Source organism: Mixophyes fleayi, chromosome 2 (assembly GCF_038048845.1).
Source record: "Mixophyes fleayi isolate aMixFle1 chromosome 2, aMixFle1.hap1, whole genome shotgun sequence".
Taxonomy (NCBI): domain Eukaryota; kingdom Metazoa; phylum Chordata; class Amphibia; order Anura; family Limnodynastidae; genus Mixophyes; species Mixophyes fleayi.
Window position 1 is genome coordinate 84,331,797 of NC_134403.1, and position 144,005 is coordinate 84,475,801.

The 144,005-nt window shown below is 42.7% G+C and overlaps 2 protein-coding genes across 2 annotated transcripts; both read left to right on the top strand.

The window, feature by feature from the left end:
- The first annotated feature begins 16,429 nt into the window (after nucleotides 1-16,429).
- LOC142141205 (retinol dehydrogenase 7-like) lies at nucleotides 16,430-61,750 on the top strand. Its single transcript, XM_075199424.1, has 5 exons — nucleotides 16,430-16,527; nucleotides 17,724-18,044; nucleotides 21,958-22,216; nucleotides 49,898-50,061; nucleotides 60,991-61,750. The coding sequence occupies exons 2-5, from the start codon at nucleotides 17,732-17,734 to the stop codon at nucleotides 61,203-61,205; spliced, it is 951 nt and encodes a 316-aa protein (XP_075055525.1). The 5' UTR covers nucleotides 16,430-16,527; nucleotides 17,724-17,731; the 3' UTR covers nucleotides 61,206-61,750.
- A 4,626-nt stretch (nucleotides 61,751-66,376) lies between these two features.
- On the top strand, nucleotides 66,377-101,763 carry LOC142141206 (retinol dehydrogenase 16-like). Its single transcript, XM_075199425.1, has 5 exons — nucleotides 66,377-66,420; nucleotides 89,529-89,862; nucleotides 93,603-93,861; nucleotides 96,647-96,810; nucleotides 100,579-101,763. Exons 2-5 carry the CDS (start codon nucleotides 89,550-89,552, stop codon nucleotides 100,812-100,814), a joined length of 972 nt encoding a protein of 323 aa, XP_075055526.1. The 5' UTR covers nucleotides 66,377-66,420; nucleotides 89,529-89,549; the 3' UTR covers nucleotides 100,815-101,763.
- Nucleotides 101,764-144,005: the final 42,242 nt, after the last annotated feature.

Below are 144,005 nucleotides of genomic sequence, written 5' to 3' on the forward strand. Positions count from 1 at the left end.
AGACTTTTCCATGAGTAAGAACATATCTATGTAAAAACCCCTATGTATGTTATCCCTTATGCTAGATTGAATAGAGGTGAGAAGTACCGACTTGACCTGATTGGACTTCCGCGGTCAATTCTTGTGCTGTCATAGTTGCCACAGGTGGGGTCGCCTGAGTATTCTCCCCAGATTACTTGTGGACGAGCCTGGACCTGGTTTTGAAATTAGGAGCAGCCTGCGAAACTGAAACAGAGGAAACGTTAGGCAAGCCATGACTAAAAGTTAAAGATGTCCCTCCCACATCCTGTGCATGCGGGTGGATAGTTATCTGTGATGGGAAGTGGACTGTGCCGGGGGCATGGGCGAACGTGTAACTGTAAAACATGGGGCTGTGGGGGATCTTGAATTGGCTATGGCAGGTAGGTGTGAGTGTTGGCAAGGTTCTGGGTAAGGCTGGAACCTTCTCACTGTAGGAGGCCTGGATGTATACCCGAACGAGGGGTGAGATTGAGGGGGTGGGTATAGAACTGTACACGTCTTGGGAGAAGGCTCACATGTTGGGGGTAGAATGGGATAAAAACCCACTGGCCATGTCTGAGGACCTAGCCATGTTCTGAAAGTCGGGTGGAGGAAAAGGCCAGGAATGAGAGGGATTTGGGGGGATGATGTAGTTAGCTGTATGTGGCCAGGTGGGTCTGTGGCAGGGTGTGTGACAGGGCAGCTGACAGTATTGGACAATGTAAGGTGTTCCACAAGGTGTTCCACAAGAGAAATGGACTTAGGGGTGAAGGTGGTTGGGCACCTAACAGGTTAATCCTCGAATTGCTGTGTGGAAGGGGGGGGGGGGGGGTGAGTGGGGAGAACTGTCCCTGTGATGGAGCTCCTGAAAAGGAGAGAGAGGGTGGTGGCTCTAAACCCCCCTACTTCTTGAGGGTAACGTGTATATCTCTATATCCACAGTAACCCCTGCTGTTTCTACATATAGGCAAGGAGGGAGCGGGGGAAGATGATCTCCTCTCCCTGCTGCTTGTGCTGCTGGACATTAGTGTGGAAACTCTGGAGATCAGCGACTGCACCTCTCACTCCGGAGCCTGTGATCTCTGTCTGGCCACCGCCCCCAGCAGTATTTCGTGGATGACTACAATGCTCCCAGCTCCTGGTGAGCTTGGGCGCCGCTGACACTGTATGTGAGGCCGGGACCCGACCTATGGGGGGCGGAGTTTTAGGAGCTGTGGTGCAGGGCTCACTCTGTCGTGGACCAGGTAGGGGGATAGAATATAAAAAAATGGGTGGGGGGTTTGTTCTGGGTCTGGGCATAATAAGGGGTTGGTGACAGTGGGGAAAAACTGTTGAGGGAGAAATCTACTATGGCACTGGGACAAAGAACTGCGGGACAAAGGCGAGAAAAGAGCAAGATGCCAGTTATAAGAGGAAAGTGGCAGCAATGAAGGGTAGAAATTTAAAAGACAGAGCAAGCAGAGGTATATAAAAAAGAGGGCAAGAGAAAGAATACAATTATAAAACAATACTAATTTCTATGACTTCCGTCGTCTCCCAAGTGATGCAGGAATCTAGAGTCCAGACCGCCCACAAAGAGATGATATATAGGGGAAAAACTTGGACCCTCCCTGTAGCACCCATTGACTGGACACTGCAGAAGCATTGACCCTCAATGGTACGTCCCTGTCAGACACACACCACGAGTTTAGGCCTGTTCAGCTTATTACTTCTCTTAGCATAGTCTTTTAGCAGACTGTGGATCAGCCTGTGACAGTTCTGGATAGACATTTTCTTCCATTTCAAAATAAGGCGATTCCTGGCATACCATAAACATCCTTAACATAGTTCAAAAGACACCAGTATTGGTCCTGGATTGCCCCATATGTGCCAGCAAAAAAGTCACTAAAGTACTGTCTCATACAATTGTCATGGGCACTAGGAGTTTTACCCAGAATTCACCAGGTGTAGCTACACTTACCAGAAGTGCGGACCTCTGGGTAGTGTGGTGAATCAGTGGAACCATACAGTAGAATAGAGGAAAGGAATGTCAATAGTATAAATGCTGAGTCTTGGCAACGTGGAACTGTAATGGTACAGCAGTTTAGTAAACAGGATAAAATGAGGAAAGAGTCCAAGTGCCTTAGCACGCAGGTAGCATATAGCAGGCCAGTACTTGATAACTGGATAACGTTAGGCAAAGACCAATCAACAATATAGTAGAAGAGTCAGCGACTTGCAGCTACAATACAGAGGCACTTGAAGACTTTAGTCCAGCTAATAGGTACCATACAGAGTAGTAGCTATATCACAAGGAAACATGAATGGTCTACAGCTGGTAAGTTTCACCACGGATATGTAGAGAAGACTTGTCCAGCGCAGGTGTGTAACAGAATAGCGTGAGTGGTCTGCAATTGGCAAGTTGTACCACTGATGTGAAGGGAAGTGTCACGGGCACTAGGAGTCTTTACCCAGGGATCACCAGATGGTAGGCTTACCAGAGCAATGTAGATGGTAATCGAATACTCTGGTAGCTAGGTGATCACGGAACATGAAATGATGGCCGATGAGATGCACAGGAAAGTCTATGACTAGCAACACTGGTAATAATGAGATAATAATACACAAGGAACTGTATGGACAAGGACACGTGAATATAGTCAGTGGTCTGCGATAGCAAGTTGTACCACTGCTATAGTGAGGAGGAATGTCCAACAGAAACAAGGAGGTGGTGAGAGTCAGCGGTCTGCGGGTAGCAAGTTGTACCGCTGTCTGAGTGAAGGAATGAAATCCAAGTGGAGGTATCCGGGTAGTCAGTGGTCTGCGGCAGCAAGTTGTACCACTGCTATGTGAGAGGATGATGGAACAGGTGATACCGGAAACAGGGATCAGTGGTCAGACGTCAGCAAGTTGTACCACTGAATATATATGTGAGGAGGTGCACAGGGGAAGACTGCAACACAGGATACACACAGGCACCTTATACACGATCCACTGTAATATGCACAGTATAGATATACATATAGATATAAATGACTGAGCAGGTCTGCAATCTAGAAAGTCTCTTGAAGTAGTCCAGCACAATTATAACACAGTCAATGATGGCAATAGACTCAGCGGATAGCAGACTCCAGAGAGAACCAAACACAGTCCAGCAAGATATGCAATACACAGCACAGTCAATGAGAAGTATGCATACCGTGGTTCAGCAGTAGCAGACAGATGGGATAGCAGCGGTACCTGAGCGGCGGGAGGCCGCCTGGATAGGAAGTCCCTGGATAGGTGAGGCAGCGGTCTAGCAGGTGCAGCGCACAGGTGAGTAGACCAACAGGGACACGAATTCACAGGAGTCAGCAACACGTGGAACTGGACTCATAGGAGACCCAGGAGAATGGAGATGATCCAGCAGAGGGTAGTAGATGAGATACAAATCAAATGCTGACAGGAGGGTAGAGACCAGTGGAACACGTGAAGGCGTGGAGAGTGGATCAGCAGGAGATGGAGGATAGCGCTGACCACAGCAGCAGGACTCAGCGGCACACGGAGGTAACCAGTAGCAACCACAGGAACCAACAGCGATGGGAAACAGGAGTGCAGCGCAGGGCAGGAGCTGTGATCATGAAGAGTAGCAGATGGTAATGAAAGCGGCAGGCTCGAGGAAGTCACAGCAAAGATGAGATGAGACTGTAGTGCACGGAGGCAGCGGATAGTAATCAGCTGGCAGTCACGATGTTGAACACCGGCGAGTTGAAAGCAGGAGACTGTAGTGCACGGAGGCAGCGGGTAGTATTCAGCTGGCAGTCACGATGATGAACACAGGCGAGCTGCAAGCAGGAGACTGTAGTGCACGGAGGCAGCGGATAGTAATCAGCTGGCAGTCACGATGTTGAACACAGGCGAGTTGCCAGCAGGAGACTGTAGTGCACGGAGGCAGCGGATAGGAATCAGCAAACAGACTTGATGAGAAGCAGGTGAGTGAAGTAAAAGCTGGAGTGCACGGAGGCAGCGGATAGCAATGAGCAAACAGTCACATAGATGTAAAATAACGTAGAAGTGGTTAGAAGACTGTAGTGCACGGAGGCAGCGGATGGGAATCAGCACACAGTCCTGATGATACAGTTGATGGTAGAAGTGGTATGGGAACCACAGCAGTAGAAGTGGTTTGGAAACCACAGGAATCAGCAGCGCTGAATACACGAGTAATACAGGAACACCTTCAGAGACTCATGAGGAATGAGACTCCAAGATCAGGCAACGTGGTGTTGACCACAGGTGCTTAATATAGGGAGGTTGCCTGATCTGCAAATTGAGTTAAAGGGGTATACACTGAAGTATAGAAAAGGGCTGCGCATGCGCAGACCCTCAGGATGGTGGACGACCACGGTTCCTAAATGTCCGGGAAGAGGCACTCACGGTCCGGTGAGTGACAGGAAGACTTGTCCAGGCGCAGGCATGGAACGGAGTAACGTGAGTGGTCTGCAATAGGCAAGTTTTACCACTGATGTGTAGAGAAGACTTGTCCAGGTGCAGGCGTGGAACGGAGTAACGTGAGTGGTCTGCAATAGGCAAGTTGTACCACTGATGTAAAGGGAAGACTTGTCCAGGTGCAGGCGTGGAACGGAGTAACGTGAGTGGTCTACAATAGGCAAGTTGAACCACTGATGTATAGAGGAGACTTGTCCAGGAGCAGGCAGATAACGGAGGTAGCGAGAATAGTCTGCAGCGAGTAAGTTCCACTACAGATGTGGAGAGGAGACTTGTCCAGAAGCAGGCAGGTAACGGAGGTAGCGAGAGTAGTCTGCAGCGGGTAAGTTCTACTACCAATTTGGAGAGGAGACTTGTCCAGAAGCAGGCAGGTAACGGAGGTAGCGAGAGTAGTCTGCAGCGGGTAAGTTCTACTACCGATGTGGAGAGGAGACTTGTCCAGAAGCAGGCAGGTAACGGAGGTAGCGAGAGTAGTCTGCAGCGGGTAAGTTCTACTACCGATGTGGAGAGAAGACTTGTCCAGAAGCAGGCAGGTAACGGAGGTAGCGAGAGTAGTCTGCAGCGGGTAAGTTCTACTACTGATGTGGAGAGGAGACTTGTCCAGAAGCAGGCAGGTAACGGAGGTAGCGAGAGTAGTCTGCAGCGGGTAAGTTCTACTACCGATGTGGAGAGGAGACTTGTCCAGAAGCAGGCAGGTAACGGAGGTAGCGAGAGTAGTCTGCAGCGGGTAAGTTCTACTACCGATGTGGAGAGGAGACTTGTCCAGAAGCAGGCAGGTAACGGAGGTAGCGAGAGTAGTCTGCAGCGGGTAAGTTCTACTACCGATGTGGAGAGAAGACTTGTCCAGAAGCAGGCAGGTAACGGAGGTAGCGAGAGTAGTCTGCAGCGGGTAAGTTCTACTACCGATGTGGAAAGGAGACTTGTCCAGAGCAAACGGATAACACGAGCAGAAACAGGAAACACCTCAGAGTCTCAAGGAATGAGAACCAAGAACAGGCAAAGGTAATAGGGCAACAGGTGCCTTAAGTACTGAGAGGTGATTAATTACCCAATGAGACTAGAGGCGAGGTATTAACAGTTCAGGGTTTCTGCACATGCGCAATCTTAGTCAAGATGGCGGACAGCCGCGGCTCAGGAGAGGCGCCGGCAGGAGCGAGAGAGACCCATGTCCCAACCTAGAGGCACTAACAGTCCGGTGAGTGACAACAATAGGCAGTTCCTGGGCACACTGTCTCTGATTTCCTGTTCCATTGCATCCAACAATGTCTGTGCAGAGGCACAATCCCAAAAAGAGGTGCTTGGATGTTTCCTCATGTTTTCCTTCTGGGTGTGCATTAAAGTCCTGAGAAGCAAACAGCTTTGGATAGACATGCATGGCATGACTTTATGTCTGTTAGTGAGCCCCTTGGACAGGGCCATCTATTCCATTGGGCACGATGGGCAGCTGCCCGGGGGCCCCACAGGCAAGGGAGCCCCATAGGCACAGCTCTTAATGAGAATAAATAATCCTGCAAAAGAAAAAAACCTGCAAAAAAAACCATTAAGGGTCACTGAGCAAATACATCTATCTATTTCTATCTCTATATATCTATATCTGTATCTGTATACATCTATATATCTATATCTATATCTAGGGGCTCCGGTGCACTGCTTTTCCCGGGGGCCCATAATGTTGTTAGGATGGCCCTGCCCTTGGAGGCCACATGCTGCCAGACAAACTTTGCTGTAGCAGCCCTGGGATAGACTCTGTCATGTCCTTAGCTCTGATGAGCCTGTGGCAAGTCTTTGGTTTCCAGAAATCTGGTTTAACACCTTCCAGATGGTGCTCCCTTACAAATGTGTAAAACCAAGGAGTGTCACAGATGTAAGGGAAGGAGCTGTCCCACTTGTCTCAGCCGAGGCCACTCCAAAGAGGCAGGATGAAAAGGTGAAACAGAGTTGCCAGAAGAGTCATTGTTATTTTCAAAAAGAGTCCTGTGGATAAAGTTGCAAACATAGAAGGCTTGCAACATAGTGGGGATATCTGGTATCCCTTTCCCACATTTAAGAGACCCCTTGTACATAACTGACTGCTACTCTCTCTGTTTTGGAACCCCAGATGAAGTAGAACACAGCCCACCACATCACACCCAGTCTGATAAAGAGCAACAAGAGTCACCAGCTCACCACTGCATACTCCATACAAGGTAAGAAGTATGGAGGGGCACAGCTCCTGAGGGGGCGCCTATTTCACCCAGGGACCTGCCAAATAGTAAAGATTGTATGAAAATTGAATCAAAATTTAAGTCAAGACAAAAATCACATCTTGACATTAAATACAAGATCAACTTTTCCTGCCGCTACAAGATTTAAAACTAGCACCAATGAATTGTTTGTATAGATATGTAGCATTTTAGTTAGTACTTGGATTAGGTTTAGTCAGACCATTCAAACACTATAGCTTTAGTCATACTTGCCGACTTTTTCAAGACGGCATCCAGGAGCTGCCTGGGGGGAGGTGGGAGTTTTGGGGGTGGGGCTATGCAAATAATGCAATAATGCAATTGTGGCCCGCCCCGTGACGTAATTACGCAATTACGTCATTTTACAGTGGTGGGCAGGGCCAAATGCCGCGATTCCCTGAGAATCGCTGCATTTATTATCTAATTCTGCTCACTTCACTAGGGAGTGGGCAGATGCGGGAGACTGCCATACTCTCCCAGGAGTCCGGGAGACCTACCCAGAGTCCGGGAGTCTCCTGGACATTCCAGGAGAGTTGACAAGTATGGCTTTAGTTCTCATAGACTTTTCTTATAGACCGTCACTTTTTATCTTTATATACCATAAATACAGCCCATGTTTTGATTATGATTGCAGGAAATGAAAAAACATGGTTGGAAGGGAAAACATAAGCAATAACCGAAAGGAAAATATTTATACAAATACGTTAGGACACGACCTTTAAGAGCTTCATCAAATACACCTTTTTCTTTTAAATTCAAGGAATGTCTCCATTAACATTTTATTGAAATATATTAACAGTTTGCTTTCCTGTTACAAACCCCTGCTTCATATACTATTGTAAAATACTGCACTGTTCATCAGAAAAAGAAAAAAAGAAAATAACACATAGCCTCTGGTCAAACAAAACAGACTCTCTCTTGTTTTTGAACTTTGCACAGAAATCCTCTGTTTTTAGTGTTTCTTGGCAGGGCAGGAGAGATGGGGATTTCCAAGATTTAAATCTCCATGCCACATATTTAACCCATTCCAGAAGCACAATTTATTGCATGAATAATAAATATATATATATATATATATATATATATATATATATATATATATATATATATACAAGAGGTGATGCAGGCATCCAATGACAAATATGCCATATGTGTAATTTATTTTAGTTTAGATAATACAGTGGTCAATGAACCTAAGCACTGGGTGATCAAGTGATCTAACAAATATACTACACTATTATCGGTTTCCATCATTTTCTATCTATGTGGTGAGATCCAGAGATAGAATCCTGAGAATCAGATTGACCTCTACATATTATGAGCGTTGACAAGCCTATATCTGGTGCGCATACCACTTTTTCAAGATATTACTCTGCAAATCAATAATACTACACTATGAGGCGCCCTGCTTTCCTATTTTTGTAGATTTCTTCGTCCGGATTGACCATCTGGTATTATGCAATTGGGCTGCTGCCTGAACATAAGACTGTGTATGCTATTACATACTTCCATATCTGCACTGCTGCACTTTGGATTATATTAATTGGGACAGTTACAAACTGAACTTGATTTTGTGACTAGCGCCATTTACACTAATTTATTGTATGTATATATATATATATATATATATATATATATATATATATATATATACATACATACATACATATACATATATATATATATACATATATATTGGAGTGTGGCATAAGTGTGCTTAGCTATTCTTCTGCAGGAATTTGAAGTATATCACTATCTATATTTACATAGTATTTATAAATTGATGCAGATTAGAGGACCGGTAGTAAACAGAATCATATCTATTTTCTACCTTTTAGCAATAACAGATGCTGTGTGAAACAATGAATATCACAAATTAGATGCAAACTTTATATTTCACACCCCACGGGATGTATTTTTGTGTGGCAATTAAAATTAACCTTTTTACAACACAAATAGGAATTGTAATGCTTTGTCCTCTAGCTGCTTCATTGGAATTGATTAGAGGAGAGAGTTTGTAATCAGAAGTAAGGTTTCCATCTCTGCATGGTTCTCACTGGGAGACTGTGTGGTCTTTAGTTACTTCCTCTGCCAGTCCTGCTTCCGAGTCCATTTTTACTTTGTTGCCCCCCCAGGTAAATTTGTATTCGATAACCTCCATATGTTTGGGTCTAGGATGACCGAAATGCAGGGATGGCTAGTTTCCCCTTTGTTGCTTTATCATGTCACTTTTTTAGCGTATAGATACATCTAGTGGAAAGATGTAGTCATCATCATCATTAACTCATAAACTTGCATTCGGGGATATGGGATACGCACAAATATGCCTCATAATAGATGTATCTTAAAGATACATCCAAATGGGACACATTGTAAAGGTTGTGGTGTCCATGCTCTTACTGTACTGAACTTACATGTGAATGCCTCTGTCCCACCTCTCTGAGTTATACTTCCCTACTCTATAGGAATATCTGGTAGAATCACGAATTTCAGGGAGGCCTTCAGAATCCCGGTAGAGTTGTTCCCACTTAGATCCTACTTCACTTGCCTCTGAAGTGTTTGGGACTTTGATGACATGATTTGTTACGAATGGCCCATCCCTGCAGCATGTGTCTGCAAATCACATTGTTGCACAGCAGGTGGGGGACTGTGATGGTGCAAATCATGCCATCACTCGGTCGCATTTTTAAGTGATGCAAATGGACTTCCGTTCAACTATAAATCAGGACCATTGTATGCAATGTACAATAAATTATTGGTATCAAAATAATGGAAGTTTTCGCCCTGGCTGCCACTGGGTTTGGGTCAGAGGACTGCCCGTACAGCCACTTCACGTGATATTACCTCCCGATAGGACAATCGGAGTTTGAAATGGGAGGAAGAGTGTAATATAGTTCATATTGGTCCTGCCAGATTGCAATGATAAAAGTGGTTAGTGGAAATATGTAATTGTGACACTACTATACTAAGAACTTAAAATGACAGCTATGGAGCCTGGAATATGGTGAAAGCATAAATATTTATTGAGCAGATGTGATCCAGAAGGTGCAGAAAGTGGTACAAAATGAGAACAGAACTGAGGCACAGAACAATCAATTTCTGGGTGAGGCTGAAAACAGGTAACAAGGGATACGGCTGAAGCAGGTGAACTGGCTGAGTGGAAAGAAAGCGGGTACAGAGATGTCAACAAGCAGCTTGTAGTAGTCCCAGAAAACAGGAGGAGAACAGGAGAAATAAATGAGCACAACAATATCCAGAACAGCAACATAAATGACCAGCAAAGATAACTGGGATAGGCATGTATAAATAATGAGATAACAGGTGCAGATGATTACCTAGTGCAGCAGGTTAACCCCTCCTAGTGCAAGAGACAAGGATAGTAGCAGCACCTCTGGTGAAACAATTGTACTGCAAGGCACATACAATAGTATAAGGTCCAATAAAGTTCCATAGGCAGGAACTGTCGTTACAAAGCAGCATGCTGATGCAATTCTGAAGGCAGATCCTGACAGTAATCATCACACAGCAATTTTGGCTTGGTTATCAGAAGATTGTTTGAGTATAGAAAGAAAGTAAATGTTAATTGTATAGGTAGGTTGTAATTGGGTTAAGTAGGTTAGGTAGATTAAGAGAGGGGTTTGATAATTTAATAATCTGAAGAAGTGAGATTTCAGTGAATGTTTGAAGGTTTGGAGGCTAGGGGAAAGTCTTGTTGTATAAGGGATTGTGGCACCTGCGGGTATTGGCACTGCTACACTAGGAGGCGCGGAGTCTAACACGCCGCTGGTCTTCACCAGGGACCCCCGCAAGGAAGTTTGGATTTCGCGGAAAATGACGTGCAGGTCGCAGCCCTCCCAGGAAGCTACCGGCGAGATGACGGAGGAAATCGTGGTCGTACATGCTGAGGTCAGGAACCGTCCGGACAGATGAAATACCAAATCAGGAAGCAGAGAGTAGTCAACAAGCCAAAGGTCAATCTGGAGAGTATAACACAGAACCAAGGGAGTATCCAAACTAGAGTCAGGGAGAGCTGGGTTGGTACACAGGTCAGCAAGCAGGATATGTAGGAACATGGAAGCTGAAGGCTAGAATACAAGAAACTAGTTGCTCTGGCACCCTAGTGGTGTCAGAGCAGGATATTTACAGAGGAGAGTCTTCCCTCATTGGTGGGCAGTGGTACGGCGGTCAGACGCGCTGACCGCCGAAAGGAAGCCGGAGTGTGCATCCCGTTGCTGTGGCAACGGGCGCCGCCGGAAGGAGCGTCCCCGTTACCCAGCAACGGGGAGCTCCGTGGAGAGAAGACGTCCGTCCCCAACTAGTGATGAGGCGCGGGGACGGCGTCTGACAGGATGGAATTCCAAGTTTGGGTGCAGCCCTGTATCCGTAAACTGAGCAAGTAACATGTGTGTATGAGAGCAGCGAGCCCAGTCAGGAGATATTTTGAGACAAGTGAAGGGATATATGTTGGTGTAGTTTTGTTAATGGCCTTGAACGTCAGTAGAAGTATTTTAGATTGGATTCGGTAAAATATAGTCAACCAATGTAGAGACTGACAGGGTGGGCCAGCAGTAAAAGAATGTATTGCAAGGAAAATTACCACTGGATTAAAATAGATAGCCTGTTAGGGAATACCTGCAGGAAGGGTTTTGCAACAATCAATGCAGGAGATAAATGCCTAAATTAAAAGTTTTTACAGTGTCTTGTGGGAGATGTATATGACAGGATTGATAGAGATTGGATGTGGGGAACAAAGGACAGTTCTGAGTCAAGGATAACAGTGAGCTTGAGGGAGAGTGGTTATTATCATTTTTTCAACATGAATAGATCTGTTAGGTAGGTAGCAATGTTTGCATTTGGGAATTTTATTAACTCAGTTTTTGAAAGATTAAGTTTGAGAGCGCAAGAGGATATACAAGATGAAATGCTAGAAAGACTTAGTAATGAGGGCCGACAAATAAGGTGAAAGATATGGAGAAGATAGATACATTTGGGGATCAACTGAGATTTTAAATTGCATAGAGCTTACACTGAATGCAAAAATGCTTATTAGTTTTCCTAGGGAAGGGGCACAGATAAAGAAGAACATAATCCCTAAGACTGAGCCTCCAACTGAGAGAGGGTGTCAGGATCTGCCTGCAAGCTTATACATTACATGCTGCTTTGCATGGCAGCTCCTGCCTTTTTGTCCTATTATTGTATTGTATTGGCAGTACCTCCACTCACCAGAGGTGCTGCTATTGTGCTTTATTGTGTGCATTAGGGGTTAACCTTCCTGTTCACTAATCATTCCATGCACCTGGGTGTGGTCCATTTAAACCTGTTTCCCCCAGCACACATGGCTGGTTATTGTTGTCCCATCCTGTGATGTCATAGCCTTGTTGCAACCTGTGGATTCTTCCTCCTGCCTTGCTCCTCTGGTTCATGCCTGCTTGGAACCTGTTCATACTTCCTGCTTCCCTGCATTAGCTGCTTACCTGCTGGTTTCTGAACATTCGTATCATTTCCTGCATCAGCTTGCACCTGGTATTTACTACTGCTCTCAATTACCTGCTATTTATACTTTTCTGCAAATAAACAGAGTGTTTTCACCATATTCGTGACTCCTAGCTGTACTCCTGTTTGTGACCGTGACAGTATAACTAGCCCACAAAACAGCTTTGGAGTCAGGTGAAAGTTTTGTTTTATTCTGGGACCTTTTTCCTGCAATTAAGTTTTCATTTGTTTTTTGCAACATGTCTGTTTCACCAATCATGGAATTACCACTGCTACAAACTTTACAGATGGACATTATATTGCTACATTCTCAGCTTGCTAGATTTTCCTCTTTACTTGTGGACCCACTCAGGAGACTGTCAGATTCTGCCTCTCTTAATTCAGAAGCTGCTGAGCTGTCTCAATCCACCTTCTCTGCTGATGAACCTGTTCAAACAGCACCTCTTAAAAGTACTTCTACAAATTTGCTGTTTTCTATGAACTATGGGGTAACAAATTCCCAGTACACAGGTGGTCCACGCCCCCATCTGACCGAAGAGGAACGGCGGCGCAGGATAACATACAAGTTGTGTCTCTACTGTGCCAGCAATGCACATTTCTTGCAGGACTGTCCTGTCCGTAGACCACGTCAGCTTACTTACCCATCTCCTGTTATTTCCTCTCCGCATTCCAAAATTATTTATGCTCCACCATTTCTGTTCTCTGGGAAGAGACGCAATCTGCCAGCTCCAGCCGCCTGTCATGAGGCGCCAGCCTCTGTCTCCTGTGCCGAGGTGCCAGCCTCTGTCTCCTGTGCCGAGGTGCCAGCCTCTGTCTCCTGTGCCGAGGTGCCAGCCTCTGTCTCCTGTGCCGAGGTGCCAGCCTCTGTCTCCTGTGCCGAGGTGCCAGCCTCTGTCTCCTGTGCCGAGGTGCCAGCCTCTGTCTCCTGTGCCGAGGTGCCAGCCTCTGTCTCCTGTGCCGAGGTGCCAGCCTCTGTCTCCTGTGCCGAGGTGCCAGCATCTGTCTTCTGTGCCGAGGTGCCAGCCTCTGCCTCCAGCTCTGAGGTCACAACATCTGCCTCCAGCTCTGAGGTCACATCATCTGCCTCTTGCTCCGAGGTGCCATCATCTGCCCCTTGCTCTGAGTCTCCTGCCACTGTGTCCGGTCCTGAGTCTCCTGCCGCTGTGTCCAGTTCCGAATCTTCAGCCGCTGTCTCTGTTCCTGAGCTACAGTTTACTCCAGAGGGGGCGCTACCCTTCCAGTCTGCTCCAGAGGGGGCGCTGCCCTTCCAGTCTGCTCCAGAGAGGGCGCTGCCCTTCCAGACTGCTCCAGAGAGGGCGCTGCATTTCCAGTCTGCTCCAGAGAGGGCGCTGCATTTCCAGTCTGCTCCAGAGAGGGCGCTGCCCTTCCAGTCTGCTCCAGAGGGGGCGCTGCCCTTACAGCCTGCTCCAGAGGGGGCGCTGCCCTTACAGCCTGCTCCAGAGGGGGCGCTGCCCTTATAGCCTTCTCCAGAGGGGGCGCTGCCCTTACAGCCTTCTCCAGAGGGGGCGCTGCCCTTATAGTCTTCTCCAGAGGGGGCACTGCCCTTACAGTCTTCTCCAGAGGGAGCGTTGCCCTTCCAGTCTGCTCCAGAGGGAGCGTTGCCCTTCCAGTCTGCTCCAGAGGGGGCGCTGCCCTTCCAGTCTGCTCCAGAGGGGGTCCTGTCCCTCCAGTCTGCGGTCCAGCCCAAGTTGCCAGTCCATGCGGTCCAGCCCGAGTTGCCAGTCCATGCGGTCCAGCCCGAGTTGCCAGTCCATGCGGTCCAGCCCGAGTTGCCAGTCCATGCGGTCCAGCCCGAGTTGCCAGTCCATGCGGTCCAGCCCGAGTTGCCAGTCCATGCGGTCCAGCCCAAGTTACCACTTAGTGCTGTCTGCCCTCAGGCTTCTCTAAGTGCTGTCTGCCCTCAGGCTTCTCAAAGTGCTGTCTGCCCTCAGGCTTCTCAAAGTGCTGTCTGCCCTCAGGCTTCTCAAAGTGCTGTCTGCCCTCAGGCTTCTCAAAGTGCTGTCTGCCCTCAGGCTTCTCAAAGTGCTGTCTGCCCTCAGGCTTCTCAAAGTGCTGTCTGCCCTCAGGCTTCTCAAAGTGCTGTCTGCCCTCAGGCTTCTCAAAGTGCTGTCTGCCCTCAGGCTTCTCAAAGTGCTGTCTGCCCTCAGGCTTCTCACAGTGCTGCCTGCTATGAGGCTTCCCACAATACTGCCCCCTCCAAGTCTGCCGCCCAGTCCGGGCCTGCTGCCAAGTCTGCCGCCCAGTCCGGGCCTGCTGCCAAGTCTGCCCGCCAGTCCGGGCCTGCTGCCAAGTCTGCCGCCCAGTCCGGGTCCCCTGTCAAGTCTGTTGCCAAGTCCGAGTCATCCTGTGCTGAGGGTGCCAAGTCTGAGCCGTTGCCTTTCTTCGAGGGGCACATTTCCCAACTTTGTGCCCTTCTGAAATTTGCTGCTTCTTATATTCCCTCCATACCAGAGCTTGTTAACAATCCTAAGGGACAGGTATTGTTCCTTATTTCATATCTTAGAAGAGAAGCCTTGGAATGGGCAAATCCATTTATTGAAACGGATCATTCCATCCTGTCTGACTTACAACTATTTGTTGAGGCTGTGATCACCAAGTTTTCACTTACACCTCCCGCTATGCCATCTTGCGGGGCCTCTACATTATTAGCAGTACCACCCATCTCACCTGGCCTAGAGATTCCTTTGTGCTCCACCCAATTGGTTCAAACTGCTGTTCTAGGGAATTCTCGCAAAAAGAAAAAGCGAAAGAAGAGAGCAAGGTCTACGGTGCTTGAACTGGCAGCTGGCATAGTCTCCTTTGCCCTTCCACCCATGGTTGAGGACTTTTCTGCCGGGCCCTCAATTGTGGACTATGATTCTGACGAATTTAGACATTTTTGGTAATTGGGCGTCTGGAATCTGCCCTTTTAAGGGGGGGGGGGGGGTACTGTCAGGATCTGCCTGCAAGCTTATACATTACATGCTGCTTTGCATGGCAGCTCCTGCCTTTTTGTCCTATTATTGTATTGTATTGGCAGTACCTCCACTCACCAGAGGTGCTGCTATTGTGCTTTATTGTGTGCATTAGAGGTTAACCTTCCTGTTCACTAATCATTCCATGCACCTGGGTGTGGTCCATTTAAACCTGTTTCCCCCAGCACACATGGCTGGTTATTGTTGTCCCATCCTGTGATGTCATATCCTTGTTGCAACCTGTGGATTCTTCCTCCTGCCTGCTCCTCTGGTTCATGCCTGCTTGGAACCTGTTCATACTTCCTGCTTCCCTGCATTAGCTGCTTACCTGCTGGTTTCTGAACATTCGTATAATTTCCTGCATTAGCTTGCACCTGGTATTTACTACTGCTCTCAATTACCTGCTATTTATACTTTTCTGCAAATAAACAGAGTGTTTTCACCATATTCGTGACTCCTAGCTGTACTCCTGTTTGTGACCGTGACAGAGGGAGTGCAGAAGAGTTGGATCTAGAAAAACAAACTCAGCGATTTGAGAAGTAGGATGAGGACCAGCATATGCCAGTGTCCTGAAGAATATAGGAGAAGGCATTTGTATGAGAAATGCGTGGCCACATTATGAAATGCAGCAGCGAGGTCCAGGAGAATTAGAAGTGAAAAGTGTACTTTAGATGTAGCAGTATCAAGTCATTGAACACCTTAGACAGTGCAGTCTGTGTAAAGTTTTGAGAAACAAAGTTTGACTGAAGAGGATTCAGTAGGTTATGTGAGGACTGAAAGTATGTGTGTAGAGTGTAGCCATGTCTGTTAAGAAGCTTCTAGGGGAATGAGAATTAGTCTTGGGTGGAATTTTTTTTTTTTCAGAATAGGAGTAATAACCACATGCTTGAATACTGATGAAACGATACCAGTGGAGAGAGAGGGAGAGATTTCAGGTTTTAGGCAGTGAGGAGCACAGGAGAGAGGGATCAACTGATTTTGAGGGTATTTATTCAAGTGGACAGGTAGTAGAGTGGGAGGAGAAGAAGAAATACTTAATCTTCATATGTGGGAAGCTGTCACCTCTGCTGTCAACTCCACTAACAGCAATTATTGTGCAGATACTTTGGACCTGTGCACTGGTTGCCACCCACATAAGAGGAAACATTGTTGAATTAAGATTTAGCATTGGCCGATTCCTTTGAAAAATGGCTGAGAACCAGCGGGATTGAAAGTGTTAACATAATGCTGAATTTAGTGATATTTTAATGTGAGATCATGTGACCTATGAGAGTTAATGATTTGCAGATTGAAAGTAGAACATGGAGAAGACAAACTAATATTTTTTTTCTAAGCTCAGAACTGGCATAGAACTGGCACCAATACAAAGCACGGTATGTAGGGCTGATGCAGTTTGTATATATTTGTTAAGGGAAGTGCATGCTAGTACACCATTGTGTACTTGTCAGTATGAATGCTGCATGTCAAGTTACATAGTAAGTATTTTGTGTGAGACACAATATGGGGAAGATACGATCTTTTAAAAGTTATTATCTTGCAATGTACTGACATATTATGTACCAAAGTATTATAATTGTAAGCCCTTGCGGGGTGTGTCCTCTCTATCTATTGACCAACGTCTGTCTATTGTCCCTCATACGTCCTGTCACGTCTTTTGCTGCACTCTGTGTCAGTCCCTATAGCATTACTCACACTCACCTGTCCTATTTACGTGTATTACCTCATCAATTTGTTACTTACCTCTGTATTCGGTGCTTTGGAATCTGTGACACTTTATACATAAATAAATAAATAATAATAATAATAACTGTAAATAATACATGGCTATGTAATCGATAAGTAAAACCACAGTAACTACAGTAAATAACAATACTTTTGGTTTTAACCTATCTAGGAAAAATGAGTAAATAAAGAAAAATGAGTAGTTTAGAAATCTGGAGAGGAACCGTGGCTTAGCCATAAAGAACACATCTGTATTCTCAGCCATTTTGTGAATACATCCATTAAATTTACATGGATCAAGGCCTTGCTAGTGATGTCATTGTTTCCTAGTGATTTGTTAGGAAACAGTTATGTCAGTAACATTGTTGTATTGCTTTAGCTCACAAAATGGCTGCCTCCCTGTGAGTAGATGCACTTAAAAAATAATTGCTGAATAGTTTTCATATGTCGTTCACTAAGTATTTATATTTATATAGAAAAGCAAAATATGAAAGAATATATGACCATATGTTTACAACTCTTTAAAATGTACCCCCTACTTAGAGTGTGTACTTAAATTAAATGTCTAAGAAGTTATGCCACTTTTTGCACATACAGTATAACATTAAAATGAATATATTAATATGTTTTCTAAGAAAAATGTCTGCAGTATCCTCTTAACTTCTTGCCTCTGTATGTTTATGTATGTTTGTCATGTACGTAGTTGTTTATTTCCTTATGTACAGTAATTCATAATAAGTTGACCCTTTATTAGTGAAATGTATTACAGTCTTGGAAAATGCCTAAAACATGTAGCAGAGATCCTCTGCTGTCCAGAAGTGTAAATTTCATTCTGCTCATATTGCAGTGACCGTCATGTGGCTCCATCTGCTGGTACTCCTGATTGTCATATTCCTATACAGATGGTACAGGTACAGGCTGACTCTCCAGAATCTTTCAGATAAATATGTGCTGATAACGGGATGTGATTCGGGATTCGGTAACCAGTTGGCAAAGCAGCTGGATAGATGTGGACTGAGGGTCCTGGCCACTTGTTTGACTGAAAAGGGGGCAGAGGATCTGAAGAAGGAGACCTCCAATAGACTGCAGACAGTAATCCTTGATATTGGAAACAGCCAGAGTGTCAGCTCTGTTGCTAAATGGGTCTCTAATACTATCAGTGACCAAGGTTAGAATCACCAGATAATTACTGCTATTGTAAAATCTTAGATCTATGATGCACTTATAGGCACTTATAGATGGACGTATGTCTGTTTTTTTTTTTTTGTAAAATACACATATCTATACTGCACATACAACCCAAAAATGAGCATATTCCTGTAGTTTTTGTTGTATTTTACACTTGACACTCCTTAAGACTGGAGAGAAGGATCAGGGACAGGGAAGGCTGAGTACAGTAAGGGCAGGGCCATCTTAACAGCACTATAAGTACCCAGGCAAAGCAATGCACTGGGGCCCTACCTACACAACCATTCCCCCTCTTATGTACAATTAGTACGTGTGCGTTGTTTTCGTCAAGGTTAAGATATGTTTTTGCAACAGCAAGATCGCATGTACAGATAACAGCTGATACTGAGGTGATTAGTTCACCTAAACATTTTAATAAAGAGGGTTTGAAGGTTCTGAATAAATCTCCTGTAATAATATACTGAAAAGTTGGCAAGCCTATAGGGCCCCTATGCTCGTGGGGCTCCCGGGTAACTGCCCAGTCTGCCCACGCATTAAGATGGCTTTAAGTAACGGAGTGTTCACATAATTGCGACTGAGGTATACCTGGATGCATATGCTTATACAGTGCCGTAACTAGACATTTTAGTGCCCTGGGCGAGACAGGGCACCGGCGCCCCCCATCTAAGTGGGAGTGTCAATAGTCAAGTGGGCGTGGTCAACCTACTGTGGGTGTGTGGCTAGCGCTTTACAAGTTCTAAACCGCACTGAAACCCCTCCCTCCCCATTCTTCACAGTCTGGCTTTGTAAGGATCTTTATGTAATTAGCCTCCATAGAATCAAAGTACTTTAAATGCAGCTGTCACATGCTAGCAGTATAAAAAATGAATTGTTTTTTTTAAATAAAACTCACTGAAACAAATTAAAACATAAATGTAACGGTACCATCTGTATCACACTGCTACTTTATCCCACTGTGCCCTCCATCACAGTTTCTCCTTTATCACACCGTGCCATGGAGCCATCTTTATCACATTGTGCCCCCTTATCACCATCACACAAAATTATTATATATATATATATATATATATATATATATATATATATATATATATATATATATATATATATATACATACACATACAATATAAAGAGCCTCCTAGTGTCCGCCACACAATACAGGGAGCATTCCTGTGACCTCCATACTATACAGAGAGCATTCCTGTGACCACCATACTATATGGAGAGCATTCCTATGACCACCATACTATATGGAGAGCATTCCTATGACCGTCATACTATACGGAGAGCATTCCTGTGACCTCCATACCATACAGAGAGCATTCCTGTGACCTCCATACTATACAGAGAGCATTCCTGTAACCGCCATACTATACAGAGAGCATTCCTGTGACCGCCATACTATACAGAGAGCATTCCTGTGACCTCCACACTATACAGAGAGCATTCCTGTGACCTCCACACTATACAGAGAGCATTCCTGTGACCACCATACTATACAGAGAGCATTCCTATGAACACCATACTATACAGAGAGCAATCCTATGACCACCATACTATACAGAGAGCATTACTGTGACCTCCATACCATACAGAGAGCATTCCTGTGACCGCCATACTATACAGAGAGCATTTATGTGATGGAGAGGGTGCAGAGGTTACAGCTGTATTTCGGGGGTCCAGGAGTCAGAATTGACAGGTGTCAGGGATCAGAAGGAAGGGAAACATATCTGGATAGAAACAGAGGGAACTGATATGCAGGGCAAGGAAAGGATGGGGGCTCTGTACTGTACCGAGAGTTGGGAGGGGCACTGGAGTCATAGTTATCAGGAGCAGAGGTGAGAGTGTTGGTGGAACGCAGGACTGTCAGGAGGAGCTGGGGATGCTGGGAGGGGCAGTCCTGGAAGCAGAGAGCTGCTAACACACAGCAGGGGGTATTCAATGGTTAGCGTTAACGGGAAAAAAACGAGCGCTCAAAAAATATTACCGTTTATACGGTAATATTGCGCGAGAAAAGCGTTAATAGGGTAATTCACTCGCGGAATTTCATCTCGCCGGGGAGCGGCGAGCTGAAATTCCGCAAGTAATTACCGTATTAACGCTAAGATTTTTTGAGCTCTCGTTTTTTCCCGTTAACGCTAACAATTGAATACCCCCCAAAATGTGATATAACAGACCAGTGCTTAGGGAGAGAACAACTAATGGAGCTGACAGATCCCCCTCCCCCTCACTTACTTAAGGTCTGTTCTCAGCTCCCCGCAGTGTTGGCTCTTCTGCACTGACAGCATGGTGACATCATCAGTGATGCTGCAGTGACAGGGAGCCGGCGTTATTTTTCATAGTGCTTTCATGGACCAGCCACCACACTAGCCCCTCCCCCCTCTCGCGGCACCCCCCCTCCCCCGACTCGCGGGTGGGGCGTGGGCCCGAGTCGGGGAAGGGGCCACAATTTTTTTTTTAGATTTTTTTAGATTTTTTTTTTATACTATGTAACACAGAGGGGAAGGTAGCGGGCGGCTGCTGCGCCCACACTACCCTAGTTACGGCTCTGTGCTTATATACCTATCAGGTGGTGTATCTCTTGTGGATGCTGGCATACTGTAAACAAGACACATCAATGATAATGACAATCAGTGGCACCTACTAACCACTGCAGATTGACCTCTCTAGCACGGAACTTTCATCCATTAATTTTGCTGATATATTATATGAAGTCAGGGATTTCAATTCACATTACTTAATTGATGTTTCTATGTGGACCACTGACTGTACAGATGTTTATATTTCATTGAATTTAATTTGTATTTGTACTTAACTATATTTCACTTGGTAAATGCAACTTTGTCATTTAGGAATCCAGACACTATTTTATCTTGTGTATATGACACTTCACATTTTTTTATGTTGTGTACAAATAGAGTCATGCAACTTGCACATTTACTACTTACACTGTCAAACTTTCTCTACTCTATTATGGCATACCTGCCGACTTTCTTCAGCTCCCTTCCGGGAGCCAGCCAGTGGAGGGGGGCGTGAGGGGGTCGGGAAGACCAAAATCACGTCATTTTGGGGATCTAATTCTGCCCACTTCACTAGGAAGTGGGGCACAATTCGGGAGATTGCCACACTCGCCCGGGAGTCCGGGAGACTCTCGCAAAATGCGGGAGAGTTGGCAAGTATGTATTATGGAGTGTTAGTAAACACACTTGCTGCTCCTAATGTTAACCTGGCGCATTTGCTAGAGATGTACAACTTCGACTAAACATATGCACATAAATGCTCCTTTTCATTTGTATGTCCTTTCCTGCAAATGCCTCCAACTCTACATGAGCACCAATGAATTCTCTTTCAACAAAAGTTATTTACAATCAAAGTGAAAATGTACAAGAACCCATAGCAACCAGTGATCAATCAACTTTTATTGAAATATTTTAAGTTGGACAATGCAAGCAAATCTTATTTTTGCTATAGATTTTTGCAATTTGTTAGTAAAATAAACCTACTGTCTCTACTGTTTGTTAATGTTCTGGAACTATTCTACAAATAAACACAAATTAATTATTTCACATCAGTGTTACTGAAAAGTACTTATTAAAGATTCTAACTTATCTATACATTGGGACATATTCAATTAGCTTTGCGGTACGCGATTACGCGCAGCTGCATGAGTCCCATTGCTACAACATCACAGATTTCCGTGCGCACCCCATAGAGTTGTGAAGGGAAATCCGCTATGTGGTGGTACAGTGTTGTCACTTTACATGCGCAGCCATGCGTAATCGCGGACCACAAAGCTAATTGAATATGCCCCATTGAGTTTATTGCATATATGTTCACTAATATGTCTTGAAGTACATGTTTCCTGAAAAATATTTCTCACTCTTACCCATAGGGCTCTGGGGCTTGGTGAACAATGCAGGAACAGGGATGCCTGGAGCGCCCAATGAATGGCTGTCAAAAGATGATTTCGCAAGAGTGGTGAATGTGAATTTGCTTGGGAGTATCGATGTGACCCTCAATCTTTTGCCATTAATCAGGAAATCTAAAGGACGCATTGTCAACGTGTCCAGTATTGTGGGTAGAGTAACTATCTGTGGGGGAGGATATTGCATTTCAAAATTTGGAATGGAAGCATTTTCAGACAGTCTAAGGTAAGAGATGAAGACTACTGAAATATATCTTAGCCCATAAAACGTAAGGGAAGTAATGTTGAAAGGTAAATATGCTGTATAATGTTTTTGTAAAATACTTCCCATTCCTCTATTTTATACCATACTTAACATGAAAAACAATTTCCAGGTACACTTTGCCGAACAGGTGAATTTGTGCTATGTGCAGACATCTATTCAACTTAGCATGAACATGATCATAGTTGGGGCTCTTATGTGACCCAGTTATCCCTGATAAACACCAATTTATAGGACAAAGTACAAAAGGTTGATATAACTATTTTGTTTAATTTGTATAGATTTATTTAGTTTTAACTAATAAACAAATAAAATAATACCTGCAAAGTGGTCAATAGCAACATAGTACAATGCAAAACAAGGATGCAAATTATATCTAAGAAAAATTCTGAAATATTTTATTTTGCTGACTTTCCAACTAAAATTATAATTGGATTTCAGAAGATCTGAAAGATGCCACTGTCTTAGTATAGTTAATTTTACATCCAGAGATTGCCCCATAGGCATTGAGGATCTTGTATAACTTTAGTAAAAAATGTCAGGTGGATGATAAAGTAAGAAGGGTGTCAATTCATTTGCAAGCACAAACATTTTGTAATCTACATCGTCAACCAACATTCATTCAAAGCCAAGTTAGCAAAGGGTTGCGAGCATAAAGAGTCAGCTGATCAAGTCAAAAGCTCTCTCTAGATCTAGAGTAAGCACAGAGTTGAAGTCTTAGTAGAGTTAATAGTATGGATAAAGCAAACAACACATCTGGTGCTAGATTTACTAAACTGCGGGTTTGAAAAAGTGGATATGTTGCCTATAGCAACCAATCAGATTCTAGCTGTCATTTGTTTAGTACATTCTACAAAATGACAGCTAGAATCTGATTGGTTGCTATAGGCAACATCTCCACTTATTCAAACCCACAGTTTAGTAAATCTAGCCCCTAGTGTTATTACGTGTCTCTCTAACAGGTTATGAAGACTATTCAAAATTGGAATCTGCTGGAGATTGTTCATGTCCTGCTCAGCAACTTCTAAGTAGAAACGCTGATTTCATTTAGGATTCTGCCAAAACCATTATTGCTGCATCACTTTCAGATACACCATTACTGCAAGCACTACATCTCTCCCCCGTGTCTCTCTGTCTGTCTACCCCCACCCCTTAGATTGTACGCTCCTTTGAGCAGGGTATTCTCTCCTCCTGTATTCACCACTGTTAACTCTGCTCTCCAGCTACTTAGCCCTCCTCCTTGAGGACCCTTTTTCCCGCGTCCCCTCTCGCTCCCTCCTCTCCCCTTGGGGGTCTCCCTGTAATCCGTGCCTTCCCTCTTGGACTCCGTCATTGGCGGACCTTCCCCTCTCCCCTCCTCCGCCCCTCTAGCTGTGCTTTGAGCTCACTGAGTTACTGTGATTATTGTTTACTGTACTGTGCTGTCTTACCTCATATTGTAATTTCGTTTGTCCCTGTACGGCGCTACGGACACCTAGTGGCGCCCTATAAATAAAAATTGATAATAATAATAATAATAATAACTTTGACATAATTCTGCTTTGTTCACTACTTTCTCCACTTCTGACTCTTGTACCTGATTTTTTTGCAACATTTCTCTGCCCCTGCCATGACTAGTTATAAATTTGTGACTGCTTCGTTCTCAGCAACTACACAGCCCCTGTGGGTAATGCCCAGAAATAGTTTCCCAAAGAAATGCTTCTATTGGGGTCTTTCGAGGCTTTTTTGGTATCCAGACCAAGGGCTAGATTTATTAAGCTGCGGGTTTGAAAAAGTGTAGATGTTGCCTATAGCAACCAATCAGATTCTAGCTGTCATTTTATAGAAAGCACTAAATAAATGAAAGCTAAAATCTGATTGGTTGCTATAGGCAACATCCCCACTTTTTCAAATCCGCAGCTTAGTAAATCTAGCCATTAATGTTGAGAGTTCAGCCGCTTAACAGTGGAAGAATGTACTTGTAGAAGGAGCTTTCATCTTTGCTTATATTTTGCTAGTTTATAACAATCCTTCTGCAATGCCTACTCTGAAGGTTTACATGTCCTGCAGAATCAACTACTGTACCAGTTAGGGCTTCATTCCTCCAACCTACACCAATGATGCTTCCATTCCTCCAATCTGCATCAGTGATTGACCCTCCATGCTTCAACAGTGAGAGTTCCATCACTCCAACCTATAACAGTGAAGATTCCATCCCCGTTGTGCTCCAGAGGGGATGTTGGCTCTCTATCATGCTCCATAGGGTGTACTGGCCCTCGATCATTCTCTAGAGGGGGTGACATCCCTCCATCATCCTCCAGAGGGGGTGCCATCCCCCAATAGTGCTCCATAGGGGAAACTGCCTTCTACTTCGGGATCCGAGGTCCCAGCCTTTGTCTCCCGTGCTGAGGGTCCAGTCCTTGACACCTGTGCTGAAGGTATAGTCATTGCCTCTCATGCTGAAGGTACAGTTGTTGCCTCCCTTGCTGAGTGCACAGTCATTATCTCTTTTCCAGGGCTCTTAGAGGTAACTGCCATTTTCAGGCTCTTAGAGGATACTGTCCAGCCTGGACGTGAGTTTAATTCTGCCTTGCCCTCTTTGCCTACAGTCAATTCTGCCGTGGGCTGAGGACAATTCTGCCTTAGCCTCTGGGTCTGTGTTATGATCTGCCTTGTTTCTTTGTGTGCATTTTACCCTGTATTATGACTTGCCTTGTTACCCTGTGTGCACATTACCCTGCAGTATCTGTGATTCTCCAGAGGAGCTGCTGTCCGGCCGTTCCTCTATCAGGGGTTAACTTGCACTGCTAGTTAATTATCCACACCTGTCTGTGGCCTATATACCGTATTTCCCCATGTATAAGATGCACCTTTTTCCCAAACATTTTGGGTCTTAAACCTGGGTGCGTCTTATACAGGGGTAGCGAGGATGCAGGGGGGGCAGCATTACAGTGCCAGCGGGGGGATCGTTGGGGAGCGGGGCAGCATTACAGTGACAGCGGGGAGGATCGAGGGGGAGCGGGGCAGCATTACAGTGACAGCGAAGGGAATCGAGGGGAAGCGGTGCAGCATTAGTGACAGCGGGGGGATCGAGGGGGAGCGGGGTAGCATTATAGTGACAGCAAGGAGGAGCGGGGCAGCATTACAGTGACAGTGGGGGGGATCGAGGGGGAGTGGGGCAGCATTACAGTGGCAGCGGGGGGATACAGGAGGAGGCGGACAGAGGCACATTGGCAGCGGGGATCCAGGAGGAGGGGGACAGAGGCACAGTGGCAGCGGGGATCCAGGAGGAGGGGGACAGACGTACAGTGGCAGCGGGGATCCAGGAGGAGGGAAACAGAGGCACAGTGGCAGCGGGGATCCAGGAGGAGGGGGACAGAGGCACAGTGGCAGCAGGGCGGGGGGGGGGGGGGCGATTGCAGGGAGAGTGTGCTGCCCGGCTGCTCTGATCACAATCAGAGCAGACGGACATTACACTCTCCCTGCCTTTTTTGACAGCTACCGTAATATTTTTTTTTGCAAATTTCGGGGGCAAAATTAAGGTGCGTCTTATACATGGGAGCGCCTTATACATGGGGAAATACGGTATGCCTGTCTTTTCCTGAAACCCTTTGCTGGTCATTGAAGTTCCTAGCCTGCTCATGTGGCTCTGTTCCTGGATTACCTGCATGTGTCTCTGTTCCTGGTTTCAGTTAAGTTATTGGCTGCATTTCTTGTCTGCCAAGATCTGGAAATCCATTGTTTCATTCAGCTTGAACTGTTTACTGTTTATTTTGCCTACCCTGGATTATACCTTTACTGCAATAAACAGTTTAAACGTTTATATCATGTGTCTGGCTCCATGGCTGTTATCAAGGATTTGGTTTTGAACAGAACCATAATAGAATGACCAGCAAAGGGTTTCAGGAAAAGACAGGCATATATAGGCCACAGACAGGTGTGGATAATTAACTAGCAGTGCAAGTTAACCCCTGATAGAGGAACGGCCGGACAGCAGCTCCTCTGGAGAATCACAGATACTGCAGGGTAATGTGCACACAGGGTAACAAGGCAAGTCATAACACAGGGTAAAATGCACACAAAGAAACAAGGCAGATCATAACAGTCTGAGGACAATTTTTCCCTAAACTCCAGGCCTGAGGACAATTCTGAATTGGCTTCTGGCTCTAAGGACAATTTTGCCCTGATGTGAGGGCAATCCACCCTGGCGTGAGGACAATTCTGCCCCGGCCTTTGGGCCTTAGTACACATCTGTCCCAGCCTCCAGACCTGAGGACAAATCTGTTTTGACCTCCGGGTCTGGGGACAATTCTACCATGGTCTGAGGACATACCTGCCCAGCCTCTTGGCCTGAGGACAATTCTTCCCTGGCCTTTGGACATGAGGACAGTCTTACCCTGTGCTCAGGCGAATTATGTCCTGATGTGAGCACAATCCTACCCTGAGGACAATTTTGCCTGGCTTAAAGATGACTCTGCCCTGGCCTGTGGGCCTGAGGACAAATCTGCCCTGGCCTCCTGGCCTGAGGACAATCCTGTCCTGTCCTTGAGGCCCGAGGACAATCCTGTCCTGGACTCCGGACCAGAGGACAATTCTTCCCAGACCTAAGAACAATTCTGCCCTGGCCTGAGGACAATTCTGCCATGGTCTCTGGATAGAAGTACAAATCTGCCCTGACCTGAGGACAATTCTCCCCTGATGTGAGGGCAATTGTTCCCTGTCCCGAGGACAATTCTACCCTGTCCTCCAGGCCTGAGGACAAATCTGCATTGGCCACTATTGCCAATTTGCCCTCTTGGGAAGAGCCAACAAAACGTGGTACTACAGAGTATATCACCCATTTCAACACTGAGTTCCATATAAAGAACTGTATTCTGTGTCCTACACAAATCTTCCATACATGTATATATTTCTCAGAACACTTCAGAAATCCAGCAAACCTCAAACACATCACCTGTCTCCCATCTCTTTCTAAGTCCTTTAAATGTGCCTTATGGAATGCTTGCTCTGTTTGTAGCAAACTTAATGCCATACATGACCACTTTACACAGTGGCCTTCATTTCACTCACACCTCCAGACCTGAAAGCAGACAAGGAGTTGGGTTAGACTACCTCTTTCCCTACATTGCACATACACAGTTCTACCAAGTGTCCCATCAGTCTTGTACACATCTTTTGAAGTATATGCTATTCAGTTTTTCAATTCATTCTCTGTGCATGTTGTTCTGATCTATCTCACCCCTGGACCAGAGCAACAATTTGTTGCACTGCCTTTCTCCCTCTGTCCTCATCTTCTGACATCCCCACCATCATCAGGGTGATCTGAACACTCCCATTGGTAATCTTCATTCCACTTTTGCTTCCATGCTACTCTCTGTAGTATCTGTCACGGGCACTAGGAGTCTTTGCCCAGGATATCACCAGATGATGGACTTACCAGAGTAATATAGTTGGTAATATGGTACTCTGGTAGCAGGGTGACAACGGAACAGGAGAAACAGCAGATGGTGAGAGAATGCTCGAGGAAAGTCTATGACTAGCAGCACTGGTAATGAGTAGATGACTGTACACGAGGAACTAGATGGACAAGAAAACGTGAGGATAGTCAGTGGTCTGCGTATAGCAAGTTGTACCACTGCTATAGTGAGGAGGAATGTCCAGGAGTAGCGAGGAGGTGGTGAGAGTCAGCGGTCTGCGTATAGCAAGTTGTACCGCTGTCTAGGTGAAGGAATGGAATCCAGGTGAAGGTAGGTAACAGGGGAGTCAGTGGTCTGCGTTAGCAAGTTGTACCACAGCTATGTGAGAGGATACTTGAAACTGGTGTCACAGGGAACAGGAGTCAGTGGTCTGCATCAGCAAGTTGTACCACTGCAATATATATGTGAGGAGGGGCACGAGGAGATGAATGCAATGCAGAGTATACACGGGGCACACAGAACTTGATCCCACGATGATATCCACAATACAATGATAACTGAGCAGCACTGCTTAAATATACAAAGTCACGATAACTATCCAGGCAATAGGAAAGTCAATGGTAGCAATAGTCTCAGTGGATAGGAGACTCCGGAGGAGAACACAACTCAGTCCAGCTAGATATGCAATACACAAGCAAAGTCAATGAGAATTATGCATACCGCGGTTCAGGAGAGCAGGCTGTCAGAGAGACGTGCAGGGATACCTGAACGGCTGAAGGCCGGCAGGCGGAGAGACCACTGGAAGGTGGAAGCGGTAATCAGGTTGGTGCAGCGCACGGTAGGTAAACCAGCAAGAACGAGGCAATACTCAGGAAGCAGTAGTAAGTGGCACTGGAAATATGAAGAACACGGGAGTGTTGAGGCGGTCTGATATCCAGTCGTAGAGATGGAAGCAGCGGAGCGCTGACCCGATGAACACAGGAGAGTTGAAGTGAGCAGGAACTCTGTAGAAGCAACGGAGGCAGCGGATAGGAATCAGCTGGTGCAGACACGATGAACACAGGAGAGTTGAAGTGAGCAGGAACTCTGTAGAAGCAACGGAGGCAGCGGATAGGAATCAGCTGGTTGCAGACACGATGAACACAGGAGAGTTGAGGTGAGCAGGACTCTGTAGAAGCAACGGAGGCAGCGGATAGGAATCAGCTGGTTGCAGACACGATGAACACAGGAGAGTTGAAGTGAGCAGGAACTCTGTAGAAGCAACGGAGGCAGCGGATAGGAATCAGCTGGTTGCAGACACGATGAACACAGGAGAGTTGAAGTGGTCTGGAAACCACAATGGAATAAACAGGAATCAGCAGGAGCTGAATACACGAGGAAACACAGGAACACCTTTAGAGGCTCATGGGGAATGAGACTCCAAGATCAGGCAACGAGGTATGGACCACAGGTGCTTTAAATAGGGAGTGTTGCCTGATCAGCCAATTAACTAAAAGCAACAGGTACTGAAGGCTTGAAAGGGCTGCACATGCGCAGACCCTCAGGATGGCGGACGGCCACGGTTCCTGAACACACGAGAAGTAGCACTCACAGTCCGGTGAGTGACAGTATCTTTCTTGGCTTCATCCAGTGAACGGACTCCTCTACTTCTAGAAATTATAATATTATGATGATGCTGTTAGGAACCCCGCTAGCCGGCACAACACAACCCGGAGTCTACTCTACCAGTCAGGTATTCACTGGAGCCCCTGATGGTGGGGACAGACTGGGCTGCAGACTGGCAGAGGGTCGTGAAGTGTGCACCGGCTAGGGAGAACCCAAGCAGCGGACTGGAGTCCAAGCAGAGGTCATAGGCCGGCAGCAGACAACGGTATCAGGGAATAAGCTGAGGTCATAGGTCACAAGCAGACAGTAAGGTAAGTATTCAAGCCAAAGGTCAGGGTCACGAGATACACAAGCGGGGTCCAAATTCAAGCCAAGGGTCATACACGGGTAAGCAGTAACAGGGTCCAATGGACAGGAACAAGCAAGGAGCAGGCTAGCAGACTGGATAAAGAAATATAACCGGCAGTGAGGCTGCAAACCTCACTGCCTTAAATACCAGTGGCCACCAATCAGAGCCTAGCTCTGAATCACACACAGCCCCCTGCCTGATTAATGTATCAGGCGTTAATCAGCCCACAGGCTTGTTAAATCAAGCCCCAGAATGTTAAAGTACCACATACTATCTTCTGCGCATGCGCGCCCGGCTTCCTCCGTTGCCGGGACGCAGCGCAGGGCACAGAGCTTCCGACCGTTGCCTTGGCAACGGTCGGCCAGGATCCGGAAGTGACGCCCCGGTCGTCGTGGCGACGGCTGGGACGTCAGAGAAAGGTAATGAGTGATGCGGCGGTGCCCGCGGGCGCCGTGACTGTCTAACAGTAGCCCCCCCTTGAGGAGGGGTCAAAGAACCTCGACACCCAGGTTTCTTAAGGAATCTTTTGAAAAATTCCTTTAAATGTTTAGCAGCATGAAGCCGTCTTTGTGGAATCCACGACCGCTCTTCCAACCCATGATTCCTCCATTGAACTAGAAAGTGCACCTGCCCCTGCACTCTCTTAGAATCGAGAATCTTATGAATGATGTATTTGTTCGTGTTCCGTACAGAAAAATTCGAAGACTGGAACTGATTCGGGTATAACACAGGTTTAAGCAGAGAACAATGGAAGGTGTTGGGTATCCTCAAGGAACCAGGGATTTTCAATCTGAATGCTACAGCATTAATCTTCTTGATAATGAGGAAAGGACCGATGAATTTAGGCCCTAGTTTTTTGCAAGGCTGTCTGAGCCTGATATTGCATGTAGACAGCCACACTTTCTGGCCTACTTTGAGGGAGCAGGTGGTACGATGGCGATCCGAAATTTTTTTTGCAAAAAATGAGGCTTGTCTCAATGATGACTGTACTTTTCTCCAGATAACTTTGAGATCCCTGGCTGTGGAACGAATTTCCGGAATACCAGTGGACTTGAGAGAGTATAAGGAATTAGATCTGGGGTGAAAACCAAAATTGCAGTAAAATGGAGAGGTTTTGGTAGATGAGTGGCATGAATTATTATACGCAAATTCTGCCCAGGGTAAAAGAGAAGACCAGTTATCATGAAATTCCGAGGTGTAACATCGTAGGAACTGTTCTAAGGACTGGTTAACCCTTTCGGTTTGCCCATTCGACTGAGGATGGTAAGCAGACGAGAGGCTTATCTTGATCCCAAGAACTGTACAAAAAGATTTCCAGAATTATGCCACGAATTGGGAACCGCGGTCGGAAACGATGTCAGTAGGAAGTCCATGAAGCCGGAATATATGCTGGATGAACAGAATGGCCAGATCTCGAGCACCAGGGAGCCTGGGTAGTGGTATGAAATGTGACATCTTGCTGAAGCGGTCAACTACCACCCAGATGGTGTTGTGACCTGCAGAGAGTGGCAGGTCAACTATAAAGTCCATAGACAAGTGTGTCCAAGGTTTTGCAGGGATAGACAATGGAAGCAACTGACCTTCCGGACGACTCCTGAGAACCTTACTCCTGGCACAACCCTCACAAGAGAGGACATAACTCTTGACATCAATGGGTAACGATGGCCACCAGACAGTACAGGAGAGGATCTCCGAAGTCTTCTGTATTCCAGGATGTCCAGCAGTCTTACTATCATGTGCCTCAGCCAGGACTGCTTTCCTTAAATGAACAGGAACGAATAAGCATCCCACCGGAGTGTTATCAGGAGCTAACCTTTGAAATCTTTGCAGGGTGCAGCTCAGGTCTTGGGTTAACCCAGCATGGATCATGGAAGTGGGAATGATGGGTTCAGGACTAGTAACTGGAACATGATGTGCCAGGAAGCTTCTGGACAGAGCATCTGCTCGGACATTCTTAGAACCTGGACGGTAGGTAATCACAAAGTTAAAACGGGTGAAGAACAGCGACCAACGAGCCTGTCTGGGGTTCAGGCGTTTGGCCGACTGTATGTATTGTAGATTCTTGTGATCAGTTATAACAGAGATCTGATGTGTAGCGCCTTCTAGCCAATGTCGCCACTCCTCAAAGGCCCATTTGATTGCCAATAGCTCCCCGTTACCTACATCATAGTTGGCTTCTGCTGAGGAAAACTGACGGGAGAAGTAGGCACACGGATGTAGGCGGTAAGTATGGGAATCTTTTTGAGACAAGATGGCACCAGCACCGACGTCAGAGGCATCAACTTCAAGAACAAACGGTAATTCAGAATCTGTATGTCTAAGGACCTGAGCTGATACAAACGCTTTCTTTAAAGTCTCAAACGCGGTTATTGCCTGGGGTGGCCAGTTCGTTGGATCCATTCCTTTACGAGTCAAGGTGATAATAGGAGCCACAATCTCAGCAAAATCGCAAATGAATCTTCTATAGTAATTGGTGAAGCCCAAGAACCTCTGCACCGCCTTGAGATTATTTGGTTGTACCCAATCCAGGATAGCTTAGACCTTGGTTGGGTCCATGGAGAATCCCTCAGAGGAGATTACATAACCTAAGAAGGATACTTTCTGCACCTCGAATTCACATTTTTCTATCTTAGCGTAGAGGTGGTGTTCTCGCAATTTCTGTAGAACCTGTCTGACATGGCCCTGATGTACAGTTAAAGATTTGGAGTATATGAGGATGTCGTCCAAATAGACGACCACAAAATGACCCAGGAACTCCCGTAGCACCTCATTAATCAGATCTTGGAACACCGCAGGCGCGTTACTAAGACCAAACGGCATGACCAGATATTCATAGTGGCCCGAAAGTGTATTAAATGCCGTTTTCCACTCCTCTCCTTCTCTGATCCGGATGAGGTTATATGCACCTCGAATATCGATTTTGGTGAAAACCGTTACACCTCTTAATTGGTCGAATAATACGGAGATTAGAGGAAGTGGGTAGGTGTTTTTGACTGTGATGAGGTTCAATCCTCTGTAGTCAATACAGGGTCTTAGTACTCCGTCTTTTTTAGACACAAAAAAACATCCAGCTCCTACCGGAGATTTGGATGGCCTGATGAAGCCTTTCTCCAAATTCTCCTCAATATAATCCTGCATGGACTTGGTCTCGGGGCTCGAGAGAGAATACAAGCGTCCCTTGGGTAACTTGGAGCCAGGTATGAGGTCGATGGCACAGTCAAAGTCACGGTTAGGTGGCAAAGTATCCGCAGCTCTCTTGGAAAACACGTCCCAGAAGTCGTGGTATTGTGAGGGAAGTTGCTCCGGAATAGACTGGACGATTCGCAGAGGCAGGGTCAAGCAAGACTGTGAACAATACGAGCTCCACTGAACGATTTCTCCTCTCTCCCAATCCACAACAGGGTTGTGACGAGAAAGCCAGAGATGGCCCAGGACCAATGGAACCGATGAGCAATCAATAAGGAGAAAGGTTATGGACTCCGAATGAAGTGCTCCAATGTTCAAGTATAAAGGTGGAGTCTCCCATTCAACCTTACCTCCAGGCAATGGATTCCCATCTAAGCCACAGACGGTAATAGCGGATTTGAGTCTTACAGACGGAATCCCAGCGGTGCGGGCGAACCCGATATCAAGGAAATTGCCCGCAGCTCCACTATCAATGAAGGCCGATAAGGCCACAGAACTGGCACCAAAAGTGACATGTGCGGGAATCAGGACAGCATTCTTTTGGGAAACAACTTGCAGGCCTAACTGTATCTTTCCCAGACATGCTCCTTTCTTAGGTTTGTAAGGGCAAGAGCAGGAGAAGTGGCCTTTCTTCCCACAATAAAGGCATAGTCCTTGTGACCGTCTCCGGTTTCTTTCGTCAGGAGATAGGTGAAGCGGCCCTGAGGACATAGGCTTCTCAACATCCGTGAGAGCGGGAACAATTGCAGATGAGCAGGGAGATGCCTCCTTCTCTGTTCTCCTCTCCTTGATTCTTCTGTCAATTTTAATAGCAAGTTGCATAATGCTCTCCAACGAGGCAGGGGAAGGATACTGCACAAGTGAATCCTTAACCTCCTCTGACAGTCCTAGGCGAAACTGACAGCGTAACGCTGGGTCGTTCCACTCACAGTCAGATGACCATCTGCGGAATTCAGCGCAGTATTCTTCTGCAGAACGTTGAGCTTGCTTTAAAACCCGTAGATGAGTCTCAGCAGAGGCAACTCGATCTGGATCATCATAAATGAGGCCTAGTGCATTAAAGAAGGCTTCCAACGATTGCATGATAGGGCTCGACTGTGGTAGGGTGAAAGCCCAAGACTGGGGGTCACCCTGCAGAAGGGAGATGACAATTCCCACTCTCTGCTGTTCTGAACCAGAAGACCGAGGTTTCAACCGAAAGTAGAGTTTGCAGCTTTCTTTAAAACTCCGGAACAGGGCTCTATTTCCGGAGAGCCGGTCCGGCAAATTTAACTTGGGTTCATCAACTGAACCAGAACTGAGCAGTGTAGTCCGGGGGACCCCGTCTGGGGAGGACAAACGCTGGGACAGCTCCCGGATCATCTGATAGAGAGTCTCAATATGACTCGCCAGAGCTTAAAGAGGAGACGATTTGGTTCCGCTTTCTTCCATACCAACTTCGTCTCCGAAACGTTTAGGCCGATTATTATGTTAGGAACCCCGCTAGCCGGCACAACACAACACGGAGTCTACTCTACCAGTCAGGTATTCACTGGAGCCCCTGATGGTGGGGACAGACTGGGCTGCAGACTGGCAGAGGGTCGTGAAGTGTGCACCGGCAAGGGAGAACCCAAGCAGCGGAGTGGAGTCCAAGCAGAGCTCATCGGCTGGCAGCAGACAACGGTATCAGGGAATAAGCTGAGGTCAGAGGTCACAAGCAGACAGGGAGGTAAGTATTCAAGCCAAAGGTCAGGGTCACGAGATACACAAGCGGGGTCCAAATTCAAGCCAAGGGTCATACACGGGTAAGCAGTAACAGGGTCCAATGGACAGGAACAAGCAAGGAGCAGGCTAGCAGACTGGATACAGAACTATAACCGGCAGTGAGGCTGCAAACCTCACTGCCTTAAATACCAGTGGCCACCAATCAGAGCTTAGCTCTGAATCACACACAGCCCCCTGCCTGATTAATGTATCAGGCATTAATCAGCCCACAGGCTTGTTAAATCAAGCCCCAGAATGTTAAAGTATCACATACTATCTTCTGCGCATGCGCGCCCGGCTTCCTCCGTTGCCGGGACGCAGCGCAGGGCACAGAGCTTCCGACCGTTGCCTTGGCAACGGTCGCAACGATCGGCCAGGATCCGGAAGTGACGCCCCAGTCGTCATGACGACGGCCGGGACGTCAGAGAAAGGTAATGAGTGTTGCGGCGGTGCCCGCAGCCGCCGCGACTGTCTAACAGATGCCTGATGATTTTGAATAATGAATGTTCTTAGTATTCCTTTCCAATGGTGATTGTATTCCTGTCAGGTATATGTAATGGGAGACAGAAAAATAGATTCCATGTGATACCCTCTAATAAAGGAATAGATGGATAGATAAGTTAGAATTTAGATCACTGTCCGAGTTTACCCCAGAACTGTATATCTATCTATCTATCTACATATATATATATATCTATATATATCTATATATATCTATATATATCTATATATATATATATATATATATATATATATATATATATATATACATACACACGATGTTACCGAGTACTATTAAAAATAGCAGCTTAGCAGCTCTTCCAACACACCCATGAGGTTGCTGCCCAGTGGCTTTTTAGTTTTTCTGTTAAATGTCATCCAAATCCATCCAATGAAGGCCCAGAAGAGTCTCCATGGGTTAAAGTTCTGCCCAGCGTACACTAGTGGGAGCTCCGACTAGGATCTCAACCCCCTAGAATGTCTTCTGAGATCCAAAGTTACCAGTCTGTGAAGTGTTCGTCCACATCCATCCTGTCACGGGCACTAGGAGTCTTTACCCAGGGATCACCAGGTGATAGGCTTACCAGAGCAGTATAGGTGGTAATATGGTACTCTGGTAGCAGGGTGATCACGGAACAGGAAATAGCAGATGATGAGATGCTCAGGAAAGTCTATGACTAGCAGCACTGGCAATATGGAGGTAGTAATACACGAGGAACTGTATGGACAAAGGACACGTGAAGGTAGTCAGTGGTCTGCGGTAGCAAGTTGTACCACTGCTATAGTGAGGAGGAATGTCCAACAGAAACGAGGAGGTGATGAGAGTCAGCGGTCTGCGGATAGCAAGTTGTACCGCTGTCTGAGTGAAGGAATGGAATCCAAGTGGAGGTATCCGGGGAGTCAGTGGTCTGCGTTAGCAAGTTGTACCACTGCTATGTGAGAGGATACTGGAGCAGGTGAAACTGGAAACAGGGGTCAGTGGTCTGCCACTAGCAAGTTGTACCACTGAATATATATGTGAGGAGGTGCACGGGGAGAGACTGCAACACAATATATACACGGGCACCTTGACTTTGATCCACAGTAATATGCACAATATAAATGTATAAATGACTGAACAACACTGCCAATATAGAAAGTCTCTTGAAGTAATCCAGCATGAGATAACACAGTCAATGATGGCAATAGACTCAGCGGATAGTACACTCCAGAGGAGAACCAACACAGTCCAGCAAGGTATGCAATACACAGCACAGTCAATGGGAAGTATGCATACCGTGGTTCAGGAGAAGGCAGTCAGACAGAAGTGCAGAGATACCTGAACGGCAGGAGGCCGGCAGGATGCAAAGTCCCTGGATGGGTGAAGCGGTGGTCTAGCAGGTGCAGCGCACAGGTAGGTAGACCAGCAGGGAACCCAGGAAGGCGTGGAGAGCGGATCAGCAGTAGATGGATGCGTAGCGCTGAGAAGTAACAGCAGCGGGTCTCTGCGGGAACACGGAGGTAGCCAATAGCAACCAGCAGGTGCAGTAACGATGGGACACCAGAGCAGAGTTGAACTGGAACAGTTGATCACGGAGAGTAGCGGGTAGCAATAGTGGCAGCAGACTCAAGGAAACACGGGAGAGTTGACAAGGGCTGAAGACTGAAGCGCACAGAGGCGGCGGATAGGAATCAGCTAAACAGTCACGATGAAACACAGACGGGTTGCAGGTTGAAGACTGTAGTGCACGGAGGCAGCGGATAGAAATCAGCTAGCAGTCACGATGATGAAACACAGACGAGTTGCAGGTTGAAGACTGTAGTGCACGGAGGCAGCGGATAGAAATCAGCCAAACAGTCACGATGATGAAACACAGACGAGTTGCAGGTTGAAGCCTGTAGTGCACGGAGGCAGCGGATAGGAATCAGCTGGCAGTCACAATCATGAACAGGTGAGTGGATGTGAATGAAAGACTGTAGTGCACGGAGGCAGCGGATAGGCATCAGCTAACAGTCCCAATGATACAAGGTAGAGTTGAAGTGGTTAGAAGACTGTAGTGCACGGAGGCAGCGGATAGGAATCAGCTCACAGTCACAATGATACAGTAGATGGTAGAAGTGGTATGGGAACCACAGTAGTAGAAGTGGTTTGGAAACCACAGAGGTAGAAGTGGTTTGGAAACCACAGGAATCAGCTGGGCTGAATAAACGAGGAAACACAGGAACACCTTCAGAGACTCATGGGGAATGAGACTCCAAGATCAGGCAATGTGGTGATGACCACAGGTGCTTAATATAGGGAGGTTGCCTGATCTGCCAATTAAGTTAAAGGAACATACACTGGAGGTATAGAAAGGGCTGCGCATGCGCAGTCCCTCAGGATGGAGGACGGCCACGGTTCCTAAATGTCCGGGAAGAAGCACTCACAGTCCGGTGAGTGACAGTACCCCCCCTTTTAAAGGTGGGCACAGAACGCCTGGAACCGGGCTTGTCCGGATTTTTGGAATAAAACTTCTTCAGAAGAGCAGGAGCATTAAGATCTTCAGCTTTGATCCATGAACGCTCTTCAGGACCAAAGCCCTTCCAATGAACGAGGAAACGGAGGACTCCTCGCGAAATTTTTGCATCCAATACCTCAGTAATCTCGAAATCCTCCTCCTGATGAACTTGAACTGGCTGCGGTGCTGAGGGAGGAGTCGAGAAACGGTTGATGATGAGAGGTTTGAGCAAGGACACATGGAAGGCATTGGAAATCCGAAGATTCTTAGGAAGAAGAAGTTTAACACATACTGGATTGATAACTTCAATGATCCTATATGGACCAATAAAACGAGGGGCGAATTTCATAGATGGAACCTTCAAACGAATATTTTTGGTAGATAACCAGACACGATCTCCAATTTTTAGTGGTGGAATAGCCCGCCTCTTCTTATCTGCGAAAGACTTATATTTATTAGATGTCTTCTTTAAACAGGTTTTGACCTGAGACCAGATATTTTTGAAGGTTTGACAAGCAGTCTCCACAGCAGGAACTTGGGTGGGCGGGAGGGCAGGAAATTCCGGAAAAGACGGATGGTGACCGTAGACCACAAAGAATGGAGTTTTGGATGATGACTCATGGTACATGTTGTTATGGGCGAATTCAGCCCAAGGGAGCAATTCTACCCAGTTGTCTTGGTTGGCTGAAGAGAACATCCTAATAAAAGTCTCAAGATCTTGATTGACTCGTTCCGTTTGTCCGTTAGATTGCGGATGGTAAGACGATGAGAGTGCTAATCGTATGCCCAAGGTTTTACAAAGGGCCCGCCAGAATCTGGAAACGAATTGTACTCCTCTATCCGACACAATCTCAGACGGACATCCATGGATGCGGAAGATTTCTTTAATGAAATGTTCAGCCAGAGTAGACGAGGAAGGTAAACCGGACAGAGGGACGAAATGGGCCATCTTCGAAAATCTGTCTACCACTACCCAAATAGTATTGTGATTCTTACTTGGTGGCAAATCAGTAACGAAATCCATACTAATATGGGTCCAAGGCTTGGACGGAATGGGTAGTGGTCGCAGCAACCCTGCTGGAGTTCTGCGGGAGGATTTGAACTGAGAACATAAATCACAGGAAGCAATAAACTCTTTGACGTCTCTCCTCATTGAAGGCCACCAGTAACTACGAGAGAGAATCTCAAAGGTCTTGTGTTCACCGGCGTGTCCAGAAAAACGAGAGGCATGGAACCACGAAAGGATTTTCCTCCTCAGAGTAGGAGGCACAAGGGTCTTCCCAAATGGTAGCATTTTGGTGGATGAAGCAGCCAGAGAAATACATTTGGGGTCTAGAATAGCATGGTTGGGAACCTCTTCTACATCAGAGGACGTCACAAAAGCTCGAGATAGAGCGTCAGCTTTCTTGTTCTTAGCGGCTGGTTTGAAGGTTATAATTAATTCAAAACGGGAAAAGAAAAGAGACCATCTTGCTTGACGAGGGTTCAAGCATTGAGCAGATTGCAAATATGACAAGTTCTTATGATCCGTGAAGATCGTCACCGGATGGCGAGTTCCTTCCAACAAGTATCTCCATTCCTCTAATGCAGCTTTGATGGCCAGCAACTCCTTGTCCCCGATAGTATAATTTTTCTCTGCGGGCAGAAGACCCCGAGAGTAGAAGGCACAAGGATGTAATTTTTGTTGCTCCGAGCGTTGGGAGAGAATAGCTCCTAAGCCCACATTAGAGGCATCTACTTCTAGGAAGAAGGGGAGTGTCACATCAGGCTGTCGCAGAATGGGAGCAGACGAGAAGGCCTCTTTGAGGATTTGAAAGGCTTGGAGAGCCTCAGATGACCATTGCTTAGTATTAGCCCCTTTCCGAGTTAGGGCCACAATGGGAGATGCAATGGATGAAAAGTCTTGAATGAAGCGTCTATAGTAATTGGCAAAACCTAAAAAACGCTGGATGGCACGAAGAGTAGTTGGCTGAGGCCAATGTAGTACAGCATTTACTTTGTCTGGATCCATCTTCAGGCCAACTCCGGAAACTATATACCCCAAGAATGGAATCTGGGGTAACTCGAATGAACATTTTTCCAATTTACAGAACAACGAGTTTTTCCGTAGTCTGGAGAGGACCTCTGCCACATGTTGGTGATGAGAAGGCAGGTCCTGTGAGAAGATCAATATGTCGTCTAGGTAGACAACGACACATACATATAATAAGTCCCGAAAGATCTCATTGATGAAACCCTGGAAAACAGCAGGGGCATTACACAGCCCGAAGGGCATTACTAAATATTCGTAATGCCCATCTCTGGTGTTAAACGCGGTCTTCCATTCGTCACCGGAACGGATTCTAATTAAATTGTAAGCACCACGAAGATCCAACTTAGTAAATATCCGAGCTCCCTTGATGCGATCAAATAGCTCAGTGATCAGCGGAATGGGATACCGATTCTTGATAGTAATGGCGTTGAGTCCACGAAAATCTATACAAGGGCGTAATGATCCATCCTTCTTTTTGACGAAGAAGAACCCAGCTCCAGCGGGAGAGGTGGAAGGTCGAATGAACCCACGCTGGAGATTCTCCTGTATGTACTCAGATGTGGCTTGAGTTTCAGGTAACGAGAGAGGATAGACCCGACCCCTGGGAGGAGTCTTGCCAGGTAGAAGGTCGATCGGACAATCCCAAGAACGATGAGGAGGAAGACGTTCAGACTGAGCTTTATCAAACACATCGGCAAATGAAGCATACTGAGGAGGGAGTCCCGGGGAGGAAGATGAGATGGAAGATCGCTGTACTTTAAGAGGAATAACTTGAGAGAGACAACGATGGTGACATTCAGACCCCCAAGACGTAACTTGAGGGGTGCGCCAGTCAATCTGGGGAGAGTGACACTGAAGCCATGGAAGGCCTAAGACAATCGGACTTGTCGTAACTGGAAGAATTAAAAACGAAATTTCTTCATGGTGTAGTACACCAATCTGAAGGGTTACTGGAGACGTACTCTGGGTGATGAGACCATTGATGAGGCGTGATCCATCTATAGCCGTCACAGTAATGGGTGTTTTTAAAGTGATCACTGGTAGGGACCATTGATTCACTAGTGATTTAGAAATGAAATTTCCTGCTGCTCCGGAATCAATCAATGCCTGTGACTCAAAGGATTTGGTAGCAAAGGAAATCGTAACATCAAAAGCGCAGACTTTAGATTTCATAGACAATGGAGAGGACTCCAGGGACCCTAACTTCACCTCTCCAGAACTAGTTAGGGCCTGGCATTTCCCGATCTCTTAGGGCAAGAGCTGAGCATATGCGTGGAATCAGCACAATAGATACAAAGTCTATTCTTTACTCTTCGTTTCCTTTCCTCTGAAGATAATTTGGAACGTCCTATCTCCATGGGAATCACAGAGGATGGAGCTGGACGAAATTGAGGGTTTAAACGAAGAGGTGCTTTGACAGCTGTTGTTTTCTCAGACTCTCTTTCACGAAATCTCATATCTACACGATGGCAAAGAGAGATCAAATCTTCTAGTGACGAAGGAAGCTCTTGGGTAGTCAGTGCATCTTTAATTTTATCGGAGAGCCCCTGCCAGAAGGCGGCAACTAATGCTTCAGTGTTCCACTGAAGTTCAGAGGCTAAGATCCTAAATTGAATGACATACTGTCCTACTGTATGGGAGCCTTGTCGCAAACGAAGAATGCTGGAAGCAGCGGAGGTCACACGACCTGGTTCATCGAACACACTTCGGAACGTGGAAATGAATTTGGCACTATCTTGTAGAATTGGATCGTTTCTTTCCCACAGGGGGGAGGCCCAAGCCAGGGCTTGTCCCGAAAACAATGAGATAAGATAGGCCACTCTGGAACGATGGGTAGAAAAATTTTGAGGTTGGAGTTCAAAATGGACTGAACATTGGTTAAGGAAACCTCTACAAGTTTTGGGGTCCCCGTCATATTTTGACGGAGTAGGCAGGTGAAGCGTAGGAGCTGTAGACACCTGGGATGGCACTGGGGGAACGGAGGAAAGCACAGGAGCTTCAATATTAGCTGTAACAGTCTGTCCAGATGTTCCTTGGGATGTTAATGATTGGTAACATTGAAGTAACAGCTGTTGGCGAGCATCCTGTTGCTCCACACGGCTGACCAGATGCTGCAGCATCTCTTTAGCGGTAGGTTCCGTATCTGGGTCTGTCATGGCCTGATCTTACTGTCACGGGCACTAGGAGTCTTTACCCAGGGATCACCAGGTGATAGGCTTACCAGAGCAGTATAGGTGGTAATATGGTACTCTGGTAGCAGGGTGATCACGGAACAGGAAATAGCAGATGATGAGATGCTCAGGAAAGTCTATGACTAGCAGCACTGGCAATATGGAGGTAGTAATACACGAGGAACTGTATGGACAAAGGACACGTGAAGGTAGTCAGTGGTCTGCGGTAGCAAGTTGTACCACTGCTATAGTGAGGAGGAATGTCCAACAGAAACGAGGAGGTGATGAGAGTCAGCGGTCTGCGGATAGCAAGTTGTACCGCTGTCTGAGTGAAGGAATGGAATCCAAGTGGAGGTATCCGGGGAGTCAGTGGTCTGCGTTAGCAAGTTGTACCACTGCTATGTGAGAGGATACTGGAGCAGGTGAAACTGGAAACAGGGGTCAGTGGTCTGCCACTAGCAAGTTGTACCACTGAATATATATGTGAGGAGGTGCACGGGGAGAGACTGCAACACAATATATACACGGGCACCTTGACTTTGATCCACAGTAATATGCACAATATAAATGTATAAATGACTGAACAACACTGCCAATATAGAAAGTCTCTTGAAGTAATCCAGCATGAGATAACACAGTCAATGATGGCAATAGACTCAGCGGATAGTACACTCCAGAGGAGAACCAACACAGTCCAGCAAGGTATGCAATACACAGCACAGTCAATGGGAAGTATGCATACCGTGGTTCAGGAGAAGGCAGTCAGACAGAAGTGCAGAGATACCTGAACGGCAGGAGGCCGGCAGGATGCAAAGTCCCTGGATGGGTGAAGCGGTGGTCTAGCAGGTGCAGCGCACAGGTAGGTAGACCAGCAGGGAACCCAGGAAGGCGTGGAGAGCGGATCAGCAGTAGATGGATGCGTAGCGCTGAGAAGTAACAGCAGCGGGTCTCTGCGGGAACACGGAGGTAGCCAATAGCAACCAGCAGGTGCAGTAACGATGGGACACCAGAGCAGAGTTGAACTGGAACAGTTGATCACGGAGAGTAGCGGGTAGCAATAGTGGCAGCAGACTCAAGGAAACACGGGAGAGTTGACAAGGGCTGAAGACTGAAGCGCACAGAGGCGGCGGATAGGAATCAGCTAAACAGTCACGATGAAACACAGACGGGTTGCAGGTTGAAGACTGTAGTGCACGGAGGCAGCGGATAGAAATCAGCTAGCAGTCACGATGATGAAACACAGACGAGTTGCAGGTTGAAGACTGTAGTGCACGGAGGCAGCGGATAGAAATCAGCCAAACAGTCACGATGATGAAACACAGACGAGTTGCAGGTTGAAGCCTGTAGTGCACGGAGGCAGCGGATAGGAATCAGCTGGCAGTCACAATCATGAACAGGTGAGTGGATGTGAATGAAAGACTGTAGTGCACGGAGGCAGCGGATAGGCATCAGCTAACAGTCCCAATGATACAAGGTAGAGTTGAAGTGGTTAGAAGACTGTAGTGCATGGAGGCAGCGGACAGGAATCAGCTCACAGTCACGATGATACAGTAGATGGTAGAAGTGGTATGGGAACCACAGTAGTAGAAGTGGTTTGGAAACCACAGAGGTAGAAGTGGTTTGGAAACCACAGGAATCAGCTGGGCTGAATAAACGAGGAAACACAGGAACACCTTCAGAGACTCATGGGGAATGAGACTCCAAGATCAGGCAATGTGGTGATGACCACAGGTGCTTAATATAGGGAGGTTGCCTGATCTGCCAATTAAGTTAAAGGAACATACACTGGAGGTATAGAAAGGGCTGCGCATGCGCAGTCCCTCAGGATGGAGGACGGCCACGGTTCCTAAATGTCCGGGAAGAAGCACTCACAGTCCGGTGAGTGACACATCCAGTGGAAAGCTCAGAACAGACTCCCTGGGTCAAAGTTCTGCCCAGTGAACATCAACGGGAGATCCGACAGGGACCCTAACTCCCCTAAAACCTGGCCAGGATCCAAATAGTCCAGCTCGCATTGATTTCATCCCAGTCGGTGCAGGGATGTGCGAAAGTATAATTGGATAGACAAACAAACCAAATCCATCCAGTGGATGGCGCAGAACAGGCTTCCCGGGTCAACATTCTGGCCAGCGTACACCAACAGGAGGTCCGACTGGGACCTCAACCTCTTAGAGTATCTTCTGGAAACCAATGTTACTAGTCTGTGAAGTTTTCATCCAAATCCATCCAGTGGAAGGCTCAGAACAGGTTCAAAGTTCTGCCCAGCGTACACCAATAGGAAGTCCGCCCAGGACCCTAACCCCCCCCTAAAACCTGGTTAGTATCCAACTGAACCACCATTCATTGGTTTCATCCCAATCGGTGCAGGGGTGTAGAAAATATTCAGAGGATATTCACCAACAAACAAACAAACTGTTATGACTAAACCCTCGTTTAGGTAAGCTACTAGAACCAGACTGGTAGAGATCTTCACTTATAGCAGCCACCTCTCCCGTAGTACTGGTTTATTCAGAGGTACTCGGATGCCACCGGAACTTAACTCTATAGTAGTAGCAGCTTATCACAAACTAACCATAGTGCAAGATTGTGGAAACTGGAAAACTGGAGGCAGGTATTAGTGAGAGGCAGAAGGTCATGGGTCCGTAGCTGGCAGGAATACAGAAAAACAGGCCAAAACGTCAGAGCAGGCTGCAAACGTGAAAAACCAAGATATATGCAGAGGTAAAGGGGCACAGGAGTTCTACCGGGGTCCAAGGAAAAGCCAAAGGTCACAACGGGAGATTATATCAGTAATAACAAGATATTCACATTAACAGGGAAGCTGGTCAGCACTTTCTGCAGTACAGGAATGCTATAACTGACAGGAAGGCTAAGCCCTCCCTGCCTTAAATAGTCATGGCAACCAATCAGAGTTTTAGGGCAACAGCCCTGTAATCAGCCACAGCAGCCTCATAATTAATTTAACATACCTCTAGAGACCAATGAACAAAAATTATTTATTATTATCTATCTGCGCACACGCCCGGCTGCCCCTAATGCCAGGATGCAGGGCTCATATACATTAAAGCAGCGTCCCAACTGTTGTCTAGGAGACGGTTTGGACGACGTCACACAAAGTGACATCACAGTTGTCATTCTGTTTTTTATTTGAAATTATTTTTATGAGATATAATATATTTATTAAAACTGTTTGTTAGCCTGAATGGTCTCTCTGTAGTTCCTTTTTAAGGTTTATTATAATAGAGTAGATTTCTTTTTTCTACTTTTTTCTAATTTTTAACAAATTTAAATCTCTCTGATTTCTTTTCATCATTATTCAAGCACGCAGTGATTACTGCTATTCTGAAAAAACTAAATTCTGACCCAAACTCTCTCAAATTACTGTCATCTGTCAGCTCCATGAGAGAATTGCCTACTCTCACCACACATTCTTTCATTTCTTGCAAAACCTATTGGACACTCTTCAGGGAGGCTTTTATTCTCAATGCTCCACGGAGACTGTTCTAAGTGTGTAAATTATTTCATCACTGCTAAATCTAAAGGACACTACTCACTTCTAATTCTCCTTGATTTCCCTGCTGCATTTTGACACTGTTGATCATTCTCTACTCATACAAATGCTACAATCCCTAGGTCTTCAGGATATTTTCCTATGCTGATTCTCATCCTACCTATACAATCACTGTTTTAGTGTTAGTTTCTCTGGATCTCCGCTTTCTTCATCAATTGAAGTACCAAAAGGCTCAGTCCTAGGTCCTCTGCTCTTCCCTATCTACACCACTTCTCTTGGAAAACTATTAAGCTCCTTTGGATTTCAGTATCAGGTCTATGCGGATGATACCCAAATTTATTTATCCTCTCTGGATCTCTCACCATCTGTGTTGGCCCGAGTTACTGACTGTCTTTTTGCCATTTCATCTTGGATATCCTCTCTCCATCTCGCACTCAATCTTTCAAAAACATAACTAATAATATTCCAACCAGCCAGCAGAAGTTACCAATCTGACCTTTCCATTTCTGTGATCCTTGACTCAAAACTATCCCATATCCCATCTATATCTAAATCCTGTTACATACATCTAAAAAACATTTCCAGAATACACACATATCTCAATCAACCCCCTGCAAAAAATTCAATTCATGCACTCATCATCTCCTGCAATACTATACTTACTGGTCTTCCCTGAACCAGACTTTCACCCCTACAATCTATTTTGTACACAGCAGTTAGAGTGATTTTCCTTGCAAATTGTTCTTCCACTGCTGATCTGCTCTGTCAGTCTTTACACTGGTTGTATATTTTTTACTTTATCTAATATAAAATACTTCTATCAGCACATAAGGCCATCAACAAATCTCTTCACTTGTCTCAAATATCTCCCAACTCGACACCTGCATTCTGCATAATAACTGCATCTCTCAAACATGCTCATTACCTCTTGCCATTCCCGTTTAAAGGACTTTTTGCAGGCTGCACCCACTTTGTTGAATTCCTTCCCTCACACAATAAGACTTTCCTCTGGTCTTCAAACATTCAAGCATTCTCTGAAAAGCCACCTCTTCAGACAAGCTTATCAAATTCCTTAACCACACTCTTAAACTCCCTAGGGTAACCTATTACCACCCTTTACATAATTCACACATGACAACAACCCTCTGACTGCCTGACCAACATTTCTGTGTCACTGGATCATATAGCCCACTAAGCACTTTTTACTTTTGCAATCTGGCTGGACCAATATGTAATATGTAGAAATTAACCTCATATATCAACTAACATTGTACTGTAGATGGTGAGCTTGTGAGCAGGGATCTCTGACCTCTTTATCTGTCTGCATAACCCAATATTATATTATTACCGTGTTTGTTCCCAATTATGGAAAATGCTAGTTCTATAGAAATAAATGTTATTGATGATCATGGGTGGAGTAGCCCCAGGAGGCCACCTAATATCTTTTTTGACGTTTTTTAAAAAAATTACTTATTTATGTGTAGTACACCCCTTCCACAGACCAAGTGCAGAGGAGTCTCCAGCAGCTGCAGCAGTAACAAGACAAGTGTGACGGAAAGGGGGGCTGCTAAATTTGTGAGAGAAAGGAGGGGAGGGGGGGAGGCTGCTATAATGTGTGAAGGAAAGTAGGGGTGGGAGCTGCTGTAATATGTGAAGGAAAGGAGGGAAGTGGGTTGCTATAATTTATGAAGGAAAGTAGGTGAGGGGGCTGCTACAATGTGTGAGGAAAAAGATGGGAGTGGGCTGCTATAATTTGTGAAGGAAAGGAGGGGAGGGGGCTGCTATAATGTGTGAGGAAAGTTGGGTATGCTACTATAATGTGTGAGGGAAAGGGGTCTTAATATATTGTGTGATAGGATGGAAGGGAGGGGGGTTGTCCTAATAGTACATGTGTGTGAGGTAGGCTATTAATTTAATGGTGAGTTTAGGTGGGGGTAATTATTTAATGGGTGCAATTTTATTTATGGGGTAGGACTATTTAATTTAATATTGGGGCATATTAAATTAAGATGGGATGTCGAGACCTTTTAGTCTAATGCTGGGGTGGTGTGGGGCTATTAATGGAAGTGGGGCTGAGTTTGGGGAGAAGGGCTATTTATTAAATGTGGCCGCCAACATTCCAGGTGTCACGACTGAGAATAGCGTACCTGCTATCGTTGGCACAACTCGAAGGAAGGTGCGGAATCTAACGTGCCCCTGGTATTCACCAGAACCCCCGCAAGGAGGTTTGAACTCAGCTGCATGAAACACGCAGGTCGCGGTCCTTCCACGAGTCAGATAGCGAAGCACTAGAAGAATTGTCAGACAGGCCAGTTCGGTAATGGTGCAGGCAAGTTAGGTACACAAGGAGAATCCGAAGGGATGGTGAGTCAAGCTGGGTCGGTAGCATTCTGGCAGCGCGGTACAAAAGGGAGATCCACAGGGGTAGTCAAGGCAATCCGGGTCACAAGGGTCACAGCAAGACAGGCAATGATCAAGGGACAGGGAATAATTCAGGAGACAGGCAGCAACAGGGACACTGAGGGAAAACGCTGGAGACAGGAAATGGACCTGAAACTCTGGCACTGTTGATGGGACCAGGAGGGGTTTAAATACTACTTCTGGCCAATGATGATTCAGCGCCACCTGCACTGTCATATGTTAGCGCCGTAGCGATTACCAGGAATAGCATCCCGTTGCCTAGCAACGGGAACACTAGATACTTGTAGCTGTCGGCCGAGCGGGAGAGGAAGTGACGCGTCTAGGCAACCAGACGCGCTATGCGGAAGTACAGGCGGCCGCCGAGCGGCGCCTGACACCAGGATCCCGACAAGCAGCAACTGACCTAAAGAAACCAGCAGCCACAGGTAGTGAAAGTGACAAGAACAGGTAGGAGAAAGCAGGACAGTCTGCCAACTGTCCTGAATCTGGTGGGGCAGTCCCGAATTTGGGTGACTGTCTCGCTTAGTCAGGATTTTGTCCGACTGCAATGACAGTTGGGAGGTATGTCGTGCTTCACACTGTACTGTTTGTGAAGGAAGAGCTGGGTGCACCTAACAGTAGTGCATACAGTTTTGCTAGTGCATTTGTTTAAAATTTATCTAAAATGATAACCCACCTGTCTTAAGTGCCCCGGGCCCTCCAGAGCCTTCCTACCTTAGTTTTAGTCATGTCAAACTAATATACAAACACTGGGGCTCATCTAGAAGGGAACGCATATAGGCTCAGAATGCAGGAAAAGTTGTACACTAAAAAGCAATTGTATGTGCATATGCTCAGATGGAGGCATTTCAAGATGCGCCCAACTCAAAAATAGTCGCGTTTGCGCTAGACATATGGCAAGTTTGTATATTTATGCCCTATGATAGCATAGAAATAGCATAGATTAAGCATAGAAATGTGGCTTTACAGTGTTAACATTAACGTTGCATAACTATTTGTACACAATATAATAATGTAATTAAAAGTCATATATATATATATATATATATATATGCATATATATGTATATATATATACATATATATATATATATATATATATATATATATATATATACAGACACACACACACACACACATATCTATAATATAAAAGCCTAGCGGCGTGTGTTAGTCTGTGTGTGGAAAAAACTACTGGGTGAGTGCTCAAGCTGCAGCGCCACCTGCTGGGCGGAGTTATATACTACACTGACCTACTAAATTCTTAGCATTATCTAATATATAAAAGTAAAAGCCTAGCGGCGTGTGTTAGTGTGTGTGTGTGTGTGTGGAAAACACTATTTTCTCAGAAAGGGCTCATCCAATTGACCTGAAATTTGGTATACTGACATTATTTGACAAAAAAATTAGAATAGTGAAGTCAGTTAACTTCCATCATCCCCCCTTCCCCCGTGGGAGGGGTAGTAAAGGCTAAATTTACGAGTTGAGGGGTCAAACTCATTTTCGTGAGGTAATTTTACCTCATGAACACACATTAAAAAGAGCGCTTGCATCGGGAAGTAACGCTCTTCCCCTGAGGAGGCCTGGGCTAGGCCCAAATGCATGACAAGAACCTTTTTAAGACCTTAAGTAGCTTGATTTGACTAGAATGCATGAGTATCATGCACGGGTTAACTTGTATATATATATATATAATTTCAATGTATATTTACAATATACATGTAATTGCATAAAACAAATACAATATAAATTATATTAAATTAAAGTCACATTGAAGTAAACTAAACTAAATAATGTTATCCCCTGTAAAAATCACATGGTATTCTTATGTTCCTGCAACAGTTCAAATGGTAAAGTCAATTAATAAATGCAAATGCAAATAGAAGGCTTCGACTTCATATAATACAACTTTCGCCAATAAACAATCATCCAATTAGAAGTGACTACCTAGCGCTGCTTATAGTCATCATTATTATTGCACCAGCCCTCCAGAAAATGCAAGATATATGCTTATTAAAAGGTGTGCCTGCAGACTTGTCTATGTCTTCTTGTATTACATATGCAGTGTGGAAATGCGTATCTTACGCAAAAATAATATATATGTCCAACTCTAAGTGAGCTCCTCTGTGTGATTGGGTATAACTAATAGAGTAAGACACACTAGCAAGCACTTTGTTGTGCTGTTTAGCTCAGTTATTTGTATACATCATGTCAATGAATGTGAAGTACTTTAAATTTGAATGTATTTTTATAGGCGTGAATTGAGATCCTTTGGGGTAAACGTCTCTATTGTAGAACCTGGTTATTTTAAGACTGGATTGAATGATATGCAGTACATGAAGAACACTTTGAAGAAGATCTGGAGAAATGTCGATCCAGAAATTCATAATAGCTATGGAGAAAAATATTTCAATGACTGTAAGTTGCAATATTTTATATAATATTAACTTTCACTAATATCAAAGCATTTTTATTTTAGAATTAAGACTTACTAAACATGCCTTTAAGAGAACGAATAAAACCTCTTTGGACATACCTTTCCAAAGTATCTGTGTTAATGAGCTGAATGATATATCTGTAATAATTTGTTATTTATGCCTAGCTAAATCTATCCACCATGCTTTTCCTTGTATCCTTCAGAGAAAACATATTCTGCTTAATTAGATTGTGCTTCTCTATCTTGCATCACTCGGTGGAAGGTATAGCCAGTGATGTTACAGCAGTTATAACTGACAAGTTCTGTTTTATTTTGTTAACTAATTTATCCTATATTAGCAGCATTTTAGACAGTAAAGATAATTTTTGAACTCGGCTTCACGGAAACAGTCTCCTTTCATCCTGGTATTTCAAAGGTGGATGTGAAGACAGCTTATCTGTTTATATTACCTCCTGATGTCCGTAAGCACTAATGCTTCTGGACATGTTTCATTTGTCATAACTACTGGGCATTAGTGACTAGGGGCTAGATTTACTAAGCTGCGGGTTTGAAAAAGTGGGGATGTTGCCTATAGCAACCAATCAGATTCTAGCTTTCATTTATTTAGTACTTTCCACAAAATTACAGCTAGAATCTGATTGGTTGCTATAGGCAACATCCCCCCTTTTTCAAACCCGCAGCTTAGTAAATCTAGCCCTAAGTCTTTGGCTCCAGCTGCTGGTAGAGAAAGTGCATATGTAGAGACTAATCTGCTGAGCGGATAGCTGTTAGCTGTTACCCTATTGGGACTGCTGGGCGTGACCGAGAAGTAATATACACAGATAAACTGTCTTCACATCCACCTTTGACATACCAGAATGGGTTGAGGCTGTTTCCATGAAGCCAAGATAAAGATAAGCTGTTTTCCTTATTTCTTTTGGTACGCTGCCACTTGGTGCTTTATATTAAATTGTCACTGGTGTTTTGACTTTACTACTCTATATTTGGTTTTTCTTTTCTGTCTGTACATTGGCACATGGTTGGAGGCAATGGAAGCTGGACGGCATTGATCTATCCAGCATCATATCATGAGCTTTAAAGTCCTCATTTCTTGTACACATATATCACAATATTGGTGATTTGGGAACATCTCCCAGAGAACATTGCACTACTTGGCGCCAGTACTCCTCCTATTTTGTTGCATTAGATTATTCTTTGACCGGAGTACCATCCGGAATCTTGGAGGAAGGCTGCCACCTCTTATGGAGGAAGTGCATATAATTTTGGACATTATTGTTACTTTCTCACAATTCTGATTTCAGCGGCATTGTGTATTACTTATTCATATATATATATATATATATATATATATATATATATATATACATACACATATATATATATATTATAGATACACACAGATGTATAACTATACATTCTTTGGACCAGCTTATCTGCTGATTTTGTGTGTATCGTCAACAAAATCACTCTCCGCATGCTCAGAACCGGACGATACGCAACAAAACACAGCCACGTCCAAGTCATCTTCGAGCGCAAACAAAATTTACTACAGTCTGAGATTTCAGGGAGGCAATGGGGTAGGCAATGCACGTAGGAAATGTACAGTAAGGACGTTCCCTTGCAGCCACTTCCAAGTCAAACTCGGCCGCACACAGGAGTACGCTGGTTTTCTGTTGTACCTCTTGCTCCAGCTAGAAGTCTAATCTAAGTCCTGAATCCTAGTTATGTCAGTCTTGTATGCATGCTATAATGTGTTTGCAATCATGAGCAGCTGTAAAAATTTCTGTTATGTACAGCAGACATTATGTACACCCTAATAAATGTTTTTCAATAAAAAAAAACATTTGTTTAAACATTTCCACGTATCATCATAAATAACTATATTATTGACATGTGACATTAATTGGCTATATATAAAAAAAATTCTGTGTGTTCCTTTGAGATTTTATATTCCACATAGGTATTGTACATATCCTGTAGTGTCTGGTCTAGTAGTGCAGAGTAAATCTACATGTATCTTGAGATCACCAAAGGTTTCTTGAGATCTGTTCCTTGTTGACTTCGGGAGTATGCAGAGCCGAGTTACGAGCTGTTTAAAACAAACGCATACTCCGCTCAGTATGTGTACCTTCATGGCTCAGGCCCTTGGTGTTCATGTGCAGTACAGATTTATGTATCTTACACAAATAAAGGCATATGACTAACTCTAAATGAGCTGCTCTGTATGATTGGGTAGAACTAATAAAGAAAGACACACCAGCATGTGCTATGTTATGCCATACTTGCCAACTCTCCCGGAATGTCCGGGAGACTCACGAAATTCGGTTCAGTCTCCCAGGCTCGTTGGCATTTCTTCCGCATCCTGGATTTCACCGAGAATCGCGTCAAATGACGCGATTCTCGGTAATTGACGCCATTTTGGAGGGCGGGAGGGGGCGGGAAGAGGCCAATCGCGTCATTTTGGCCCTGCCCCCTGCGATGTAAATTACGGTTTCGCGGGGGGCGGGACCAAAATTACACGTTTGGCCTCGTCCCGCCCCCTCCCGCCCTCCAGTCACGCCCCCTCTCCCGGAAACTTGTTTCCGAGAGTTGGCAAGTATGTGTTATGCTGTTTATCTCAAATAAACTTGTTCCATCTTCCTGTCCAGGCTTTATACATGCTATGATAACCTCATTAATTTATCTCTTGAGTTTAATTATTTAATCAATAATTTATGTTATAAGTAAGTAGTAGAGTAGATATAAAGACAGAAACAAAGTTATTTTATTATTTGAAACAAACACAGTAGACTTGCCTAGAGTCCGTTATTGTCAGTACTAACAGATTCAATGCAAAATGAATCTGATACAAAACTAATATAATAACTACTAACTTTTAAATAAAGTCTATCAATGTATTAATGCAGTCTGGAAACTTCCTTATGTACCGCCACACTGCTAAACATTTTTCTAGTTATGTCATAGTTAAATGTATATATTCAGGTAATAAAGGAATCATTTTTTTTTTAAAGATTTATTTATTAAAGGTCATCAACATAACAAACAGATGATACATCCACAACAATTATATTTCTGCGGTGGTAACAAAGTTAACATAGATATAACAGGCTGCAGCGTATGAAGATGTGGATTAACCAATTAAAGAGACCGTATTTTTTCAATGGGTTTTGTGCAGGAGAAAAGAGAAGAGAGTGAATAAAATGAGAGAAATAAAAAAGGAAGAGGTGGGGAGATGAGAGCAAGAAGGGGAAAAAAAGGAGAGATAATAGTTGGAGAAGAGGAGTAGGCAGCGTAGCTGAAACCACAGAGGGGGGGGGGGGGAAGGATAGGTATTTAGAAGGCAATGGTTCTCATTATGCTATGGGAGGGGGGAGCAGTATTGAAAGAAGGACAGCCATGGATCCAATACCTTATTAAAAGATTTAGAGGAGTTATTGATTATGCTTGCCATAAATTCCATACGGTGAACATGCACGTTTGATTGATGATAGCCTGGAGGGAGGCTTAGTTTGTTTCCATTCTGCGGCGATTTGGCATGTAGCGGCTGAAATTATGTGATGTGCTAGTTTATTTTGGTGATGAGACTCAGCAGGAAATCTGAGGGGTAGAAGGAAGAATTTAGGATCAAGTGGGATGTCAGTTTGAATCAGGGACTGGATTAGGTTCTTAATATTGCGCCAAAACTGGGTTAATTCGGGTGCTCCCACAAGATGCGGAGGAAAGTGCCCTCCCCAGAGCACCCACGCCAGCACCCATCTGAAGCATTGGGTAACATCTTGCAAAGACGGATCGGAACATAATACCACCTATATACAGTCATGGCCAAAAGTTTTGAGAATGACATACATATTATTTATCACAAAGTCTGCTGCCTCAATTTTTATAATGGCAATTTGCATATACTCCAGAATGTCATGAAGAGTGATCAGATGAATTGCAATTAATTTCAAAGTTCCTCTTTGCCATGACAATGAACTTTATCACAGAAATAACATTTCCACTGTATTTCAGCCCTGCCACAAAAGGACCAGCTGACATCAGGTCAATGATTCTCTTGTTAACATAAGTGAGAGTGTTGACAAGGTCAAGGCTGGAGATCACTCTGTCATGCTGATTGAGTTAGAATGACAGACTGGAAGCTTTAAAGGGAGGGTGGTGCTTGAAATCATTGATCTTCCTCTGTTAACCATAGTTAGCTGGAAGGAAACACGTGCAGTCATCATTGCTGTGCACAAAAAGACCTTTGCAGCGGTGGTAGTCACTTTAACGGTGCTGATAACACCGAAGTGACTACCACAAACCCACATAAATAAAACTCACTTGCCTAACTGATAATAAATGATGACTGACCTTAACAATGACACAACAAGTCCCCGACAGTGTTATACCAAATTCCAATCAGCAGTAAGAACGGCAGCGTCTTTTGGCGTCATTTGAAATTGCGACCTCTATTTCAGTCTTTTTAAAGCGGCAATGCCGATTCTCATACCACCTAACTCTTATACTTAGGCTTAGTGTTAGGTTTAGAGTTGGGGTTAGGGTTAGGAATAACAATAAGGTTAGGTTTAGGGACCCGGCATTGCCTCTTTAAAAAGACTGATGTAGAGGTCGCAATTTCAAATGACGTCAAAAGACGCTGCCATTCTTACTTTTGATTGGGATTTGGTATAACACTGTCGGGGACTTGTGTCATTGTTAAGGTCAGTCATCATTTATTATCAGTCGGCCAAGTGACTTTCGTTTTTGTGGATTCGTGGCAGTCATTGTCGTTTACACCACTGCCATTAATTCGTACCACACCCCTTTATAGGCAAGGATATTTTTGCTAGTGAGATTGCACCTAAATCAACCATTTATCGGATCATCAAGAACTTCAAGGAGAGAGGTTCAATAGTTGTGAAGAAGGCTTCAAGGCACCCAAGAACATCCAGCAAGCACCAGGACCGTCTCCTAAAGTTGATTCAGCTGCAGGGTCGGGGCACCACCAGCATAGCTCAGGAATGGAAGCAGGCCAGGTGTGAGTGCATATGCATGTACAGTGAGACAAAGACTGTTGGAGGATGGCCTGATGTCTAGAAGGCTAGCAAAGAAGCCATTTCTCTCCAGGAAAAACATCAGGGACAGACTGATATTATGCAAAACTTTAGGGATTGGACTGCTGAAGACTGGGTTAAGGTAATTTTCTGTAATGAATTCCCTTTCAGATTGTTTGGGGCATCTGGACAAATGCTTGTCCGGAGAAGGAAAGGTGGCGCTACCATCAGTCCTGGGTCATGCCAACAGAAAAGCATCCGGAGACCATTCATGTCTGGGGTTGCTTCTCAGCCAAGGAAGTGGGCTCACTCATAATTTTGCCTAAGAATAAAGCCATCAATAAAGAATGGTACTAAAACATCCTCCAAGAGCAACTTCTCCCAACCATTCAAAAGCAGTTTGATGATGAACAATGCCTTTTCCAGCATGATGGAGCACCTTGCCATAAGGCAAAAGTGATACCAAAGTGGCTTTGGGATCAAAACATCGAGATTTTTGGTCCATGGCCAGGAAACTCCCCAGACCTTAATCCCATTGAGAACTTGTGGTCAATCCTTAAGAGGCGGATGGACAAACAAAAACCCACAAATTCTGACAAACTCCAAGCACTGATTAGGCAAGAATGGGCGGCCATCAGTCAGTATGTGGCCCAGAAGTTGATTGACAGCATGCCAGGGCGAATTGCAGAGGTCTTCAAAAAGAAGGGACAACACTGCAAATATTGACTCTGCATAAACTTAATGTAATTATCAATAAAAGCCTTTGACACTTATGAAATGCTTGTAATTTTACTTCAGTGTACGATAACATCTGACAAAAAGGTATAAAACCACTGAAGCAGCAAACTCTGTGAAAACCAAAAATTGTGTAATACTCAAAACTTTTGGCCATGACTGTAGGATCTTATATACATTTTCTTTGATCTTAACACATATTGAGCTGGAAGCAGCATTTTCCCGTATGTCAGCCCAGTCTTCATCATCCAAGGGGCTACCCAGATATCGCTCCCATGCCAACTCATGTGGGTTTGGATGGGTGAGAAAGCTCAGAATATATATAGCGGAAATGAAGCCAGGCGTGGATGCCCTGCGCAGGCACATCGCCTCAATCATACTCAATGGATATGCAGTTAGGCGCGATATGATAGAAGTATGGAAGTTGCGAATCTGGAGATACTGGTAGAAGTATTTAGATGGGATTCCTATGGCTGTTTGAATATCAATGAATTGTGGAAAAAGGGTAGCGCGGGATATATAATTTAAATAATGCACAACCCAAGAGTGGCAGGTGGAAAATCCGGGGGGTAGTAAACCCGGCGGGAATTCTGGAAAATTAAATAGAGGAATAATCAGTGAAGGGTGCATAGAGAGACCATATCGCCTGGATGCAAAGTCCCAAATTGCTAAGAAGTGTTCGGCCCTCAGATGGGTTAGTACTCGCTTGGGATGGCGAGCTCGTGGGAGCCAGAGGAAAGAAGCAGGGGTCAGTAGACCCAGACCTTCAGCCTTAACAGATACCCAGACCCTGGAGGCCGCATGGCTGTATCATAAGACACATTGAGCGATATGAGTAGATAGATAATAGCGTTTGAAATTTGGAATTCCAGGGCCACCACCCCAAGGGGATCTCTGAAGGACTCTCAACCCTACTCCCGGTCGTTTGCCCACCCAGATAATTTTAGAATTAATGTATTGGAGATATTTGAACACATAGGGGGGGATTCTAATAGGCAGGATCTGAAACAGATATAGCAACCATGGATGGATGGTCATTTTAACTGCATTGATAAGTCTTATCCAGGAGATGTATTGGCGAGACCAGGATTGAAGGTCAGATTTCACTTGGGAGAGGGTGTGAAGGAAGTTGGCTTGAAAGAGCTGGTGATGACGCTTAGTTAAGAAGACACCTAAATATTTACATTTCTGAGGTCACATATTGAAGGGGAATTGGTGTTGTAACAGAAATTTGTCTGATTTGGGGAAGTAAAGGTCCAGTGTCTCAGTTTTGTCAGGATTGACATTTGATATCCTGAGAAATGCCCATAAGTGTCTAATTCAGAAAGGAGAGGAGGTTGAGAAATACTCAGCAGGACATCATCCGCGTAAAGGGCCACTTTATGGTCTATCTTGTCAACTCGGTCACCAGAGATCGCCCTATTGGCATGGATCCTGGCAGCTAGGGGTTTGATCAGTAGTGCAAAGATAAGTGGGGAAAGGGGGTATTCTTGACGTTTACCATTGGAGATACTAAAGAGAAGTGAAGTGAGCCCATTAGCTGAAACCGTGGCGGAAGGGGAGCAATACAAGGTGGTGATACCCTTCAAAAATTTACCAGAGAAGCTCATCGATCCAAGGATCCCATACATGAATGGCCATGAGATAAAATGCTTTTTCAACATCTAGCGCCATGAGTAGGGAGGGGATTTTGCCGACATGAATGGAATGAGTTTGATCGACAGCCCTCCTGGTATTGTCTGTTGCCTGTCGCCCTGTAATAAATCCGACTTGATCAGGATGAATCAAGATCTTGATGAGAGGGTTCAATCTGGGGCCAGAATCTTAGCGGAAAGCTTTAAGTCAACGTTAAGTCGGTATCCATAGCACTGCATGAGGTCTTTTCCGGATTCCATTTAATTAAAGCCATGTATGCATGTAATATGCATAATGTGTGTTTTAACTGCAATTCCTGTTTGCCATTGTAAAAAAGCTGTAACCACTCTGGGTAGACCTGATCCAGTCGAGAAGACGCCAAGTACAGCCTATTCCACAAGTGCGCTAAGCGCAATTTTGAGCCACTACTGATGGCTGAGCAGTGGGCCCAGTTGTCAGGCTAGAGTCAGTTGGGAGTATCTGCCAGCCAGAGATTGAACTTCTGCAAACCAGCAATGCATCTGCTAATATCGACACTAAAGCATAGGCTCCTTTCAGGAGATCCTTTGTGTGAATCTGGAATCTGTAGACATTGTGGAGCCACAGCTGGTAGGAGTATAACACAAGATAGGAAGCCACTGAGCCATGTTCCAGCCCACAGGGTCAATCCAGGGAGGATGCCAGTTATATACATCTGCAGTGAATGGGTTCCTTTGTGTGCGTTACATTGCAGAAACATGTTGCCTACAGACATGGTGGATTTAAAAGAAAAGTGTCATGCTTCAGGAGAAGGGGGGGGGGAGTCAGAGACAGGATAAAAGCCTGGTGTGTGTGGACACCAGAGAGGGACTGTGTATTTGTGAGCTGAAAATCAGAGGTGAAGGGACTATCACTCCCAGCGGACTGACTGAAGTTTGTAGTGCTGCTGAAGGACTTTGAGGATCTATAAGTCTTATTCCTTCATCTGAACATCCCCTGTGGGTCTTCTGAAGCTGTGTGTCAACAGAAAGTAGGGTTACAGTGAAACAGGACTGCTGCCTTGCAGCCAGCATTGATAGCGAATGCTCCGCAGTCCAGGATCAAGTCCAGAGTGGATATCCAAGGGTTTGCTACTAGGAGATTGGTTATATACTTGTGCCCCTTTTTTGTTCTGTGTGATTTGCTGCAGTATAACCCTCTTCACTATTACTTAAAGTGCTATATTGCTCTTGGTGCTTTTTAAGAAACTTAAGTTTCTTTATCCGGATATTGGCCAGGAAATAAAATAAATAATGATTTAAGTGAAATAAAGCTCCCATATCCACAGTACTGAGGGCAGGGGTTAGCCCAGTAAGCACTGAGTCTTTGCCAGAGTTACTCCGGATACATTCTTTGCCTATTGGCCAGGGTAAATTGCCTGTGAGTGTCCCGGTGTCATGACAACATATCCCACTTTATTTCATTACAAAAATATTCAAAGCAAAGCATTTTTATTATTGTAGTCTTTTCTTTTCTCACACTATATAAAGGAACAACACCCCCCACTTTAAGAGTGCTCATAATTACAACGCCCAATCTGGTAATGCAAAGATTAAAAAACTAATTTGACTAAGTGTAAAAAACATCTGCGAGTGTGCATATGTGAGGATACCAGGGTTAGAACCTAAGTTCACTAGATACCTGGCCCTCTTGGTTCACGGAATCACACAGGTAAGGAGGCAAGAAAGTGATAATGATCCCTTTATTTACACAAGTGTTCACACAGAGTAAATAAAAAAACAGTGCTCCACAAAGAAGAAATAATTCCTCCACCCAATATACAAGAATATTAGCTAATAACCAGTGGCACTAAAACACCCAAACAGCAAATAGGAAAGGTCTCACCACACAGGAAGTTTCTCAGAGCCCCAGTCAGACAACAAATGAATCCCAAAGTAATTCCACAGGATGACCAGTGGGCCGGTCTCAAGTAGTTGTCCTCCAAACTTGCTGACTCTGGCCCCTCGGCCAACTCTCCACTAGCTTAGTGGGACCCAGAGTACTCTCCGTACTCCAAGTAGGCTCACCAGTTTACTCTGGATCATGAGTGACTCCCGATAGAGTAAGGGTCCCACAAACTTCCTCACTGGGATATCAATGTCCTACCAGTATTTGTCTCCTGGTAGAGTTCGATAACCCTCTCCCAGCCAGAGTTCCTTGTCCTTCAAAAATCCCAGCACACACCCCTCCCCTCTATTGGGTCCCATGTTTTTACTCCTCTCTTGCCCAGGCCCAGCCCCCTCTTCAACAGTCCACAGTCATTGATAATAACAGCATAGGGATGGTGACCAGGGTGTGGTAAGGAGTGTGTTTTCAACAAAGGCCCCCCTGTGATTTCCCTTCCAGCAAGTCTGAGAGGTTAGATGTTCATGTCACATCCACAAACATCATAAATTCTGCCCCCTGTATTTAGATCAGGGCCAGATCCTCCCCTGTTTAACTCTTGCACTAATTTGTGATGGCACAGAGGCTTCAGCTGATCCAAGCTTCCTGTGACAACTTCCCCCTCCCTCCTGGGACACATTTAGTACCGAATCTGTCCACCGGGTGAAATTTAATAACCGTACAAGGAAACCAATATCCTCGGTAGGGCCCACTCATGACAGACCGGGTTGATTCGATTTTATCCCAATGGGACCCGGTCTCGTCACAGGATAGATACCAGATACACAACGTTTTAAAGTAAGTGTATTCATTTTTAGTTTAGGTAATTTCATACCTACCAGTCCCAACATTTTAGATTTGGGACAAAATAGGCCATACCAAAGTGCCTAAACCATGCCTAGATATGACAAATCATGCCCATTTCAGGTAAGACCACAACTATTTTCTGACAAAACACACTCATTTCAGCCACAGAAGATCACGGTTGTTCAATAAAAATTGTGACTGTTTACAAGGACACAATTTGACTATTTTTGGACAAATTGACCAAACCATCAAAGCATCTTTGACTGTCCAAATTATCAGTCTGTATGATCAAAATCCAATCAGATCAGATTTAATAAGACAGAACAGATAATTTGGTCAGTCATTGATAACTGATGGCATGTTTTGCCTAGTAATTGCAATACCACAAAGAAAAGGCACTTCTTGATATGGTTGTTCAACTTAACAGCCAATTTCCTTCTCTACCTATATGCCAAATGAATTTCTTTCTACAACTAGGCGAAATGGCCACATATAAAATCTGTTCTTAGCATCAACAACACAATATGATCACTATGACAGAAATCTTCATGGCATCTCCCAATCAGCAAAGTGTGAGATTCTCCAATAAAAAATGGAACTTTAAAATAATGTCAATGAGCAAAGTCAGAAGATTAAAAATTAACATAAATCTCCTGGGGAAATAAAACCAGAAACATAAAATTCTTACTGGCAGCCAGAAAACTTCTATAAATAAAACAAACTTTCTTTATGTCCTTAGTATTAATATTATTGAAAGAAGACAATGTAAATTCTTTTGTTCACTTTATTTTCTTGCAGATGTGGCTGATATGGAGAAAAGTTTTCTATCCTTTTGCAGCACAGATCTTACGCAGGTTGCAGATTGCATGGAACATGCCCTGACTGCTGTGCATCCCAAAACTCGCTACTCCGCTGGCTGGGATGCAAAATTCTTCTTTATTCCACTGTCTTATGTCCCTACTGTGGTGGCTGATTACCTGCTTACACGGACAGCTCCCATCCCAGCTCGTTAAATGGTTTAAATTTGGCATGTTCACATCTTGGTAGACTTGCTTGCCTTGAGTGCAATTGTAAATAGAGTATGTTGTGTAAAGGGTAGATGGAAAGGGAGTGACTGAAAGGGGTTTTTAAAAATGTGGTGTAAATAGTACTATATTCTGTAAACTAGAGTAACCAATCAGACATTATCCTTGATCGGTTTAGTGCATGTTAGTGTAAAAGAAGCAGATGTCTAGATGCTGCAGGTTACAGAATAATAGTGCTTTTTTTGTACCATGGCATACCTGCCAAATTTCCAGTAACTAAATTGTGACAAACATAGGGAACACCCCCAAACCATCAAACCACAACCGATTCATAGTACCAATCCCCTGTATTACCCACACACACAAAATTAGTATGTCAATCATCCTTTGTTTACCACAAATCTGGTTGTCCTATGGAAACTGTTGGGAGGTATGAATGTCATTAAATAAATCTTAATATGATATAATGTACTTAATGTAACATAATGTGATTTGCAACAACAATAAAGGTGAACACCTATAACTAGAACTCACATATGACCAAATTTTCGTAGGGACATCCTAATTTTGCTCCCATAAATTGTACATTTAAAATACTTACTTTCTTGGTTTTAGACATCCACTGGCAAATACTAGAAAGGGTCATTATATCAGAAAGCATGAGCCATGACATGAAATTATGAGGGAAGACTAAAATTGCCATTTGAATGCCCATAAATTCAAGTTTGCATTGTGGTTTTGGTTAACAGGTTGTGGGCACACAACTGTGATATTTCACTTCTTAGGCCAATTCTCCATGTAACATTGGTATATTAAAATATATGGTTTGCTTGTAATCCATGACCAAAGCAAGAAAGGGTCTTCTAGTTTTGTGTTTCAAAGCAAGTGGGTGTTCTTACAATTTGGTATAAATGTCAAATACACTTTCCAATAAATATTCATCCTAAAAGTTGTTAGTGCTTTAAATTAAAATGTAAAACTGGCAATTTTCATCCTATGACTATAATCATCATCATCATCACCATTTATTTATATAGCGCCACTGATTCCGCAGCACTGTACAGAGAAGTCACTCACATCAATCCCTGCCCCATTGGAGTTTACAGACTAAATTCCCTAACATACACACACAGACAGAGATAGACTAGGGTCAATTTTGATAGCAGCCAATTAACCTATCAGTATGTTTTTGGGAGTGTGGTAGGAAACCGGAGCACTCGGAGGAAACCCACTCAAACACGGGGAGAACATACAAACTCCACACAGATAAGGCCATGGTTGAGAATTGAACTCATGACCTCAGTGCTGTGAGGCAGATGTGCTAACCACAAAGCCACCGTACTAACCTGTCCTATAAAACTTTATCAATGCTTTCATTAGTTAATTAATATATTTCTACATATTTGATCATATCTACTATTGTGGCCCACACTAAGCTCCATCTAAAATATACCAATGAACAAGGTCTTACAGTATTCAGTCACAGAGATACCTGAACATTATTTTTGCAGACTTACCAAAAACACAGGCCAATTGCTGATCAAGTATGAGCAACTCATATACAGACTTAAAACATGCATAAAGGACACTGTTCATGTATGGTAAATAACAAAGTAATATGGAATATGAAAAACTTATCACTAACTTGCCTTTATTGACTTTATGTAAATAGTTGATGATAGACCCCTCCTTGGGCAGACTGAATTTCTGTGCCAAGGATTATCCATTTGCAACTGCTTCTTTAGGTCTCAGTCGTACATGCTGAACGAGTTCTCATATGCGAATAGAAGTTGAGGTTGTGCACAGTACTGAAAGGCTAGGGAGTGTTATTGATGATTCATTTCTTCAATTCATGAAATATTTTGCAATAATAAACCAGATGTGAATCTGCAGCTCTGTGACTGTTTCTCATTGTTGAATTTAAAGTGTTTAAAATGTGTTAAAAAAAATCTTTAACATGTTGAGTATTATTCCATACTGCTATATGCACCTAAGTTTAAACAGCAACAGTGCAAACATGTTTGCAGCTTTAAATGTAGTTTTTATAATACAAATAGAGATTTTTAAAGGGGATATAAAAGTGTTATTTATAAATATGGTTTTAAATTAACTGGATTCTATATGGGGCATATTCAATTAGCCACGTTACTCGCAAAAGTAACGCAGCGTTAAAAGTATTACCGTTATAACGGTAATTCTAACCCGGATTTCAGCCCGCAGCTCCCTGAGCTGTGAGCAGAAGCCGGCGTTAAAGGTACCGTAATAACGATAATTACACGCACTATTACCGTAATAATGGTAATAGTGCTCAAGCCGCGTTACTTTTGACAGTAAAGCGGCCAATTGAATATGCCTCTATAAGCAGTAACACTACTGTAGTGTCCTGTGAAAATACCGGGTTTTCTGGCCCAATGCTACCCACTTCACGCTGGCTGGCCACCCACGGGTGCCTTCCTATGCCAGGGATGTCTACCTAATACCTTCTAGGATTTGTATAGTCAATCAGGCAAATGCAGTTAGAAAAGTACAACAGTACATTTGTCATACAAATAATACTAGAATATTATGTACACACAGTAAATAAATGCCAGGCAGGTTTACCACATCATCTGTCCCTTACCCCACTAGTTTAAATAGTTACAGTCACCTGGCTGTTCAGACTTCATGACCCATGGATCTCTCTCAGCTGCATATATAGACTCTATTAGAGAACGAGAACTCAAAACCAGATCTTGCACTCTTCATGTATGAAATCCCAGAATGAACACCCCCTCTTCCCTGGAGTGGTTACTTATATCTCGGGTCTAATTTCCATAGTCTTTCCCCTCCCTGGGCAAACCCCTGGGTCTATTCTTCTTAACCATTGGTCAGTGCTGGACTACGGGAGTGAAGATGAGCTCTCCTTCCACAGAACCTCCCCTGTTAGATGACCTGTCTGGACTAGTCTGGTGAGAACAATGGACACTAATCAGTTTTCCCACTCCAGCATCTTGCAACTTGATCCGTACCCATAATCCCCCTGGCTTTACTTTAAAGACAACAAATAACCTTACTGCAAGTCATCAATACACAATATACATATTTAAACTGAGCTACAATGTCCCCTTAGCCACATGTAATTAGACAATACAGTTGTAGTCTGGTGAGCTGGGGAACAAAAGCAAGCGCTATAAAAAGTACTTGCTATAATCCACATTATGTGAGAAACGAGAAACAGAATGGTTAGTGTTATCACACTCGTTTCATCACATGTCCTATTAGCTGATTGACTTCACTGTTTCTTAGACAGGGGATTCGTAGTTGGATTAAGATAAATGCTACCCCAGGGCATGTTACGTGATCTTTGATGCGATAGAAGAATTTAAATACAAATTCCGATGTCTGGGAGAGTTAATGTGGGTTCAAGTTTTGATTACCTTTGAGTTGCCTGGTCCATTCTCCTTAAGTGCTGATATCAGAGACATAAATCACGTGGAGCTATGTGACATAGCTACACATGATTTACAGTGGAGTACTGACCTACACCACAACTTTAGGAGTGGTGACATGTATATCATTTATATCATTTCACTAACATTATGGGCCCCCGGGCAAAGCAGAGCACTGGAGCCCCTACCTACACAACCACAGAATATTATAATATAATAATATACTTTTTTTTAATGTACTTGCTCTGCCATCCTTGAAGTACAGCAACTAAATAATCAAATCCCCCTTCTCTTACCTTTCAATCGCCTTGTTTTCCAATTGAACCCCTTTTTTTTATTTTCTGTTTTCTGCTTCTTTGAATTTCAATTGCTTTTCCGTTGCATCTTGCGCCATGGCTCCATTGTGCTGTGCTCCTCAATGAAAATGTCAGTGCGAGCACAGCACAGAGTAGGGGAACAGGGAGGGAGCCGGATCGCCAACTGACTGACCGCAAAAGGTAAGTTGTTGTTTTTTTGCAGGATTATTTATTCTCATTAAGAAAGAGCTCTGCCTATGGGGCCCCCCTTGCCCGTGGGGCCCCCGGGCACTTGCCCATCGTGCCCAGTGGAAAAGATGGCCCTGATGTATATGGGAGGCAAGCTAGCCCGAGATACGAGAGGTAGGTTCTGGGTTTTAGTGAGCACAAGACGAAGTTGTGACTGCTGGGACCTATTGGCATGCATAGACCAATAGTGTACCAAGTCTGTGTAGAGGTCGCAAGGGACAATCCTCAAATCGAGTGAATGTCCCCTCTTATGTAAGTCTTTCAACCACTGTCAATAATACTTATTGCTTACAACTAAGTGAAGGGCTGGGGGAGTAAACATAAGAATGGAAATTGAGTAAACTAATGGAAGTGGAAATGAAAATTGTGTTTTTAGTTGATTAAATAAAATATGAAATGAATTTACGAACATTTTTCGAACAATTCACTCCACTTTTTACTTCATCCACTTTTACATAGCACCCTTAGAAACGACAGGGGGAGAAAAGCAAGACACATAATTTTGCTGTATTTTGCAAATATGACCCCTATCTTGTGTATAATCGTTAGCAAGATCCACACTCTAGCAGAGTGTATCTAACACTTATCTTTATTGCAGCTTCTCCATCTTTGGAAGCCTCTGTTTATGACTGTGACAAACCTACATTCCCGGGCCAAAATTTGCATCAAATCATTATATCAAAACTCACTAATTGTAAGTAATGTGACTGAATTAAAACCTGATGACATTGGTTTAGTGAAACACTGTGGGATCTGAGCATATACTGAGAACTACATACACCCGGCGATCTGAAGATGGAGAAGCTGCAGGAAAGATAAATGCTAGATACACTTAATAATCACAAGAGCATGAAAGATGTGCCATAAGACTGATAATTAAGATAATAACCAGCACTGGAAGAGTAGTGAATGGCCGGAATATAAGTCCTAAATTTCTGTCATTTGTGTTTTAAAACTCCAGGGAGATTGTTTGTGGTTGGGGAAAGCTTCCAAGAAATTGTCTTCAGTTGTAAAAAAAACTGGTAAGGATCCCTGGGGATTTTGAAAGCAGAGAGAAGGGTGTGCTCCATTCATATGGCCCATTCCAGGTTTTCCAGAGAGCTAGCAAGTTTCTAGCTAATCAGGAGTTGCACATGATAAGTTGCTGTTAAAAGGCTGCTAGGAAGTTCACTCTTAGTTTCTCACAGTCTGGGGAGGAGGGCTTCTGAGAGATGCTGTAACTTATTACCTGTAAGTGCTATTGTTTTGTACATGTGTTGGACATTGGTTTCTCATCTTAGAGAGGGAGTGCCTGTATATTAGTTAGATGCCAGACTGCAAGGTTTTTGTTTATGTTTTGTTTTATTTTCATGCTAGTGAATAAGTGTAGTCAAGACTATTTAAACTGAAGCACTGGACTGGTGTGAGTATAGTGCAGCTGTCTACCCAGAAGACAGTAAAACCAATGTGAGCTTATAAGGTACTCCCTCTAAAGTGAGGGAGCTAGCTTAAAGTATGCATAGAATCTTTACTGCATGATTTCAAGGTACCAACATAGTTCTGCAAAAAGTGATCAACAAAGCAGGATAAATTATAAGTTAATGACCCAATTTCCAAAATTAATTGAGTGACCAGGAGGTGATGTGAGTGACTTATGGATTTTAGAGAGGTGATGAAAAATGGGTATACCTGGATATTGTATAAACAGACTAAATTCCTTCCTTGATATCATTTCCTCCTTTAGAGCCTTCTCCTAGAAGTTTTAGGCTCTTCGAGGCATATTGAATTAGGTCCCAGGATTGTGGTAATGCATGGAGTGCGCATTACTGAAGGTAATACGGTACTGCAATAACGTGGATTTACCTTTGCACCCCACAGAGTTATTGTGGTGCTGTGGATTACCTTTGTGCTCTATTCTGGTGCATTACCGTGATCCTAGGTCCTAATTGAATATGCCCCTTATAATCTTGAGTGGGATCTGAAGCCAAGGTGGTATAAGATTTTATCATTCAATTTGTGCAGTGCCTCTCTAATATAATCAGTTCTATGCAACACACTACACTTCCTCCTTTTTCTGCACTTTTAAAAATAAGAGTGGCCTTCTTGTCATTATCTAAATGCTGTATCTCTTCACTTTTAGATTCTCTGATCTTTTTCTTTTATCCTATTGTGCCTTTATTCAGCCATAATTCCTTAACGTCACTCAAAGTGTATTTTATAGGACAATTCAATTGATCCACTCTCAAAACCAGTGAGGAAAGAAGTCTGATTTCCATCTTGAATTTTGTAAGCTGTCCCACCTCATTTGTGTTAAACATAGGGCTAGATTTACTAAACTGCGGGTTTGAAAAAGTGGGGATGTTGCCTATAGCAACCAATCAGATTCTAGCTGTCATTTTGTAGAAGGTACTAAATAAATGAAAGCTAGTATATGATTGGTTGCTATAGGCAACATCCCCACTTTTTCAAACCTGCAGCTTAGTAGATCTAGCCCATAGACTATAGCGGTGTTTAACCCTGAAGTCACATTTCCCTCTTCCCACAAAGATTCCAAATATATTAAACACTTCTGATCATCCATATCCAAAAAAAACCCCAAAACATTAAACAAATTACTTCTGTCTGCAAAGTGTCCGGGTGTATTTGCTTATCTCTACAAAAATCTGAACCCTGTTGGGATTTCTACTTGTAACATAATTTGTTCCCTTTTTTTTAAACAAATTTAATTGTGAATCACCAAGGGCTTTGATAGTGTGACAAAAACACTGGAATACGTTGTTGAACAAGTATGTTTGTCCCAGGTTTCTAACCTACATGCTTTAAAAACCTCAGGAAAATGTTATTCTGTATTTAAATGGCTTGCTAATGGCATTTAGTAAAAGGATTACCGGGGTTATGTGTGGGAAGTGAGTAAGGGTTTCATCCATTAAGCCCCATTTCAAGTCTTTTGGGCCTCCAACCTGAGGACAGGCTTATTAGCACTTGCACCTGTGTAATGGTGTTAAAAAGTAGTCAAGCTAGACATTTTCTCTGCTCTGCCTGGGGGAAGGGACTGCAGCATGTCTGTCACAAACATCCCTGCTCATACACATGTGCTTCTCATTCCCTCTGTCTCTGTTAGATCGGCACTTTCTGGCTTGGCGGTCACATGATTGTGGCTGGGAGGTGGCATATTCTGCAGTGTATATAAAGCTCACTCTCGCATGCTAAGTCAGAGCAACAGGTTTTCATACTTTTCTGCCTGTTAACCACTCATGTACCAGTCCTTGCTTGTTTTGACCTCTCTTCCTCAGATCCTGATTCTGTACTGCGCTACTGCCTGTGTACCAGATTCCAGCCTGTTAGACTTTACTTCTGCATACTGATTTTGTACCTCGCTACCGCCAGTATACCAGTCTTCAGCTAGCTGACCTGCTTTCGGATTTTCAATTCTCTCTGCTGTGTTACGCCTAGTGACTATTCAGAGGGCTGCGACCTGTGTGTTCCCGGCCGCTAAAGTCCATCCTGCCTTGCGGTGGTTCTTGTTGAAGGCCGGGTAACCCGTTGGACTCCGCGTCTCTGTTCGGCCAGTGCTAAGCCAGGCAAATGTGTATTCATCTCCCCAGGGATCTCTGCGTTCACACAACGAGACACTTGTTAGTCTATAGAAGAAATTCTGATTTCTGTTGTGAGTAAACTATATGAGCTGGAACGTCTAATGATTTTTTTTAGTTTGACAGTCAGGAAAGATTTCTATTTAGTGCCAGACAGACAAGGTGGTATATCAAATGATGTGTTTATATATTTTGATATCATAAAACACACCTAGGGGTATATTTACTAAACTGCGAGTTTGAAAAAGCAGAGATGTTGCCTATAGCAACCAATCAGATTCTAGCTGTTATTCTGTAGAATGCACTAAATAAATGAAATCTAGAATCTGGTTGCTATAGGCAACATCTCCACTTTTCCAAACCCGCAGTTTAGTAAATCTAGTCCCTAATGTCTACCTCAAATTTCTTCACTGTCTGTGTACTTTAAAACAATACATTTAGTCTTTGCGGGGGTCTGACTTTCAGGATAATAGCTGTGAAGCTCTGCACAGTACGCTGTAAATTTCTCAAGAGTAGTTGAAGATTCACATCTGCTTGGGTGATTGGTGTAGATACTAAAGTCTCTAGAGTCACATATTGTTGAATTGCCATTTCTATGGAAGCAAGTTAAGGTTGCTCAACTAACATTACATTTGGCTCCCTTGTGCATTAAGGATCTACATGATACAATAAGCCATCTCCAACATCAGCAGTATACATTGAGGGGCCAGACCTTGAAATTATTTTCCCCCAAAAGCTATTTGTCTACTCGCTAATCTCATGCTAACCCTTCTTGACAAACATCAAAATTTCTATTCAGTTTTTTTTATACATATTTTTGAATTGCTTGTTATGGACTTATTTAAGAACATCTGGTTTCAATCAGATCTCAGGTTTTTGCTGAGGAATATCATTGCTGGAGTTTGCCCTGTGGTAGCATGTTAAGCATTTCAATAAACAATTAAAAAATAATTAATTTTCTATTAGAGTAATGTGCTTGTGGCTCATGGCTTTGATTGCTTTCTAAAATATTAAAACAAATCAGTTGGCTAATCCATTTGTGGCTGGTTGGGATGGCGCTAAAGCAAGTGTTTTATGTGATTACTTATCGGATATCTTCTGAAATGAACTTGGTTACCTCTACAGATTTGTATAGATAACTACTTATAGTTCTGTAAAGAGCAATAGTTTTCTCTGACATCTTGTGGACTTAGAATGTGCATCAACTGCATTCAGAAACATTGGATCCATGAATGGACCTGCAAAATCAATATGAACTCTTTGCCATGGAGAGGAGAGCCACTCCTAAGAGTGTAATGTAGCTGGTGCAGGTGTAACTATTGACATTTTTCAGTCTTTGGAATTAATGATCAGATTATTTATTGAATCAGACCACCATGCATAACTTTTATAGAAGACCTTCATTTTCACTGGGCTGAGGTGGCATTCACAAAATCGTTCCAATGTTCTTGTACCAAACATGGTAGGCCCTACTACTCTAGGGGGTAAATTTATCAAGCTGCGATTTTGAAAATCCTATTCTAGGACGAGTTGACACTTGGCGATGAGGTAACCTGAGATTTGATATAAAATCGCAGGAGATGAGTTTTTAAAAAAAACATTAAATAAATAAATTTGCTGGTTTCAAATGTGCAGGAATTCACTGTCCCAATTTTTCCCCACTCTAGCTATAAAAATCTTCAAATATATGAAGCTGCAATTTTGCAAACCCAAAGGAATTTCAAATACAAATTGACAGACACAACACTCTTTCTAGATGCAAGATTGCCAAGCACATCACTGTTACACTGCAAGGCTATACAGCCACAGATTCCGGACGCTGTGAAAAGTTTTAAAATAGATGAATGTTTGAGGGGGGAAAAAAAAGAGAGGGATCCCCCTGTCCAAGCAAAATTAACCCTAGTGCTGCCAGCCTACTGCTGGTTGCATGAAATTCAGGGGAAAGAAATTGTGTGGGGTCCCCCCCCTCGATTTTCACGTAACCAGCACTAGACAAACCAGCTGGGGTGGTTGGCACTATAGCAGGGGGGGACACATGCCATAATGACAAACCAACCCCTGGCTGATCTGGATTCCCAAGGGAGTGTGGTCTGCAAAAAGATGCGTGGGCCACCCCTTTAGGAATAACAAGCCTAGTGCTGAAAACACGATTAAAGTGTTAAACAAAAATGGTGGCATTTTTTTTTGGGGGGGGGGGGGGGGGGGGTTTGAAACTACAAGTCCCAGTCAGGCCGTGCTGCCATTAGCAGTCTGGGCATTCTGATGATTGTAGAACTACAAGCACCAGCATATCCATAGCAGCCAGGGCATGCTGGCACTTGGAGAACCACAAATGCCAACATGCCCTGACACCCATGCATGCCTGCAACCTGTAGTTCCACAACAAAAGTTTTAAAAAAAAAGCCACAACACCCTGTTTGAAACCATAACACTTTAATAAAAATAATAAATCCCCCAATAAATACAATAAAAATAAAACCCCATATACTCACCAAGCATACTTTTTCATCTGTTGTCAGTAGCTTTTAATCCAAAAATGCTTTTAAACCATGTCCATATAAAAAATAAAGTCCATGAAGATGTCCCCAAAATATTTGTACATCCAAAAGCACATGCTTGAATAAAATCTTCTGAAATCCTGGTCACAGACCCCCATATTTGTAATTCCACGTGTCCATGCTTGATAGCAATCATCAGATCAGGAGGACCCCCCCCCCCCCCACCCCATTTGTACAGTAATGGGCAAAAGTTTTGAGAATGACAAGTGTTATTTTTCACAAAGTGTGCTGCCTCAGTCTTTATGATGACATACACTCTAGAACAGGGGTTGGCAACCTTTTTCTATCGGAGTGCCGGCTAAAATCTAGTCAAGCCCAGGTGTGCCAGTTGTGTATATGTGTATATATATGTATATGTATATATATATATATATATATTTACACACACACACTTGCCCCCCCTCTGCCCAGCACCTTTAGTGACACATGCCCCTCTCCATCACCTTTCGTCACAAATGCCCCCTCTCCAGCACATCTTCTTCTTACCTTATTCTCCACTGCACAGCATGGGAAGATATCCAGCAGCCCGCCGAGTACCATGTGATCACTGCAGTCACATGACCTGGCATCTGAAGGTACCTGAGCTGAAGGGGATTTAGCCACTACCGATCCCCCTGCACTCAATAATTTTCTATTTTTAAAAAAGTACTTTTAAAAATTTTTTTTTTTCAAAATTAGGTCTCCAGAGGGAACTCGGGCCACCATGCAGGCCCAGGCAATTTGTAGCCGTCCCCTCCCCTCTCGGAGATTATATATATATATATATATATATATTTCTCATTTTTTGAGGCTAATATATTAACAGTAAGGGACCAGCAAAAAAAAAATAAAATGTTATGCCGCACAGTAGTGCCACAGTTCACATCATACCTCATAATTGTGCCCCAAATTCATCTTATGCCACATAGTTGTGCCCCCAATTCATACTTTGCCACAATTGCCCGCAGAAACTCCTAGTATGCCACAATTGCCCCCAGAAACTCATAGTATGCCACAGTTGCCCCCAGAAACTCATAGTATGCCACAGTTGCCCCAGAAACTCATAGTATGCCACAGTTGCCCCCAGAAACTCATAGTATGCCACAGTTGCCCCCAGAAACTCATAGTATGCCACAGTTGCCCCCAGAAACTCATAGTATGCCACAGTTGCCCCCAGAAACTCATAGTATGCCACAGTTGCCCCCAGAAATTCATAGTATGCCACAGTTGCCCCCAGAAATTCATAGTATGCCACAGTTGCCCCCAGAAATTCATAGTATGCCACAGTTGCCCCAGAAACACATAGTGTGCCACAGTTGCCCCCAGAAACACATAGTGTGCCACAGTTGCCCCCAGAAACACATAGTGTGCCACAGTTGCCCCCAGAAACACATAGTGTGCCACAGTTGCCCCCAGGAACACATAGTGTGCCACAGTTGCCCCCAGGAACACATAGTGTGCCACAGTTGCCCCAGGAACACATAGTGTGCCACAGTTGCCCCCAGAAACACATAGTGTGCCACAGTTGCCCCCAGAAACACATAGTGTGCCACAGTTGCCCCCAGAAACACATAGTGTGCCACAGTTGCCCCCAATACCTTTTATGTCACAGTAATGCCCCCTTCTCTTCACACTTCAAAGTGCCTCCCAAAAATTTTGTAGATAGAGAAAAAATGCCCCAATGACTCTTATGGCCTCAGAATTGCATGAAATAAATTTTTAGGACACAAATAAATGAATAAAAAAAATATATAAGTTTATACTTGCCTCTTCCAGGCGTGATCCGGTCCGCAAAGGTGCTTGGGAGGAACTGTGCAGCCGACACTGAACTGCTGCGCTTGCGCAGCAGTTCAGTGTCGGGGAAGGAATGAGCTGTCATTGAGAACGGACGGCGTGCCAGGGCTCAGGGGGCTGCGTGCCACCCCCGGGTTGCCGACCCCTGCTTTAGAATGTCATGAAGAGTGATCAGATGAATTGCAATTAATTTCAAAGTCCCTCTTTGCCATGACAATGAACTTTTTCCCAAAAACACTTCCACTGCATTTCAGCCCTACCACAAAAAGCTGACATTAGGTCAGTGATTGAGGTGTGTTGACGAGGACCAGACTAGAGAGCACTGTAATTTTTTGATGTTTCGCTTGATGGCTGCATCAGTGGCGGATCTAAGGGGAAGAGGTCAGGGCAATCACCTCCCCCCTCGCAGCACAAGCCTATCTTTAAATTGTGTCCAAGACGCAATCAAAATGGGGGAGGGGCAGACCACCGATCAGAATAAAGGAGGGGCATAAGTATGCTAAATCACTCCACTAAAAGCAAAGTCTAGGTCAGTGTTGGCTAACCTGTGACCCACCAGATGTTTGTGAAACTACAAGTCCCAGAATGCTTTGCCAATATATAGCAGCTTATTGCTGGAAGGGTATGCTGGGACTTGTAGTTTTACAACACCTGGAGTGTCACAGGTTAGCCATCACTGGTCTATGGCCACCCCTGGACTGCATTAGTTATTGGAAGCTGTTCTACAAATAAAGATATTTTGATCAGTTTGGAAAGAATCATCTGCTTGTTGTAGAAGGGATTGTGACAATAAATCAATGTTGCCATTTTGTTCTTTTTAAATTCATAAGTGTGAGCTCCCAAGAATAAGGACCATCTTTACAAAACGTCAGCTATCATTGCAGAAATCCCTTCCAATATAGACACAAGAGAATGGTGACTTGTGACCGGTATGAACTTCTATTCATAATGGTACTGGTGGAATTTTAAAACTCCCCATAAAGGACTTAAAGTTTCAGAATCAATTTGTCCATAATTACTTTCGGTCAATGTTAAGGATAATTGATGTAACTAACTGTCTCTGACTGCCATTCAGTGATAATACTACCACTATTGTATAGGGTGAGGCATTACATGCCAACTTGATAGGTAGAGATGGGTCAAAATGTGTGAGGACTTTGTTTGATGTAATAGGCTTTGCTATCTCTTAAAGCCTTTTCACAATTTGTAGATCATTTCCATGGCTCTTCCTTCCATAAGAGCATTCAATGGGTGTAATGCTGTTGATACTTGTGGTAGAAATATTAAGATAATAACTAGTTGGTGCAAAAACCAGAACAAATTCGAAAAAGCTGATGCTGAAGACATAGATCACAATGCCCATCAGCTACTCTGAAAGTGATGCCAAACCTTACATGCAAGTAGATACAGAGAAAAAGTTAACGCCAAGCAGTGTATAATTTTTATCCACACAAGTTAATAATCCTCATAGTACATATATAGTATAAATAAAAATATGGCAGAATATTATAATCAAGAATTTGGCTTCATCTTAAATTTCAACTGTGCAGTTTGCCAACCAGAAATCCAACTGGATTTGAAAAAAACAGCAGCACAAGTAATTCATTTTTTCTCCAATTACTCACAATTTGCAAATCTTATGCATTTCTCTCCTACAAGGACTTCAGTGTCTTCGGACTTGTTGAGACCATTTTTATTAATTACATGTCCTTTCTGCTTCCTCCTATGTGAAGCAAAGGGCTTACAAGAAGCACTTCCATTGGGTTCAATTCCCAGCAATCCCTTTTACCTTCTTCCACATGTTGCCTGGGCTTCCCTGTCAATGGTCTTACTCCAGGTCGACCACATTTCTGAGATTCCCAAGGGTTCCAATCAAAGTTTGCCTTCTTAACAGCCATGTCTGGCTTTCTTAGCAAGCGCACTATCCACCCCCACTTCCTTTCATTTTGTGATACCCTGCAAATCATTGGTATATTACTGTATGCACTCATTCAGAAAATTACAATTCTCCCAGAGTGCCTTCTGGAAGTTAAATGCAAATTACATCTGCCTTTTTGGGATGGGCAAGCTGCAATGAAGGAAATAGAAGGTTCCTGGAGATCCTTGGGGGGAGAAGCCAAAAACAAACTGGCTAGTGTGAGAAGTGGTGTGGGTGTGACTGCTAACTGAGCTAATATAGGATTTTCCCACAAAGAGCCACTGAAAGCTATGGCTAAATTGTTCTGAGGGATGTTTGCAGCCAGCCCAAAAAGAAGCACCTTTGCAGTGTAGGAAAAGGCCTAACTTGCCACTGCCCATGAGATGTCAGCAGGACTCGCATGAAGACATACGTTTCTTTTGCTTTGCTATGTTCAAGTTATTTAAATGAGGTATCAAACTGTTCTTAAAACTGGGACTCAGATATTGCTATTGAGAGGTGTTATAGCACTGTCTAAAGGAAGAGTTTGTTCAGGCAAATCTGCAAGCTGACTGTTTCATAGTGAGAAATCATTTACCACAAGAGTTTGTCTATATTGCATCAGAAGTTTGATTCTAATGTGAAACTGCTTAAAATGGTTGCTGATGAGAGAATTGTAAATTGTTTAATCCTACAGTTGTTGGGAGGTAGATGCTTACTTCATTAGACAGACTCCTAAGTAGACACCGTCCTTTACACTGGAAATCGCATATTGTTCAGAACTGCTGTTTACGGAGCTCAGGAGTCAAGCATGTGTCAAGTTGATTAATGAATTCACCTTCTACAAGTATATAAACTTCATGTGTCAGCTGAAACTTTGCTTAAACCTGTGGATTACAATTTACCCACTTGGGTTCTGTATATCATAAAGTGAACTAGAAATAATCTAATCTGAACAAGCTGGATTAATCCTTGTTTCATCTCATACCGAATATACTTCTCAGGTAATCTAAACCAATCAAAAGTATTGATTGGTTTAGATTAACTGCTGCCGCAGCATTTAGTGTAATGGTCTAACTCATAGCAACCGGTTGTCTCCTAAAGTATATATCCAGTGAAATCAATTTCACTGAAACACAGTGCCTAAATTTAAAGTGGGATATATTTTATTCAGTGACCTATGCGTTGTATTTATTTGTTTGCATCTTGTTGAACCAAGATTCCTAAAATGTTTGTTCTGTGACATGTTGAATAACATTGCATGTTGATGGTATCATGGTATTACTTCCCTACACTACTGCTACTTATCTACTGTGGTAAAGCCTTATGCCACAAGCAAGGAGAACAAACCCACGACTTTATGCAGTTTTAGCCCTGTTTTTTGTTTTATTCCAACACTACTGAGGGGACCTTCGCCTCTCTAACATACGGGCCTGTAAAATTGTTCCTTACACTAATTCTGGGGTGCCAACCATCTGCCCCGTTACAACTTCACCTTCAATATTTTAATAGACTGCCAAGCAACTCGAATTTTTCTTAACCATTCACAGCCAAACAATGACAATCTGCCATTTTGCAATGCATACAGTTATAAGTTTACATTTTTTTTGTAGTTCACATTTTCCATAAAGAAGATTTTTTTATTCTGCAAATTTCTAATCATTTTTTTTTTTTTTTTTGCTGTAATAACAAAGGGCGGACTGTGTTTAGTTCCATATTTAGCTTAAATCTCGCCACTACAGGGATAATCCACATCACTTGGTTGTCTGGATCTGTTATGTGTTGCAATTCAAGACCGGATAAATTGTTTTCTCCTTACTGTCAGTTCAGTCGGACTCATTTTCTGTCGCTTTGTATGTGTAAGCTTTATTTTATTCATGGTCAGTATGTTGTTTAATTACCTTATTATATATTCTTCACCACCATGCATGCTCTTTCAGTATGTCCTTATGACATTTCCTGCATTATTTAAATCAACAATGATTGGCATCATGTAAGACATTTTGTGAGTCATACATTGAAGCATCTTTTGCTGCTGTCACCATTGAAATTTCCTCTTCTCCCCCATTACACTTAGTGGCAAAAAGAAACTGTTGGTCCCACTACACTACATGTGTGGCCTAATCTACTGTAGTACCAACAAAGCCTGACACCATGCCAATATATCACAATCTTTTTACGAACTCTGGGATCTGCTACATTCACTATACACTTGAATAATGGTCAACTCTATACTTGCCTACTTTCCTGGAATTTCCAGGAGGCTCCCAAATTTCAGGGAGTCCTCCCGGAAGAGTAGGCATCATCCTGGAGATGATGGAGGCAGGGCTTAGTTTTGCAACATTAAGCCCCACCCTGCTTTTAAATGCTGTGAATGTTGGCATTTCCTAGCAGGGGGCGGGGCACCGTGTCCCAGAACAGGTTGTGGGGTGCATGTGCAGTGGCCAATAAATTACCTGCTGTGGGGATATTGCCTGGCCCCATCTGATTGACCACCAGTAGTATATAAGGCCCCTGCCTCCCTACCGGTTATTTCTGACCATTCCTTACCTGCTGTAGGTTTACCTGTTAAACCCTCTGTGCTCTATTGACCGACATCTGTTGTGACCTCTGCTTGTTTCTAGACACTGCTTCTTGTTAATAGCCCCTGACTTGATTGTATATTGGATTCTCTTTGCCTGCAACCTGCCCTGACCTCTGGCCTTCCTCTGATTGCTCTGCTTGTTTTGGATCCACAACCCTTGGACTGTTCCTGGATTTGTCTCTGTTACTCATCCTTCCACCTGCTCTAAAGTGTCCAAACATAAGCTCATACTAACTAAGAGTGAAGTCCTGGGGGCATCTGAGTATCGGTGAGCAATACTCACTGTACAGGGAAGGCGGCCGCTAGAGGTAAAAACTTCTATCACTAGTTCCAGGAGTTCATGTTTGAGACGCTAGCCTAACACTTTTGAATGATTTCCACAGTGTAAGGTTTATTCTCTGGTGATCACACATTTTTTTTAGGCATGTTTTTTCCATATTTGATATCCTGGGTGTAAATGCATTAACTTGCCATTTTTCCAAATTGCTGCTATTCAGCGAGTTTGCAGTGAAACTTTAAAATTTGTGTACACAGCATATAGAACCATGCTACTTAACCTTCTATTATTATTTATACACTTCATCATTTTAAGAGGGGCAGAGTGATTCACAATTATTGGCTACCATCCTTAACTAGGTTAAATAACCACTGAAACCTATGAATTCCTTACCGCTGTTCCCCTACTGAAATGATGCAAACAGTCTCTTTTGAACAATGTGTTATTCTTTCTAATGCAGCAGTCCCATCTGTTAATCCAAACCGTTCCTCATTGCGTTTTTAATTTTATTGTGTTAGTCTCTGGTGTGGTTCTTAATCATATGGTCAGGTATAAAATTCCAAGAAGGACTCTGAGTTCTTCTTTCCTAACAGACAAAAACTTTGCATTGTTCAACATTACTTGTGGATCATTGGTACCAACATATACAACAACACTTTCTTCAACCTTGACGTACCACTTCAATGGTCTTCACCATCCGACACCTATATAATCTCTTAACATTAGCTCCTGCCAGGCACCATCCCTCATTATTTCCTTCTTGACAAACTCCCAGAACAATACTTCTTGCTATAGAATCCTCTAAGAAACTTTCTACATTCAATGTATTTTTTGGGGGGACATCACTTTTCCAGAACCATCAGCATCCTGGTGGCTCACACAACCCGACACCGCAGCCATAACTTCAGAATAACTTTTCTGCTTAGTGAAAACAGAAAATAAATTAAGGGACAACTACTGGGGCATATGTTTGATATAGTAGTAACTCTTTCAGATCCTCCAGGTGTACAAACTGTTCTACTAGTGTTAGGCTGCTGGTCTGATCACCAACCCACAGAACTAGATGACGGAGATCTTTGCCTGTAGCAGCCGCCTTACCCGTAGAGCTTGACGCGCTCACCGGTACTCGGATGACCCCAGGACTTAGCTCCAAGTGTGGGTTGGTAATGCAGGACCACAGCGGTGGGCCAGGAGACTGGTAGAAGGCAGCGGGTAGTCAAAATGATAGCCAAGGTCAAGGGTCACAGGCAAGCAGGGTAATCAATAAACACGCCAGAGGTCGGGGTCACAGGCACGGTAGCAAAGTCCAAGGTACAGGCAAGAAGTGTCAGAATCACGAGTAAAACAGGCAGGGTCCAATAATCCAAGCGGGGGGGGGGGGGGGGGGGTTCATACACAGAAGATCAAACAGGGTATCCACAGGACAAGGCAAAGAATCAGGAGCAGGTCAGCAGACTTGGTCAGACACGCTATAACCGGCAGTGAGACTCAGACCTCGCTGCCTTAAATACTGCTGATAGCCAATTGGAGCCTAGCTCTGAAATCATCCACAGCTCCCTGTTAATTGCTTGTCAAATGAGATTAATCAGCCCACAGGCGGACCTATCACTCATGCGCCCGGCTATTCAGCCAGCCGGAGCACCTACAGACTGTTTTCGGCGTCCGGCCGGAAGTGATGTCCCAGTCATCATAGCGACAGCCGGGACGCCAGAAGAAGGTAATAGGTGTTGCCGCGGTGCCCACGGCTGCCGCGACTGTCTATCAACTAGGCTGTTTCTAGGGCAGTGGTAGTAATTTAGGGGGAGACTGGGACATATAAATTGCTACCATAATTGACTGTAATGTCGGAATTGCACTGTGCAATTGTGAGAACTGCATACAGATTGGACTCTACTTATATCCCCATAAAGTTGCATGATATACAAATGCCAAAATGTCATTGAGGTGCAAAAATCTAGACATGATTTCAACAATATTGCAGACTAGTTATGTTTTTATCATGACTGACTTCAGTCCTGTTGCAGTTCCGTTTCAGTTGATTTACAAAAGACTGTATATCCCTGGCTTCTGAAAGATGGAGAAGCTACAGTAAAGGTAAATGTAAAATACATTTTATTATGCACAGAATCGAACTTGAACAGTCCACCTAATATTGAAATAATAAAGCTATCCATACAATGAATTTCCCATACATTCATCACACTTAGTCATGAAGCTCAAAAAACTTCACTCCCTCCCTCCAAAAAGAAAAATTGCCCTTGAATTGCAGAGAGTTCATCAGAAAATGAACTTACATTATTCTTGACCTGAAAACTTGGGTTGAGGAAGTCATTGGGAGCCCTTTGGCTTTTCACCAAACCATACCTTACGGTGTTGCAACAAAGGAGATTATAAATCCACAAAATGCCTTCCCATAAAGGAAGATTTTCTGAAAATATATTCTAGAATTTTATGTAATAAGTGTGTATTAAAAACATCAAACAAATAATTTCTAGTCTCTTCTTCTGGATACTGCAGGAAAAAAATGCTCTTTATGGAATTATGATTTGTTATGCAACAAGATCTGGAAAAAACAGGCAGTACATTTTTGTATTTTGAGTTTCATGCAATATACACATTGATGACCAAATGAGAAGTTTCCTTTAGAACCCTTTCTGTAAAGGAAAAAAATCTTGTCCACTAAGCAACCTATGAAGAATGTCTGTTAATGTTACTTTTAAAATGTTGATATTCAGCTAGACACTAATGAAAGACATCTTGGATGAAAATTCTTCATCCTATTCAGCGGTCAAAAGTACAAGTGTCTTGGTACTGAGATGATCTGTCTCATTAGTTGCCTCCTTTCCACTGAAAAGTCCACATTCTCTGAAACTCACGAAGAGGCACAAGCACCATTGAAATTCCTTACTAGAGGGCAAATGACAGCAGTGGGCTCAAATTACTACAGAAGTCACCCTGAAAATGACATCTGCACAGCCATTAACCAGACTGATGCATATTGCTACAATATTTCTGGCCAAAAGAGAAATTGTCTTGAAAAACCTATGTCCTCAATAGCAAACAGTAATACATATGGTGAATACTATCAAAACCCTTAATTATTCCAAGGATAACATATGTATTAATCAATGTATTAGGTCTGAATTGTTTCAGGATTTCTTGTAAACTCATTTAGGGTACTGAGAAATTCTACCACAAGTGAGTATATAAAAATATTTTACACTTTGGTCAATAAACCTTCAGACCTTAACAACTCTTTAGATAATGTAATGTCATCAATCTTTTCAGTTCATCAAGTAAAATATCCAAGACTTTCTAAATGGGGGTATCTCCAAAAATGCAGAGATCATATGACTTCCACATGGGCCCAGTAGCTTAAGAGCTCTGTTCACAGAGAAAACCATGTGCCTGTAAGGGCCCACTAAGTCTTAATTTTATTCATGTATATAGTAAATTGCTTAATCTGTGCCTAATTGGAAATCAAGTCTTAAAGTGCAAGATATTGTTTTGGGAAGGTGCATATCTGAGCAGTACATCTTTAGGCTGGAGTGTAATGGGTTGTGGGGGGCCCCCTTACAATTTTGCTGTGGGGTCATCTCTAGTTTTCTTTTTGATCATTTCCCACCACTCTGACTCAATGCTGCAAAAAAAAGCCTGAGAGAAATCCGTGTTCATAACATAACATAACAAGAACTTTTGAACTCTGTTAGAATTCCATTTTACCACCACTGTTAGTATGGTATTCCGTGAATACAACACCCTTTCCGCGAAGAAGGGCTTCCTTGTATTTCCCTTGAGCCAAATTATCAAACCCTTTCAAAGCATGAACTCTTGTTTTAGCATTTCCCCTCTTATACATGTTTCCTTTTGACTGTTGCAATCTTCAATATATGCGATTTTTCATTGCGCTTTCAACCTGTATATGCAAACTTGTTTAGAAATGGGCTGCCTATACTTGATAGTCCATTATTGTTCTACATTTAGAACTTGCTCACATACTCCGGAGAACAGTATGTGTAGCTAGGACAGAAGACTAGAAGAATAGTGTATGTATGTAAGGTATGTTTTATGATCATTTCAGAATGTATTTATAGTGGGACACATTTCAGAATGGTATTTTCTAAATACACATATGTAAGAGTAAGGATTATGTCACACGCATATTTAAGTGTCATGTGGCTTCACTCTAAATATTGGTCACAGTAGAAACATTATCTAAAACATCTGTATAGCTAGAGTATTTGAAAATGTATTTGGGAAGGTTGTTCATAATTATCAGAAAACATAGGAGCATTTCCTGGGCTCTAAATATAAGAATATGTTGAAATTTACAATTTACTTAGCGTATCAATTGAGCATGTACAACCTACATTCCTTACAGCCTGACTGTTCTATATGGACATATAGAAGTATGACACGGAGAAGAATGACCATACACAGAAAAGCACATGGGGGTTACAACAGAAAAAGGGAATGGGTTGTTTAAAACATGAAAATGAAATGTTGCCGTACCACTTCTACTATTGCAAAATTACTTGCATTGGCTTTTCCTTGTATGGCATCTAAGGTGAGCCTTTTCCAAATTAATAATAATTGTTCTGTCAATGCTCCTCCTCCAATGGAAACTTCAGTGAAGAGGAGCATCCGCAACACTATTGCTTCTTCCAATCAGGCAAGTGGTAGCAGGAGAACGGATTGTTGTGCTGGACTGTTACAACTTTGAGGGGACCCAACAGATCAGGTTAATGCCAAAGTGATCTCCACACAAAACTATTTTGTATTCGTTTTTGAAATTCATCTTTGACACCATTTCTATGATAACTAGATTAACTAGATGAAGAGTTGGAAGTAAACAGATAAAATACAATATGAATTAAAAAAAACTAAATAGGATGTGAAATCCTGCAGCATAAGGAAACCATCGGTAAGGCAGGATGTTTTGTTTCTGCTGTGACATAAGGATATAAATTTTACAATTGACTTGAAACTAGCAGTTTTGTTGCTTCATCCCTTTGTATTTCTGGATTCATTAGAATTAAAGTTGGCGTGCTGGGCAAAGTCTTCCCTTGTTTTCCATTTGTACATTTCCTGCTAATACAAAAGATCTTTGTCTTCTTAAAAGCAGTTATGCACCTTTGCCAACCAGTCTGTGATCAGAATTACAATCCTATTCATCCTTGATATCCAAGACACATCTGGAAGCTCCCAAGCCCAGACTGACACAATTAGAGAACAGTACATCCCCATACAGGAATGGGAGGCCTTGTGTGTTTCTTTTTTTTTTCTCCAAATAATACAGATCAGGCAGATGTTGGAACTCTCAGTACGGCTGTTACAGGTAAAAAGATATATAACATTTTGGGGAGTAACTTCAGCAATGGAAGATATTAACAAAACTGGGCAATATGGCATTAATGTAATCTTTATACTGTGGGATAAAAATGACCAAAGCCACATTATTCTGCAAGAGAAGTCCAGTCAAACAGTTGACTGTTTAACAAATTTATAACATTACATGAGCAAAAAGTCCCTTTCTTACCAAGTCTATTTCTAATTCATTTTAAATATGCATTTTGTAAGCAAATCTCGACAGCCAATGATGCACAAAATGTTAGATGGCAAGTTTCTAAAAGTTGCTGGAGAATAACTATTAAAGCACTGTTTAGAATATAACATAAAATGAACAAATCCTATGGACAAATACAATAACATGGAATTGCAGTTGAATTTACATTTAATGTGATAAATAGCATGAATAAATCATAATTTATATATCTTAATATTCATTTATAGAACTAGTTATATAAATATTAAAATGTTGTTATATGCATGATATCGGATAATACATTCTAATTACATAATGTTAATATAGCTGTTTATAGTATGTGCATCTTAATATAGCTGTTTATAGTATGTGCAAGTTAAATATCTGGATTATTGTCTCAAAAATAATTGCAATTTGTGTACCAGAACAAGTGGGCTTGTAGATGCAGAATTACATTTATTGTTTGAGAAGAGCCAACATCTTGTAGTTTAATGATTGTAAAGAATTGTCTAATTCATTAATGCATAGTTTATATTATTGCAAACAATTGTACACTACATTTCAAATTCATTAGTTCTAATTGGCAAAACATTTGACATTTTTTAATGACCTTCCTCAAAAAAATGTCTGAGGGCCCCTGAACCCCAGACAAGCTATATTCGCTGGCAATTTACTGCTAAGATTTTTTATTTATTATTATTATTAATAAATAACCTGCTCATGTTGTACCTGTCTTCTCTGCTATGTCATTCAGATGTATTTTGTAACCAACTACTTGCACTTCTTTTTTTATTTTATGTTACCACCCCATGTAGTAATTTTTGTCTAAATAATGTGACCTAATGATAAATTGTATAGTAGCTAAATTTAAAAGTAGTTCTGGATATATTTTTTAGTTAAATTTGACACGGGAGGCTCAATTAACCAACTGTCCCAATTTGAGGGAACTGATCCACGATTTTACTGATCATGACTTTTGTCTTGATCCCAGGACAGTTGGAGAATATGTCCCACAAATGGCAGAAGGGCCATGGTTTTGAGAGGGTGATTTAAGGGGAGGGGTAGGGATTTGGGAGCAGACCAGCACTGGGTATGTCCTAGGAGATGTGAGAAACCCAAGTGATGTTGTCACTCCCTCATAAAATGAAAAGAACACCAGCACCAAGCCTAAAGTAAATCATAGGCTGCAAAGAGAGCGATCTTGGTGTCTGCCATCAGTAGTAATAAGCTGTTGTGAGATCTGCTTCCTAAAGGTCCATACCACAGTGGAATAATTAGGCAGCTGACATGCTGCAAACTCCCATCAGTGGAACTTCCAAAGTAAGTGCATGTAATCACAATTAAGAAGAGCAAAATCTATCAAATCCTTCACAATCCAGCAATAAAATAAAACCTAAATATACCAGTGTGACAGTGATATTTCCTTAGCATGACAATGCGCACACAGTCCCAATTTGAAATCTCCAAAAGTTGGGAGGCATGAATTAAGGTCTCCTAAAGTATATACAATGCAGGCATGTGTGTAGAACTTTTACAATGTGTATATGTATACTTGCCTACCTTTTGGAACCTCTGCCCTTGGATCTCCTGGAGGGGAATTCCAAGAGACTGCATTGTAGATTTTTGCCTTTAAAAAAAAAAAAAATGTGATGAAACCTGTTTGTAATTCTAAGAGTAGCCAGATGATGTACTTATATTTTCTAGCACAACCATGTGAGAGAGGTACTGCAAAGGTTACTATACAATCAATTATATGCCAAAATGTAGAAGTGTTGCTTTAATTAGTACGGTGTGAGCTTCCTGGGACCTATTATCTCCACAAAGGGCATAAGAATGCAACAGGAGAAGCTCTCCGTTGTGCTCAATTGGCTGGTACCCAGAGGGATCAAGGAACAGAGATTCATGGGATTTGGAAACTACTATAGATGTTTAGATTAAAACTTTCCAAGAGTAGTTAGACGTATCACAGCCTTGACCAAACAAGATACTCCCAAGGACATATGGACTCCCTAGACACATGCTTTTGACACCTTAAAAAAACCTTGTTATCTCTGCACCCGTACTCTGGTATCCCAACCCCAGATGGACATGTACCCTTGGAGGGAATGCATTAGAGTGGGGGCGGGAGCCATGCTCTCCCAGACTGATGGCAAGGATGTCCTCTACCCCTGCTGCTTCTTTTTTAAAAGGTTCAACTCTACCAAGGTCAACTTGATGTGTGGAAACTAATTGAGTGGAGACACCTTCTAGAAAGGGGCAGATTCTATATCTCTATTCTCACCAACCGCAAGAACCTGCAGTATATTCTGGGGATCAAGAGGATGAACTCTCGACAGGTGCGATGGGAGATTTTCTTAACCCTCTTTGACTTCATTATATCGCATTAGGCCTGGGTCCAGGAACATCAATGTCTGCACTCTCCTGGTAGTTCTCTCCCGAATGGTCTATCATGGAAATCCATACCATTATCCCTCCAGATTTGATTCTGGGAGCAGCCTTTTGTTTGGAGTTACTTGAGAGGATCCAAGTTGCAACAGCAGCTCTCACCAAGGTGCCCAATGGACTGGAAGTAAATATGTCTGTTTTACTTAGCTGCCAGCTGCAGTGGGGACACGACTCATGATTGGCAGGGCATTCTGGTATCAGGAAGACTATGGACTTGGCCCTCTGAGAATTCTGGGGGCCCACTGACTGTTGAAGCCCCTGTCTATTCCGCAGAGGCCATGGACCCATGTGTCCATGTGGACTTCATCACCGACCTCCCAACCAGGGAAACCCAATCAAAGCCTTCACCCAGTATTGGAGGTAGATAATTTTTCCTGGGTCCCAGGTTACACTTTAGAAACAGATGCAATACCTACAAAAATGTTTTGAAGTGGCATTGGATTGTGGGCTACTGGATACTCTACCACGGCAAGATCATTGCTGTTGTGTGAATACTGAAAGGCTCCTACTGCAACAGCTACTCCCACAACCCAGGGAAGTGGATGCCAAGAGAGGTTATAAAGTGGGACTCCCCATCCAGTTCCCCAGGAGGAACTATCCAACCTGTTCCCTTTTTAAATTATTGGAAGTCAGCTGTCAGGGTACTCTACAGACAGCGTTCCAAGGGAGTTCATCTAGGACTAAGGAACATACTCCTCTTTGGTTGTTTGGATAAAGAGGAGATGGCATGTGAGTATTGGTACAATATAGCAACATCTTCTCATAACCCAGAAGTGGTGCAAGTACACGAGACTGTAATAAGATTGGGTAACATATCAATTTCAAATTCCAGCTCCGATTCTGTTGTGAGTGTTTTGGACTCTGATGTAAGACAAGGTACCCTTCTCATTTTCAACACTACGTAATGTTCAGCTGGGTCATATAAAAAAAGAGATAACTGAGGATAACCTTGGTCAATATGTGGCTTCAGAAAAGTTCAGATAACAGACTGCATCAGAGGTTGAGAGTGATGACCAGGTAATGAAACCAAGAAATGGTTCTGTTAATGCCCTTTTACCACATTATGGGATAGCTGTATTAAACTGCGACTTCTGCCAATCGCCTCTATGCAGTGCCTTTGACAGCTAAATTTATAACTGCAATAGTTCATGTGCACACAGTTGGCATACATCAAAGGTTCTTGCAATTCTTCCTTTCGGTCATCGCAATATCCAGGGACTCTCCTCAATTCCTGCACACCATCCCCTACACCAGGGACCCACAACTTATAGCCACATTGCCACCACAAAGCGAGCCCCTGTGTACTTTAAACAGGGGCTCTCCTAATGATCCCAAAAATTCAGGGAACTTCCTTACTATAATGATGCTGGCAACTGATAGTGTTAAATGCTTTCTGGGTGTAAAACATTTCAGACATTATGTCTTTCACGTGGCACTTACATCTGAGGATTTTTCTGGAATATTTCCCTCACTCCTCGTGACTCTTCCATCACACACATTTTGTTGCTTACACTAGCTGTCTCCATTTGATAAGGGGTTCCTTCCCCTAACTGGTGCCCTTTTTCTGGGGTACTCCTGAAGTTGCAGATCCCCCTGCTGGCTCTGCTTCAATGGCCTTACAAATTCTATGGGATCTCAAATTCCCTGGCTGCTGGTGTTGGTAAATTTCCTCTAACTTGGCGTCACTCCCTTTAATGCCTCTTCAACTTAATTGTCTCTTAGTAAATAAAAGCAGCCTCGCGGCAGCTACCGCGTGCCCCTTTTTACAGACATATTTATAGTAAAATTAACTGGTGCCACTTTGCATAGGCCACAATCCACCCTGCTGCCTTTCCAGGTCCGGGCACATATTTCTCAGACACGGGAAAGCAGAATTTTTTAAAGACTGTAGTCCCCATCTGAGTTGACCAACCAATCGTGTTAGGCACTTCTATACTGTGATGATGGCCATGCCCCCTCATGGGGAAGTGGCTGTCTGCATCAACGCACATTTTCTCTAGTGAGGCTGGTGATCCACCTCTGAACTGCCTTTCCGGTGACCTTGCCTGACATCACCATGAGTGCACATTACCCACTAACGCCTGATATTTACAACTGCTCTTGGATTAAGTCAACCACTGTTCATGCACCTGTACTGCTTGTCAAATTCTTGAGCCTGAATCCTTGCAAGCTTAGAGGGTTACATCCAAGGTCTACTCCTAAAAGGGGGAGCACTTAGGATTCAACAGTAGCTGCAGATGACAGCTGTCAGAAAAAAACTGTTCAAAATGACTGCTACAAATACCTTTTTCTCAATTCCTGTAATCAGCACTCTAAGAAAAGCAGTCTAGCTAGTCGCCTCACCTGAACTACGGTACAGCTTTCTTGACTTTGACTTGACCTTTTCACTGAAGGGCTGATGGCAATCAGAACATTTCTCACCTGTAGCCTTTCTAAATCCCTCAGTTATACCAAATCTTTTTGGAGGAACAAAGTTTTTTGTTTTGGCTCTTTGCTTGTGCTTTGAAGACTACTGTTAATTTCATGGTGCTGCAGACTTTTGTCAAGAAGTGCCTCCTCTTTACAATACTATCTTAAAACACAGGCCAGATCTGGACAGTTAATATAGCTAAGACAGCAAGGGCTATATTTACTAACTGCAGGCTTGAAAAAGTGGAGATGTTGCCTATAGCAGCCAATCAGATTCTAGCTGTAATTTTGTAGAATGTACTAAATAAATGATAACAAAAATCTGATTGCTATAGGCAACATCTCCACTTTGTCAAACTCGTAGTTTAGGAGATCTAGCCCCCAACTCTTTTATAAAGAGTGTGAAATACAGTATAATTTACCTAATCTTGGTAGTAAGCAAGGATAGTGGTGTATACGGGTTGTATACAGGGTGAGCATTGTGTTTGTGAATGTTATCTGTAGTTCTGTTATAGGAGACAACTTGGGCCTGATTCATCAAGGCAAGCATTCTGAGTGCAACCCGGATTTGGTATCATACGTATGTATTTTGGCTTTGTGTACTCTCAAATTGATCAAGGCACAGATCTCAAAATACGTGTGCTGTTGAAATCGGGGACAGGTCTGCTGTGCTCTACTACACAAGATGCTGCAGAATACGTCCAATACTTATGTGAATTATAAATTCGTCAAAGAACGAAAAGAAAGGTTATTGAAGAAATGTCATATGTTAATAATAATAATAATGGCATCAATGATAAAATGCACGAGTGCTCCATTTTCCTCCAAAAATACACTGGAAGCTTAACTGGCTTCTGACACATATGGACCCTAGTTATGTGTGAGTATGCTTGTGTGGTAGATCATTTATACTGAAAGTTCCAAAGGGCCAGGGACTGATGTGGATTATTAAATCTTCCTATGTACAGTGTTGCATGATATGGTGGTGCTATATAAGTAAGCAAAATTGATAATAAATAGAAGTTTGCATTTGGCTATTTAGCATTATATAGTCTCATAACTTTTAATTTCTGACCAGACATGTCACGAGGTGAGGACAGGCTCGCTACTGCAAGGTTCCACTAATTAACATGACTGTTATGGACATTTCCACAGCAGGATAATGGGAATTGGACTCTGCATCTAGGGAGCGTTCTAATTCTATATATTTAGAACAAATTTCTATGTCATTATATTATGATAAATGTACTTTAATACTTATTTTTTTTCATTATACAGTGATAAACCGTTGTCTTCAGCATGTGGTTGCCTCTGGTGGTGGTGTTGGCTCTGATCCTCCTGTACAGATGGTACAGACAGAGTCAGATACTGGGGAACCTGTTAGATAAATATGTCTTCATTACTGGATGTGACACTGGATTTGGGAACCTGCTGGCGAGGCAGCTGGACAGACGTGGAATGAGGGTTCTGGCTTCTTGTCTGACGGAGATAGGGGCTGAGAACCTGAAGAAGGAGACCTCCAGCAGACTGCAGACTGTCATCCTGGATGTTAGCGACAGTCAGAATGTGGTCTCTGCTGCTGAGTGGGTTAAACAAAATGTCAAAGATCAAGGTACAGAAGACGAAAGCAATGATATATTAATCAGTAGGGTTGAATCTCTCTTCTGCACAATTATGAATGCCTTAATTTTCAGTCACACAATTCAGTTGAAAATAGAAAAAAAAAATTATTTTCTAATGTTTATCTCTAGGTGGTTGTATACAAATACCTTTCTCAAACAGTTTTCCAGAGATCTATAATAACTTTATGTAACGTATAGTTGCCTGTTCTCCGGAATGTCCGGGAGACTCCTGGGAGTCCTCTTGGACTCCTGGGAGAGCAGGTCAACCTCCCGGTTCCTCGCTATTAATGATCGTTAAGAGGGGGGAGGAATATGACGCAAATCACACGTCTTCATGGCCACGTCCCCAGCCGTAATAAGCTAGCAATGGTGATAAATGGTTATGGGACGTGACCTAATCACACATTCCACCGAGCCCCACATGCCCGCTTGCCCCAGAGGCCAACTTGCCAAAGTTGGAAAGTATGATATAATGTTTTACCTTACCTCCAAGACAAGGCATTTTTCAAATATAATCCTTTTAAAAAAAAAAATACTTCCAGAGGTGAATTTGCATTCTGCCTCTGCAGCCTTCTTTGCCTTCCAGCTAAGTTCACTGCCATCCATCTCTAACCCCCTGCTTTATTTTAGCTTTGGCTGCCCACTTTCCAGTCCAAATGATGTCAATGAGGGCTGATCAACCATAAAAATTTGACATTTACACACATTTATATGAAGTAGGATGTTGCTATATCAAGCATGAGATAGAAAACGAAGCACATGCATAACAATAACTACTGTACAATGACTAAAGGTGATACTTTCATTAGGTGTCTTTGCAGAAAATCACTGCAAGGTTTTAAGGCAGAAAAAAATGGCCTCAAACGGGCTGATTCTCTCTCTGAGCATCAAGTGAAAGGATCAGTATTCAATTTGATGGCTGGTCAAATTGGAGAGATCACTCAGTAATCAGGCTGGGTGTACGTGTTAGCACTGCTACTTCATACACAAGCAGGTGGCGGTCATTAACTTACTGGATATAATGGTGGATTAGATACGGGGCAGGCTAGGCTGGGGCGCAGAGTGGCATCTGTATCATGTGCCCAGGGGCAGATTGGGAACTTGAAGTGGTCCTGGAAAAAAATCTTGAAGTGGCCTCAAGTGGGTTGGACCAAATCAACTGTAGGTGGGGCCAACACAAAAGTAGGCGGAATTTAGAACTACTGGAATTTGGCTGTAGTAACATTTAGGAAAACCTAAATGTTATGACGTAAAACACAGTGGGTCATTTCTAAAGCAATGCAGGGCAAAAGCTGCCAGGCATTTGTTATAAAAATATATGAATGTTTTAGCATTCTCTGCGACTGGTTTATGCGTGTGTGCTCCAAATGGTTTAGTTGCCTACTAATATATCCTTCCAATAGTCCCTTCAGAGAAACATATTTGACTTTGTTTAACCATTATGAAACATGTTGGCACAATCGTATTTTATCAGTCTGCCAGAGTTGCATATGGGCACCTCACCAGACTGTTGCATCTTTCCCTGACATCATGAGATGCAAACTACCACTCAAAAGGCGCTATCACCACAAAGGTGAAATGCTTCCAACATCTGCAAAAAACACTTCCTTTACAATAATTGTGTATGAGCCATAAATATGGCCAGTGATTAGTAGTGGTTTTAAATAATAACCATGCAGGGAGGGTTGGCAATGGGATCAGTACAGTGGGGGCTGACAATGGCATAAGTGAAGGGGAGAGCTATTCCAAGGGTTTGCTGGTGGTATAGTAAGTGCAAAGGAGGCAAGATTAATGATGATATTGTCAGTCTAATGGGGGCTGGCCATATGTTCAACAAACTGATTTTAAAAATGGAACCCCAGTGCACAGTAGACAAATACACAGGCAAAACTGTGTGCACTGTTAGTTGCACGCAGCTTTGCTCTGTACTGCTCTTCACGAACAGTACAGTGTGAAGTGGGACATACCTCTCAACTGTCCTTGTAGTGAGACCAACTCCTGACTAAGCGAGACAGTCACTCAAATTCTGGAATGTTCACTAGATTCAAGACAGTTGGCAGACTGTCCTGCTCTCTCCTACCTCTCGTCACTTTCAACATCTGTGGCTGCTGGTGTCTTTAGTTGCTGCCTGTCTGCATCCTGGAATGACGGGGGCCCTATTTTGGGGAAAAAATTTGTATATGAAATTCAGAAAACTCCAACCAGCCCCGGCATTATATCAACACCACTTATGTTTAATTATTAGGCCTCCCTGCAGCCCCAAAATTAATATAGTATTCACATTTAATAAATAAATCTATAAATTTACTTTTCATAAATATGACAATTTCCCACAACCATCCTCGGCATTAAATAATTGTAATAAATGTCCCTCCTTCCCAAAACATCCCCACATGCAATTAATAGTTCCAAACCACCCCAGCATTATATTAAAAGTCTTGTCACCTCACCTTAAATGAATAGCGCCCACTATTAAATAATTAGCTCTGACCCATAGTCCACCATTAAATTAATAGCCTACCTCCCACACCAATTACAGTAGAGACCCCCACCCCAGTAATAAATTAATAGCATTTATATTTAATAAATATACCTAATCCCTGCAACCATCACTGCCATTAAATAATTCATATTTAATTAAATATAATTCTCCCCAAACCTCCCCATATTCAATTAAGTCCCCATACCACCCAAGGATTAAGTTAAGTCACATTGCACCATCTTAAATTAATAACTCCACTATTAAATTAAATATCCCACCACCACCACCCCACAAATAATAGCACTCATTAATTAATTAGCACCCACCTACACTCAAACATTAGATGAATAACCTACCTCGCATCCACATTATATTAGGACCCCCCCACACTCGCTTGCCTCAAACATTATAGTAGTATAGGAGTTCTCCATCCTTCCCTCACATAGTATAGTGGTATAGCAGCCCTCCGTCTCTCATTGTATAGTAGTATAGGAGCTCCCCATCCTTCCCTCACATAGTATAGTGGTATAGCAGCCCTCCTTCTCTCATTGTATAGTAGCATAGCAGCCCTCTCCCATCCCTGCACACAGTATAGTAAAATAGATTAGCAACCCCCTTCCCCTCACACTTACCTTTTTTAAGCCATGCTGCACTGGAGTCTCTCCCTCTCTCCAACGCACGCACAGCACAAATAGGACGAGCGCCACATGAGAGGTGCTGTTCCATGTGACATTCTGCTTCTATGGGGCCTAGAGGAGGCTAAACATGGGGGGGGGCGACCGATCCACAGGCACCACTACCGTGTCCTCGTCTGAAGCAGCCTCATTTGTCACCGACCTACAGGGAAAATTCCCAGTAAGGCCTATTATAAGGCAATATCCTACTGAGTAATGCATGTTTATAGGCTCATGTCAGTGGTGTGTGATATGTGTTCACCCATTCAAGGTCATTTCTGTCCACTCACCTTAGTCAAGCTTACTTTGCTAAAGTAGTTGCACCCAATTTCTCACGGTAAAGCAGTATGTTAGATTTTATATACACAATACATTTAATATTAAATTAGGACATACTACAAATGTTAATATACTACAATATTAATCATTGAGCATTCAACTTCAGTAGCAACTGTAAATCACTTGTGTTCATAAAAATTTCACTTTCTGGTCTACTGTATTGATTATATGCAGCATTTTATTTACTTCCAAATGTGATTTGTAGCACAACTCATTAAACTTGCATTCTTTAAAGGGTTATGGGGACTAGTGAATAATGCCGGCATCGGAATACCTACAGCTCCCAACGGGTGGCTGATCAAAGAAGATTTTGTCAAGGTGCTGAATGTGAATTTACTGGGGATGATTGATGTGACACTCAGTTTGCTACCCCTTATTAGAAGAGCCAGAGGACGGATTATTAACATATCCAGTGTGATGGGAAGACTAGCATTCGTAGGAGGAGGGTACACCATTTCCAGATATGGAGTAGAGGCATTCTCAGACTCCCTAAGGTAATCGTTTGTACAATCTTGAATATTCTAATTAGATTTTCACTATTACAAAGTAGATAGAAATGGCAGGTATATAAACGTGTCTTCAGGCATTCTCAGACTCCCTAAGGTAATCGTTTGTACAATCTTGAATATTCTAATTAGATTTTCACTATTACAAAGTAGATAGAAATGGCAGGTATATAAACGTGTCTTCAGAGGATCTTCAGAACTGTAGCATTTAGTGAGACTCATTCTACTAACCACATAAAACACACACACTACAAAAATCTTGAAATCTGACTTCTCCAGAGAGAGAGTCGCATCCTTTTTTATATTGGTCTTGCAGATGCAGACTACACTGTAGCAGCTCAAAGTGGCACTCCAGCCAATAGGCTTATCCATTAAAACGCTCACAATTGTTTAATATCTGTTCAGGACCACATATTACTTTAAATTGTATATTACATATAGCAATCCTGCCACTATCGGCGTGATCATACACACAGCAAACCTTATTCTTCAAATATTTTGGAATTAACAAGGTACAGGAGAGAAGCATACCTCAAAAGGTAGTGAAATAGAACACAAGGATATGCACTGAATCTGAAGGGAAGTAGATTCAGAGTTAAAGTTCACAGAAAGGGTAGTAGGTAAGTGTAATAGCCTCCTATCAGATGCGGTAGAGGCTAATACAGTAGAGCAATTTAAACAAGCTTAAGGATATCCTTATGTCTATCCCACAAAGAAAGAAGGATCAAATAGGGTTTGAACTTACTATAGGTTAAAAATATGCACACTAGATAGGCCAACTGGTTCTGGTCTGCCGTCAAATTCAATGTGTCTGTTTCTAACATCTCCTCATGTTTGTTGCAATATTAAAGTATTAAGTCCCTTGACCCAAGCTCTCTTTTGAACCTATTTTTAAAACTCCACTCTGAAACAGCAGTATAATGTTGATATATTCTCAAATTAATCAAATGTATTTAATTTTTTTTAATAGTAAAGAAAAAAATATTTAGCTAGTGCATAAAAAAATTATCTATTCCGACTAGTTAAAATTATACATGCAAAAATTGACCCACTGCCATAAATCCACCTATAATAATCCACAAGTGAATATATAATCTGTTTTTAATATTATGATGTCAAAAGTCATGGCATTACAGTACTTGTTTAAGCAGTAATATGAAAACTGTTAACCTTGACAGAAATGCTAAGCACTAATCATATGAGGAAGTACTATATTTTAATCACCCAAAGCACTAGGAAGTATATGTATGTGTGTATATATATATATATATATATAATTGCCACAACATTAAAACCACTGACAAGTGAAGTGAGTAACATTGATTATCTTGTTAAAATGGCATCTGTCAAAGGATGGGATATATTAGCCAGCAAGTCAGTTTTTGAAGTTGATGTGCTGGAAGCAGGAAAATCAGGCAAGTATAAGGATCTGAGCAACATTTACAAGGGTCAAATTGTGATAGCTAGATGAATGACTGACTGGTTCAGACTAGGTCCCTCCCCCTCCTATCCTAGCTGGGGCTTGCTGCCAGCGGCTGCACACTATGTGCAGGTCCGTTCAGCAGAGACAGGCACGGAGAGTGTGCTGTCTGGCTGCTCTGATTGTGTTTAAAACACAATCAGAACGGCCGGGCAGCACACTCTCCCTGCCTGTCTCTGCTGAATGGACCTGCACATAGTGTGCAGCCTTAACAATCAAAAAGGGGGCAGGGACTAAATCACCCACTGTACAATACAATTCTAGATCCACCCCTGACCAGGTCCAATGGCAAGTCTTATGGGCTGTTCCCGGTATGCAGTGGTTATTAACTGCAAAAAGTGGTCCAAGGAAGAACAACCAGTGAAGCCGTGACGGGGTCATGGGTGCCCACGGCTCATTGATGCATGTAGGGAGAGAAGGCTAGCCCTAATGTCTAATCTCTCAGACAAGCTACTCTATCACAAATTGCTGAACAAGTTAAATCTGGCTATGAGAGAGAGAGGTTAGAACACACAGTGCATTGCAGCTTGCTGCTTATGGGGTTTCGTAGCCACAGACTTGGCAGAGTGCCCATGTTGACCCGTGTTCACCATCAAAACCGCCTAAAAAGGGCATGTGAGCACCAGAACTGGACCATGAAGCATAGGAAGAAGGTGGCCTGATCTGATGAATCACTTTTTCTTTTACATCATGTGGATGCATGTGTCATTTACCTAGAGAATAGATGGCAACAGGATGCACTTTTGGAAGAAGGCATGCCGGTGGAGGCAGCGTGATGCTCTGGGCAATGTTCTGCTGCGAAACCTTGGGTCCTGGCATTCATGCTACTTTGACACGTACCACCTACCTAAACAGTGGTGCAGACCAAGTACACAACTTCATGACAAAAATATTCACTGATGGCAGTGGCCTCTTTCAGCAGGATAATGCACCCTACCACACTGTAAAAATTGTTTAAGAATGGTTTGAGGAACATGACAGGTCAAAGTATTGAATTGGCCTCCAAATTCCCCAGATCTCAATCCGATCGAACATCTGTGGAATGTGCTGTAAAAACAAGTCTGAGCCATGGAGGCCCCACCTCAACTTACAGGACTTAAATGATTTGCTGCTAACATCTTGTGTCGGATACCACAGGACACCTTGAGCGATCTTGTGGAGTCTATGCCTCAACAGGTCAAAGCTCTATGGGCAACACAAGGTTTGCACAGTATTAGACAGGTGTTATTAATGGTGTGTGTATGTATATTTTTTTATTTTACTTACATGGACCCATTTTATTCCTGTCTCCAGACGTGAACTTCAACCATTTGGTGTCAAAGTCTGCATCATTGAACCGAGCTCCTATAAAACCCCAGCTACAGATATTGAGACCACACTACAAAGCCTCCATGATATCTGGAGCGAAGTCCCACAGTGGAATAAAGACAGTTATGGCCAACAGTATTTCCAAGACTGTGAGTAATTTTTTCTTGTAAGAATAGTCTAAAAAGATCATAGCCAGGGATGGAAATACTCTGTTTATGTGACATTGGTGGTGTGTGTGTGTGTGTGTGTGTGTGTGTGTGTGTGTGTGTGTGGTATACTTACCTACTTTTCTGGAATGTCTGGGAGATTCCTGAATTTTGAATTCTCTTGGGTTCCATGAAGAGTAAGCTATCCTTCTAGATCCTGCATCACTGTCTTAGGAAGTGAATGGGCTTGATCACGTGATTCAATGTGACATCATATTCGCTCCACTGTGTGCAATTTATGCAAATCAAGTAATTGCACAGTGCAGTGCAGGGCCATGAAGACACAGATCATGTTCCTAGACCCCCTGTACTTGTCTCTGGAGGGGAGGTTGAAAAAGTAGTCGGGTATGGTGCAAGGGGAATGGAGTTAAACAGTGTAAACTCTTTTACATGTATATTTCTTGATTTGACCAGGACAACAGATTCAGTTTCTATAAAATTAGGTATTTTATTTCAGCTGTTTGCATTGTGTATATTGGCTGTTCTTTGTTAATTACAAGGATGTAATAAGAAGGCATAGGTGGCCTGTGTTGGTGTGTACAAGTGTGGTTTAGTTATGTGTGAGTGTCTGTATAAAAAAAGTGTGTGTCATTATCAACAGTTGTGTACTACAAGTAAGGTTACAAGCACAAAATAGGTTATAAAACTGAATTGACAAAGGGCAAGCTTCTTCATGTAGTCTCTTCTAAATTGATGTTCCCTCCTTCAAGATAGTACTTGTTGTGAAATGTTCCCAAATTATCTTTGAGTAAGAGGCTATAAAAAAAAATGTGCAAATCAGGGATAGTGCAAGATGTATGGGAGTTCCACTGGTGTCTTAGAGGATTGCCAAGATCTTATATTTCTCTTTGGTAACAACAATGAGGCTTAATTAATATAACCGTCTCTGAATGCTTATACTAGAGACAAAACACAGTACTCACTAAAGGAGTACTGATGAGCACAACTGTTCCAAAAGAGTGAAAAAAAAAAAAATCCATAAAATTTGGTCCCATAGTGGGACTATATATATACCATACTCAGATACATTTGTTTGCTTAAGTGTTGCAATGCACAAAATGAGTTTGATGCAGAGTTCAATTTAACTTTGGCATAATTTATGGCCCAAAAATTTGCCCACAAAGATAGTTTACTTAAGTCCATATGCTGAGTCGCACACATCTCAAGATGGGTCCAGCACTGCATGTGTGGCATATGCACTAGGTTTATGACAGGCGTGCGTACACCGACATACACTGTTTTTTTTTTTTTTTTTATTTACACACAGAATTCTAAAATATATGTATAAGCCCTGAAGAAAGCACCCAGTAGACTCAGAGGTGAAATTACAATCGGCCAATCAGAAGTGGCTAGCTAGTGCTGGTGATCGTCTTCATTATCAGCATGTATTTCCTCCATCTTCTAGGCTAGTACAAAAAATGTGGCTGTACAGGTGTATATAGATTTCTGTTTAGGTCTGCATGGATTCACAATTCAGTGAACACATCCATGCTGTACTCTCCCTACATTAGAATGCCCTTTCCTGCCCCTGTCCTGCCTCTCCAGGCCCAGAATTGCACAATTCTGCATAGGTGCATATTAGAGATGGGCGGGCTCGGTTCCCCGAGATCCGAATCCATCCGAATTTAGCCTATCCGAGTACCGAGCCGAGCACGCTCGGTACTCTCCCGCCCATTCGGAATCGAAATCGAGGCAAAACGTCATTGTGACATATTTGTATTTCTGAGCAATCCATCGCCATTTGACAGAGGCAGACAGCGGGGTTAGGTCACAGGCTATATCAGCGCAGGGACAGAGCAATAATTGGACATATTATTGTTTCTATTCTATACAATTCTAATCTTTATCCTCCTCTTACTGCTGTAACAATTGGTATTGAGGAGGTTTTTTTTCAACTTCTGGCACTCCAAGTGCTTTTGGGGTGTCCCTTATTCCCCATTCATTTGCAGTAATTTTTCTGGCTGTCAAAAGTCATATTTGTCAGCAGTATCTATCTAATACAATTTTGGCACTACAAGTGTTTTGGCCTCATTAAAATGGATTCAAAGCAATCCACATATGAGCAGAATCAGCAACCCGGTTCTGTCACCAGTCCTGATGGTAGTGTTCCCAGTACGTCATCTGGGAAAGGCGATGTCAAAGTACATAGTCTTTTTAAATCAGGGAAAAAAAACACACACCGAAAAAACATTTACAGTGTTGAAGCGAAAAAGTGTAACTGAGGAAAAGTTAACTGCCGATTTAAAAAAAAAAAATTGCCAACATGCCATTCTACACACGCAGTGGCAACGAAAGAGTGAGGCCTTCACCTTTCTCTATTAGTGGCAGATCTAAAAATGTTCCAGAGCCTTCTTCTTGTACGGTCACTCGTGACCAAGCAAGACCAAGTAATTTGGAGTCTAAAAGTGGTGCACAACTACTGTTATGCGTCAAAGCCGAGCTGCAAGAAAACTGTAAGGCATTAGAGGATAATGTATGCTCTGAATCAGAAATGACAACAATCCCTGTGGAGAGTCCATCCAACAGTGGTATGTCTAATCGTGAGCATTCTGTTAGTGACTGTGTACCCATAAAGAAGGGTCCTTTCAGCAGTTCTGCTGATGTGTGCCTTAACAGCCCGAGTGTAGCCGGTGATACCCCAATTGAGGATGCCACTTTGGAATTAGAAGAGGATGAGGGGGAGATTTGTGTAGGCGACGAGGGCACTAATGATGATGATGATGATGATGTTGATGATTATGATGCAGACAGATACCAAATTGCCTTTTTCAATTTCTATTTATATTCTAGACTCTGACGGCTGAATAGTTTCCATTTTACTCCAAGTGGAGAGGGGGTCTGATGCAGATAGATACCAAACTGCCTTTTTCCATTAATTTTTATAATCTAATTCTACAGTCTATGCAGGCTGCTTTTTTTCTATTCAACTACAAGTGGAGGGGGGGGGGGGCCTAGAGAGACAGAAACCAAACTGCTTTTGTCCATTTCTTTATATATTTAACTGTAAGTGTAGGGTGTAATATACACCCACAGACGATGGCTGCATTGCCAATAGGCTAAGATGAAGAGGAAGACAATCAGGTTTGTGTGCAGAATTAAGGACGGCCTACCAGGGATTAAACTGTTTTCTTCCTAATTTATTAGCTTTAGAATTACCTTACTTATCCAAGAAACAGATGGAGCACTAAATTTGGTTATTTTATACCCAAAAACATTGATTATTAAACAAAATAGCAAAACAAAACCAAAACACGCAAGGGCGGTTTGGCAAAACCAAAACACAACGGTAATCCAGATCCAAAACCAAAACACGGGGGTCAGTGAGCATCTCTAGTGCATATGCATGCATCTACTTTCTAGGCATGCGCAGATTGTTTTCCTATAAGTAATTCGAACTGGTGTATGTCGCACTCTCCATCAGCCACTGTTTTTGCTAGCTTTTTCATTTTTTATTGCTGTTTATTTTAAATTTGGGAAATATTGTGTATTAGGAAAAGCAATGAATGCAACAATTCAGAAAACCTTTTGTTTGTCTCATACTGTTTTGGTATTGTACAGTGTTTAACATTTACAATAAATTCAAGAATTACATTTTAGGTGGATGTACTTTTACATTTCCGTTTGACATGTTCTTGGCTACTTGCTAAAGATTTGTACAATTGTTATTTACATTTTTTACTACTTTTTTTTTTGTGTCCCTTTTCCTTTCAGATTGCAGATTCATCCACTATAAACTGTCTAGATGCAATCCTCACATAACCCAGGTAACAGACTGCATGGAGCATGCCCTGACTGCTGTACACCCATGGACGCGCTATTCTGCAGGCTGGATTACCAAGCTCTTCTACCTCCCAGTATCATACCTTCCTACTTTCATGTCTGACTACCTGCTGATTCATCCTTTGGCAAAGCCACCTAGTTCTAACCCTTCGAGCATCAGTCAATGACTCACCACAATGCACAATATTTGGTGGTGCAACATTCAAATAACACACTTCTCTTTTGGTTTGAAACAATATTTATTGTGCTTATTTACTGAAATGTGTCTTATTTCAAAGAAAATTTCAGTCAGGGAAAGAAGCACTTATTAGGGTTAATTTAGCCTGCTAACAGGATCCTCTCGAACAGTCTCCTCTCCCCACAGTATATGTATTAATATTGTTAATAATATTCTATATTTATAAGATACCACAAAGGGTCTGGAGCACCATAAAAAGGTGAGGGAGAGCAAAGCACATTATATTAAATTATTAACAAGCAGTATGCACAGTACATACAGTGTACAGCATATGAACAGTTACTTAATAGGACAGAGCAAACAACCAATTACATGATGACCAGGATGAGTAGCAAAGGAAGAAAAATATGACTAAAAAGGGCTCTCTTGAGAGCTTACATTCTAGATGGGAGGGGCAGACAAGAGGATGATACTGTGTGTGGGCACTAGGGGATGAGTTAGGAGAAAGACTGGTAGGCTCTGATGAAACAAATAGTTTTTAGGGTGCACTTAAAGCCTTGGAGACTAGTGGAATGTCCGACTGGGAGTGTGCAAGTGAGTTCCAAAGGAGGGGAGACGCACGGAAGAAGTCTTATATCGTATATGTAAGTGATAAATCAGCAGATGACAGTATCACAGAGGCTGATTGAGTGGATGGTTTGTTGGAGAAGGTGGTGTTGAACGCCAAAGAAAGGTCCAGAAGTACGACCAAGGAGAAATTGCTTTTAGAAGAGCCAGTTTCTGAGCAGTGGAGTAGATTGAAGCAGGTCAAAGTTTGAGGATGGGTAGACAAGGGTGTGCTTGAAGGACTTGGAAAAGGAATGACAGCTTGAAGAGGTGGGCAAGGTGGAAGCAATCAGCAGGAAAGAGGGAGTGGAAGAGGTAAGAATGGATGGGGTCAAAGGAGATGAGGGTTGCAAAATAAAGTACAGAGAGGGATGGGGGGGTAGAGTGGTAGAAGGAGTTGAAGGTGGCAAGGAGTCGATGGGGGTTGGAGGACTGTGAGGAAATGAGTCATTTATAATATTTGCACCTGTTTCTCCAACTGGCCATAAATGCACACATAGGGCCTGATTCATTAATAAATGCAAAATGAATGTAATGTGCATTTTTTTAAAAAAACAAAAGGGCCATTCTGCTCTATCAGACAGTACTCTGAAGGTTATGTCCAATACATATGTGGCATATCAAGTCACAAAAGAACGCACAGAAGGGAATAGTAATAAATAAGAATAGGCTAAAAATGCACGGTACAAATTTTTAATACCTTTTCTACATTAATAGGACACATTTAGTTTATTAATCAAAAGCAGAACTTCATTTATTCTCTGTTTACCTGCCTTTCATTCTACCTCTGACCTGCGCCTTGTCTCGTCTCTGATAACCACCCCGCACTCCCGCCTACGAGACTTCTCTCGAGCAGAACCCCCCTGGGATGCATGCTTTTATCAGACCCAGACAAATCCAGGGTGCCAGACAATGCACTAAACAGAGCCAATCACACGAAGAAGCAAGTTCATCACTGAGCTTCGATTCAGCCCCAATTCCCAAAAAATTATACTATAGTTAGGTACCTTTGACGTAAAGTGCAGATTACAAACCCTCTGTGCAGAACTGATGACACAGCAGCAAAGTGGAAGGTAATGCATGTACACGTCTATTTAGACATCCATGTTTACATTACTTCTGCAAACAACGTTGTTCTTCGTTAATAAAACTGTTGTATTTATACCAATTCAAAAAATTAAAAAGAATCCTCCACCATTCTTTGGATGTTGATAGTTGATAATAGGATCAGGTGGAGTTAAAGCAGAGATGTCATTAATTTTGGTCAATACTTTTACAGTAGACGAGACCAGGGGGTAAATGTATCAATCTTCGGTTTTGTCAACTGGCGGGAGTTCGGCGAGATGACAGCTTAAATTTAAAGCAGCGCCGCTTTAAATTTAAGCTGTCATCTCGCCGAACTCCCGCGAGTTGACAAAACCGAAGATTGATATATTTACCCCCAGATGTCAAAATGTTGTGCTGAGTCATCTGCATCATCAATGGATGTCTAAGCTTCTTGCTAAGCACACAACCGTATATAGCACATGTAGGTAACATTGACGCACATGTAGGCAACATTGGCACACAGCGGTAGATGAAATTAAATGTGGTGCAAGATGGAATTGGCCTTGGGCCCTCCCGCCCAACCTTATGTTGGATCTTAAAGAGGACATGCACACTTTAACAAACCAAGCACTTCAACGACAAGGAGTGCCAAATACTTGATAGCTTATTTGTACACTGAAATTTAAAGTTGATATTTGTGTGCTACATGTAAAAACAGTCAGTATTTAACTTATGTGCAGAACAGAAAACTAATTTTTACCCCTTGCATTGTAACATGGTTTTGTCCAGGAGACTTAAATAAGAAACTTCTTAATTTAAGTTCCTTAATGAATCAGGCCCATAGCTGTTAAACCTAGGATCAAGCACAGTCGCCAAAATGTAGTGATCTAATTTCAAGATTTTGATAACTCTTGGATTCTGGCGAAGTGAATTAAGTATTTGATCTACAAGTCCGACATACTTAGCGTAATTGCTTTATTTAATCTCCTCCTTCAGTTTCTCAAGCTGCTTTTCCAAAAAACTAATTAAGGTAATCACTTGACCCAAGCTAGCAGTGTCTGAACTCACTTCACAGGTGACTGCTTCGAATGGTTTCAGCACCTTGCACAACATGGAAAGTATTCTCCACGGCACTTGAGTAAAATACATCCCCCCCTTTCCCTATGTCATGGCTTGTGGAGTAAGCGTGGTTGACTTTTCGCTGTTTCTCCAACCGCAGAAGCATATACAGGGTGGAATTCCACCTTGTCCCCACCTCTTGCTTCAGTTGGTGACAGAACAAATTAAATTGCTCTTGTAGCTGCTGCAATCTCCTACATGCTGTTGCTGAATAAAGAAAATGTCCACATATTTTACGGCCCACAGACAGCATCTCCTGCATGTCCCTGTCATTTTTTAAAAAGCTCTGCACCACCAGTTTATTATGTGAGCAAAAGAGGGAATGGGATGGACTCGTGTGAGAACATTACAGCTGGGTGAATTCCAAGCAGGATAAGTCATGTTGCAATGACATCTCTTAGTTTTTGTCAGCTGTATGTCTCTTAGTGAAGCCGCTGATACACAGAGTAGCCTGCCTCTGAAAAATGTGATGTACATGCTGCTACTGTTCCTGCTGGTGAAGGTGAATCACCAACCCAGTGGGCTGTCGCAGTCATATAATCTTTAGTTTGCCCATTTACGCTTGTCCACATATTTGCGGTTAAGTGTAAAGTGGGTAGAATGGAATTTTGTAGCCCAGTAATTACATTTTTACGAACCTTCTGGTAAAGGTGAGGAATAGCTTTCTAGTAAAATGGTGTTGTGATGAAATTTGGTACCCGGGACACAAGCCCTCAAGTAACTGTCTAAAACCAGCTGCATTAATAGAGGATAGTGGATGCAGATCTAATACTAGCATAGTCGCCATGGCGTCTGATCCGGCTTTGCGACTGGGTGACAGCTTTCATACTTGCTTCCTCTTGCAAAGGATTGTTTAACAGTCAGATGTTATAAACTACTAGTAGTCGTCTTCTTGGTCTGATTCTGTCATGAAGATTCTCCCCTAGCAGCAGCAGTGGGACCAATGCTCAAGAATTCTTCTGAGGAATCCAGGATAGTGGAGGAGTCATCTAGCCTTACCAACTTGGTTGCAGGACTAACTCAGAATGCTACTGAGGATATTGATGAGGACGGTGTTGTGGGTGTAGATTGCTGGTGTCAGGATCTAGCTGAGAGAAGGGACCTAACTGATGATGGACTGCTTGTTATTTTTTTAGCCCTTCTTCTTATCACGTACAAGAACTGCTTCCACTGGTGCAGGACTTACACAAACAACATCATCCTCATCAACATCCTCATTAGCGCCGTCGTCAGCTACACATATCTCCCCCTCATCCTTTTGCAATTCCAAAGTGACATCCTCAAATTGTATACCACCGGGGACACTTGGGCTGTTCATGCACACATCTACAGAAATGATGAAAGTCCATTTGTAGTCCGAATGAAAAGGTCTTGCTTGGACATGACTGACCTTACAAGAATTGACAGTTGCGGAACTAGCATTCTGAGAAAGGCAAAGGCCTTAATCTTTCCTTGCCACTGCGTGTGCAGATTGGCATGTTGGCAATTTTATTTTTTTCTGCAGATAACTACTAGGATTACAGGTCTTTTTTTCTCGATCAAGGTAACAGGTGTTTTTTACATTTTTGTTTCCCTGACTTAAAAACACTTTGCATTTTAACATAGGCTTTAGTAGATGACATAGAGGGATTACTATCATGACTGGTGTCAACAGCTGCTTGATGCTCCTTGTGTTCTGTGTACTGCTGTGAATCTATTTTGATAACCCAGTACAATGTGACTGCAGATTTAGAAGACCAAGCCTGCCAGCCCTATTATTTCTATTTCAGCAATGACAATTAGCAATGGCGACTTTGAAGAACACTGCTACCCCTCCTCTTTCTTTTCTACCTAGGACGCTGCCCAACTGCACTAGAGACTGCCAAGAACTGTGCTACCCCTTCTGTGTCCCTCTGTGAAATGACACTGGATTGCCATGGAGGGCAGTACTCATAGAATCCAAAACTCTCGAGATCCGATGACGTGACAATGACGTTTTGCCTCGTTTTCAATTCCAAGGGCGCGCGAAAGTGCTGTGCCTGCTCGGCTCAGTTCTCAGATCTGCCAAGTTTGGGTCTTTTCGGTTCTCGGGGAACCGAGCCTGAGCATCTCTAGTTATGCTATGGCTTCTATAGACATCCCCACTCCTATGAACTTCTCCACACCTACTCATCTGCTTATCCTTATCTGCCTCTTCTCCCTCCCCTCGTACTACAAATGTGCTCTCCGTTGCATGGCTCTTCTTTCTTTTCTTCTATTAGCAGCACAGAACACTCAACAATTATAGAAGTTTTCAGATTGAGAATGCACAAAACATGCAATACAACTCTCTAACCCATCTAAAATGCTTCTAATTTCAGAGAGTGGATAGCTTTGTTAATAGAAGAGGAGGAGGAAATGACGTGCAGTAAATCCAGGTCCGGAATCCAATTGAAATTTAGATTTAGTAGCACTTTAGGTGCAGGGCCACCAGCAGTATTGTGCCTACCCTCCCCTGATTCCACATGCACCTTAAGCAGCACTGTAAAACAAGTATGGGGGTCCGGGGGGAGGAGGGGGACTATACAAACCCACCATCAGAGCCACCACCAAATTACTGCCACTCTACATACATGACCTCATGTGCCTATATTGCAAATACAGCTATTTTTTCCCTATATGCCTACATTTTCAATTTGCAAATAAAACTTAAGGGTATATTTACTAAATTGTGGGTTTGAAAAAGAGGAGCTGTTGCCTATAACAACCAATCCGATTCTAGCTGTCATTTTGTGCAATGTACTAAATAAATGATAACTAGAATCTGATTGGTTGCTTTAGTAACATCTCTACTTTTTCAAACTGGCAGTTTAGTAAATATACCTCTTAATGTCTTTTCCGATCATGGTTTCATATAATCATTATCCATATTGAAAGGAAAGCATGTACAACTAGTCATCATCTGTTCTTTCAGTGTTGCAAGCACCCAAACTTAAAGTTTAGTATGGGGGTAATTCAGTATGTTAAGATGAAATGTACTTAGTACTTCCCACTGCTTTCACATGTACGAGAATGCAAACAGGTGAGGGGTTTTGACAGCGCTTCTACTTTTTGATACAGGAAAGTGGTGCAAATCTTTGAAAACTTTATGTACTTTGGGTGTGCGGTTTGCTCAATCCACCAATGTGCCCAAACAGCTACATTTACATGGGTATAGAACATTATTCCAGGGAAGAATTCTACCAAGTGACACACTCCTACATGTTTTTTGTTCATAGTCTTACACAAACGCCATATTTGTAAGATTTTTACATTTTTAAAAAAATATTCCCATATTTTAACTGATATGCTCTGTATGATAAGTTAAACGTCTTAAATAAGCCAGCTGCTTTTCATGGATTCCTGATCGGCTTCTTCTTCTCCTCCTTTAGTGGACTCCAGCAACCAGTCAGAGCTCATTGCGCAAAGGAAAACGTTAACCATCACTAGCAGGTGCTTATATTTTCATGTAAGGAAAAGGTGGTATTAGCTGTCAACGGGAGAGGGAGGTAACATATTGGCTGATATGTGTTGAGGGAAAGCTAGGAACCAAGCCCCTGTGTACTCTTGTAAATAAAAATAATAGATTATCACATGCTGTGGTGTTTTGTCCCAGTTGTATATGCCGTGTATGAAAATTCTCATATGATATGAGACATTACTGTAAAAAGGCATTTTTAATGGTTGCACAAATGTCTAAAGAAATTAGAAACCGAACAAATGACACTTACATACCCCAGCTAAATACCTTGTGGGATGAGGTGGCGGTTTCATGTTTTATTCATTTTGTTCGTGTTTCCGGTGTTCCGGCACTGGTAGACCTTTTCAACAGAAGTATGGAGAAAAATAAATGGGGGGAAAAAATTGTGCTCCAAGACATAATAAACTCAGGCTATGGGACTTTTTAAAACAGTAATTTTATTAAAGACAAAACCCAACTGTTCTCTGTGTAATTATGATAATTGCATATCCAGTACAAGTAGGGTAATGTGACTATTGCATTTACTACCAAAGCATCTCTATTCTTTCTCTAGGTTATCCTGGGGCTAAAGTATACACTTTGTTACTCCTAACATACACATGACACATATGCAGAGATTTACAGCTGGACGCAATGAGAGATGCGTCCAACTGAACATATGCCTGTAAATGCACTTTTCATGTATGCGTCTTTTCCTGTGTACGGTTGGTGCATAAGTGCGTCAAATTCTACATGAGCCCCTAGTTGTACAAATATTAATATACATTGCGATCTCAATCAGTTAAGTTATTACAATGCACTGGTTGGCGCAAAACACAACTGTTTTCTGTACTTGTTATTAGAGCCATTTCCAACCAAGGTGTTAACAAATATGCCAGTTTAGAGCATAATTAATTGTCTGTATGTGTCAACACACTGGTGGAAATCTATTTTTTTTCTTGTCATTAGCGCCATCTCTTGCTAAGTATAGAAATACATAAGCAATTCATTGTGATATTATGCAATGTATTTGTTAAAATTAGGGATGCTCAGGCTCATTTTCTTTTGAAGACCGAGCCCCCCTTCCTTTCCCCCGAACTTAGGCAATGCGAGTACGAAGCCGGCTTGGTACTTTCCCACCTCCTCGGAACTGAAATTGAGGCAAAACATCATATGCTCAAGTACATAGTGGTGTTAAGTAAGGGAAACAGAAATGTAAAAAAAAAAAAAAAAAAGCTTTCACCTTGGTAAAGGAAAAGACACCTGTTATCCAGGGAAAGTTAAATGTAGATAAAAATAAAATTGCCAACATGCCATTCTACACACGCAACTGTCAGTGAGGTATCTCCTTTTAAGGTCAGTCATGATGATGCAAGACCTTGTCATTCTGACTCCAAAAGCAGAGCCAAAAAACTTTTATGTGTAGAAGCCGAGCTGGAAAAAACACTAAGGCAGTAAAAGAAACTATGTTCAGAAATGACACAAATCCCTGAAGAGAGTCTATCCCATACTTGCCAACATTTTTTTTTCTTTTTCCGGGAGATGCCGGCTGGGACGTGGGCGTGTAGGGGGCGGGGCTGCGAAATCGCGTCATTTTGGCCCCGCCCCCGTGACGGAATGACGCAAATCGCGTCATTTTACAGTGGGGGCGGGGCTAAACGCCGCGATTCCGGGTGAATCGCGGCATTTAAACTAAATTTTTCCCCCTTCCTATCAGGGAGATTGCCACACTCGTCCGGGAGACTCTCGCAAAATGCGGGAGTCTCCCGGACAATCCGGGAGAGTTGGCAAGTATGGTCTATCCACGAGTGCAATGTCTAAGCATGAACTTTCTGATACTGTACTCATAAAGAAGCCTCCTTTCACCATTTCTGCAAATGTGTGGATGAGCAGCCCAAGTGTAGCCGGTGATACACAAATTGAGGATGCCACTTTGGAATTGCAGCAGGATGAGGGGGATATTTGTGTAGCTGATGATGGTGCTAATGAGGATGAGGTTGTTTGTGTAAGTCCTGCACCAGTGGAAGCAGTTCTTGCCAGTGATAAGAATAGTCATCCCTGGGCATACGACCAAAAAATCCACCTCTTATGTGTGGAATTATTTTTACCCAAATCCAGACAACAGTTGTCTAACTATTTGTTGCCACAAACCAAAAAGAAAAAGTAGCGCTGAATAGTGATATATAGGTGTGGTCTTAACTAGAAAAAAAAAAAATCAAAGGAAACCATGGCAGGATACATAAAACCAGAGATAATATATAAAAAAAATATTTTTAATGTCTCAATAAATATAATAAATAGGCCTTATAAATTGGTAATTTAAACCAAAAACATTTAAAAAAAAACACTGGGACTAAAAGCTGTATAAATGAAATCACAAATTGTGTCTATAAACGGACTAAATTGATGAGTAAGTCCGTGTAACTAGTAAATATATGATAGTTCATATAAAGATATAATAGCAATAAAAATAATAAAATCCCTCCAAGATAGCCAGCAAATCGGCCCATAAGTTGTAAGATATACACTAATCAACATAATGCTGGTATATTAATGGTATTCCACGTACAGATCCTGATGGAATGTCACTGGCAAAGGACTTGCATAGGAAGTAAATTGTATAAATAATTGTCTCAGTGGGTTATAATTCTGTTCAAAAACTAATTCCTTATAATTATAGCCACGGAACCAGAAATGTGATACAAACAGTAAACTGTTTATTAAAGGGAAAACATAGTCCAGGTGAAGCAAAATAAAGAGAAACCAGTTCAGGCTTGATAAATCAATGGATTTCCAGGTATAGCAAAACAGCAGGTAAAATATAATGAAATTACAGCAGGTAGCTTAACTGAAGTCAGATCACAGCAATAGCCAGGAGTTCTCAGGAACTATAAGTTAGTAGTGTGTCCAGGCTAGAGACAGACATCAGGTAGGTTTCCAGAAGATAAGGTACATGTGAGTAGCAGGAGCTGGCTAAAGCAAGGATATCCACAGAAACAGCAAATAACAAAGTAGGTAATCCAGGGACAAACAAACATTAGCAGGCTCAGGAACATCAATGACCAGCACATGAACCTGGGAGAAACTGGTATAAGAAATGAGTGACACAGGTGTGCAATAGCGAGAAGCAGAGGTTATCTCCTACCAGTGAGTAGAAAATGTCCATAGGAAAAGAGCAGCACCTCTGGCGGCATGGAGGTACTGCATCCAGGAACAGGACAAAGACAGAGTCCTAACACGGTGGTTCCAATGATGCTGCAGCTCCCAGCTTATGAGTCAGTCTGGGTGCTCTGGACACAAACATCGGAGAACATTACCAAAAAAACACCAGCAGTATGTTTCCACGCCATTAGTGATGTTAGTATTAGCAAAGGTGAGTAGGTCTTCACATGCAAAAAACTGTAGAGATTAATTTCAGCATTGGTAGCAAGTTCGGGGTAGATCGATTGAGGCACATAAACCCTGGAGGGAAAAAAGCTTATACCAATGTAAATATAAAAAGAGTCCATTATCAGATAACTGAAACAGCAATCCCAGTTTAAAATATGTGACGCGTTTTGTCTGTTGAACCCAGACTTTATCAAAGATAGAATGTATGAGCAATGGCACACAGCTATGTCCTGTCCTCAAGGACAATGACATCTTTCACCACTTTTCTTTTCTGCCACTGCTGTGTGGCAATGTTTCCTATATGTGATATAAATTGATGTGTGTTTTTGCCATTGTTCTGTCCGCTTAGTAACCAGGCAGCTCACTGCAGTCTTACAGTTCATTGAAGCACTATTAACTTACCTGCCTTAAACCCATTGGTAGTTTGTTTTGTGGGGGTTCAAACAAACCAAGCACTTCAGCCACAAAAGTGGCACTTCTTGTCTCTAAAGTGCTTGGTTTGTCAAACTGTGCATGTCCTTTTTAATATCCAACATAAAGGTGGGTTGAAGGGCGCAAGGACAATTCCATCTTGCTCCACTTTTCCTTTCTGCGACTGCTGTTTGGCAATGTTTCCTAGATGTGCTATGAACTGCCGTGTGTTTGAGTTGTTGCTCTGTCACTTAGCATCCAGCCAGCGCGCTGCAGTCTTTGGCCTAAAGTGTATGAAAATAATATTGTGACCTGTGGGTGGTCAAAATTGACTGGAATGACTGGAAATTAGTACTATTGAGGTTAATAATAATGTGGAACAAAAAAAGAACCAAATTATGTGATTTTAGCATATTTTAGCAATTTGTCAAATAAATACAGATCCAAAACTAAAACCAAAACTTGTGAGGGCGGTTTTGCCAAAATCAAAACCAAAACACAAAGTCAATAAAGATCCAAAACCAAAACACGGGGAGTCATTGAACATCACTAGTTAAAAAGCTACAAGTGGAAAATGAGCACTTTTTTTTATTTTTAAACTGCTTATTTTGAAGAGTCAGGATGGTGGAAAACAATAGAAAATCTGCTGTGACAGTGTTGGATATTACATCAACATGGCAAGTGGTAGATCTAACAGGGAGAAGTAACACCAACATCGACGTATAAGTACCGGATGACTCAGATTTCAATATAATAAGATGGCGTGGCTAGAACCGTGTAAAAAACAAAAGGAAATAGGAGAGGATAGATATCAATCAGATGGTCCATGGCTGCAAGAGTGTTAGGGATAGGAGAGAAGCTCTTCCTAGCTAGTTAAAAGGGGAGCGGAAGCTGAAGAAGGATAACCATGGTGTCCTTATTTTGTTGAAAGATTTGGAGGAGTTATACCCTATTCATACTGCACCAAAATCCTGGGTTTTTGCCGGGGCGAGCTCAAACGACCCGGGTCTTGGTGCAGTATGAATGGTACAAGTCAAAAATCCTGGGTCTAAAAACCCGGGTCTTCTATCCGGGATTTATCGAGGGGTAATTCCCGGGTCGGACCCGGGTTGCCTGCACTATGAATGGTGCAACCCGGGTTTTTCAACCCGGGTTGCACAGAAAACAAGCTGATTGGCTGTCTGCCTGTCTCTGGAGGATGATGTCATCGGTGGGAGCCCATGGAAGATTTGAGAAGGAGTTTAGGAGAAATGGTGGATGGTGGAGTGCAGATCAAGCTGAAGCAGAATCGGAGTTTGTTGGAGAAAATTGCTTTTATTTCACTAGTCACTATTAAACCAGTCACCTTTCAATGACATCACCATTTTTCAGCCAATGAAAACTGCTCTGGTGATGACTCCCATAAATTGCCAGGGCACAGACTTGTGCAGTTTGAATGGGGTCAACCCGGGAAATTCCCGGGTCCGAGGTGCAGTATGAATGGTGTTTCTGAGTTGGGACGCTCCGAGCCCCGGCAAAAACCCGGCTTGAAAAACCCGGGATATTGCCGGGGCGGCAGTATGAAAGCGGTATTATTGAGGATGCTGGTTATAAATTCCATACGCTGAACATGCCATACTCGGTTGATTATAGATTGGAGGGAGGGTGGATTCTGATGTTTCAAGTTGGCTTCGATCTGGCAAGTGGCCACAGTGAGGATATATTGAGTGAGCTTATTCTGGTGATGTGTGGCCGCAGAGATTCCTAACAGGAGAACAAATAATATAGGCTTCATGGGGACACTAATCTGTAAGATAGTAGTTATCAAATTAGTCAGATCAAGCCAGAGATGAGCCAACCTCAGACATCTCTACCAAATATGAAGGAACGTCCTTTCCAAGGAACACACCTTCAGTACCGGTCTGAAGCTTTGGGTAGCATTTTTTGAGACGAGTAGGCACGTAATACCAACGATATAGAACTTTGTAAACATTTTGTTTAATTTACATGCATATGGAACTAGAAGTAGCACCCTCACGAATCTCACACCAATCTTCAGCATCAAGGGCCTCCCTGATGAGTTTCTCCCAGGCCAATTCATGGGCGTCAATCTGGCCTTGTGTATTAGGGGAGAGTGTTCTAAGTAGTGTTGATATTAGGCCTGCCGTGGAGGACTAGTGAAGACAGAGGAATTCGAGAGCCTGAGTTTAATTGTGCTACAAAAGTTTGCGAATTTGTAAATATTGGTAGGAAAATTTAGCAGGGACCTGAATTTTACCCTGGATATTACAAAATTGAGGGAAGAGGTCAGTACGGTTGAGATTGTTCAAAAATCTAATCCCTCAGGAGTACCATGGGGTGTATACAGTGGGCGTAAGACCTGGGGGGAAGTCTGGGATATTAAAAAGTGGAATGACCTGGGAAGTTTAGGGAGATAGGCCATGTTTCTGAGAGACCGAGTCCTATATTGCCAGGGAGTGGGAGACAGTTGGGTAAAGCAGAACCTGTTTTGGGCGACGGGTCCCTGGGAGCCATAGGAGAGATGCGGGATAGATCAAACGCAGACCCTCAGCCTCAATGCAGACCCCCCATTCTAGGGGAGTTAGAGCAACACCAGAGAACACACTGAGCTATGTAAGCAGAGAGGTAATAAGTCCGGAATGCCTAGACCACCTCCCCGTGTGTACCTCTGTTAAACTTTCAGGCAAACTCATGGGCACCTTCCTGACCATCTAAACTGTGAAGTTGTGAATTGGAGGAATTTTAAAACATAGGAGGGAATGCGGACAGGGAGGGTTTGAAATAAGTAAAGGAGCCTGGGGAGAATGTTCATCTTGATTGTGTTAATGCATCCTATTGAGGCAATGGGACCATGTGGTTAGATCGGATTTGACTTGGGAAAGGATGTGGGGGAAATTGGCTTGGAAAAGTTGGTGATATCGTTTGGTGATGTAGATTCCGAAATATTTTTTCTTTTTGAGTCGCCAGTTAAAAGGGAAGATCTGTTCTAAGTGAGACTTTTCTGGTATGAATATATAAAAGTCCAAAACATCTGTTTTGTCCAGTTTGATACTACAACCAGAGAAATAGCCATATATATCAAGTTTGGCCAGAAGGGAGGGGACAGAAGTAACCGGGTGAGCCACAGAGAGTAAAACATCATCTGCGTAAAGGTGATGCCGTTAGCGGAAACAGTAGCAGATGGGAATCTATATAAAGCCGATATGCCTCTCAAAATCTACCAGAGAAGCCCATCGATTCGAGGACCCCACCCAAGAGATGCGGTCAAACGCCTTTCCAGCATCCAGTGCCAAGATCAGGGAGGGAGTTTTGCCACTGTAGATAGAAAGGATCACAACGATGGTCCTCCTAGTATTTACTTGGGGCCTGCCTACCTGGAATGAAACTCACTTGATCAAGGTGAATGAGGGACAGCAGGAGGGGATTTAATCTAGTGGCTAGTATTATAGCATACATTTTTTAATCGGCATTAAAAAGCGATATCAGCAAATTCTGCAGCATTGCCAAGCACTTATTGTTGCAGCCAAACAACTGTTTGTTACCAATAGATTTCCTAGCTGTCAAGTTTATGTGCCAGGCTTACACAGAGAAAGGTGGGGTCCTAGGGAAAAATCAATAATTTGCGATTAAACATATCTACTGGATGATCTGTCAGTATTTTCTTATAGTTACTCTTTGTACTAATCTCACTTTTTGTGTATTATATTTACTCTTTTATATTCATTCTTTACATAAAATAAACTATATACCTGTTAAACAATTTAAGTGTCACGTGTTTATTTAATCCACTGCACCCTGAACCCACAGTTTCCAACCGGGAACAGGTAGTAATGCTGAGAATAAGGAGCGCTGGAGCTAGGTGTGAGCCTAATACTCTGGCACCCATATGGACCCCTCCGGTGGCCACTGATGTTACTGACCACCAACAGCTGTGAGAAGAGCGTCCCTGTTGATAAGCAACAGGGACGCGAGTCAGCGAGGACTAGCGCGGTCAGAAGAGCCAACCCGGGAAGACTGCGTCTCGTTGCTAGGCAACAGAATATCCTGGCCGGAAGAAGCAGGCATCCTTCCCCGAGCAGCAGGGGAAATGCGGGGTTGGCGACTCACACTTCCTGCCTGATCATTCTGTTCAGTACAGCTGCAGTGGGTATCTTCCTGAGACTATTCTGGCCCATGTCCAGGTTAGTTCTTATCCTGCTGCTGGATTCCTATGTCTTGTACTTTGCCTGCCCTGGACTTTATCGTCTGCCACTTGCCTTGAGACTTCTGTTTGTCTGTGGAAGATTCTCTTGTTCTGCTGCCTTGGACTTTGCTTTAGGAGTGTTATTAGCTGTTATTTTTATTTATGTTTTGCAAACTGTCTTGCATGATGTTTAGCTTTACACTAACTTGCATTTGACTCACATTCCTTGTTGTGATCTTACACATATAATAAAAACACTTATTCACACGTCTTGTTTCTAATTATAGGCAGGGCCTGATTAAGTATTCCAGCTGCTAATACATCGGTAGCTCCCCCCTCCTCCCCACCAATGTTTACGCTCATATTCAGCAACACATGTGTAATTTTATCTAAATCTACTACAGATTAAATTATTGATTGCTGATACAAAATATATTTTGAAGGTAGTAGAAGTGGCGGTATGGCATACCACCGTGTATCAGTCCACTTACACCACTGTGTATATCATACTTGCCAACTCACGGGAGGGGACGGGGCAGGGAAAAGCACGGCATTTTAGCCCCGCCCCCCGCGACCCCATTGTGGGGGAGGGACCAAAATGACGCGATTGGCCTCGCCCCACCCCCTCCAGCCCTCCAAAATGGCGTGAATCACAGAGAATCGCGTCAAATGACGCGATTCTTGGTGAAACCTGGGATGCGGGAGAAATGCCAGCTCGCCCGGGAGACTGACCCCATTTTCGGGAGTCTCCCGGACTTTCCGGGAGAGTTGGCAACTATGGTGTATATATTATTATTATCGAAATAAATAGACACAAATCCTTCACTGCTGCTGTTCAGAGAAACCTTGCATACTTCTCAAAAAACTATATAATGTGGCAGAATCTTGTTTTCAATAAAATAATTGTCTCCAGCTTTACAAAAGTATTAAAAAATGTATTAGTACATAGAACACAATTCATTCTGCAAATGTATTATAATACAAGTTAACCCGTGCATGATACTCATGCATTCTAGTCAAATCCAGCTACTTAAGGTGTTAAAAAGGTTCTTGTCATGCATTTGGGGCTAGGCCAGGCCTCCTCAGGGGAAGAGCATTACTTCCCGACGTAAGCGCCTTTTTTTAAACGTGGTTTTCCCATATGTCACCACCTCACCATTCTTTTCCATCACCTAATCCTTCATCTTCATCGCCACATCCTTAATCTCCATCGTTTTACTGTTCTAAAACCTCTCGATACACAACGTTTCTGCTAAACACCTTATCGCCTTATCGCTGTGCTCAATCAGTCTTCCTTGAAGGGCAGTATTCATAGCCTGCACTTTCCCATCACTGCTTCTCCGTACTCGTGAAAATGTGACATACAATTGTCCATGACCAAACACAGGCTCTGGTAAATAAATACCCACACGGTCAAGAGTTTGAGCCCTCAACTCAATTTAGCCTTTACTACCCCTCCCACGGGGGGAAGGGGGGATGATGGAAGTTAACTGACTTCACTATTATAATTCTTTTGTCAAATAATGTCAGTATACCAAATTTCATGTCAATTGGATGAGCCCTTTCTGAGAAAATAGTTTTTTCCACACACACACACTCACACTAACACACGCCGCTAGGCTTATATATATTAGATACTGAATGTAGGGAGTTACATGTTGACGGAACTCATTACAATAAAATTCAGCATTAAAATTTAGATAAATTGTGCCGTTCTCTTACCTGATCTTGCAGCGTTGGCTACCTGATGTTCTCTCTTGCTTGTTCTTGGAGCTTTGTTGTCAGAAGGTTAATTTCTGGAAACTTGGAGTCCTGTATTGAAAATGTGCAAAAATTTTATTATAATGCAAAATGTTAACAAACTCTGACTGATTAGGCTGTTAAAACACAACACTCCATTATGGCCAAATAAAACAACCGCCTAGTACAGACATATATAGATAATGACAAGCAAGGCCATAAGCTGCTAAGCTAATCGCCCTTAAACGCAGGTGTGAGGACTATCATCAGGCACTTATCCATTCAGGGTTAAGTCCACTGCAGGTTCCAGGCAATTGGAATCTTATGGGAGTGCCCTGTGCTTCAGTATATAGTCTCTTCCCAGGAATTGTGGGTCCCCTTTCACTGCATAATATCCCTCCCTCAGTCCCTCCCTCCCATCAATTTTACATTTTTAACTTTTTTTCTCCCCCCTGAGCAGGCATAGTTCGGCAGGAGGGCATTTGTGAATCGGCGACTAATTCATACGGTGCTATCACTGATTGGTCACAGGCAGGGCCGGATTAACCGCTAGGCAACCTAGGCACATGCCTAGGGACTAGCGGCTCTCAGGGGGCACAGATGGGGGGGACAAGGGAGAAGAAAAAAAAAATTGCAGCGAATCGGGGGAGGGGCTGGTGTTAGAACTAAGGGTAGAGGCAGTGGTGGCTATATATCTGTAGTGTATGGCATCAGGGTCATGTGATCGCAGCAGTCACATGGTACACAGTGAAGGCGGGCTGCTGGAATTCTAAAGTGGTCGGTGCAGGTGCTCCCTCATTTCTTCTGTTCCTGTCATCATGTGGAAAAAGGTAAGAAGAAGGGTACTTGGAAGCTGCAGGGAATGGCATGTGTGATAGAAACAGCAGGGGGTGGCATGTGTGATGAAAGCTGCAGGGGGGCCATATGTGATAAAAGCTGCAGCGGGGGCATATGTGATAGAAACCTGCAGGGGTGGCATATGTGATGGAAACTGCAGGGCCTAGGGGGGGCATGTGTGGCTAAAGGTGCTGGGCAGAGGGGACATGTGAGTTAGAAGTCTGTTTCCCACATGGCCCCTCCTCAGCCAACAATACCCTTACAACACTCACTATCTTTTCTTTGATATTCCCCATGACACGTGCTCATTATCTATTCCCTCACATGACCCGCTGCCTCAATCCTGACACCTCTTACCTCAAAATGAAAAGAGGCACCCTTTATATTAATATAATATGTGTGTGTGAGGGGCCATTGTATGTATATTATGTGTGTGTGAGGCCAGTGTATGTATATTATGTGTGTGTGAGGCCAGTGTATGTATATTATGTGTGTGTATGAGGGGCTGTTTGTGGGAGGGAAATAGGTTTATTTTTAAATGGTAACACTATTAATTTAATGTTGGAGCTTGTTGGAGGGAAATAGGTCTATTTATTAAATGTGTATGGCAGTGGTTCCCAAACTTTTGCAGTTCGCGGCACCCTTAGAGTCTCCAAATTTTTTCAAGGCACCCCTCCAAAATAATTACTGAGCAGTCCTGTTTTAGAGGTAGTTGGGTCAAAAAGTTGTAATAAGTATTTAGGTCACGACAGAAATACTTATTTAGTTGTATGCAAAAATGCCCCTCTGCAACCAGGCACACTGCCCCCTCTGCAACCAGGCACACTGCCCCCTCTGCATCCAGGCACACTGCCCCCTCTGCATCCAGGCACACTGCCCCCTCTCACGTTGCCCCCTCTGCCCTCACGCTGGCCCCCTCCTCTGCCATGTCATGCTGTCCCCTCCTCTGCTCTCTGTCACGCTGTCTCCCTCATCTGCCCTCTCTCACACTGTCCCCCTCTTCTGCCCTCTCTCACGCTGTCCCCCTCTTCTGCCCTCTTTCACTCTGCCCCCTCCTCTTCCCTCTCTCACGCTGTCCCCCTCCTCTGCCCTCTCTCACGCTGTCCCCCTCCTCTGCCCTCTCTCATGCTGTCCCCCTCTACTGCCCTCACTCACGCTGTCCCCCTCCTCTGCCCTCTCTCACACTGTCCCGCTGTCCCCCTCCTCTGTCACGCTGTCCCCCTCCTCGGTCACGCTGTCTCCCTCCTCTGTCATGCTGTCCCCCTCCTCTGCCATCCTCCTCTGCTCTCTGTCCCCCTCCTCTGCCCTCTGTCCCCCTCCTCTGCCATCTGTCCCCCTCCTCTGCCATCTGTCCTCCTCCTCTGCCATCTGTCCTCCTCCTCTGCCACCTGTCCCCCTCCTCTGCTACGATCGCTTGACATCTGCCATTGTCACGGGAAACTGTCCTCGTTCCGGTTTGCAGCGTGTTGTTGATGGACGCTATACTTATGATAAAAGCCCACCGGGACAGGACATCGGAGAGCAAAACTGAACCCAAAGGATCTGGTGGAATGCCAGACCACGGGTAAATAATATTCTGCATTAATGTTTAACTTGTGAAATTGTACATATAACTGAATTTCCATGAACTTATATGCAGAATGTCACACTTCTGGTATCACAAACGGAAACCAATAGCCAGGTATTTCTGAATTCAACAAGATTTATTTTGGTATACAAATAAATCTCCAGTGTCCAACAAATAAAGTCCAAAATCACAAGAGGATAAAGGTCTGTTGGAAGTATCAAGTACTTGTAGTCCAAATCACAAAGAAGCAAGGTTCTGTGGAAGCATCTGGGTCAGATACAAACACAATACTCGTGCAAAGGCTTCATAACAGGAAGTGCCTTTTCTAGGCCCAAACAGGAAATGGGAATCCAAGATGGAATCTTTATGAGACTGTCCCGGCCATCTTGGATAAGGGCTATTGTAAGGGCAAGTTCATAACAGAGATCCAAGATGGAAACTTCTTGAGGCAATCACGGCTATCTTGAAAGAGGGCAAATATAAGGGAAAGTACATAACAGGATGCCCCCTTCTCAACGACGTCTTAGGACCAGGCTTCCCAGGATGCTGTCGATGAAATGTTTTTACCAAAAGTGGGGCATGAACATCCTTAGCGGATTGCCAGGAGTCATCTTCTGGCCCATACCCCTGCCAACGTAGCAGATACTGTAATTGATGTCGAAATATACGAGAGTCCAGGATCTTTTCAACTATAAATTCCTCATGCTCATCAACTTGAATTGGCTCAGGAGGAGGCAAAGAGCGACCAGGAAATGGATTCTTAACTGAAGGTTTTAGTAATGACACATGAAAAACAGGATGTACCTTCATGGAATCAGGAAGATCCAATCGAAAAGCCACTGAACTAATCTGTGCAATGATCTTATATGGACCAATAAACTTAGCAGATGGTACCTTCATTCTTAAATGTCTAGTTGACAACCATACTTCATTACCAATACTAAAAGTTGGAGCAGCCCTACGTGATCTGTCAGCATCACGTTTGTATCTTTCTTGAGCAGTTTTCAATGTCTCTTTTAATAATTCAAGATTACTTTGCATAATAATAAGTCTATCTTCCACAGCAGGAATTGGAGAGTCACAAGGTAGATTGGGACAAATATTTGGATGATATCCTAGATTAGCATAGAAAGGGCTAAATCTTGTAGATGAATGTTTAGAATTATTGTATGCAAACTCAGCCATGGGGAGGATATCAACCCAATCATCCTGTAGGTGACAAATATAACATCTGAGGTATTGCTCAAGTGTTTGTTCGCTCTGTTTGTCCATTTGACTGTGGATGAAATGCAGTGGACAAGTTCACCACAATGCCAAGGGATTTGCAAAACTGTTTCCAAAATCGTGATGTGAATTGAAAGCCTCGGTCTGACACCACATCATTAGGAACGCCATGCAAACGAAAAACTTCTTTTATAAGTAAGTCGGCTGTTTCTTTTGCTGTAGGAGTACCCTGGCAGGGTATAAAGTGAGCAATCTTTGTCAGTCTGTCAATTACCACAAAGATAGTGGTCATATTCTTAGATCTCGGAAGTTCTACAATAAAATCCATGGAAATGGAATCCCATGGACGTGTAGGTATTGGCAAAGGTTGTAGTAGTCCAAAAGGAGAAGCACGAGGAGTCTTAAATCTGGCACACGTTGTACAAGAGGATACATATTTTGCTACATCTTCCTTATAGTTGGGCCACCAAAATGAACGGCTTAACAGTTCTTGAGTTTTCTGAAGTCCTTTATGGCCTGCTAATTTAGAGTCATGAAATAGTTGCATGACCTTTAACCGTGCTTTTTCTGGAACGTATAGTTGATGTGCCATATGCCAGACTCTGTTGTCATAAGATAATTTAACATTTTTTTGAGGATTCATGAGGGTAGAATCCGTATCATATCCATTCTTGATCTCTGTTAATAACTCAGTTGTACAAATAACCCCCCAAAAATTTGAATCAGGAATTATTGTTTGAACAGGCTTTACCTGTTGAGGATTCTCCGCATAGGCTCTTGAGCGGGCATCAGATTTTCCATTTTTCGATCCAGGTCTATAGGAAATTAGGTAATCAAAACGGCTAAAAAAGAGAGCCCATCGAGCTTGTCGGGGAGATAATCTTTTTACTGATTTAAGAAAATCCAAATTCCGATGATCGGTGAGGACTATCACTTGATGCTTTGCACCTTCTAAAAGATGTCTCCATTCTGAAAAAGCAGCTATAATGGCAAGAAGTTCTTTATTTCCCACATCATAGTTTCTTTCAGGAGCAGTCATTTGCCTTGAATAAAAAGCACAGGGGTGAAGTAACATTTTTTCTCCTACTCTTTGTGAAATTACTGCTCCTATAGCTGAATCCGATGCATCAGTTTCCAAAACAAATGGGAGTGTAGGATCAGGATGAATTAATATAGGAGCTGACGTGAACTTCGTTTTGAAAATGGAAAAAGCTTTATCAGCTGCTGGTGACCACTGAAAGGAGGAAACCTTTTTTGTGAGCTGAGTAATGGGGGCAGCAATTCCAGAAAAGTCCTTTATAAAGCATCGATAGAAATTAGCAAAGCCCATAAATCGTTGCACATCTTTGACGTTTTTAGGTATGGGCCAATCTACCACAGCATGCACTTTACAGGGATCCATACACAGTCCTTGAGGGGATATAATGTAACCCAAAAATTTTATTTGAGTACGATGGAATTCACATTTCTCCAACTTGATGTATAATTGGTTTATACGTAGCCGTTGTAAAATAATTCGAACATGTTCTTGATGTTCTGGTAAAGAATTAGAAAAGATAAGGATATCATCAAGATATACAATAATGAACAGATCAAGCAAATCTCGAAAGACATCATTTATAAAATGTTGGAAAGTAGCAGGGGCATTACATAACCCGAACGGCATCACGAGGTACTCATAATGTCCATATTTTGTTCGAAAAGCCGTTTTCCATTCATCACCTGGTCCAATGCGTATTAGGTTGTACGCTCCTCTTAAATCGAGCTTTGTGAAAATACTTGCTGTCTGCAGTCTTTCCAATAATTCTGGGATGAGAGGGAGTGGATGTCTGTTCTTTATAGTAATTTTATTTAAATCTCTATAATCAATGCATGGACGCAAAGAACCATCTTTATTTTTCACAAAAAAAATAGAAGCCCCTGCTGGAGATTTTGAGGGACGTATAAAACCTTTAGTTTCATTTTCCTCCAGGTAAATCTTTAGTGTCTTTAATTCAGGTTCAGCTAATGAATAAATCCGACCAAAAGGAATAGCAGCCCCAGGTAATAGGTCAATGGGACAATCATATGGTCGATGGGGTGGTAATTTGTCAGCATTTTGTTTGTTACAGATATCTGCAAAATCCTGATATTGAACAGGCAATTGTTCTTCCACAGAAGAGGGGGACACTGAGATCTGATTCTCTTTTTGTACAAGAGGGACCACATTGATAGTATCTTGAAACGTTAGGGTTTGAGACTCCCAATTAATGGCTGGGTTATTGTTAGTGAACCACGGGAGAGCCAAAATTATGGGGAAATTTGGAGAAGAGATGAGGAAAAAAGTGAGTTCCTCCTTATGATTGTGTTTTATCATCAGGGACATAAGTTCTGTCTCATGTGTGATGGGACCAGAATTCAGAGGGGATCCATCAACTTCCATTAATACAGGAGTCTTTCTTTCTTGAAATACTATATGGTTTTGTTTAGCAAAATCTATATCCATGAAATTTCCATTGGCTCCTGAATCCAGCATTGCCATGGTTGAAATAAGTTGAGAGTTTATCTCAAGTTGTATTGGAATTGAAAAATGATTCTTTATTCTTCTGTTCTCTCTTTCAAATGTAGATAGTGAAGAGATTTGAGGAATAATAGCATTCAGTTGATGTGAACAGCATGAAATAATAGATTCCTGGTCAGAATCTTTAGGTTCCATCAATGTAGCAACTGTCTTGCGAGGTCGTTAAGAACAATTAGATACATAATGTCCAGATTTACCACAATACAAACAGAGATTTTCTTGTCGTCGTTGATCTCTTCTTTCAATCGAAATCTGTTTGAGAATGGTATCTATTTGCATTGGCTCAGGCTCCTCAATTTGTTGTGTTTCAGGAGTACCAGCGTAATTTGATATTGCTGGTTCTGGATAATTAGGACGAGTCCACATGGAGCCCCATCTATCTTGTTTCCTCTCCATTTGACGAGCATCAATACGAATACAATGTTTAACAAAAGCTTCAAATTCAGTGGGTGCTCTAGATAATTCATCTTTAATGAACTCAGATAACCCCTTTCGATAAACAGACAGCTTAGCTGCCGAATTCCAATCAGTGTCCAAGATCCATCTTCGGAAATCAGAGGTGTATTCAGCCACTGAACGTCTTCCCTGATGCATCTTTAATAAAACTGACTCAGCAGTAGCACTTCGATTTGGATCATCAAATATCTGATTCATTGCATCCATAAAATTAGAAAGATCTTGTAATATGGGACTTTTTGCTTCTATTAAAGGAGAAGTCCATGCCAAGGCATCATCTTTCAACAATAAAAGAATACAACGTACTTTTTGTACATCAGTCAAAAAATAAGTAGGATGTAAATCAAAATGCATATTACATTGATTAATAAAACCTCTGTATTTTTTACGATCACCTGAGAATCGAGCCGGAGGTAGTGGGAGTGTGGGCTGATGCACTGCAGCTGAAGGTGCTACAGCATTAACTTCTTGAAGCCGCACCTGTAGTTCTGTAATAACTCCATTTTGTAGCGTTATTTGATCTTTGAGTTCATGAACATTTATTTGCAACTCAGTTACCTGTTGGTGTTACGGTGTACACTGGGTCTCAATTTCTTGAAATTTTGCATGAAATTCCTGTAGTTGTCTTGAAGCAGAATGCATGTGGAAACTCAGATCTGAAAGTCGCTGTAAAGCAGATGGTTCTGTCCCGGCGGGGTCCGTCATTTTGGGCACGAGTATCCTGTCACACTTCTGGTATCACAAACGGAACCCAATAGCCAGGTATTTCTGAATTCAACAAGATTTATTTTGGTATACAAATAAATCTCCAGTGTCCAACAAATAAAGTCCAAAATCACAAGAGGATAAAGGTCTGGTGGAACTATCAAGTACTTGTAGTCCAAATCACAAAGAAGCAAGGGTCTGTGGAAGCATCTGGGTCAGATACAAACACAATACTCGTGCAAAGGCTTCATAACAGGAAGTGCCTTTTCTAGGCTCAAACAGGAAATGGGAATCCAAGATGGAATTTTTATGAGACAGTCCCGGCCATCTTGGATAAGGGCTATTGTAAGGGCAAGTTCATAACAGAGATCCAAGATGGAAACTTCTTGAGGCAATCACGGCCATCTTGAATGAGGGCAAATATAAGGGCAAGTATATAACACAGAATTATACTTGCTTCTGGTTATTTACACCTGCATATGTTCACACCAACACTCTGCGCTGTCATGCTCCATTTGTGTATCTGATGAACATGCATTGCTTGAGAGAAACAGTCACCATAATGCCCACAGTATTCCTCGGATCTCTGTTGGCGGGTCTGCAGTCAGTGAGGCACCCTGCTGCATATATGGTGGACAAGCCCGAAAATAAGCCTCTACTGTCAAGAAGTGCACTCACTTATACTATCTATCACTGACATTAGCATGCCTGCCTCCATTCTATACACACTGCTACTCTGGGCCCATCGCTGATATCTCGCACCACTTACAAAAGTTGATCCGACACATAGTAAATACAGCAACATCCTCACTCTGCCCCGCGCCAGCCCAAAAAAAAGAAAGAAAACAGAAACTTACCAATCCGCGCGGCGCCGGGACCCAGCAGCCTCCTCTCTCCCGCAGCTCTCACTGAATGATGTCAGTGACAGCTGCGGGAGAGAGGAGGCTGCTTGGTCCCAGCGCCGTGCGGATTGGTAAGTTTCTGTTTTCTTTCTTTTTTTTTTGGCTGGCCCGCGGCACCCCAGTGACAGCTCCCAGGGGTGCAGCGGCACACACTTTGGGAACCGCCGATGTATGCTATTAATTTAATGTTTTGGTTGGAGGGAGGTCTACTTATAAAATGTGGGTGCTATACTGATTTAACACTGGGGCTGGTTGTAGTTTACTAAATTTTGTGTACCCATTTTTTCCCCAAATAGGGCCTCCAACATTCCAGGATCCAGACAAGCAGCAGCTGATCTAAAGACACCACTAGCCACAAACCGTGAAAGTGATGAGAACAGGTAGGAGGGATCAGGGCAGTCTGCCAACTATCCTGAATCTGGTGGGATTTATATTATGAGGAGGTTTGACTTGTTTAAATGTTGCACTATGGGATTCATGCAGAAGACTGACATATTAACATAATTATTGCATTCCAGCGCTTTTTCATGTTTCTGTAGGTAGAGGGCTGCAGTCAGTAACTGTAGTGGCGGACGGTCTGTGACGTGGTAGTGATAGGAGACTGCTGTTTTTTTTATTACTGGGCTTGCTAACCATGAACTGCAGTTTCTTGACATGTTAATTATGATTAATACCTAAGTTTAGTTAAAGATAAAGTACAATTTTTGTGAATTGAAAGGTAAGCAGTGGTGGAAGTGGGGTGTATATGGTAGTATGCCATACCGCTACTTCTCGTACTGCCTTCATTGTAAAATAATAAAATTCCATTCACTTGTTGACATTCTCATTACATTTTTCATACTGCCACTTCTAAACTTCCACTTCGACCACTGAGCTTAATATTCATCATATGGAGTATATGACCAGCATAATTCAAAATTCTGGTAGATCCTTTGACAAAATATGGGGTCCATGGACATTATTCTTTAACTGCCGGGACCACAGTGTGATGCAGTGTAATGATAAAGGAGGGCACAGTGTGATGAGAGGGACATTAATGAGGGGCCGCATGGTGATGCTATGCTAAAAAAAATATAATGCTATGGATTGTTTCAGGGAGGCGGGGGGGGGGCTGGGGGAGTGTGGGGGGGCGGGGGGGGCCAAACCAATATCTTGCCTAGGGCACCATGAGGTCTAAATCCGGCTCTGGTCACAGGTCACTGCCCTCTTCGAAGTACTTTGGCTCTTGATCCCTTTTGTGAGGGGGATTCTTGACCTGCTTCATGTGGTCACATCATTGTGAGTTCAGAGAAGATGTAATCACGCTGATGCCAGAATTAGCACCTGCCAATCGTAAAGGATTATATCCTCATTCCAGTGGTTAGTGCCGGATCGGCATACACTGTTTGGTTCTGCTATTAGGTGTAGCTGACTCACAACTTACCTTCTCCACCACCATATCTTGTTTAAAAGTAAACTGTCACTTATTAATTTGCCAACAATTTGGTGTCCGTGGGCCTGATTCATTACTGATGTTGTGTTGCGCGGAAGTTGCGATGAGTATGTTCGCAATCCAATAAGGAATGGAATTTTCAAATACATGCCCGCCTTCAGTCCTTTACGCAACGTAATATAAGATGATTTTAAGCAATTAGTTCATTTTAAGATCTGCTTCTTAACTTCCGCTTCTTATTTAAAGATAAGAAAGTGTTACATAATGGAAAATGTTTGTTTACAAATGTAAAACACAATCGAAGTGCATTTTTTCCTCATTATTCATTTTAACTACCTGTTTATAGAACTGGGAACAAATGACTTTGAAGTGTTTTTTAATGAACTAAATCAACAAACCTACATAAAAGATTGTGTACTGTGTTTGTTTGTGTTTGAGTTGAAATGAGTGCATGTGGATGCAAATCATCTATTTCACTAGCATAAATAAATATGCATATTAATATTAAGAAATAATATATGCTAAAAAATTGTATCCTGACCGTTATAAAAATGCGTAGCGCACTCCATAATCGATACATAGGAGAATACATACAATCTCCACACAGAGAAAGGGCGTGAGTCAGAAATCGAACTCATGACTCCATTGTTGGCAGATGGATTGGCTAACCACTAAGGCAATGTTCATTTAGAAAAAAGAGAGCGAAGCTCAACAATACAGCATGCGTGCTATAGATGTAAGAGCTAGATAATAGTACTTCAAGAAAAAAAACAACACAACACACCCGGTATTCCTTATTTTCCAAAAATAAATGCCAGCTATGATCTGCACGTGTATCTTAGTGGTTAGCACTTCTGTCTCACATCACTGGCGTCATTAGTTCGAATAGCAAACATGGCCCTAGCATCTGTGTGCAGCTTGTAGGCCTGAATCATTAATGAAAGAAACACAAGAGGAACTTTGGCCAAACCAGCAGATGGCTTTAATTAGCAAGGGGTAGTATTAGGATAGTATTTAGCAAATAAAGAAAGTAATGTGTTTTTTTCATGTGACACACAAACTCTTGATAGCTTGATTTTTACTCTGACCTTCAAAGTTTATATACGACATGCTCTACCCAAATTATAAATCTGTTCTCATATTTTAAATGAACCTCCCCCTCAAATGCAACTTTGTTAGTTCAAGGTACATTTTTTATTTATTACAATGTTTGTCATGCAAAAATTATTCTGGCCCACAGGACACATTCATTCAAATTATTTGAATGCTGCACATCTATTACTATGCATAACCTAAGACTTTTTTTGGGGGGGAGGGGGTTGATTTGGAGGGGACATGCTCCTTTGAGGCTAATGCAAGTATTGTCTGTGAATTCTTTTCCTCATCTACCGCTTTTATGGCCTTATCTGTCTGAACTTTGTGTGCCCGAATAAGGGAAATTTAACAAAAGAGGAGCCTTGACCAAACTATGTTGTGACTAGAGATGGTCACTGACCCCCGTGTTTTGGTTTTGGATTCGGTTTTGGATCTGGATTACCGTCGTGTTTTGGTTTTGGTTTTGGTTTTGAAAAACCGCCATTGCGTGTTTTGGTTTTGGTTTTGGTTTTGTTTGGTTTTGTTTTGCTATTTTGTTGGAAAATCCATGTTTTTGGGCCTAAATTAACCCAATTTAGTGCTCCAACTGTTTTAGAGATAAGTAATCTAATTGTTGAAGTAATAAATCATCCAAAAAAACAGTTTAATTCTTCGTTGGTAGGCCTTCATTTATTCTACACACAAAACAGTTTGTCTTCCTCTCCATCTATGCATATTGGCAATGCAGCCATCGTCTTTGAATGTATATTACACCCTACACTTATAGTTAAATATGTAAAGAAATGGAAAAAGCCAGTTTGGTTTCTGTCTCTCTAGGCCCCCCTCCACTTGTATAAAATACCAAAAAATTCAGCCGTTATAGACTGTACAATATTAATTGACATGGAGAAAGCCAGTTTGGTTTCTGTCTCTCTAGGCCCCTCTCCACTTGTATAAAATACCAAAAAATTCAGCCATTATAGACTGTACAATATTAATTGACATGGAGAAAGCCAGTTTGGTTTCTGTCTCTCTAGGCCCCTCTCCACTTGTATAAAATACCAAAAAATTCAGCCATTATAGACTGTACAATATTAATTGACATGGAGAAAGCCAGTTTGGTTTCTGTCTCTCTAGGCCCCCCTCCACTTGTATAAAATACCAAAAAATTCAGCCATTATAGACTGTACAATATTATGAAAAATGGACAAAGCCAGTTTGGGGTCACTCTGTCTATGACACCCTACCCTTAAGGATAAATTGCCCTAACAGCAGCCTTTCAAGATGGTATGTGATATGGAAATGCCACAAGTCCCTTTCCTCTTTGGGGGTAGATTGCACCCTACACTTACATAGAAAGTTTTAAAAAGATGTTATTGGCATCATCTTCAGATTAATCCTCACCCTCATCAGTGTGTACGTCATCATCACAGACTATCAATTCATCGCCGCTTGAATCCGCCATTAGAGAACAGTCAGTGCTTGGATGTCTTGGATGGTTAAGGCCTTCCTCGTGGAAGATGTAGTTCATTTTTATAAACATAATTTTCACCACATTTTTGGGAAGTAACCTTCTACGGCGAGCACTGACTAAGTTCCCTGCTGTGCTGAACACTCGTTCAGAGTACACACTGGAGGGTGGGCAGCTTAGGTATTGCAAAGCAAGTTTGTACATGGGTTTCCAAATGGCCTGCTTTTCTTCCCAGTAAGGAAAGGGACTGTCTGACATTTCCATATCAACTACCTCTTGAAAGTAATCCTCCACCATCCTTTGCATGTTTATACTCATATTGGATGGAGTTATGGGCAAAGTGACACATTTTTTTGAAAAATCCTTCAAACCAGCCCAGATGTTAAATTGTTCTGGTCTGCCCCCTGTGTCTTCCCTGCTTCTTTTTTGGAAATTTAATTTTTTACGAGCAGCAGCTTGAGAAAGTGAAGGAGGAAACGTCGTCAAGCCGAGGCCCAGTTCAGCGGCCAACTTGCTGAGCAAAAGCTCCTTGCAAAAGTTCACATCTCGCTCATTTACAAGTAATGACTCAATGTAGGTTTTAAACCTTGGATCAAGCACAGTGGCCAAAATGTACTGATCCGAGTTCAAGATCTTAATAACTCGAGGATCATTGTGAAGCGAATTAAGTACTTGATCGACAAGGCCAACATACTTTGCTGAATTGCTTGCTTTCAGCTCCTCCTTCATTTTCTCAAGCTGCTTTTCCAATAGTCTAATTAAAGGAATGACTTGGCTCAAACTAGCAGAGTCTGCACTCACCTCACACGTCACAACTTCAAATGGTTTCAGCACCTTGCACAGCACTGAAAGGATTCCCCACTGTGCAAGAGTGAAATACATCCCCCCTCCTTTCCCAATGTCATGGCTTGTGCAATATGCTTGGATGGCTTTGCGCTGTTCCTCCATCCTCTGAAGCATGTACAGGGTGGAATTCCACTGAGTTACCACCTCTTGCTTAAGTTGGTGGCAGGGCAAGTTAAACTGCTCTTGGAGCTGCTGTAATCTCCTACATGCTGTGGCTGAATGCCTGAAATGGCCTGAAATTTTACGGGCCACCGAAAGCATCTCCTGCACCTCACGGTTATTTCGTAGGAAGCTCTGCACCACCAAGTTAATGGTGTGAGCAAAACAGGGAATATGTTGGAAATCACCCAGCTGTAATGCTCGCACTATATTGTTGGCGTTATCTGAAATGACATACCCTGGGGAGAGTCCGAGTGGTATAAGCCATGCATCAATCACATCTCTCAGTTTGCGTAACAAATTGTCAGCCGTATGCCTGTTAGTGAAGCCGGTGATACAAAGAGTGGCCTGCCTATGACAAATGTTACGTAGTGGTATACATGCTGCTGCTGTTCCTGCTGGTGAAGGTGAATGACCAACCCAGTGGGCTGTCACAGTCATATAGTCTTTGGTTTGGCCACTTCCACTTGTCCACATATCTGTGGTTAAGTGAACAGTGGGCAGAATGGCATTTTTCAGCGCAATCTCTACATTTTTACACACTTTTTGGTATAGTTGTGGAATAGCTTTACGGGAGAAATGGTGTCGCGATGGAATTCTGTAACGCGGACACAAAACCTCAATTAACTGTGAAAAACCAGCTGCGTTTATTGTGGAGATTGGACGAAGATCTAACACTAACATTGCAGCCATGGCGTCTGTGATTCGCTTGGCGACTGGGTGACTGCTGCCATATTTGCTTCCCCTCGCAAATGATTGTTTCACAGTTAATTGCTGAAATGTAGGACTGCACATTTTATTAACCTGCCTCTGGGATGACGATTAACCCACCAGCAGTAGCAACAGCAGCAGGACTAACGCTTTCTTCAGAGGAATCAATAATAGTGCCGGAGTCATCCAGCCTTAAGTGGGATGCCGGGCTAACTCCGAGCGCTACTGAGGATATTGATGAGGATGGTGTGGTGGGTGTATTTTGTAGCCGTCGGGATGTCGGTGAGCGGAGGGTCTTAGCTGATGAGGGAGTGCTTGTATTTTTTGGGGAAAAACTTTCAGCTTTTCCCAACACTTTGCCATGAACTCTTGTTAAATGCCGTAACATAGACGAGGTTCCAAGATGGTTAAGGTCCCTCCCTCGACTGACTGTGGCTTGACATACACTACAAATGGCTATACAATTGTTGTCTGGATTTGGGTAGAAATAATTCCACACATAAGAAGTGGATTTTTTTGTTTTATGCCCAGGTATGACAATGGCCTTTTTCTTGTCACGTGCCAGAACTGCTGCCACTGGTGCAGGACTTACACAAACAACCTCATCCTCGTCAACATCCTCATAAGCGCCCTCGTCGCCTACACAAATCTCCCCCTCATCCTCTTCTAATTCCAAAGTGGCATCCTCAATTTGGGTATCACCGGCTACACTCGGGCTATTAAGGCACACATCAGCAGAATGCTCACGATTAGACATCCCACTGTTGGATGGACTCTCCACAGGGATTGTTGTCATTTGCGAATCAGAGCTAACATTCTCCTGTAATGCCTCACTGTTATCTTGCAGCTCGGCTTTGACGCGTAACAGTAGTTGTGCACCACTTGTAGGCTGGGTAACTTTTTGGGATCTGCCACTAATAGCCAAAGGTGAAGGCCTCATTCTCTCTTTGCCACTGCGTGTGTAGAATGGCATGCTTGCAATTTTTTTTTTATCGTCACTTAACTTTTGCTCAGTTACACGTCTTTTTCGCTTCAATACAGTAAAAAATTTTTGGGTTTTTGGTTTTTGCACTAACTTGGAAACACTCTGTTGTTTGACATAGCCTTGGCCAGATGACGTACTGGGAACACTAACATCAGGACTGGTGACAGAACCTGGTTGCTCATTCTGATCATATGTGGACTGCTTTGAATCCATTCTGAGCGCAAAGCCAGAAATATTAATGCACAATTAGGGAGGACACCCCAAAAGCACTGAGGAGTGCTAAAAATTAGTTGGTAGATACTGCTGACAGATATGACTTTTGACAGCCAGAAATATTAATGCACAATTAGGGAGGACACCCCAAAAGCACTGAGGAGTGCTAAAAATTAGTTGGTAGATACTGCTGACAGATATGACTTTTGACAGCCAGAAATATTAATGCACAATTAGGGAGGACACCCCAAAAGCACTGAGGAGTGCTAAAAATTAGTTGGTGGATACTGCTGACAGATATGACTTTTGACAGCCAGAAATATTAATGCACAATTAGGGAGGACACCCCAAAAGCACTGAGGAGTGCTAAAAATTAGTTGGTAGATATTGCTGACAGATATGACTTTTGACAGCCAGAAATATTTATGCACAATTATGGGGGACACCCCAAAAGCGCCAAATATTAACAAAAAATAATAAACCTCTATCCTCCTCTCTTCACTAGCGATTTTGGTTAGAGCAATTGCAAGAACAATATTGTATTCTCTGTCCCTGCTCTAATCAGCCTATGACTACACCCTGCTCTCTTCCTCTGTCAAATGGCGATGGATTGCTGTGGAGGCATGTATTTATAAAGTTTAAGTATCGCGAGAACCGAGCCCTGAGATCCGACGACGTCACGATGACGTTCGGCCTCGATTTGGATTCGGAACGGGCGGGAGAGTACCGAGCTGCTCAGCTCGGTACTCGGATACCCAAAGTTCGGATGGGTTCGGTTCTCACTCAGTCCTGAGTGATGAAACGCGTAGAGGTGATCGTGAGGACTCTCTGATTTTGAGCTGCTTCAGATAGAGCTGTTCGTATGTGAAAATCGAGCTGTTATATTATCTATGCCTGAATAATTTTACCATTTGGTACGTGCAATTTTATTGTTTGGAATAAAACTTTTTAACCTGGATAATACACCATGGAAGCGCCCCTTCTTTTTTGATGTTTTAGGAATATATATAAATATATATATAAATATAAATGTATGTATATATATATATATATATATATATATATATATATATGTATATTTATATATATATTTATATATATATATATATATATATATATAATATTATATATATATAGTCAAGTCCATAAATATTGGGACATCGACACAATTCTCATATTTTGGTCTCTATACACTACCACAATGGATTTGAAATGAAACTAACAAGATGTGCTTTAACTGCAGACTTTCAGTTTTAATTTGAGGGAATTTACATCCAAATCAGGTGAACGGTGTAGGAATTACAACGGTTTCTATTTGTGCCTCACACTTTTTAAGGGACCAAAACTAATGGGACAAACAAAACAATCCTACATCAAACTTTCACTTTGTAATACTTTGTTGCAAATCCTTTGCAGTCAATTACAGCCTGAAGTCTGGAACGCATAGACATCACCAGACGCTGGCTCTCATCCCTGGTGATGCTCTGCTGGGCCTCTACTGCAAATGTCTTCAGTTCCTGCTTGTTCTTGGGGCATTTTCCCTTCAGTTTTGTCTTCATCAAGTGAAATACATGCTCAATCAGATTCAGGTCAGGTGATTGACTTGGACATTGCGTAACATTCCACTTGTCAGCCTTAAAAAACTCTTTGGTTGCTTTTGCAGTATGCTTCGGGTCATTGTCCATCTGCACTGTGAAGCGCCGTCCAATGAGTTCTGAAGCATTTGACTGAATATGAGCAGATAATATTGCCCGAAAGACTTCAGAATTCATCCTGCTGTTTTTGTCAGCAGTCACATCATCAATAAATACAAGGGAACCAGTTCCATTGGCAGCCATACATGCCTACACCATGACACTAGCACCACCATGCTTCACTGATGAGGTGGTATGTTTTGGATCATGAGCAGTTCCTTTCCTTCTCCATACTCTTCTCTTCCCATCACTCTGGTACAAGTTGATCTTTGTCTCATCTGTTCAGATGATGTTGTTCCAGAACTGTAGTGGCTTTTTTAGATGTTGTTTGCCAAACTCTAATCTGGGGGTAAATGTATGAATCTCTGGATTCTTCATCTCCGGCGAGTTCAGCGTCTTCAGCGCTTAAATTTAAAGCGGCGCTGCCTTGTAAAGGGAGACGGGCAGCCACCAGGAAGTAAGTGTAGGGCTGACCCCATCGCTCAGCGCACAGACTGTCATGCCGGATTCTGGCATGACAGTCTGTGCGCTGAGCGTTGGGGCCAGTTAGCCAGCAACCGGCCCATCTGGCCATCGGCCCTTCTGGCATTTGTCACACGTAGAATCAACTCCAGACCTTTTACCTGCTTAATTGATGATGAAATAATGAGGGAATAGCCCACACATGTCCATGAAATAGGTTTTGAGTAGATTGTCCCATTGCTTTTGGTCCCTTAAAAAGTGGGAGGCACATATAGAAACCATTGTAACTCCGACACCGTTCACCTGATTTTCAATACCCTCAAATTAAAGCTGAAACTCTGCAGTTAAAGCACATCTTGTTAGTTTTATTTCAAATCCATTATGGTGGTGTATAGAGAATTGTGTCGATGTCCCAATATTTATGGACTTGACTGTATATATATTATATATATATATATATATATATATATATATATATATATATGTGTGTATATATGTATATGTTATAAATATATATATATATATGTGTATATATATATATATATATATATATATATATATATATATATATAAGCGCCCAACTGTTGTAATGTTTTTGTTTCAAATGTATTGCTGTAAAGAGACAAACCTTTGCATTGGGAACTGATTAGCAGCTGTTTTGTTGAAAAAGAAATCAGAAGTTAAAACACTGCTGGTCATTGTAGTGCCACACTTGTTAATGGTTCAAACTGTGAATTGGGTGTGGTCCACAAAATCAATCAAATTTGTAATGCTATGTTTCAAATGTGTTGCTGTGAAGAGAAAAAAACCTTTGCATTGGGAACTGATTAGCACCTGTTTTGTTGCAGAAGAAATCAGAAGTTAAAACACTGCTGGTCACTGTAGTGCCCCACTTGTTAAAGGTTCAAACTGTGAATTGGGTGTGGGCCAAGGAATTTTTTTTGGGGGGGGGGTTTGTTTGCTATTTACCAATGAAGGTTTCACAGCACATGTCAGCTGAAAAAAAAGGGGGTTTAAAAACAAGCAAAAACAAATTTATATATGGTAATTTTAGTACCACACCTTGTGGGTCACTCAGTTGTGAATTGGCTGTGGCCCAGAAACTTTTGTTGTTACCTGAATGCAGAGGAGCTAGGTTTCATCTCCCAGCACAAACTCTTGTGGGAATGGAAGACATTTTAAGAACCCTAGTACAGGTGGCAGCAGTGCAAGAGAAAAATACCCGACTTCTCCGTGAGGAGATTGCTCAGGAGAGACGGGATAGAGAGGCTCCAGTTACCAACACGCTACAGAAATTAACTTTTGATGATGACGTGGAGGCATATCTAATAGCCTTTGAGCGTGCCACCACCCGAGCCAAGTGGACACCTAGGTCTTGGTCCCAATACCTGGCTCCCTATCTTTCAGGAGAAGCACAGCAAACCTATATAGACCTAGATGAGGACCAGGCTGGCGATTATCAGCAGCTAAAAGCCGTCATCTTAGCGAGGGTTGAAGTCACCAGAGCAGGGGAGGCCCAACGATATCACGACTGGAGGCTCTCCAAAGAATTACTGATTCAGGATTCAACTTGTTAGAACACTAAAGAAGTGGTTGCAGTCAGAAAAGAACACTGCGGGCAGAATGATCGAAATTCTGGCTATTGACCACTGTATCCGGGGTATGGACCAAGAGCAAAGACAAAGGAGAATTGCACAAGTACCAACGTGGAACCAGACCCTGACATCATGCGTAGGCGAGAACTCGGGTGAAGGGGCTACGCCTCCCAATGAGGACTCAGACTGGGCATGATTGTCTAACTTGTTTCCACTAAGAGACTTTGGCCGAGACCAACATGGAGATGTTGCCTTAGCTAATGTCTATAAGAATGCGGTTGAGATTAAAGCGGTAGAGAAGGCTAACAAGCCTGCAGAAGGTATTGCCTATTATATGGTAGAGAATGATCTGTTGTATAGAGTTGCTAATGTACAGGGTAAAACTGTGGAGCAATTGTTAGTACCACAAATTTATATATCACTTGTTCTCAAAGCTGTACATACACATTTGAGTGGGGGACTCTTGGGGGAAGATAAAACAAGGGAGTGGATATTGCTCAGGTTTTATTGGCCAGGAGTGTACAAGGCAATAAAAAGGTTTTGCCCGACATGTTCAGTATGTCAGTGAACCTGTCCGAAGCCAGGCTATCGGTCCCCGCTAGTTCCCATCCCTGTGGTGCAGACCCCATTCAAGCGTATTGGTGAGGATTTGGGTTGGCCCATTAGAGAAGTCGGCCTACGGCCATCAGTATGTATTGGTTATAGTGGACTATGCCACCAGGTATCCCAAGGCTATACCTTGGCGTAATGTAAAGTCCAGCACAATAGAAAAAGAAACTACAATAAGTTAGCTGTAGTTGGAACTCTCCAACCAGGGGACAAAGTTCCCATGAGGGACGATCTGTCCCCAGGGCGGGGACATGCTCTCCGCAGTGTCAGAATCACCGAGGTTGGTGACGCTAAGGGAAGGGGTATGTGGCAAAGAGGGATATTTCCACAGTTCCCTATAAGGGAACAGGTAGGAACACAGTTAGTCTGCAGCAGCAGGCTGCAGACAGGGTTACGTTTTCCCTGGGAACCTCTTTGAGCACACACACACACGGTTGTTCCACATGGGTGTGATTGGTTTGCTGTGATTTGTTTGTAGTGCTTGGGGTGGAGGATAAGGACACTGTATGTGTGGGTGGCACCACCGATGCCAGTAAGTGGCCGGCGAGTAGACAGGAAAGTAATGTCTAGCCAAATGTAGGTGGTGCGGGTTTTCGTGTACTGTTACTGCATATGATTGCTGTACCAGCATTGGTGCTGTTTTACCATCCTGACAACTGCTAATAAACAGCTAAATGGTTCAGCATACCTGTGTCCGATTACTGTGAATAGTGTACTTTCTCACAACACATACATACATACATATATATATATATATATATATATATATATATATATATATATATTTATTAATTAGAGATGCTCAGGTTTGGTACTTTCGCGCTTTTTCGGAATCAAAAACGAGGTAAAAACTTAATTGTTACGTCGTCGGATCTCTGATCTCGGATCTCGCGAGTTTTGGAATATATAAATACCGCCCTCCACGGCGATCTAGCGCCATTTGAAAGAGAGACACAGAAGGGGTAGCACACTGTGTAGAGCAGTTGGTGAGCTAAGTAGATAGAAATGAAAGAGGAGGGGGTAGCAGTGTCCAAGAAAGTCTACAGTGACATTCAGGAGAGCTCCATTGCTAATTCTCATTGCAGAAAAATACAAATACTAATGCTGTCAGGGTTGGTGTAATTCTGCAGCCAAATTCTACTGTGTTATATAGGTAACACCCAAAAAGGAGAGCTGCGTTGGTAATTCTCATTGCAGAAAAATACAAATACTAGTGGTGTCAGGGTTGGTGTAATTCTGAAGTCAAATTCTACTGTGTTAAATAGGTAACACGCAAAGAGGAGTGCTCCATTGCTAAGAGTCATTGCTAAAATAGAAATTATAGGGCTGACTGAGTTTCTCTAAATTTGCAGCTACATTTTACTGTACCATAGCTCACTCAGAAACAGGAGAGGTGGCAGGGTACAGTGCTGAAACAGAAATTGGAATAATTGGGCTGTCAGTGTTCTTAAAAGTCTCCAGTGACATTCTACTGTGCCATAGATCATACAGAAACAGGAGGGGTGACATTGTTGTCACACTCCAGTCTCAGTCATGATGATACTAATCCCTCTACCTCTTGTGCTAAAGCCTATGTTCAAGTGCATAGTGGTTTAAGTCAGGGAAAAATTTTTAAAATCAAAAGCTTGTACCTTTTAAAAGAAAACAAATCCTCTCTAAAAAAAGGTGAAAGTTTACTGTAGAAAAACATAAATTGCCAAGATGCCATTCTACCTAAAATATTACCAGGTAGCTCTCTTATCTTAGCTAGATTTCAGCACCTGCAATCTACACTGTCATCATATTCACCCTCATCATTGTGTACATCTTACTTAAACAATACTAATTCATCCCTGCTTGAGTCCACCATCACATAAGTCTGTGTACTTTGATGTAATTGCCGATAATGGCCTTTCTCAAGGGATTTGTTGTTCATTTTATGGCAGAGCTGTCACGATTTTTGGGCAATTCTTTTAAAGCAGAGCAAATGTCAAAAGGTTGTGCTGACTCATCTGCATCACCACTGGGTGTCTTGGGGAAGTTTTTTCCTAGACTCAGTTGCCAGAGAAACTGAAGGAGAGACGTCATTACAAGATGTTGATAGCTCTTTGATCCTGGCTAAGCGAATGAAGTACTTAATCTGCAATTACAATATAGTTAGCTGATTTGTTTAGTTTAATTTCTTCCTTCAATTTCTCTAGCTGCTTCTCAAAAAGTATAATTAAGGCAATCACTTGACTCAAGCTAACCGTGTCTACACTCTCTTCACAGGTGACTACATTGCTGGACTAAAGTACATTCCCTCTCAAATACTAGTCTTCTTGCAACTGCTGCATTCTCCTACGTGCTGTTGCACAATGCCGAAAATGACCCTACATTTTTCGGGACACAGACAGCATCTCCTGCATGTCATTGTAAATTTTTAAAAAGTTCTGTACCACAAAGTTGATTGTATGAGCAAAACAGGAAATGTGATCCAATCCCCTCCACTCTAATGCTCTAACAATATTGGTGGTGTTAGCAAAATCACATATCCTCAGGAGAGTTGAAGCAAGGTAAGCCATGTTGCAATGACATTGCTTAGTTTTTTAAAGAGGTTGTCAGCGGTATTACCTCTGACCTGCGCCTTGTCTCGTGTCTGATAACCACCTCTCACTCCCGCCTTCAAGACTTCTCCTGTGCTGCTCCCCACTTATGGAATTCCTTACCCCGCTCAATCCGATTTTCCCAAAGCATTCAAATCTTTAGATGCTCTTTCCAAACCCATCTCTTTTTTTAGAGGTGACCTTATCCTCGATAACACTATTGACACTAATAATATATATATATATATATATATAGATATATATAGATATATATATATAGAGATAGATAGATATATTAACAATAATATGCCTTTTAGTGAAGCAGATGATACACAGAGTACTTGGGTACATTTTGCTTCTGTTCCCGCTGGTGAAGACAAATCACCAACCCAGTGGGCTGTCACAGTCATATAATCTTTAGTTTGCCCAGTTCCGCTTGTCCACATATCTGTGGTTAAGTGTGCAGTGGGTAGAATGGCATTTTGTAGCCCAATAATTACATTTTTGCTAACCTTCTGGTAGAGGTGAGGAATAGTTTTTCTAGTAAAATGGTATTGTGATGGAATTTGGCAACGGGAACACAAGACCTCAAGTAATTGTCTAACACCAGCTGCATTAATAGTGGATATTGTATGCAGATATAATGCTAGCATAGTTCCCATGGGGTCTGATCCGCTTTGCGACTGGGTGACAGCTTTCTTACTTTCTTCCTCTAGCAAAAGAATGTTTAGACATTTATTATCAGCATGTTATCTTAGTGGTTAGCACTTCAGCCTCCCAGTACTGGGGTCATGAGTTTGAATCTCAAACATGCCCTTAGCAAATTAACTTGACCCACGGCCTAAAAGCATATGGCATTGGAGCGGGGAGTAACATTTGTAATCTGTAGACAGATTAAGATTTGGTGTAGGGAATGTCCTTTGGTAAAATGTTATAAATTTGATAAAAAAAAATAAGTATGTGGATTACACTATTTTACGTCATTAATAGAGAACTCACTTCTCAATCTCCTCCCGTAACTCCTACAGCAGCTGAGGCTGCCGCCGCAGATCACTCCATCGCTTCTACAGTTGCACGATGGAGCGCCTGCGGTGAAATCATCTCCAAATGTGCCTGCGCACCCTCTGGTACACCCACAGTTTCATCTCGTTAGAGATGTATCTCCTTGCGGGCATACTCTCCATTCCCTCAGCCAATACACTTAGCTCACTGCGTGCAAATGTACTCACCCTCATCTTGGAACTAAGCTACTCTCCATTACTCTGCTCTGTGATTGGTTAGCAGAGCACATGAGTGCGAGCTCACCTCTTTCGCGGATCTCTTCTACACCTGTGTGCAAAATGTCTGCCTGTCATTCATTCATCGTTTCCTAGCAAAGAGGGGGCGGATCGATGGGAAATGTACTCCACTATTCGCAATTATTGGCACTTTATAACAGGAATGCAGGCACTAGATTTTTAAGTGTGATAGTTTGTTTCAAAGTGGAGTTGTAAATGTAAGTGTAGAAATAAAGTTTTACTTTTTGAGGTAACTACCACAAAAAAACAGACAGCAATTTACCTATGGTTTAAAATATGTGTCTATAATTTAAAACATCACTTTGTGATATGGTTTTGATAAGGTTCAAAGTAATACATTTTTTGGTCCCTAATTTACCTTATGAATCTGGTCCTCTTAATATCCTCCTCGCAAACTTACTGAGCAATTACATTTTCAGCAACACAGAGGGTACAGTGGTGTTATTGACAGTGAGTGAGATTGGAGACCACTTGGTGACTCTAGCATGAGGGACAAGAATGAGCTATGTATAGAACATGATTTGCTTTAGCTATCGTTGTGACATCCATCAGGCGAATGCAGAAAGACAGTGGTTTTCAACAAATAGTGCAGAAAGAAATAGGTCAGTGAAAGCAATGTATTGGAGGTCAAATGACCAAATTAGTGCACCAAGACAAGAAATGTACAATGCTAAAGTACAACATTTAGAAAAGGAGCCTTGTGACACCTCCATAGAGAGTGAGAGTGGAAGGGAGAATATGGCAGAGGTGGGTATGCTACAGAAGCAGTTAGAGAGGTAGAAAGTGACCCAGGAGAGAACTGTGTCTGGATGGACAATGGAGTGAAGGATGTGTAGAAGAAAAGGGTGTTCAACAATGTCCAAAGCAGCAGAGAGTTACAGGAGTAAGTGCTAAAAGAAAATATTAGGATTTATTTATAAACACAATTGCAGTAATCAAATGAAAATCAAAACAAACTGTAAATACAAACTACTTTGTAAACAAAAACAAACAAAATAAACAAACACACGCATGGTGGTTTTATCCTATTGGTTAGAGGTGTTGCAAGGCAGGTCATGATGCTGGCAAATTATTTATACTCTGCATCTATCAAAGATTTAGGGGTATAATATATAATTGTATAATTATTGACAATAATGCAAATTGTAAAAGTAAAAAAGTTTTTGAGAGAAGTACATGCTCAGCTTTTCATTCTCGACTCTATCATACACATATTGTTTCAACTTGCACGTTGGCGTAGTGGTTAGACAATCCACCTTACAACAGTGGAGACCTGAGTTCAAATCCTCACCAATGCCCATATATCTCTGAAGTTTATATATCCTCCCCATGTTTGTGTGAATTTCCTATGTGTCCCTTATTTGAATACACTTGGTTTAAGTTTGCACAATTTATCCGTACAATTTTAACAAATTAAGCTGTTGTGCTTTCATAATATTATAAGCGTATTATTAGCTGTTTTTTTTTTACAAATATCAACAAAGGTATAGGCTAACATCATCCACTTTACATTGCAATTTATTACAACTGTGGTTGTAATAAAAAAGGTGTCACATGTCGCTCACCCACAGCTGCCACCAGGTAACCTGAATATCATTCATTCCTCATTCCCTGCTTTTTCCCTGGCTGTCAGGCCAGCAATCAGCTCTGCACATGCGCAGGTAATCATCTCACCTGTGTTCACCTGTCCCGCTTATCCATTGGTTGCCTCTCATTTATAAGGCTCCTCGCAGCACCTCTCAGTGCTGGTTCTTCTCGTCAGACTCCTGGCCTGGAAGCAGCTCATGCACTCTGCTGCTGCAGTCACCTATTACCTGCTCCACTCGTTAGTGGCAACTCCTGCAGTTCATTGCTGTCATCTCTCCAAGCGTACTGCTGCAATCACCTATTATCTGCTCCACTTGTTAGTGGTAGCTACTGCAGATCATCACTATCATCTCTCCAAGTGTATTGCTGCAACTCACCTATAAACCTGCTCCATTCATTAGTGGTAACTACTGCAGATCATCGCTACCATCTCTCCAAGTGTATTGCTGGGCAGCATGGTGGCTAAGTGGTTAGCACTTCTGCCTTACAGCACTGGGGTCATGAGTTCAATTCCTGACTATGGCCTTATCTGTAAGGAGTTTGTATGTTCTCTCCGTGTTTGTGTGGGTTTCCTCCGGGTGCTCCGGTTTCCTCCCACACTCCCAAAAACATACTGGTGGGTTAATTGTCTCCTAACAAATTGACCCTAGTCTGTGTGTGTTTGTGTTAAGGTATTTAGATTGTAAGCCCCAATGGGGCAGGGACTGATATGAGTGAGTTCTCTGTACAGCGCTGCGGAATTAGTGGTGCTATATAATAAATGGTGATGATGATGATATTGCTGCAACTTACCTATTACTTGCTCCACTTGTTAGTGGTCACTTCTGCAGAGCATCACTATCATCTCTCCAAGTGTATTGCTGCAACTCACCTATTACCTGCTCCACTCGTTAGTGGTCACTTCTGCAGAGCATCGCTATCATCTCTCCAAGTATGCTGCTGGAAATCACCTACTATCTCTCTGTGGACTATAACTGAGCATCACTCAGTAATTCTACTCATTTGTGGCTATCTAGTGCCTACACTCTTCTCTGTACTAGGTTCTCTATCACCGCTCACTAGAAACTCCCCTAGAGGACCGCGACCTGCAGGGTGGAAGCTGCCAAGCCCAAATTCCCTTGTAGGAACCTCTGGTGACAACCTTCCACTCTGTTAGATTCCACACCTCTGAGTGAAGTACCATCAACCCCAGGAGAACAGAAGGATCCCACTCATCCTAGTGAATCCTGACAAAAATGTTGTTTTTTAAAAATAGTACACATTGTTTATAAAATAAAATAAATTAAAAAAATACATTTTTGAGTGAAGTATATTAAGATGCATGTTGTACATATTTAGTTGTGAATGTTTTAAACGAGCGATGCTTTTTGAACAGTTTAGTTTTGTTTTTCAGCGCTGCTATAGCTGCTTTGGACTTAAACATGACCAGAGCTTCCGTAACTTTAAGCAGGAATTGAAGATAAAACTCTGAGCATTTCTTCTTAACTATCCGAACAGATCCGGAGGTAACGCCTACTCTTCTTAGGTCAGTAAAAATAACGCCTACTCTTCTTAACGCAGTAGGGATCTCCGCCCATTCCCAACCCTTTTTTCTTAAGTGTTTGGAGAACTTAAGTGCAGTTAAGAAGGATTTTCTTCTTAAGTTATGAAATTCTTAGCATATGGAATGGATTTTCCTTCTTATCTCCCTTTTCTGGGCATGCACATAGAAGATTTTCGTAAGATCCGCAAAAAACGGCAGATAAGATCAGTAATGAATCAGGCCCGTGTCATTATTTTAGTATAAGTTTAGTTAAGGCTCAATATGTGAATGGTATTAAGTCCAGTGAAAGTGAAGCATCTACAATCTGCAGTTTATAAATTATTTATGATCATATACTAACATCTACCAGCCCCAGTTGACTAGTACTTAGCATTTTAGTGACCGAAGAAACCACAAAGCATCCTCATGAATGCCCCCACCAGCCATTTCATCACCTCCACACCCACTTCTAGTAATTTCTTCATACCCCCAGAGCCCAATTTATTCCCCCTTCAGCTATCAACACCTCCTGTGACCAGTGTGACCCCCCCCCCCAGTCATCAACCCTCCTACCCAGACAGTTTATCACCTCCTCCCTCCTGATAAGCAGTAGGTCAAACTTATCTTCCTCTCTTCTGGCCTTGCTCCTCTTTATTTTCAGCCTCTAGCAGTCACTGAAGAAATTCTTTGTTTTTTTCTATTAACAGGCAGCCGGCACCATATGCACTTACAGTTAGCTGCCCTGTCCGTGCAG

Bases quoted from the DNA above. Each gene is read 5' to 3' on its own strand.
- LOC142141205 (XM_075199424.1), top strand. From the start codon at position 17,732: ATGTGGCTCCATCTGCTGGTACTCCTGATTGTCATATTCCTATACAGA. The intron at 18,045-21,957 runs GTTAGAATCACC...TCTTACCCATAG, and splicing joins TAATACTATCAGTGACCAAG to GGCTCTGGGGCTTGGTGAAC. The intron at 50,062-60,990 runs GTAAGTTGCAAT...ATTTTCTTGCAG, and splicing joins AGAAAAATATTTCAATGACT to ATGTGGCTGATATGGAGAAA.
- LOC142141206 (XM_075199425.1), top strand. From the start codon at position 89,550: ATGTGGTTGCCTCTGGTGGTGGTGTTGGCTCTGATCCTCCTGTACAGA. The intron at 93,862-96,646 runs GTAATCGTTTGT...TCCTGTCTCCAG, and splicing joins GCATTCTCAGACTCCCTAAG to ACGTGAACTTCAACCATTTG. The intron at 96,811-100,578 runs GTGAGTAATTTT...TTTTCCTTTCAG, and splicing joins CCAACAGTATTTCCAAGACT to ATTGCAGATTCATCCACTAT.